The 108981-nt window shown below is 65.2% G+C and overlaps 7 protein-coding genes across 12 annotated transcripts; 1 reads left to right on the top strand and 6 right to left on the bottom strand.

Annotated features, from left to right (window-relative positions):
- Positions 1-304: 304 nt before the first annotated feature.
- On the bottom strand, positions 305-6646 carry LOC126643060 (shootin-1-like). The gene is made up of 16 exons (XM_050321192.1): positions 6585-6646; positions 5822-5898; positions 5335-5392; positions 4950-5044; positions 4630-4816; positions 3930-4027; positions 3632-3713; positions 3308-3402; positions 2917-3060; positions 2345-2498; positions 2138-2246; positions 1707-1756; positions 1244-1398; positions 1066-1119; positions 745-979; positions 305-584 (listed from the first exon to the last, which is right to left on the bottom strand). The coding sequence occupies exons 1-16, from the start codon at positions 6616-6618 to the stop codon at positions 355-357; spliced, it is 1857 nt and encodes a 618-aa protein (XP_050177149.1). The 5' UTR covers positions 6619-6646; the 3' UTR covers positions 305-354.
- A 532-nt stretch (positions 6647-7178) lies between these two features.
- On the bottom strand, positions 7179-23126 carry ATP6V1B1 (ATPase H+ transporting V1 subunit B1). The gene is made up of 14 exons (XM_050321127.1): positions 23027-23126; positions 16482-16537; positions 14798-14896; positions 13661-13754; positions 11994-12071; positions 11384-11523; positions 10740-10841; positions 10541-10638; positions 9678-9801; positions 8826-8976; positions 8241-8323; positions 8013-8117; positions 7430-7559; positions 7179-7345 (listed from the first exon to the last, which is right to left on the bottom strand). The coding sequence occupies exons 1-14, from the start codon at positions 23124-23126 to the stop codon at positions 7179-7181; spliced, it is 1527 nt and encodes a 508-aa protein (XP_050177084.1).
- A 4025-nt stretch (positions 23127-27151) lies between these two features.
- VAX2 (ventral anterior homeobox 2) lies at positions 27152-47544 on the bottom strand. 3 transcript variants are annotated; one of them, XM_050321303.1, is made up of 4 exons: positions 47147-47544; positions 46476-46739; positions 41457-41644; positions 27152-27642 (listed from the first exon to the last, which is right to left on the bottom strand). In XM_050321303.1, the coding sequence occupies exons 2-4, from the start codon at positions 46735-46737 to the stop codon at positions 27154-27156; spliced, it is 939 nt and encodes a 312-aa protein (XP_050177260.1). In that variant the 5' UTR covers positions 46738-46739; positions 47147-47544; the 3' UTR covers positions 27152-27153. The 3 variants fall into 3 exon arrangements, with proteins under 3 accessions (XP_050177260.1, XP_050177261.1, XP_050177259.1); XM_050321304.1 differs by having other exon boundaries at positions 41518-41644; XM_050321302.1 differs by lacking the exon at positions 47147-47544 and having other exon boundaries at positions 46476-46767.
- Positions 47545-55972: 8428 nt separating this feature from the next.
- SIGLEC1 (sialic acid binding Ig like lectin 1) lies at positions 55973-70869 on the bottom strand. Its single transcript, XM_050321150.1, is given in 22 exon segments — positions 55973-56099; positions 56432-56504; positions 56855-56954; positions 57488-57784; positions 58319-58573; positions 58710-59009; positions 59293-59452; positions 59454-59533; positions 59859-60164; positions 61215-61469; positions 62140-62442; positions 62790-63044; positions 63680-63973; positions 64476-64724; positions 65337-65633; positions 66128-66382; positions 67237-67536; positions 68153-68407; positions 69233-69496; positions 69841-70137; positions 70219-70578; positions 70786-70869. Coding segments are annotated over 22 exon segments (5022 nt in total). The 5' UTR covers positions 70835-70869; the 3' UTR covers positions 55973-56081.
- Positions 70870-81521: 10652 nt separating this feature from the next.
- HSPA12B (heat shock protein family A (Hsp70) member 12B) lies at positions 81522-93925 on the top strand. 2 transcript variants are annotated; one of them, XR_007629644.1, is made up of 14 exons: positions 81522-81621; positions 84208-84265; positions 85502-85602; positions 86819-86943; positions 87654-87840; positions 88082-88186; positions 88357-88473; positions 88853-89024; positions 90119-90205; positions 90641-90745; positions 91498-91756; positions 92101-92204; positions 92577-93282; positions 93443-93925. XR_007629644.1 is itself a non-coding variant. In XM_050321049.1 (13 exons), exons 2-13 carry the CDS (start codon positions 84223-84225, stop codon positions 93212-93214), a joined length of 2043 nt encoding a protein of 680 aa, XP_050177006.1. In that variant the 5' UTR covers positions 81522-81621; positions 84208-84222; the 3' UTR covers positions 93215-93925. The 2 variants fall into 2 exon arrangements, 1 of the variants encoding a protein (XP_050177006.1); XM_050321049.1 differs by having other exon boundaries at positions 92577-93925.
- Positions 93926-94261: 336 nt separating this feature from the next.
- Positions 94262-103173, bottom strand: ADISSP (adipose secreted signaling protein). Of its 3 annotated transcripts, none has more exons than XM_050321084.1 (6): positions 103088-103173; positions 100824-100923; positions 98479-98615; positions 96617-96755; positions 95431-95547; positions 94262-94884 (listed from the first exon to the last, which is right to left on the bottom strand). In XM_050321084.1, exons 2-6 carry the CDS (start codon positions 100840-100842, stop codon positions 94784-94786), a joined length of 513 nt encoding a protein of 170 aa, XP_050177041.1. In that variant the 5' UTR covers positions 100843-100923; positions 103088-103173; the 3' UTR covers positions 94262-94783. The 3 variants fall into 3 exon arrangements, with proteins under 3 accessions (XP_050177041.1, XP_050177042.1, XP_050177040.1); XM_050321085.1 differs by having other exon boundaries at positions 103078-103096; XM_050321083.1 differs by lacking the exon at positions 103088-103173 and adding an exon at positions 101188-101253.
- Positions 103146-106684, bottom strand: SPEF1 (sperm flagellar 1). The gene is made up of 6 exons (XM_050321503.1): positions 106576-106684; positions 106360-106471; positions 105605-105761; positions 104936-104984; positions 104705-104762; positions 103146-103349 (listed from the first exon to the last, which is right to left on the bottom strand). The coding sequence occupies exons 1-6, from the start codon at positions 106682-106684 to the stop codon at positions 103280-103282; spliced, it is 555 nt and encodes a 184-aa protein (XP_050177460.1). The 3' UTR covers positions 103146-103279.
- Positions 106685-108981: the final 2297 nt, after the last annotated feature.

The raw sequence follows: 108981 nt of genomic DNA, 5'->3' as shown, positions 1-108981 counted from the left end.
CCCTGGGAGGGTGGTGAGGGCCTGGCACAGGTTACCCAGACAGAGCTTGGAGCAACCTGGGATAGGGGATGGTGTCCCTGCCCATGGCAGGGTGGGATTTAAGGTCCCTCCCAACACAAAGTGGTCTGGAATTCCATGAAAACCCATCTCCTGGAGACCCCAAGGCTAAAAACCAAACATGGGTTGAAGAGCATCATCCCCTCCCATCCCAGTTCCTGCTCTGGTCCCACCAAACCTCTTCCCAGGGCCCCTTTGCAGCAGCCCCAGCCCCATTCCCAGCCCCGTCCCGCTGCCACCCCCTCGGCCAGCACGCAGTGACAACGTGACACGTGGGGACACGGGGCCACCTCGCTCTCATTGAAGCCCAGGAGGGTGGGAACTGCTGGAGAACGAGGGTGGGAGCGGCTGGGGAGGCTTTGGCAGCGCCGTGGGAAGCTGCTCCAGCCCGGGGCTCCCACTGCCTCGGGCCGGGCGGCTGAGGGGACGTGTCCTGGGGAGGCCACCACCCACCCGGGGCCTGAACGGGGCCCTGTCCCCGTCCCTGCCCTCCGGGGGGCACCCGGCTGGGGCCGTGTCCGTGTTCCCTGGGAAGAGACAGAGGGAGAGGGGTGAGAGGGCTGGGGAGCCCGGGAGCGGTGACAGGAGGGGACAGGGCTGGGTGTCACCCCTGCGGTGCTCCCTGGGGACATTCCCAGTCCAGGAGGGTCACCCAGCCCCGACCCTGCATCGCACCCTGCTCCGTACCAGGGTCTGGCCTGCTCACAGCCCCGGCCTGGTCCTGTGCTGGGGGGCTGCAGGAGGCCCTGGAGGTGTCCCTGGAGGAGCCCCCAGAGGTGCCCGTGGGTGTTTCCACGGAGGTGCCCACGGCTGCCTCCAGGGCCCGGCGCCGCCGCTGCAGGATGGATTCCAGCTGCCGGTCCCGGCCCTTGGCGCTGCCCCGGCGCCCGCTGCGCCTCCGGCTCGGCCTCCTCATGGCACCCTGGGACACGGCCGAGGGGTCACACCGGGCACGGGGACCCCCCAGGGCAGTGGGACAGGGGTCACCCGTGGGACAGGGCTGCTCACCAGGATCCCCTGCAGCTCCAGCACCACGCTCCTCCGCTTCCCGGCCACCGGGTCCTGGGGGGCAGGGAGGGGGGCTCATCCTGCTGCTCCTGCTCCTCCCTGGGGCTGCCGGTGCTTCTCCAGCCCGCCCCAGTGCCAGGACTGCCCAGGGACGTTGTTGGGACCCATCCCTGCCTACCTGGCCCAGGTGTGCCCTGTCCTTGGCTGGCCGCAGGACCACCCCGGTCCTGATCCTCTCCATCATCTCCTGCACGGCCCGAGCTCTGACATCCTGAGCTCTGCCATCCTGGGCTCTGCCATCCTGGGCTTTCACATCCTCTGCTCCCAGGTTATCTGTGCAGGTGCCACCGTGCTGAGACCCCTCAAGCTCATGACAGCGCTCCCCGCAGCCCCCCATACCCAGGGTCCCTCCCGTGGCCGTGGCCCAGCGTGGTCCCATCCTGCCAGGGCCCATCTGCCCCCTGTGCCTGGCGGGACAGGGGTGCTGACACCCTCCTTTGGGGGGCAGGATCTGCAGGGCACCCCAAACCCCAAATCGGCCTCTCCCACCCACTTCTCCCGCTCTGTCCTCCCTATGCCCGGGGTTCCCTGTCCCCGTGGCACTGTGGGGACCCCGGCACCAGGAGCCCCCCGGCACTTACCGTGCTGCCGCTTTGCCACCCCCTTCCTCTGCCTGATGGCTGCCAGGGGACTGCAAGGGAGAGGGGGGTGAGAGCTGCCCCCTCACCCCAAACCCACCAGCAGTGCCCGCCCTGCCCACTGCCCCCCAGAGAGGGGCAGCCGGACCCCCAGCACAGACAGACACCCCCAGCCCCCCGAAACCCTGCTGGGGACTGACCCCCCGCCATCCTGCACCTCCCACCAGGGACAGCTCAGCACGGCTCGGTGACAGCCTGGGGACAGCCCGGCACGGCTCGGGGACATTGGGTACAGCCGGACATGGCTCGGGGACAGCCGAGGGGCGGGTGGCCGAGGTTTGCCCCCATTCTGGGTGTTCCCTAGGGCAGGCCCACGCCGGCAGCCCCTGGGGTTGCCGCGGGCGGTGCCCGGGATGCCTGGAGGTGTCACCTACTCCACGGGGACAGCGGGGCCCGGCGGTGGCAGCGGGGGGGGCGGCGGGGGCTCGGGGGCCCGGGTCTGCAGCAGAGGGTCCTGGGCCAGCTTCTCCCGCAGGGATCCCGCTGCAATGGGGTGGGATTGGAGCTGGTGACCCTCGGAGCCCGAGCCCACCGGGCCGTGGGCACCTCTGTTCTCCCTCCACGTGGGGCAGAGCACCCACCTTCCTCCTCCAGCCCTGCCAGCCGCCCCTCAGCCTCCTCCAGCCTCCTCCTCAGCTCCAGCTTCTGCTCCTCCGCCTCAGCCAGAGCTTCCCGGGCCCGATCCAGCTCCTCCTGCTCCGGCCGCATCCGCAGCTGCTCCTGCAGCTCCTCCACCTGCGGGATGGGGGATCCCGGGAGCTGGGGACCCCCGGCCAGCCCTGCCGCGGGGGTTGTGCCACAGCCCCACAAATTCACCACTTGGCAGGAACTTTAAGCGGCTTCAAGGACAAATCCCGCTGGGTGATGGAGCCCTCTCAGTGTGTGGGGCGGCCCCACTGTGGGACCCGAAACGTGCTGGTGGAAATCCATGGAAGAATCTTTCCAGAGAGGGCACAGGGAGCGGGGATGGAGGGGTCTGATCCTGGTCCCAGCCAGTTCCCGCACCCAGGGGACACCCCCCAGCCCCGGAGCCTTGTTGGGACCCAGCCTTGCTCCCCACTCCATGTCCCCCCACCCCCGGGGACAGCCTTCACCCCCGGGGGCAGCCTCCAACCCCGGGAACAGCCCCCCACCCCCGGGGACAGCCCCTCACCCGCTGCCGCTGCTCCTGCCTGGTTTCCTCCAGCTCCCGGCTGAGCCGTCCCAGCTCCTGCAGCGCTGCCACCAGCCGGGCGTCGGGCCCGTCCCGCAGCAGGATCGAGCTCTGCCTGTTCGCCTCCTTCTGCTGCACCAGCATCTGCCCGCGGGGCCGGTTCAGCGAGGGACCGACCCCCGGGGCACCGAAATATCCCTGGGGGGGGCTGGGGCAAAACCCACCCGGCCTCATCCCAGGGCTGGTGCTCGGGAGAATCCCACCCAGCCCGGGATGGATCCAGCCGTGGGATGAGCCTTGGGGTGCCAAGGGAAGATGAGACAAGCACCCCCCGCTCTCCCACCCCCCAGGGGTGCCCCCCACCCCCAGCGCCACCCGGGACCGGAGGCACCTCGTGGGCAAAGGCTTCGGCGTGGAGCCGCAGGTCCTGCTCCAGCTCCAGCTGCTCCAGCGCCTCGCAGTAATCCTGGGTGACAATCTGGGACACTGCCGGCGACAGCGGGGGTCGGGGGGGCCGGTGCCAGCACGGGAGGCATGTGCCACCGTGGGCACCTCGGCACTGCCGCCTTCCGTGGGCGGGACACTCACGGCCCGGCCACCCCCGGCAGCTCCCGGCCTTCGGCTGCACCAGTTCGCTGGACGGGACGGCACTGGTGGCACTGGTGGCACTGGGAGCTGCCAGGGGCTGGGGAGGGGCCATGGGGACCCTGCTCACCTCTCTTGAAGGACCTCAGTGCCCGCTGACTCGTGGCCAGGGCCGCCCGCAGGCGCTGCCGCTCCTCCTGCTCCAGCTCCAGCTGTGCCAGGACAAACCCCTCCTCAGCCATGGCTTCGCTGGGGGTCCCTCCGTGCCCAGCCCACCCCCCGGGACATCAGGGGCTGTAGAGGGGGGGGTTTCTTTCCCCAAACCCTGTCCTGAGCCCAGCGAGGAGCCGCGGGGCTGAGGAGTGGATGGGGAAGGAGGAGGGAGGGTCCTGCCCGGCCGGGGGGCCCAGAGGGGTCCCAGGAGGTACCTGGGCCTGCAGGTGCTGGTTCTGCCTCTGCAGCTCCTGGACCTGGACCGTGAGCTCCTCCTGCTGCTCCAGGAGCCGGGATAGCTGTTCCTGCAGATCTGGGAACAAAGTGGGGGTGAGGGGTGGGAAAGGGGAATGCAGCATCCCCCCAGAGCTGGACTCACTCCTCAGGTCACCCCTGTCCCTGCTGTGTCACCAGAGTCCAGCTGGAAGCTGGATTTGGGAGGTGACCCGGAGGGAAGGACATGTGGCAATGGGGGTGGGACCCCCGGGGTCGTGCTCAGCACCCCGAGCACCCCAGGGGTCAGCCCAGGGGTGGAGTCAGAGCATCTCCTGCACGTGGAGGGTTTGGAGGGAACGGGGTGACTCCCAGGGGTCTGACCCCCTGGGTATCTCTACCAGGGGTGCAGCCCCTCGAGGGATGCACCCCCAGCCCCCCCGGCTCCCACAGGCTGCGAACAGCCGGAATTGCTGACGTGGGAAAACAGGATGGGAAAGGGGAAGCGGGAGCAGCTGCGCTTTCCTTTCACCGTTCGCGGCTCATTTCGGTGTCGCTTTCGCCCTGTTTAACCCCAACCAGGGCTCAGGCACAGCCTAAACCGCGGCGCCGGGCTAAGCTGGGCCCAGGGGACACTGCGGGGGGGCCGCCGGGGGTACCCCTGGGGACGGGATGGGATGGGACGGGACTCCCTCGGCTCACCTGGGAGCTGCTGCCCGGAGCGTGGGGCAGGGTTGGGATCCTCCTCGGGAGTCACCCCCTCAGGTGACTTCTCCTCAGGGGGCACCTTCTTGGGGGTCCCCCCTCCAGGTGTCCCCCCCTCGCGTGTCCCCTCCTCTGCCGTCCGGGCCAGGCTGAGCCTCTGCAGCCGCTCGTTCTCCTGGTCCCCCTGAGGTTGGGAGGAGACCCCCCCGTCCCAGGATGGGGGCTCCCAGCGCTCCCCCCGCTCCAGCTGTGCCGGGGGATGCTCTGGCACCCTCGTCCCTGCGAGGGGAGGGTGTTGGGGTGCTCTGCCCCCCTACCTGTGCCGTGAGGGCCTGGACTCGCTGCGGGCACAGCCACTCCAGCTCCACCTCCATCTGCAGCGCCTCCAGCTCTGCCAGCAGTGCCTGCGACGCTGCCGGGGGCACACGGGGGTTCAGGTGCCCACCAGGCCCCCGGGGGGGGGTCCTACCCACAGCCCCCCACGCCCAGGGGCCGGCAGAGCCCAGTCAGGTCACCCAGGAGCAGGGCTGGCACCCAATCCGTGCCAGGGCAGGGATTGTCCCACTGACACCGCCACTGACAGGGCCTGTGAGGGGCTGCAGCTGCCCTGAGACCCCCACAGGGATGTGCCAGGGTGGGACACGGGGGTGGGACGCGGGGGTGGGACATTGGGGTGGGACACAGGGGTTGGACAAGCCTCACCTTGCTCGAGCTGTGCCAGCCGCCCCTCGGCATCGCCCGGCTCCGGGAGTGGGTGCAGCTGGGGGAGAAACGGGCATGAGGAATTGGATTGGCCCAGCATTCCATTGGGCTGGCTTGGCGTTGGCAGGGTATTGCACCGGCACAGCGTTGTTTTGGCATGGCATTGGCACAGCGTTCCATTGGCAGGGCATTACATTGGCAGAGCAGGGCACGGGGTTGGTGAGACGTTCCATTGGCACGGCATTGGCAGGGCATTCCACTGGCATTCCGCTGGCATTCCAGTGGCATTCCACTGGCTCAGCGCTGCCAGGTCCCGGTGAGCCCCGAGCGCTGGGGAGGCTGTGCCTGTGCCACCCCTCACTCAGCCCCGGGAGCTGGGACACCCAGCCGGGATGGGGGGCACACGGGGGGCACCCGCCCTTCACTCCCCGCGAGTTAAGGGGGTGGGAGGGGGAAATCCGATGGGAAACGATTCTGGAAGCGATACCTGTCCCGTAGCTGCCTCTGCATCCTCCTCTTCCTCTTCTTCCTCCTCCTCCTCGCTGCTCCCGGACTCCAGGATGGCTGCAGGGAACCGACCCAGGAGGTGTGGGGGGACAGGGGGGACAGGGGGTGACACGGGGGGCTGGACAGTCCCCGGCAGCCCTGGGTGTCCCCCCGGGCTCTGGGGTGAAGGGTCTGGGCAGGGGGGTGCCGTGAGACCCCCCACGTACCGGGGGAAATGGCCCTGGGGACAGTCACTGGGAGCCCCGGGGGTCCCCGATGTTGGGCCCGGGCACATCCCCTGTCCCCAAGTGCTCCGGGGTCCTCACAGTGGGGGGCTTTTGGGGAGGGGTTGTTTACCCGGCTTCCCCCCGGGCAGCTCCCAGAGGGGCTGAGGCACATCCCGTCCTCCCACCCTTCCCAGAATCCCTAATCTGGTGGGGAATGAGCTCTGGAATCTAAATCCCACCTGCCTTTCCCCCTCCCTCCCCGCTTTGTAATCCCCCCTTCCCCCGGGATCTTACACCCCCCACAAGGGCTGGGGGTCCCCGCGGGACCCTCCGTGCTGCCGAGCGAAGACCCCCAGGACCCTCTGCTGGGGAGAGAGACCCCCCTCTCCAGCCCCTTCTGGGCTGGTTTTACTCACTGCAAACCCTCTCCCAGGCCACGGTGGTGGCCACAGGGGACACACAGACAGACAGACAGACAGACAGAGCCCCCCCAGCCACGCCTGAGCCCCCCCCAAATCCCCCAGGGACAGACCTTACCTGCGAGGTGCCCCCCGACACCTTCCCCGGCCATGGTGGGGGCTGTGGCCCCGGCCCCACAGAGCAGGGGGAGCTGCCCCTGCCTCCGCTCTCGGCTCATCCTCCCGCTGCTGCAGGGAAGTGAAACCACCCCCTGACCCCCCCGGGAGAGGGGACACCGATCCGGGCAGGGGGGAACCAAAACCTGCCCCGCCCCGGCTGCGGGTGCTCGGACTGGGGAGGTGCTGGGGACCCTGCCCGGGGAGCTCTGCAGGACCCCCCTGCCCCCCATGGCATTTACACGCCCCAGGAACCCGAAAATACGGAAATGGGGTGGTTTGAGGAGATGCAGCTCAGTGGGGGATGCGTGGGGCTGCCTGTACCTCTGCCTGCATTGGGCAGCATGGGCTGGGCAGGGGTCTCCAGGGGTGGGAAGGCCAGGGCCGCAGCGGGAAGCACCAGAGCACAGAGGGGGGTGGTGACCACAGCACTTTATTCACCAGGGAAAGGGGGTTCGTCGCAATTTTGGGACACCCTCTGTGCCCTCCCGGCTGCCACTCCCAGGCTGCCCCACCGGGGGGCGCTCGGGTGGCCCGGGGGGATCGGGGGAGGGGGTCACAGGGCCGTGCCCACCGGGCCCGGGTCGGGCGCCTTGGCCTCGCGGGGGTAGAACTCGGCCAGGATGTTCTCCGGGATCCGCTTCAGCAGCTGCTTGGGGAAGATGCGCAGCAGCTGCCACCCGATGTCCAGGGACTCGAAGATGCTCCGGTTCTCGTAGGGCCCTGGGAAGGGAGGGGGTGCAGGAGCCACGGGGTGCTGGGGGGTGTCCCAGCCCCCAGAGCCCCCCGTGTGGGACACCAGCTCACCCTGGGTGATGAACTGCTTCTCGAACTTGTGCAGGAACTCCAGGTACAGCAGATCATCGGCAGACAGAGCCTCCTCCCCCACCACCGCCTTCATGGCCTGCACGTCCTTCCCGATGGCGTAGCAGGCGTACTGGGAGAGCCACGGGACACAGGGAATGGGGGGCCTGGGAGGGGCCTCAGAGCCCACCCAGGGACACCCAGGGACACCTCCCACCAGCCCAGGTTGGCCTTGGGCACATCCAGGGGTCCAGGGGCAGCCACAGCTTCTCTGCCCAACCTGTGCCAGGGCCTCCCCTCACAGGGAAGGATTCCTTCCCAATATCCCGTTTAAATCTCCCCTCTTCCATGCTGAAGCCATTCCCTGTGTGCTGTCCCTCCATGCCTTGTCCCCAGTCCCTCTCCAGCTCTCCTGGAGCCCCTTTAGGCCCTGCCAGGGGCTCTCAGGTCTCCCTGGAGCCTTCTCTTCTCCAGAGGAACCCCCCCAGCTCTCCCAGCCTGGCCTGGTCTCACCTCAGCCTCCCCAGGCAGGGGCAGAGGGCTCTGAAGGGACAAACCACCCCCCTCAGTGTCCCCCAGCCCTCACCAGCTGGTTGGAGACGTCCCCGTGGTCCTTCCTGGTCATTCCCTCTCCGATGGCCGATTTCATCAGCCGGGACAGGGACGGCAGGACGTTGATGGGGGGGTAGATCTGCAGGGCGAGAGGGACCCCCATGTGTCCAACACCCACCCCCTGCCCTGAGCACCTCTATCCTGGGATGTCTCCAGCCCCCCCAGTCCTTCCCTGGAGCCGGGAAGGGGCTCGGGAACGAACCTGCCGGTTGTGGAGCTGCCGGTCCACGTAGATCTGCCCCTCGGTGATGAAACCCGTCAGGTCAGGGATGGGGTGGGTGATGTCTGGGGGGAACCAGGGTGCTGTGAGCCCCCCACAGGGTGTGGCTGCTCAGGGACACAGCCACGCCCCATGCCAGGGCATCACTGGAGCAGCACAGCCCCCACGGGGCTGGGGTGGGGGGCCTCAGTGTCACCCCCCTGCACAGCAGGGGACCCCACGGGGAACTGATGAAGGGTGGCTCGCATGGTTTGTGTCCCCTCTGGGGCACCCAGACAAGTGGGGTTTCCTGTGACACCCCTGGCTGCTCTCCCTGTCCCCAACCCTGCCCTTTGCCTGACACCCTTCCCCCGTGGGGGGGCCCAGAGGGAAGGTTTGGGGGGGATGGTAACCCCAAAGCACCTCAGCGAGCACCCAGGGCTTCACCACCCCACGAGCTCCCCAAAACCGGCTTAAAACAATCCGGTATTTCCCAGCCCTGCCATTTCCCGGAGTGGGGCAGCCCCCGCCCCGCCGTGTCCCCCATCCCCTGTCTCGTGTCCCCGGTGCCCCCCGTGTCCCGCGGACCGTCGTTGGGCATGGTGAGGATGGGGATCTGTGTGATGGAGCCGTTCCTGCCCTCCACGCGCCCCGCCCGCTCGTAGATGGTGGCCAGGTCGGTGTACATGTAGCCAGGGAAGCCGCGCCGGCCGGGAACCTCCTCCCGGGCTGCCGACACCTGGGGGGGGGCTGCGGTGGGGCTGGGGGGGCTCCAGCACCCCAAAAACCCCGAGAACACAGGGGGGCACCGGTGCCACAAGTGCCCTGAGCAGCCCAGGCACCCCCAGCAACCTGGGCACCCTGAGCACCCCAAGAACCCTGGGAACCCCAGATAGCCTGGGCACCCTGAGCACCCCAAGAACCCTGGGAACCCCAGATGTCCTGGACACCCCAAGAACCCCAAGAACCCCAGATATCCTGGGCATCCCACGTGTCCTGGGCACCCTGAGCATCCCAAACACCCCAAGAACCCCAGGTGTCCTGAGCAACCCAGGCACTCCCAGCACCCTGGATACCCTGAGCACCCCTGGCACCCTGAGCACCCCTGGCACCCTGAACATCCCAAAAACCTGGGAACTCCCAGTGTGTACAACACTCAGAGCACTCCAGTCACCCCAAGTTTCCCAGACATCCCAGGCACCCCAAACACCCCAAACTCCCTGGGAACCCCAGGTGTCCTGGGCACCCTGAGCACCCCGAGCACCCCCAGTACTGCAGGCACCCTAAACACCCCGGGGACTCCAGGTAGCCCCAGCACCCCAAGTACTTGGGCACTCCGAGTCCCCTGGGCACCCCAGGCTGCCCAAGCAGGCCAGTCCCCATCCCCTGCCCCCCGGGGAGGACTCGGGGGACGGGGCCAGGCCCCGGGGCCCCTCTGACCTCCCGCAGGGCCTCGGCGTAGGAGCTCATGTCGGTCAGGATCACCAGCACGTGCTTCTCGCACTGATAGGCCAGGAACTCGGCCGTGGTGAGCGCCAGGCGGGGGGTGATGATCCTCTCGATCCTGCCAGGCACGGGGGGCACCCCCGGGGCACAGTCAGCCCCCGCAGAGCAGGTTTGGGGGGCCAGGAGGGCAGGAGGCCCCCCCCCCCACCTTCTGCAGCCCCTGCTGTTGCTCAGGGCAGGGCTGGCCCCTGAGGAGAGGAGGGACCCGCAGTTTTGGGGTCCCAGAACAACCCCCACCCTGATCCACCTGAGCTTGGGAAGGTCCTCGTGGGGGGAGAGGAGGAGGGAGAGGAGAGGAGAGGGAGAAAGCAGAGAGGAGAAAGACAGGAGAAATGAGAGGAAGAAGGAAAAGGAAAAGGAGAGGGAGAGTGAGGAGAAAGAGAGGGAGAAAGGCCAAGGAGAAGAAAAAAGGAACAAGAAAATGGAGGAAAATGGAGAAGAAAAGAAGGGGAAAGAAGGAGGAGAGAGAAGGAAAAGGAGGAGATGGAGGAAGGAGAAGAAGGAAGAGGAGGGAGAAGTAGAAGGAAAAAGGAGAAAGAATAAGGAAGAATAAGGAAGAATAAAAGGAAGAACAGAAGGAAGAATAAAAGGAAGACTAAAAGGAAGAATAAGAAAGAATAAGAAAAAGAAGAAAAAGAAGAAAAAAAAGAAAAAATAAGAAAGGAGGCAGGAGAAGGAGGAGGAGGAGGGAAAAGGGAGAAGTAGAAGGAAAAAGGAGGAGAAAGGAGGAGGGAAATGGAAGAGCAGAAAGAGGAGGAGGAGGAGGAGCGGGTGCTGCAGCCAGGGCTGTGTCTCACGTGGGGTCGTTGGCCAGGTTGAGGAACAGGCACACGTTCTCCATGGAGCCGTTCTCCTCAAAGTCCGACTTGAAGAACCGGGCGGTCTCCATGTTCACCTGCCCGGGGTGGGGGAGCAGTCAGCGACACTGGGGACGCTGGGCCGGGGCGGGGCAGGGCTGTGGCTGTGCCTGGGCTGGCCTGGCCCGGCCCGACTCACCCCCATGGCCGCGAAGACGATGGCGAAGTTGTCCTCGTGGTAATCCACCACATCCTTGGACTTCTTCACCAGCCCCGCCTGGCGGCAGATCTGCGCTGCGATCTGGGGGGGACAGGGGAGGGGGCAGCACGGAGCCCCCCGAGGGGACACAGCCCCCCGGGACCGGGACACGGCCCCACGGCGGCGGGGACAGGGCACGGAGACAGGAGAGGGCACCCCAGGAGGGACCCCCGCACCCCCAGCTGCCCACTCAGCCCAGGGGGGCAGCGGAGTGTCCCCCTCGCTGTGACACCATCGTGCCGTGCCCGTGGTCACTCCCTGCTGTCACCCCCGCTCTGTTTCCGTCCCATCCCATCACCCTCCGGCATTTCCAGACCGTCCTGCTCTGTCCCCCTCGGCGCGGCCGCACCCGTGGGGATCTGGGGTGCTCTGCAGCCCCCTAGCCCCGGATCCGGGTCCGGGTCCCCCCATCAGCCCAGATCCCCTTCCCCCCAGCCCAGCTTTGGCACGCAGGGTTTGCTTTACCCCTGGCTGTGCCAGCGGGGACACCGAGGCACGAGCTGAGGGGCTGCCCTTCCACAGCAGGGAGGCTCCAGCCCTCCCAAACCCCTCCCGCTGCCGCTCCTGCCCCCCTGGGGACGCACCTCGTTGTGGGGGAGCCCCGCGGCAGAGAAGATAGGGATCTTCTGGCCACGGGCGATGCTGTTCATGACGTCGATGGGCGAGATTCCCGTCTGGATCATCTCCTCGGGGTAGATGCGCCCGTGGGGGTTGATGGGCTGGCCTGGGGCAGGACAGGGACGGGAGGCACCCCGGAAAGGAGGAGTCATGGAATGGGGCGGGTTGGGACGGACATTAAAGCCCATCCAGTGCCACCCGGGGACACCTTCCACCAGCCCCGCTCCCGTCCGGCGCGGCCTTGGGCACTTCCAGAGGCGGGGCAGCCTCATTTGCCCGGCTTGGTGCCCAAAATTAAGAAACAAATTCTGGAGATGAGGAGGGAGCAGCTCCTGGGCAGCGCAGGTGCCCACCCCCAGTCCTGGGGTAGGACAGGCCCCACCCTGGCACCCGGACCCCCACCCGGGGCACCCCCGTGGGAAGGGGTGGAGGGAGGGATGGAGGGAGGGATGGGGTGACACCACGGGGCTGCTCTGGCCACCAGAGCACGGAGGTACCCCCACGCCGTGCCAGGCTGTCCCCGAGTGCCTCCCACATGCCCAGGGCAGCGGAGCCCCGCGGGGCCGGAGCCGTCACCGTTGATGTCCAGGAAGTCCTCGGCCATCACCGGGGGGCCGCCGTCGATGGGTTTGGCGGAGCCGTTGAACACCCGACCTGCAAGGACAGACGGGCTGGTCCCTGCCCGGGGCCACCAGCCGGGCCGGGGGGAGGCTGCCGGGGGGCACCTGCCGGCCCGTGGGCGTGGGGCAGGGTTCCATCCTGATGCCGGTCTCCAGCGCTCCCAGAGGGGACACAGGCACCGGTGCTGGGGGGCTGTGGGTGGGGAGCAAAGGAATTTGCACCCAGGGGAGCTGTGGGCACCCCCAGACCCCCTCCCAGGGAACGAGGTGTGCCCATGTCACTGCGTGGGGTGGGCAGTGCCACCCGAGGGCTGGGTGCCACCGCAGCTCTTGTGGCAGGAAGATGCCAGCCCATGGGGACAAGAGCCCCGGGACCCCCTCCCCGTGTCCCCAGCCACCCCCATCACCTCCCCCTTGGGGTCCCCGGCTCCTGGGCGGGGGGTGACACCGAGACCCCCCCCAGCCTGCCCGGGGGGGAATTACGCGGCTCCCCCGCTCCCTCTCAGCCTCATCGACCGTCTCGGAGCAGCGGCATCGATCGCCACGAAGCCGCAGCGCCCACACGCCGCCCCCCCAGCCCGCTGCCGCCCCACGGGACATTCTGCCGGTCCCCACCAGGGCCGGGGACACGTCACGGGTGTCAGAGCGGATCAGGGTGATGGCAGGGCCGGGGCGCGGAGCGCGGAGCATGAAAGGTCAGTGGCCACGGCAGAGCCGCGTCCGCCGGCCCCGAGCCCGCGTGGGGAGAGGGGGAATCAGCCAGGGAGGGGGACCCTGGCCCGGGCTAGGGGGGCGGCGCTGCGGGAGCGCTGGGGGGACGCGCTGCTCGACCCTGCACGGGGACAGGCTGTGGGAAGTTGGGGGTCCCTTGCTGGGTGAGGAGGGGGTCCCTGGCTGGAGGAGAAGGGGCGACCCTGGCTGGGGAAGGAGAGGGGCCCTGGCTGTGGGGGGGCCCTGGTTGCGGGAGCAGGGAGGTCTCTGGCTGGGGGAGGAGGGGGATGTCCCTCCCCGTGCCCGGCCGTCAGCGCTCGCAGCCGAACCGCGCTCGACACGTGCCCTTTGCGCTGCCCTTTGCGGCGGGGCGCGGGCGCTGCCGAGCCCCGGGCACCGGGGCCATCCACGGCGGGATGGAGATCGCGGCAGACACGCGGCCCCCGACCACGGAGCGGCACCGGAGCCCAGGATGCCTCCCATCCGCGACCCCGAGCGACCCCCGTCACCGGCCGTGACCCCTCTGGCGCTGGGGGACACTCAGGAGCCTCTAACGTGGCTTGGGCTTGGCTGGGTGGGCTTGAACACCCCCGGGGGAGGCTGGGGAGGGCAGGGGGGGCTGCCGGCATCCGGCTGTGCAGGGGGTATGTGGGGACAGAGGGGGGCTCACACCCACCCATAATGAATCCCAGACTCGTTTGGGTGGGAAGGGACCTTAAACCCATCCAGTCCCACCCTTGCCGTAGGCAGGGACACCTTGGACACTTCCAAGGGATGGGAGGTCACTTCCAGGGATGGGGAGTCACGTGCTCAGCCCCAGAACTGAACACCCCCCCCCCAAACTGCCCATCCTGGGTTACCTCCCACCCATGCCCCGAGCTGTGTCCGGGCTCAGCCACGGGCAGGGCTTACCCAGCATGTCCTCGGACACGGGGGTGCGCAGGATGTCCCCCGTGAACTCGCAGGAGGTTTGCTTGGCGTCGATCCCAGATGTTCCCTCAAACACCTGCAGAGACCCCGAGGCAGGAGGCGGGTGGGGGGCAATTAGTGGGGATTAATGGGTACGGAGGGGAGGGGGCTTGGGGGGGATGTGATCCGCGCTTACCCGAAAACCCCCCAGGGAGGAGAGATAAAGGAGGGGGGGAGCCCTCGGGGTTAAGAAAACCCCCTTCTGAGGCGCTGTGGGGAGGGGGAACCCCGAGGGGGGGATCCCACTGCTCCCTTATGCAATACCCAGGGCAGGGCAGGGAAGGCAAAGGCTTTTTGTTTGATCAGTGTAATATTTGACATCATTTGTATTAATTAACCTCCGAATCGCTGCTTTAATTGGAGCCGGGTGGCCCCCGGGAGGGGGACAGTGACAGGCCTGAGGGGGGTGATGGCCGCAGCCCCCCGGGTGGCTGCAGGTGCTGCAGGTCACCCCCAACAACGCCGGGTCTGCAAAAACCTCATTTCTTCCGCTTTTATCCCTATTTCCCCCCCTTTCCTCCCCGAGCCTGACTCCCTAATAGGATTAAAAGGGCATCACAGAGACGCAGGTGCCATTCGAGGAGTGATTCTGGGCAGCTGCGCAGCCCCCCCGAGCCCTGGTTTGGGGGGCTCCGGAGTAATTAGGCAAGATGACCCCAAACAGTCCCACTGCCCCGGTCTGGGGGCACCCTGGAACCCACTACCCGTCCCAGTCGTGGCCCCGCTGCGGGCCGGGAGGGTGGGGTTGGTGGAGGGGACCCTGGTTTCCTTGTTGGAAAGGAGGGGGAGGTTAGCGAGGGGGACGTGGGGACAACACGTGTCACACGACAATGACAATCCGGGACACTGTATACCCCAGGAGCCCCCTGCCTATCCCAGGACATCACCTGTCCCCGGACGCTTGTACCGGGACCCTGCCCATCCCAGGACACCACAAGTCCCAGGGCACCGGTCCTGCAGCCTGAGAGCTCTGGGACAAGAATGCGGCAGCCACCGCTGGAGGGGGACAGAGCCCCAGGGGACAGAGCCCTGGGACACATTCCCGAGCCGTGCAGTCCCCCGTGTCCCCGCCGGGCTCACCTGGACGATGGCTTTGGAGCCCATCACCTCCAGCACCTGCCCGCTGCGGGTGGTGCCGTTGGGCAGCGTGAAGTTCACGATCTCGGCGTACTGGGCGAACTGTGGGCACAGGGGCAGGCTGAGCTGGGGCGGGGGGGTCCTCTGTGCCCCCCCAGCCCCGCCGGGGCTGCCCCATTTCCCCTCCTGGGGAGGGGGTTTGTGCTCCCTGAAGCCACCACGCACTGAGGAGGGCACCCGGGACAGCAGTGGGGGGTCGGGGGAAGGTCCTGTCTGTCCCTGCCCTATCCTGGAGCCACTCCGGGCTCTGCGCCGCTCCTGCCTCGGTTTCCACAATGCTGGGCAATTTTCCCCAACACTGGGAAAGTCCGCGGTGCCAGCCAGTTCACACAGTCCCTGCCAGGCACGGACAGGGCCACCACGGTGCCACCACCTCGCACTGGCCACAGGGACGAGTGGGACTCAGCACCCCAGGGGACACCACCCACCCTCCCCAATCCCCCCGGGGAGGATGGAGGAGACTTTTCTGCCGCCCCTTGGCTGAGGGGACACGTCCTGCTCTGGGGACAGCGTCGGAAGGGTCCCTCCCCTGTCCAGCCCCGCCCGCCCAGCACACTCCGGGCTCTCCTCTTCCTCCTCCTCCTCCTCCTCACTCCCAGCCGCCACCGGGGCTGCCTCCAGCCCTGTGAACTTTGGACTTTAATTCTTCTGGAAAGACCTTTGGATAAAGGACGACAAAGCCGAGGAAACCCCCGCCACGGGCTGGCTCTTTAATTGAGCTGATTAATTCCCGTCCTGCCGGGCTCGGCGTGAAAGGGGCCATGGAAACGAGCCAGCGGGCAACAAAGCCCCTCGGAAGGTCCCCCAGGTGCCCGGAGCCCACCCAAGAGAGCCCAGACCCTGCGCCGGGAGCAGGGACAGGCAGGGTGACACCAAAGTGCCACCCCGTGCTGGGACACGGGCTGAGCGGGGGGTCGTGGTGGGTGTGGTGTCAGGGCAGGGTCCCGGAGGGAGCCACAGATTGGGCAGGGGACAGGGGACAGGAGCCACAGATTGGGCAGGGGACAGGGGACAGGGGACGGAACCCGGGGACAGCAGGGGAGAAGGGCTGGATTTGGGGCAGGGGCACAGGAGAACAGGGAGCAGGGGCTGAGCTCGGGCGGGACACGGGGACAGGACACGGGGACAGGAGAGCAGTGTCACCGAGCCGAGAGCACACTCGTTCCCCCCGGCGTACACACCACCCGCACGGGGACACGGGGACACGGGGACACGGGCTCTGCTGCCGACCGCGTCCAGAGGAGGGAGCTCGGACCCCGGAGAGGAGGGGACAGCCCGGGGGACAGCCCAAGGGACAGGGGAGAGGAGACAGGGAACAACTCAGGGGAACAGGGGACAAGGGACAGGAGAGACAGGACAGGAGACCAGTCCAGGGGACAAGCGACAGGGGACCATCCCGGAAAACAGCCCAGGGGACGAGGGATGGGGGAGAAGGGATGCGGGACAGGGGAGAGGGGACGGGACAGCCCGGGGGACACGAGAGAGCTGATGAGGGACGAGCTCCACCCGTTGCCCTCTCCCTGCTGAGTGGCAGCTCAGCCCAGGGGGGACAGCACGGTGGTCCCTGGCCAGCCCCAGGTGACACTGCCAAGGTGTCCCCTTGTCACCCCCCCCGACAGGGTCCTACCTTCACATTGTCCAGCACCACCAGTGGCCCGTTGACACCACACACCGTCCTGTAGGCTGGGGGGAAGGGAAGGACACACCGTCAGCCTGTGCTGGGGAGGCTCCCGGGGCCTTCCACCCTGATCCCAGCACTGGCAGCACCAAACCCTGGGATCCATCCCACTCCAGTGCCACCCGCTCCTGCTTGTCCCATTCTTTATCCCAGGGCCAGCCAAGTGAGCAGTGGCAGCTGAACTGGAGCCCTGGAGCACACATCCTGCAGGAATGTCACTCCGTGGTGGCTCCCTGCCACGGTGCCTGGTGGCAGCTGGCTGTGTCACCTCCTGGAGGTGTTCCCACACACCTGACAGGGATGTCACAACTGGGAATGCCACCACAACCAGCAGTAAAGCCTCCTCTGGTCGCCCAGCTTCCCTGGCTCACCCCTCCAGCAGCACCAGGAGAGGTTCCCTGCCCTGGGACACCCCATCCCAGCAAGGTGCCACCACAGCCTGGTGACCTGCTGGAACTCCAGTGGCTCCTGCAGGTCCCAGCAGGGAGTCTCCATCTCACCAGGCCTTTCCCAGCCACCCCACATCCTCTGTCCCTGCCTGGGCACAGACCCCTCACCCCCCCAAACCCACGGGCCCAGCCCTGACCCTGTGTGATGGGCACAGCCCTGCAGAGAGCCCAGGAATACAATGGTTTGGGTTGGGAGGGACCTTTAAATGCCACCCAGTGCCACCCCTGCCATGGGCAGGGACACCTTTCAGTAGCCCCTGTTGCTCCAAGTCCCATCCAACCTGGCCTTGGACACTTCCAGGTTGGGGCAGCCAGGCCCTCCCCACCCTCACAGGGAAGAGTTTCTTCCCAATATCCCACCTAAATGCCCCTCCTTTAGTTTAAAAGCATCCTGGTGGGATGCAGAGGGCACTGCCCCGGGACCCTGTGGGGCAGGAGGAGCCCTCGGGGCACCAAGGACACACGCAGGGTGGCACTCAGGAGGGTGCTGGGGGTGTGGCCCTCCAGGGACACCCGTGGGGCAGGAGGCACTTGGGACACGAAGGACAAGGGTGACAAAGGGGGTCGAGGCCGTGCAGGAGCCCGGGGAGAGGGGCAGGGCTGGGACAGCGGGGCTGGGCTCAGCCCCGGCGGGTGCAGGTGTGGGGGCACTGAACCGTCTCTAAGCTGCCTTGATCATCCCAGGACGTGTCAGTGCCGAAATCCTGCCCTGGCAGGGCGGGGCTCGCTGACCCCTTTCATCCCTCTGCCCCCTCTCCTCGCCCCGGGCTGGGAGTCCCTCATGATCCTGATGGGATCGGAGAGGCCGGGCCAGCTGGAGGGCTCCCCCCTTCCTCCCGCCGCCTGTGGCATGGGGGGTCCTGCCCCTCAGCATCCTGGATGTCCTTAAGGTGGTGCTGTCATTGTCCCCAGCTGCACCAGCCCCAGGGGCTCCATTTCTAGGGGATGGGTGCCCTTTGCTCCTCGCTGGCCACAGCCCAGTTTGGGGAGCACCAACCCCTGGACACCCCCCAGAGCAGTGTGGGGTCACCCCTGTGGCACAGCTGCACCCCCAGTGTCCCCCTCCCCTCTCCCAGCCCGTGCCAGGGCACAGAACTGGCAGTGCCAGTGACCCCTGACACTTCTGCATGAGGATCACACAACTCCAGACTGGTTTGGGAGGGAAGGGACCTGAACACCCATCCAGTGCCACCCTCTGCCACACCTTCCACTAGCTCAGGTTGCTCCAACCCGGCCTTGGACACTCCCAGAGATCCAGGGGCAGCCACAGCTTCTCTGGGCACCCTGTGCCAGGGCCTCAGCACCCTCACAGCCAAGATTTCCTTCCCAGTATCCCACCCAACCCTGCCCTCTGGCAGTGGGAAGCCATTCCCTGTGTGCTGTCCCTCCAGGTCTTGTCCCCAGTCCCTCTCCAGCTCTCCTGGAGCCCCTTTAGGCCCTGCCAGGGGCTCTCAGGTCTCCCTGGAGCCTTCTCTTCTCCAGGGGAACCCCCCCAGCTCTCCCAGCCTGGCTCCAGAGCAGAGGGGCTCCTTCTCCCACAGAGGGCATTGGAGCCTCTGGCAGCACCTCCTGGTGCTCTGGGCGTGACACTGGATCATCAGCCAAGCTCTCTAGTGGCACAGAGATGGATCATCCATCCATCCATCCATCCATCCATCCATCCATCCATCCATCCATCCATCCGTCCATCCGTCCATCCGTCCCTCCGTCCATCCAGCATGGAAAAAGTGAAGGAGAAGAAGAGGAAGAGGAGGTGGAGCCGGAGGAGGGGGAGGGCCGCTGCAGCGGCGGGGGAGCCCCGGAAAGCTCCAATTCCCATAATTGGACCGGCAGCGGGGCCGGCCCGGCGGGGTGGGTGGGCTGCGGCGGCCGGCCGGGGGCACGGCCGGGGAGCGGGGGCGGGGACGAGGGGCCGAGGGAAAAAGAAAAGTCTTTCAACCTGGCCTTTCCACACCCCCAGCCCCAAATTCACAGCTCCTGTCAGATGCGATCTCCGTTAGCGCTGGCGCTCACGCACTGCTGCCCAGCGCGGCGGCCGGGGGGGCCTCGGCCCCGCTCACAAAGGGGCCCGGCCCGCCCGGCCCCGCCCGCCGCTAATTGCTGCCGCTCGCCCGCCCTGCCCTCGCCAGCCCCCCGGCCCTCCCGGCCCCTCCGCCCCGGCACCCCCGGCCCGCGCCCGCCTTAGGGCTCGGCTCCAAAGTGCGCCGGGGGTGGGCACGGACCGCTGGAGAGCGCGGAATCCTGGAATGGTTCGGGTGGAAAGGCACCTTGATGACCATCCAGTTCCAACCCCGGGGACACCTCCCACCAGCCCAGGTTGCTCCAGCCTGGCCTTGGACACTTCCAGGGATCCAGGGGCAGCCACAGCTTCTCTGGGCAGCCTGTGCCAGGGCCTGCCCACCCTCACAGGGAAGGATTCCTTCCCAATATCCCACCCAACCCTGCCCTCTGGCAGTGGGAAGCCATTTCCCCCTGTCCTGTCCCCAGGAGAGGGTCAGCTTGGCCTCTGGAGCGGGAGTGCAGCGAGGGATGCTCATCCCTATCCCAAATTACAGAGTGGGACCCAGCTGGAGCAAAGAGAGGAAATGGGACAGATAAACAGCCCCCAAACGCCCCAAACCCTCTGTCCCAGGGCAAGGATGGGGATGAAAAGGCGTCTCAGCAGGCCCATAGATTATCCCGTGATTTCATCACAAGGATGTTGGACGGGGCTTGGATCCATCTGGTCAGTGGGAGGGGTCCCTGCCACGGTAGGGGGTGACACCGGTGGCCTTTAAGGTCCTTCCCAACCCAAACCAGCCTGGGATTTTAGAATTCCGCAAATACTGAATTTTTAACCAAAACGCTGATGTCCGAAGTGACCCGGCCGAATTTCCAGAATGGGACACGAATTCACCCCCGATGGCAACTCCGCGCTCAAAATCCCGCTCAGCCCGACCCCACCCCCTCTTCCCGAGCCACCATCCTGCCCCGGGGCCATCCTGGGACTTTTCCGACAGTCCCTAAGTGACCGTTTCCCCCCTCCACAACCTGCCCATTGTGCCATGTGTCACTTTGTGCCGCGCTGTCAAACCCACCGGCCTGTCCCAGCCCGGCAGAGCCCGTGAAAAGCCCGGCGGGGGGTCACACTCTATGCCACTAATTAGGGCCCGGCGGCCGAGGGTTCCCATACACACCTGCACGTCATGTGAGGGGAGGCAAAGAAAGGCAGCCCCAGCCAAGCGTGAACCAAACAAGCAGCCCAAGGAAGGGAAAAAAAAAGGAGAAATAAATTGCTGGGCTTGCTGCCGCGTTTGCCGGCAGACAAAACAGGGCTGGGGGCGTGGGAGGCGGGGAGGGGGCTGCGGACCCCGCGCTGGGCCAGCTGGGCTGAAGAAGCCGGGAGGAGGGGGGTCCGAGGGAAAGAGAAGTGGTGGAGAGCCGGGGGATCTCCCCACGCTGTGGGGAACGGGGTCCCGTGACAGTGGGATGGACCAGGGGGGGCTGGGGATGCTGCCACAGGGGCGGGAGGATGGATGGAAGGATGGATGGATGGATGGATGGATGGATGGATGGATGGATGGATGGATGGATGGATGGATGGATGGATGGATGGATGGATGGATCCATCAGCTGCAGCCCCCAGGACCCCGCCAGCCCCTTCCCCACAGTCCCATGGCATTGCCACCCCCCATGGTCACCAGCCCTGCTCTGCTTGCCAGGGGTCCGGCAGCTCCAGAGGGTGGGGGGCTCCAAGGTCACCCCCGCCCCTCCCTTCTGCAGCACCAGGAAGGGGGCAGGGGGCTGGCAGAGCTGGGAAGAGGGTGGGGGGAGCAGCGAGCCCAGCTCTGCACCACCAGCTGCCTCCTGCTGCCAGGGGCCCGACGGCTGCTGGGTTTATATACTTAAAAATCCAATTTTGGGATCTGGAAATAGGCAGGGGGCACTCCCATCTCCCCGGGCTCTGCCACAGCTCCCAGGACCCCCCCAGAAGGCTCTGGGGGAGCAACCTCAGGTCCAAAACTGTCCCTCCATCTGTCCATCCCTCCATTTATTCATTCCCTCATCCACCCCCTTTGCAGCCCAGCTCCCAGGCTGTCCTTGCTGTCTTTAGAGCAGCCGGTGGGACAGGCCGTGGGACGGGCGGGGGACACCCCCCGCACAGGTACCCGCACGTGCGGGCAGGACCCCGAGCCCACGTGCGGCGGCGGGATCGCTCCCGGCGCTGTTTTTCCCGGCGCTGGGTCGAGCCAAAGGCCGGGAGGTGAGAAGTGGCTCTTCGTGCTAATGGATTCGCGGCGCTGGGGAGCGCCTGCTGATTACTCTGCTGCCTCTCGGGAGAGCTGGCCCCGGATGGGCACTGCGGGCACTGCCTACTCCTGCCTGCCCTCCCTGCCAACCCTGGCTGCCCGCGGCACTGCTGGATCCACCCCACCTCGGGCCCAGTGCCACTCTGGGACCCCACTCTGGAACCCTGCACTGGGGGGGGGGGGCACCTCGTGGGGCTGAGGGGCACACGGGATGTGAAGCTGGCACTGCGGCACTGAGACCCTCCTGCAGAGGGGCGGTGCCCACCTCGGCTCGGACCCACAGCACCCCCCCATCCCACCCAAACCCGCCCCACTGTGCCCAGGTGGCACCCCGAGGAGCTCAGGTGCCCTCAGCCGCACCCTGCTCCTTCCCCCCCTATTCGGGGGTGTCCTTACAACTCTGTCACCATCAGGTTCCCTCCCAGCTCCCCCCTTGCTGGGGTCCCTCCTCCCGGTGCCACCCCTGCCGTCACCTCGCAGCACATTTAGGGGTGCCAGGATCCCCCTCTCCCGGCCCTCCAACTGCAGAGAGCCCACCCTGAACTCCTCACACGCCTCCCCCCCGGGCAGGCCTGAGTGCCAGCCTGGATTTGGGGCCAGGTTTGGCTGTGCAGAGCCAGCCTGGCAAAGCTGGCACTGCCCGTCCCTCTCCCGAGGGGGAAACGCGGCAGGAGGTAACAAACTTGGAAATGAGCATTTTTTGCCTTGCAAAGGGACAGCCGGGTGACCCGGGCCAAGGGCTGGCTCTCAGCCAGGTGACCGGGACACGAGTCACCCACGGGCGGCCGCTCCCGGCTCCGTGTTGACACCAAACACGGCGGGGCCGGGCAGGGCCGACCGGGCTGGGAGGGAGCGGCCGCGACCGTGCCAGCCCGGAGCCACCCGGCTCGGGACCAGCGAGGTGACATCCAGGGAGGTGACTTCCAGGTTCCCTCCAGCCATCCCGAGCCGGTAGCGAAGGCACAAAGGTCACAGCAAACGTCCTTGGCGCCGTGGGTGGTCGGGGACGGGGTGTGGGGGGGGCTCACCCACCCCCTCGATGTGGGGCTGGCACCACGCCAGGCTCCCCGAGGTCGGGGTGGGACGGGGTTGCAGCCCAGGGTGAGGGGCTGAGGGTGCCAGCGCTGAGCCCCCAGCCCCCCAGGAGCCGGGGGGGGCACAGGGGCACAGACGGAGCACCCACGGGTGTCACACAAAGTCCCGGTGGTGTCACACCGACGTCCCCTCGATGGACACGTCCCCACCCCCCACACGTGTGGCTCACCCCAGAGTCACCTTGGCGGGTCTTACACCTTGTCGGGGAGGGGGAGAGGGACACCCAGGGCACCCCGGCACCCCTGCGGGGTCACCACAGCCCCCCCCACAGCCCTCGGGGGGCCGGCACACCGTCCCCAGCCCCTGCGGGTGCGGACCCCAGGAGAGGGGACACCCCCACAGCCCCTGTGCCCCCCGAGAGACACACACAGCCCCTGTGCCACCCATTCAGTTCTGCCTGCCCCGGTGTCACCCACCCGTCACTTCCTGCCCCGCTGTCACCCACCCGTGCCTGCCTGTTCCAGCGCCACCCCTGTCCCCCTGGCTGTCCCGGTGCCATGGCCATCCCTTCCTGACCCAGTGCCACCCACCACCTCTGCCCGGTGTCCCCCACTCGTCCCTGCCACGCCGATGTACCCACGGCCCCACCCTGCTCGGGGGCACGGGGGTGCCGTGCCCGCCCCCGGCGCTCTCCGCCCTGTCCCCCGCGCCCCCCACTCACTCAGCCGGGGGTTGCTGCTGTAGTCCCGGGTCACGGCCAGCCCGTGCTCCCGGGCTGCCGCCAGCGCTGCGCCCGCTACCCCTGCCTTGGTGGCAGCCATGGCACGGTCACGGTCACGGTCACGGTCACGGCAGGGCCGGGCAGGACGCGCCAGCGCCCCGGGCTTTGTAACCCCCGGCCCGGCCCCCGCCGGTCCCGCCCGCACGGGCGGCCCCGCCCGCGGCCCCGGCGGCACCTGAGACACCGGCGGCACAGGTGACACCGGCGACACAGGTGACACCGGCGACACAGGTGACACCGGCGACACAGGTGGCACCGGCGACACAAGGAGCACCGGTGGCACCGACAGCACCGAGCTGACCGTAAACAGCGGGAGGGAGCTGCCGGAGAGGCCCCAGCCCCTCACCTGGGGGACTAGGGATCGGGAATGGGATAGGGATAAGGGATAGAGACAGGGTTAAGGAGTAGGGGGACAGGACAGGGAAAAGGGGTGGGAGATAAGAAAAGAGATAGGGATAGGGATAGGGATAGGGATAGGGATAGGGATAGGGATAGGGATAGGGATAGGGTAGGGATAAGGAATAAGGGTAGGGATAAGGGCTAGGGAATGGTATGGGAATAGGTATATGGCCAGTGATGAGGGTAGGGACAGGGATGGGGATAGGGGTTGGGATAGAGATAAAGGATAAGGGAAAATGGATAGGTACAAGGGGTAGGGGTAAGGAATAAGGATAGTGACAAAGGACAGGGATAGGGATAAAGGATAGGGATAAAGGATAGGGAACGCTATGGGGATAGGGATATGGGTGATAAGGATGGGGAGGGGAACGGAGATGGGAGTAGGGGTCGGGTGGGGACAAGGCTGGGACAGGAGAGGGGACAGGGCTGGGGACAGGTGGAGCTCGAGGCAGTGCCAGGGGCAGGGGAGGAGGTAATTTGGGGGGGGGTGCGGGACCACAGTGGGTGCACCCCCCCCCAGAGGCAGGGGAGGGCTGGACGCAGGGCCGGGTGGGCTAAGGGTGAGGGGCTGGGGCTTTTGGGGGCACCGCTGGGGAGGGGTGGTGCAGGTATCCCCGTGGGGGGAATTCATTCTGGGGGCGTTAGTGGAGATGTCTCCGTACGGGGGAGATTCAATCTCGGGGGGCTCTGAGGAGAGCAGGACACGGTGGGCTTCGAAATGCCACCTTGGGATGGCACCCACGGGGCTGGGGACACCCACGGGGCTGGGGACACCCACGAGGCTGGGGGCACCCACGGGGCTGGATCCCAAAGGCGATGGAGGAGGAGGAGGCAGGAGGCAGGACATAACTTTTATTAACCATTAGAAACCATAAGAAACCACATTATTCCTTAAAGTTTTACATCCAGTACTTGCTGGGGTTTTAACCCTCTTTTCCCTCCAATCCCCCCAGATTGGAGGAGCCTCTGGAGTGGGATGGACTGGGGGGAACGGGTGTCCCCACGGCCCCCCATGACCCCCGGGACAGCTTCGCTTTGGAGAAGGAGCTTTGGAGAAGCAGCGGCTTTGGATCCGGTTTGGGACCTTTGTGAAAGCAGCATTTGGGTTTCAATCGGCGGAAAGAGCAGCCCGCGGCCTCCCCGCTGCGCTTCCCGCGGATCCCTCGGAATGTGGAGCACCGGGAGGAGGATGCAGGAGAGCCACAAGGACACTCGGAGCCGGGAAAACACATCAGGGACCCTCCCAAAACCAGACTGGGCTTTGCTTTCTCTGAAAAGGCCCCCAAAACCTCCTCCAGCCAAGAAGGCTGAGGGGGGTTCGCTTCTCCAGCAAACCCCGGGTTCCTCCCGGCGAGCCCAGAGCGCGAGGAATCGGGCTTGGAAAGCTTGGAAAAACCCTGCGGTTCGGCTGGGAACAGGGCAAACCAAAGCAAAGCGAGTCCCGGAGGGGGTTTGAGGGCAGGATTCCATGGCCGGGGGGCACGGTTGCCCCGCCGCCCGCTCCCCCCGCACGCCGGGACCGGGAGGGGTGGGAGCGGCGGGATAAATATAAATTAAGTGACAAGGGGGAGGGCGAAGAGTCCTGGTAAGTCCCCAAAACTCACACACGGCGTTGGGGTGTCGGAGCACCCCGGGATTCCAGGGAGAAGTACGGAGGTGTTGGCAGCGAGCCGCGGGCTGAGCCGGGGGGCTCGGGGGGCCTCGGGACCCCCAACCAAACCCTGTCCCTGCTCCTGCCTCAGTTTCCCACCTGCGCCGGGGGTGCCGACCCCCCCCCCCCTCCCCGAGCTCCCCTTTAGAGCTCCAAAGGAAGGGAACAATAAATGCTATTCCATAGAAAGACTCCATTCTGAGGAAAAAATAAAAATCACCGAAACCTTCTCATAAAATCATTTATTTTAAATATTTCCCTGCAAAACCCTGGGAACGCGCGGGCTGGGAGCTGTGTCCCCGCGAGGGACCGGTCCCGACGGAGCAGCAGCCCGGGGGGACGCTCAGTGTTAATTACCATTGTTAATTGTTAAAGGACGGCGGGAGGGGGCTGGAGCCCCCGGGTTTGGGGGGCGTGTGGGGGGTGTGGGCCCCCATGGCAGCTCCTGGGCTTGAGGAGGGGGCTCAGGGCTTCCCCATGATCCTGTCACAGCGATGTCCCTGCAGGAGGGTGGTGACAGCAGAGCTTCCCGCCAAGGTGGTGACACCGCAGGGTACCTGGAGAGGGAGGTGCCTCCTGCCAAGGTGATGCCACCGCAAGGTACCTGGCCAAGGTGATGCCACGGCAGAGCATCCTGCCCAGGCCCTGCTCACACCACGGCCCTGCCCCATCAGGTGTCAGGGGGCCCACGCCACCCCTGTCCCCAAGGGCCACCTCATGCAATGCCCCTCTGCTTCTCTGCCCCAGCGGAGCCGCATCGTGCCCGAGGCCGGATCCTGCCCCGCGGGAATCCATCGTCACCTCCGGGATCAGGTGCCCGGCTGGGAAGGGGCTGCCCGGGGGGCTCAGCACCTCTCCGGGATGGACCCTGGGGCTGCCGGGTGTGGGATCGAGGTGTGTGTGGGGGGTGCTGCGAGGCCAGTGCTCAGGGTGGGGCTCCCTGCAGTGCCCGCGCTGAGCGCTCAGCACCCCACGGTGGGTCTGGGGGTGCTTCAAGCTCCCGACGGTGGCAAAGAGCCCCCCTGGCCCGACCCGATCCAGAGGGACAGATCCCAATGTCACAACTGTCCACTCTGCCACGTCCCCCTCGGGGGGATCTCCTTGGGGGTGCCGGTCCCCAGCTCCACCCAGCCCCCTCGGGGAGGTCGTCCCTGGGGTGTTTGCCAGGGTGGGACGGCCCCAAACGGGGGTGCAGGACAGTGATTTGGCTCTGCACAAGCAGAGGAGGAGCCTGGGGATGTCCCACGAGTCGGGGCAGCCGCTTGCTCCGATCACAGGGACCCCTGGGGGAACCTGGGGACATCACCCACCCCACCGGACCCTCGGGACCTCCCTCAGCTGTGCCCTCGGAGGACAAGCATCCCATGGGAGCAGCGCCTGGAGCCCACGGCCACCGGGATGCTGCGAGGAGACCTCAGACAGGACACTCAGCCCTTTGCAGGTGGGGAAACTGAGGCACGACCCTTGTGCAGGGACACCCCGGCCGGGCGGGGACAGAGCCCGGTGCCACCCTGCACTCTCCCTTTTGGGGTGCCCTCCTGCCCCCCGGGGCACCACAGAGCGCGGGGGGACAGTCCAGGGGGATCAGAGCTCCGCGGTCCCACCCGTAAGAGGCACCGAAGGACCACGGGGCAGCAGCGACCCCCCGACCCCCCCCCGGGCTGCCCCTGTCCCAGCACAGACCGCGGGCGGTACCTGGAGCGGGGCTGTGGTGGCAGATCCGGCGGCGTCAGTGAGGGACGGGGCAGCACCGGGGACTCGAGACCCCCAGGGACGGCCCGTGTGTGACCGGGGCAGCGCCGGGGCTGCGGGGGGACATCCGCGACTCCAGCGGTGCGTCTGGGGCGGGGGCCAGGCGTGCACGGGCCCCCCCGCGCCTGCACATTCCCACGGGGGACAAACCACCTCCCGCATCCCACGAGCCGAACGAAGCCCCGGCGCGGGGCGCGGGGGCGAGGGGCAGGAGGGGAGCGCAGGGTACGGCCAGGGGGGGACACCTTTTGACACTCATTGTGATTTAAGAGCTCGGCTTCTTGCTGGCTATAGAACTGTCTTTCCTCTCCAGCCGCGTGTAAGGCTCAAACGCTGAAGCGCCCAGTCCGTACGCGCCCGGCAGGTCGTGCAGGCTGCCCAGGAGCGGCCCCCCGAAGCACAGCGGCCCCCCCGGCAGCCGCGGCGAGGAGGACGAGGAGGACGAGGAGGCGAGGGACGGGACCTGCAGGCTGAAGGCTCCCGGTGCCGGGGGGCTGCTCCCGCCGCCCAACCCGGGGGACGCGGGGCCCGGCGTGGCCAGGCCGGAGCCGTTGCCCGCGGGGCTGGAGATGGGGTTGGAGGCGGGGGACAGGAGGCTGGGGGGGGCCGGCACCGACAGGAGCCGGCCCTGCTCCAGCAGCCGGAGGATGTTGCAGGTGGCGAAGGACTCGGAGGTGGCGGAGGAGCGTTTCTCAGAGTCCCTGCTCTGGTCCTTCTTCTGCTTCGTGCGCCGGTTCTGGAACCAGACCTTGACCTGGGGAGGGGGAGCGGGGGACGGGATGGGGAGGGAGGGGGGACAGAAAGGCACGGACGGAAAGAGAGCGCGGGGAGGCCGGGGAGAGAGAGGCGAGAACCAGGAGAGAGCGAGAGATACGAGAAAGAGAGAGAGACGTATTAAAACAAACGCCCAAGCGAGATCCATCCTCCGCCGGGGGAGCTGCGCAGAGCCGCCCCCGCCTGCCGCTCCCAGGGAAAGCGGAATTCCTGCAGTGCCGGCAGGGAGCGCGCCAGGAGTCTGGGATGGCACCCTGGGGATGGGAGCCCAGGAGCTGAACACCTGGGAATGGAAGCCTGGGCATGGGGCCCCGGGGATGGGAGGCCAGGGACGGGACTCGGGACAGCAGCCCAGGGTTGGGAACCCGAGAATGGGACCCCAGGGACAGGAGCCTGAGGATGGGACCCCGCGGATGGGACCCCAGAGATGGGACCCTGGGGACAGGAGCCCGGAGCGCAGAGCCCGGGGCTGAGCCCCCCGCGCCGTGCCCGGCTCTGCCCTGTGCTGGTTCTCCCGGGAATGCTGAGCTACGGGACGTGCTGGATTCTCCTCGGAGATGCTCATCAGACCCGAATTTGTGCCCCCCACCTGCAAACCCTTCCCTCGCCGGGGCAGGGGGAGGGTCCCCGGCCGTGCTGCGTGAGGGGACAGGGTGGCTCCTGGTGGCCCTGGATCTCTGGGCACGGACCCAGCTGGGGACACCCCCAACCCAACCTGCCTCTGGCCACGGCCAGCAACGAGCCCAGGCTGAGGCCCCGCGGGAACCCCTGCCCCAAAACTGCCGCTGCCTCCCCCAGGTGGGACCCGGCCCCAGCCCGCGGCCCCCGCCCCCTGAGCTGGGAGGGCAGCCCCCCTTCCCTCCCTCCCTGGCAGAGCAGAGGGGTAGGAGAGGCAGAGAGAGAGACAGAGAGAGGCGTGAGGGACGGACAGACGGACGGAGACGGAGGTGAGGGAAGGAGACGGATGGGAAGACACTCGGATTAGAGCGCGGTGGGCGGGGGCGGCACGAGCGGGGCCGAGCCCGAGGCTGGCGGGACCCCGGGGTAAGACACGGCCAGGCTGCGTCCCCCCTGCTCCGGGGCCAGCAGGTCTCGGACCCCTCGGAGTCATCGGAAGCTCGTTGGGGCAGGACAGTCCCTCGGTGGCACGGCCCTCACGCGTCCCCAGCACAATAGAGCCACAGTGCAGAGCTAATGGAGCGTGGGGGTGGAGGAGGTCCCGGCGCCCCGGCCCCTTCCCAGGGACACAACAGAGGAGCTGCCGCCGGCCCGGGCGGCTGGAGGCTGGGGAGGAGCTCCTGGGCGATGGGGGACACCAGGACCGCGGGGCCAGCACCTCCAGGGACCGCTGGTGCTGCCAGCCCACGCCCTACCCCCCTTGTCCCACGTGGAAGCTGTCACGGGCATCCCCTGCCCACACACACCCGCTCTGCCTCGGCCCACACAGGGAATGTCCCTCCCCCCCTGCCACCAGGGCGGCTGGCACAGCCCGGCCGGGTCCCCGGGGCTGATGTCCCCACCCTTCCACTCCCATGTCACTCCGTGCTGGCGGTTGGGGTGGTTTTGGGCACAGTCCCGTGTCCCTGGGCACGGCCTGATGCAGAATCACCATCCCACCACCTCCTCCAGCGGGACCTCCTGGAGCTGCCAAATCCTGGGGAGTGCAGACCCCAAACACGCAGGTGGTGGGGACAAACAGTGCCCACAGAGCCCCTCAAACCAGCTCATCAGGGACACCTTAACCAAGGTCCAGCACGAACCCAAACAGGAACACACAGCCCTGGCACTCTCTGCTCCAAACATCCCCCAGGCAGCAGCTCTGGAAGAGCAAGAGCTCAAAAAAAACCCATCAGAGGGATTATGTCCTTGAGGATGGGCAGGAAGAGCCCATGGATCAGGCTTGGCATCTCCTGGGTGCAGCTGCCCCATCTCTGTGCCGGGGAGATCTGAGATGATGGGATGTGCTGGATCCCACCCTCTGGGCTGAGGGCACTTCCAGCCCTGAGCCCCAAACCAGGGGATGCTCCAGAGCCCCGCCTGCCATGAGTCCTGCCCAGGGACACCTTCCACCATCCCAGGCTGATCAAAGCCCTGTCCAACCTGACTTTGGACACTTCGAAGGATCCAGGGGCAGCCACAGCTTTTCTGGGCAACCTGTGCCAGGGCCTGCCCACCCTCACAGCCAGCAATTCCTTCCCAATACCCAGCCTGGCACCAGGGGATCAGTTCCCTCCCTCACAGCTGTCGGAAGAAGCCACCTGAGCAGAGCCACAGCCCCGACACATCAGAGCAGGAGCCACCTGAGCATCCAGAAGGAAGGACCAAATCCCACAGGAAGAAGCAAGTGCAGATGATCCCACTGTGCAGTATCTCAGCTGGTGCAGGAAAAGGGAACAGCCACAGGGTTTCAGGGAATGCAAGGAGTTGGGGACATCAGGTGGGCTCAGCAGGTATCGGCTGGAAACCCACCAAGGCAGGAGCATGGAGTGACAGTGGAAGGGGAATGGCTTCCCACTGCCAGAGGGCAGGGTTGGGTGGGATTTGGGGAAGGAATTCCTGGCTAGGAGGGTCGGGAGGCCCTGGCCCAGGTTGCCCAGGGAAGCTGTGGCTGCCCCTGGATCTCTGGAAGTGTCCAAGGCCAGGTTGGAGCAACCTGGGCTGGTGGAAGGTGTCCCTGCCCATGGCAGGGGGTGGCACTGGGTGGGATTTAAAGTCCCTTCCAACACAAACCATTCCATGACTCTGTGATGATTCTGACATAGGAGTTCCAGTGTGGAAGGGTGGAAGGAAGAGGATCCATTGGGTTCCTCCTTCCCGGTGCTGCTGCTGGGAGCCTGTCCCGGCACCAAGCCCCTTCCCAGCTGGAATATCCCGTGCTCCCAGTCCCGTCACCAGCTCTGGCTGATGCCATCGGGGGTCATGCACCTTCACTCGCAGGCACAGACAGAAACACGTCCTGGGGCCCTCCCTGCCCTCCCTCTGCATCCCACCCTCTCCCAGGAGGTTCTCCCATCCCGCCCTCCCCTCTGTGGCTCTTCCCTGTGCCCGCCACCCTGCACTGAGCGCTGTCCCCTCGAGGCTGGCCCGGTGACAGGAGCCCTTCCCCACCCGCCCGGTGATGTGTCAGAGGAGCGGGGCCACGTTTGCCTCGGCGGCTGAAGTTCATCTACAACTTGTCCCTAATTAGTGGCTCCCTGTCCTTTTCACCCTCCATTATGCTCAGCCCCGAGTCCCTCTCGGAGGATGTGGATGAGCTCAGCCAGACGCAGCCCTCGACAGATCCATGAGTAATTCCCCTCCAGCCTCAGCCTCCCTCCTCGCCTCCCCCCCCAGCTCCAGCTCCTCCTCCTCCCTCACTCTGCTTTCCTTCACAGCCCCCCTCGGCCACCACGGCTTTGCCAAATTGCTCCTGATGAGCTTTTCCTTCCCTAAAAAAAGCAGCTTCCTCGCTTTTCTCGCACTGGCACCACAGCACTGACGCCCTTCCCTTCCCAATTCAGCCTGGAGGAGCCAGGCAGGACCACGCTGGGACATTCCCGGTGGGCACCGCTCCAGCATCCACGGAGGAGGTGTCACATCCCCCTGGCATATCTTGTTTCCTGCCAGACTGTGGCTGGAAGGAGAGAGGGAGAGCAAGGACATCCCTTCCCTAGGAAGACTAATTCCCAGCTGTGCCATGCTGGGGACAGCCGGGACATCTGGCTGGGAGGGCACAGGGAGAGGGCTTGCTCCAACCTGGCCTTGGACACTTCCAGGGATCCAGGGGCAGCCACAGCTTCCCTGGGCATCCTGGGCCAGGGCCTGCCCACCCTCCCAGCCAGCAATTCCTTCCCAATTTTCCACCCAAATCTCCATTTCTCTGAAGCCATTCCCTGTGTCCTGTCCCACCATGCCTTGTCCCCAGTCCCTCTCCAGCTCTCCTGGAGCCCCTTTAGGTTCTCAGCTCCCCTTGGAGCCTTCCCTTCTCCAGGCTGACCATTCCCAGCTCTCCCAGCCTGGCTCCAGAAGGTGCAGGCAACGACCAAGAATGTCAGACCTCACGGCACTTTTTTTGGGAAAAAGCCCTTTGGAAGGTCCAAACCTGCAGCCTGATTGTTCTGGGAGAGCCTTCCCAGTGCGTGGTGGGAATCCAGCCGGGAGCCCTCCCTGTGTCCCCACGGAGCCCCTCACCCTTGTGCCACCATCCCTGATGTCACCAGTGCACAGGGGGGCTTCACCCCCAAAAGCTGTGTGATCCCATCCCATTCCCAGTTATGGCAATAGTGTAAATAATAAAATAATAGAAAATTATATATATATATATACTATTTTGGTTTACATATTATTTTTATATTCTAATAAATATGTCACAGTCTATGTATTATATTTTATATTTAATATAGAATGCCTAATATATGTATTATATAAAATATGTAATGTATTCCATATACTATATTTTTATACAATATATTTTATATTTTACATTTATTTATCATGATGTTGATGTTTTTCTTTCTCCCTAAAGCTCCTCCTGGTCCGTTCTCCCCATTCCCTCTGAGGAGGAGGGCAGGGAAAGCCCTGATCACCACTGGAAAAGCAAATCCTGCAATTCCCTGCACTCCCAACAGTTTTCCTGCAGTGAGAGACTCCACGGGGTCCTGGTTGGCTTGGAAAATGGGATGTGGAGCCCTCGGAGAGCCCAGTGGGGGTCCCTGTGTCCCTCCTGAGCTGTGTCACCTCCTGTGTCCAACTCAGGTAGCCAGGGGCTATTTAATTTAATTTTTCTTATTTTTATTTAATTTTATTTAATTTTATTTTTTTATGTAAATTTATTTTTCTGTTGTATTCTATTGAATTGTACTGAATTACATTTTAATCTGTTGTACTCTGATCTATTCTATTTTTTTTTTATTTACTATATTTTATTTTATTTTGCTCTATTCTATTCACTGTATTTTATTTTTTGTTTTCATTTGCTATATTTCATTTTATTTTGTTCTATTCTACTGCATTTTATTTTGTTCTATCCTACTCCACTTTATTTTGGTTTGTTCTATTTTATTTTACTTTCCTTTGGTTAACCCTCCTCTATTCCTTTTCCTTTGGGAAATTTTCTTTTACTTCCTTTTATTTCCCATTGTTTTATTTTATTTTATTTTATTTTATTTTATTTTATTTTATTTTATTTTATTTTATTTTATTTTATTTTATTTTATTTTATTTTATTTTATTTTATTTTATTTTACCCCCTGTTACACACCGAGGCCCTGAGATCCTCCCGGATTTCTCCTCCCGCTGCTCTTCCCTCTGCCTGGATTCCCTTCCCTGGACCCACCACCCTCCATCCCGTCCTCCCCAGAGCGGGAGGAAGGCGGGGGAGCGTCACCTCAGCTGCTCCCTCGCACCTGGAATGTCATCCCAAATGTCACCGAGCTGGGAATGTCGGAACTCATCACACCGGGGATGCGGCACCGGCCGAGCACGCGGACACGGAGATGGAGGAGCTCCCAGAGCAGGGCCTTGGGATGGGGTCAGGGCTCCCACATCCCCCTGAGCCCCCAATTCCCTAGAGCCAGGCAGGGGGCAGGAGGCAGCTCATGGAGATGGGAACAAACGTGGGAATGTGGCACCATCCGGAGCCCACGGCACGCCCGGAGCCCTTGGCATCGGCTCTGGACACGCAACACCCGTGCCAGGGCATGCTGGGAGCTGCCAGCCCTGCTCCCAGCAGCCCATCCTGTGCCAAGAGCATGGTTTTCCATGTCTGTCGGCATCGGGATGGAGCACATGAGGGGTTGGATCCTGGAATCCTGCACTGTGATCTTGGGGAGTGCTGGAGCCTGGGCCCCACCTACCCCGCCTGCCCTGTGGGATCAGGGATGCTGCTCCTCCCTTGCCCCTCCTCAAACACCTCCGAGCTCCAAGGTGAGTGGTTTCCAGGCACTTAATCCCAATGGAGACCCTTCCCTGGCAGGCTGAGCCCCCCGCTTGCTCCAGGGATGGAAAGGCAAAGGGAGCTCCTCATCCCACGGCAATCGGTGATCCCGGGATCTGGGGAGGGTCTGGCTCCAGTAACCACCTCACACTTCCCTGTCCATCATCCATCCACCATCCATCCATCATCCACCCAGCTCCAGCCAGGGGGATCAGACAGTGCCCTTCCCTCTTCCCCACTCATGTTTTCCATCCTCCCGTGGGCTCGGGGCTGGGACGTGGCTCCGGAGCCAGCACGGTTTGCCGGGGGGATCCCGACGCCCCCATTGCTGCCCACCCCATCCCAGGCAGTGGGAACACCCCCAGCACGTGCTCCAGCACGGCAGCGTTCCTCAAAACAAGGGCCATGCTGGGGGTTTTTGGCCGTGTTTATTTTTGGGTGGCCCTGCCCCGGCGCTGACCCCGCTGCCGTCACGCGCCCCACGCTCACGTGTGGCCCCCGCAGCCGCCATCCCACGCTATTCCTGGCTCCAGAACGGGGCCATTTCCTTGCGGGATTAGCTCCCCACCGCCATCAGCTGACACCCACCGCGGCGCAGGGCACCCTGGGGCCCGGCCCGACACACCGCCATGGTGGCTGGCACCTTCCTCCTCCTCATCCTCCTCATCCTCCCTCCACTCCCAGTGGGGCTCGGCACATTGTGTAAGCCGGGATCACTGCCTGAACCCACGGCTTCGGAACGGCTCCGTGAGCCCTCTGCCTCTCCCCGGGGATGGATCCACCCCATCTGCTCCCCCTCCGGCCCCTCTGGGCCCTGACCCCACCTTGGGACACCCCACTGCACCCCCACCCCAAACTCTGCCACCGTCCCCGAAAGGCACATTTGGGAACGTGGTTGCAGCCACACCGAGCTCCACCTGCACCGTGGGGACAGACAGGGTGGAATTTTGTCCCCAGTCCACCAGGAGCTGGCTGTGCCCTTGGCCAGGATCTCATCCCAGCCCCTTCCCCTCCACTGATCCGAAATTCCATCCAAAAATGTCCTGCTTCTACTTCAGAATCTGGGATATTTTCCACTTTATGACCAAGGAACCTCTGGGGTCCTCCGGCACCCTTTGGAAACAGAAAATCTGGATGAAGGAGCAGGGAGGGAGGTCAAGTTTGGGGCTGGGCTCTGCAGGCAGGTCTGGTGGGGGGACACATCCTCCCCCACACAGCCTGGGGGTCCCAGGGCAAGGTGACCCTGAGGGGCCACCCTCGGACACACCTGAAATTGGGCAGAGGCAACCGCTGCTCTTGGAGGCACCGGCAAAGCCTGGAGGGTGAATTCCCCCATTTCCTGGGGCTTCAGGAAGTGCTGGGATGGGTGGGAGACACCACCCTGGCAGAGACACCCCCACCCAGGCAGGGGGTGTGGGTGGGTGTTCGGGCCTTTGGGGTTCCTGCCCCAGCATCGGGACCAGCTCCAAAACCATCACCAGAGCCAATTTCCACCATTTTTGGGAAAATATTGAAATCCTATGCATTTGGAGGATGCTGAGGAAGCCCTGGAGATCTCCTGAGTCATTGAGAACAGAGTTTTTCCATCACAAATTCTGAAATTGGGGGACATTTTTGACTGAAAACACTCAACGCTAAAAATCCCAGCTACTTCTTTCCCGTTTATTTCCATCAGTCACTTCCCTCGGTGCCAGCTGAGCCTGGGGAGCTGCAGAGCCACCCAGGCATTTCGGGGTACCTCACACCCAACTCCTCCTGGGGCAGCTGTCCCGTGGCAGAGCCCAATGTCCCGGAGGTCCCTTTGTCCCCTGTCTCTCCTCTTTGGGAGTGTTCCCCAATCCCCACCGCGAGGCCGGTGCTCCCAGCCCAAACCCGCTCCCCTAGCTCCCTTTTGGCACCCAAACGCCCCGAAGGTGCATCCCTGAGGACTGGGGGGGCTGTGCCAGCCCCGTCCTGCCCCTGTGGGGTCCCACTGAGCAGGGCCCCATGGCCCCAGGGTGACCCCCCCATGTCCCTGCGGTGAGGAGGGGCCGGGATTAGCTGGGCCACGTGGGCTGTTCTCTCCACAGACGAGCTCTGACGCAGGTTGGCAGGTGGGAAGGGCACCCAGCCGCTCCCAGGGTGGCCCTGGGCATCGCTGGTGGGTAATGGGACACGGGACCCCCTCCCCTCCCGGTGCCGGCAGCGCCTGGACCCGACCCGGCAGTCACGCAGCGTGGGGTCACTCAGGCTGCTGTCCCCACGGCCACCCGTGTCCAAGGTTTTGGCAGCAGGACACTGTCCCCAGAGCCTGTCCCCATGTCCCTTGGAGTATCCCAGAGTCCTTGAGGAGGTGGGTCAGAGAATGGTTCCAGGGAAACAGGGCGGGCTTCTGCTCCATGGGCCAGTCCAGTCCCTCCGGAAAAACACCCACCAGGAGAGATGGGAGAGAGGGACGGAGGGATGGATGGAGGGATGGATGGAGGGATGGATGGGGGGATGGCCGGAGGCCTCCTCAGAAATCAAAGACTGAATCACAGAATCCCAAACTGGTTTGGGTTGGAAGGAACCTTAAAGCTCTTGTTCCATGGGCAGGGACACCTTCCACCAGCCCAGGGTGCTCCCACCTGGCCTTGGACACTTCCAGGAATCCAGGGGCAGCCACAGCTTCTCTGCCCAACCTGGGCCAGGGCCTCACCACCCTCCCAGCCAGCAATTCCTTCCACAAATCCCATCTAACCCTGCTCTCTGGCAGTTTAAAAATCACCTGTTGGCCCAGAGATGTGGCGGGGGTGGCCGAGCACAGGGAGGGGACACTCCAGTGGTGTGGGCTCTTTCAGCCTCCACCGTGTCCCAGGGCAGGCAGAGATGGGGCTCGGGGGGTGCTCAGGCTCCAGGTGACTCCCACATCCTCCTCCTGCCCTCAGCTTCCCTGCTCCTCCCCTCGGGAGAGGAATCCTGTGCCAGCATCACCCCCTGCTCCCTTGTTCTCTCGCTGCAGGGACTGAGAGTTGTTAACCTGAGGTGAGATTAATTTTTAACAGCATCATCTTAATTGCCAGGCTATAAATAGACCCTCCCACCCCTCCCCTGCCTCAGCTGCTCCTCACACACGTTTTGCTCTGTGTTGGGGGTCACAGGATGCTCCGGGGGTTGCTGGGGCAGTGATGGAGCTGCAGGAGCCCAAACCTCCACCGGGATGGCCCAGGAGATTGTCCCCAGGAAGGTCTGGATGGAGCCCATCCCAGCCAGGGGAACTCCGGGGGAGTCCCACGGACGTACAGCCAGGCAGGCAGGAATCATGGAATCACTGAATCATTCACGTTGGAAAAGCCCTCTGAGGTCACCGGGTCCAGCATTCCCCCAGCGCTGCCAAGGCCACCACTGACCCGTGTCCCCAAGTGCCACATCCACAGGGCTGTTAAATCCCTCCAGGAACGGGGTCCCCACCACTGCCCTGGGCAGCTGTGCCAGGGCTGGACAGCCCTTTGCAGCAAGGAGTTTTCCCAATATCCAACCTGAACTTTTCCTGGAAGTGCCCCACTGACCCCTGCACACTCTGTGCCCCATCCCAGAGTTTCCCAGGAGTTCCCAGCAGTGCTCCCAGGCACCATCTCCTCGAGCGGGGCCAGCCCTGTCCAACCCCAAGCTGCAGTCCCTGGGAAGGGAGGAGCTGTCTCCTGGCACCGGGACAAGGCTCAGAGCCCGTCCTTGTGCGGTGTCTGAGGTGTCCCAGTCCTGTCCCCGCTCTAAGGAGGGCAGGGAGAGCTGGAAAATACACCGGGTCACTTGAACCTGAGCCTGGCTTTGAACTCCTGACCCAGAGAGCAAATCCCCTCAGCCAGTCCATCCCATCCCTCCTGATGAGGGATTTGTGGGAATTATCCCCCTCCGCCATCCCCCCGGGGTCCTTCTGCCTGCCCCGCCTGGCGCTTTCGATCCCTTAATGACACTAAGAAGGGGCACTTTTCCCCCGATGGTCGGGTCGAGTCTCCCGGAGAAAGCCGGATGCGGGACACACGGACACTGCTGCGCTCTGAATTTGGGATGGGCTGGGGCCACCCCGCCCCGCTCATCCCAGGGACCCGAGGGCTCGCCGGGAACGCAGCCGCCGGCACCTCCACATCTCCAGGAAAATATTCTCCAGTGAAAATATTCTCCGGGTTAATTAAACCCATGTAACGCTGATCGTGTCCATGGATTAATTAGGAAAAGCACAGAGGCCGTTGGGAGAACAGGTACAGGGATCACTGGGGGAGGAGCTGAATTCCCTGGGCAGGCAGAAGCATCCTGGCCTGAGCATGAGTGGCTCTGAAATTCCCTCCCTTTCCCTGGATGATCCTCGCCTCCCCTCTGGGTGATTCCTGTCTCCCTTGGGTGACTTCCCCTCTCCCTTGGCTGATCCCCCCTCTCCTCTGAGCAATTCCCCCTCTCCCGGGATGATCCTGCCTCACTTTAGGGTGATTCCTGTCTCCCCTGGGTGATCCCACTCTCCCCCGGGTGATCCTCTCTCCTCTGGCTGATCCTCCCCTCTCCCCCGGGTGATCCCCCTCTCCTCTGGCTGATCCTCCCCTCTCCCCTGGGTGATCCCCCTCTCCTCTGGCTGATCCTCCCCTCTCCTCTGGGTGATCCCCCTCTCCCCTGGGTGATCCCACTCTCTCCGTGGCTGATTCCCCCCCCCCGGGTGTGGATCCAGTTCCAAAAAAGCCGGAATCGCCTCCTTCCTGTCCCATCCCGGCTCCCCTGCACGGGCAGTGAGATCCTCCTGCCTCGAACCCTGTGGAACAGCAGGATCAGGGGCCAGGGAAGTGAAGTGAGAGCCCAAAAAGGCCTTTCCCTGGCAGGGTGTCTCGGGATGCTGCCGGGAATGCTCGGCTGCCGCTCTCCAGCTGCGCTGACATCGCGTCTCTTCCCATCTCATCACAGGGTTTGCAGCGCTCCCTCCTCGCAGGGATGAATCATTCCGTGCCCCTCAAACATTCCCAGGCACAAAACCCCCATCCCTGGTGGCCCCTTCCTTCGTCCCTCCCGTGCTGGGACACAGGGGGCTCCCATCTCATCCAGGGGTCCCGGCACAGAGAGAAACCAGGAGCGGGTTCCTGACCTTGGAATCAAAATATAACCCAGCGAGGGGCTGGAAAGGATCCATCCTGCTGTCCCAACCTCCAGTGCCAACCAAAAACCAGCCATGAGGTGCTGCTGGTTGGGACCCTCCACCAAAACACCTGATCAATTAATTAAGCCATTAAATCATGAGCGACCCTAAATCCTAGGATTTGCTCTGGCATAACACTGGGAGGGAAATCACCAGAAGTACCCAAAACACTCGGCTTGCTGCAAAAGATGGATTTATCCCTGTCTGGTGGGTGAGCTGGGTGGGACAGGAGGGGCTGGTGGTGACTATCCCTCTCCAGGCCACATCCAGAAGGGACCAGCGCCCTCCAGACTCGAGGGGTCTCGGAAAACTTTGTCACCGAGCTCTTGGAATGCCTGGGGAAACCTGCCGGCCAGGAACAGCCAGGGACTAGGCGGGGAGGACACCTGAGTGTACAGAGAGCCTGAACCCATCCCCGGGGGGGCTGCACCCCACTGAGGGAGAGGAGGAGGGAGCCGGGCAGGGAGCCTGGAACGAGGATCCCTGGGGATGGCAGTGGCTGGGGAGGGACTGGCAGCCGGGGGAGCCGGGAAGGTACAACTGGGAACTTGCTGCAGGGCAGGAAATGGTGTGAAAAGCACAGAAAGGGATTAAAAAAGACAGAGCTGAAGGAGAAAAGAGGGTGCGGGAAGGAGGGAGGGGAGGAGGCAGCGCCGGCCGGCGGAGGGGGGGATGTTTCTCACCGGGGGATGAAGGCAGCAATGAGGCACCTAACAGCGGGAAAGGAGGAAAATCCAGTCCCTGTGGAGAGGCTGCACCCTCCCAGCCCCGGGCTGTGGCAGCCAATACCCTGCCCGTGTCCCTCATCCCCCCATGGCATGGGGACAAAGCTCTTCCCCCCGTGGCCCAGCCAAACCCACCCGTGTCCATCCCAGCTCCATGGAGCTGGCACGGGGACCCCTGGAAGAGGGGCCCCGGGAAGAGCGACCCTGGGAAGAGGGGCCCCAGGAAGAGGGACCCCATGCCAGCTGCCCATGACGGGAGACAAAGCCCTTTCCCTGGCATGGCACGGCCAAGCCCACCTGTGTCACTCCCAGCTCCGTGGAGGTGACACTGGGACGCCAGGAAGAGGGATCCTGGGAAGAGAGAGCTCGGGAAGAGGGATCCCACACTGGCTGCCCATGCTGGGGACACAAAGCTTTCCCCATCATGGCACGAACAAGCCCACTCTTGCTACTCCTGGCTCTGTGGAGGTGACACTGGGACCCTGGGAAGAGGCACCCCCCTGCAGCTCCCAGATCACTGGGATGCTTTGCTCCTATTCCACAGCCCCTCTTGACTTTGTGGAAGTGACACTGGGATCCCTGGAGAGGAACCCCAAGAAGAGAGACCCCAAGAAGATGCTGCCCATGCCAGGGAGACAAAGCTCTTCCTGCAGCGTGGCACGGCCAAGCCCACCTGTGACCCTCCCTGCTCCATGGAGGTGACACTGGGAGCCTGGGAAGAGAGATCCTGGGAAGAGGGACCCCAGAAAGAGCGACTCCAGGAAGAGGGACCCCTCACCAGCTGCCTGTGTTGGGGAGACAAAGCCCTTCCTTCCCTTGGCATGGCACGGCCAAGCCCACTCGTGCCACTCCCAGCTCCGTGGAGGTGACACTGGCATCCCAGGAAGAGGGATCCCAGGAAGCAGGGACACTGCTCCCAACCATGGCACAGCCACCAAAAAATCCTCCCGCTCCAAATCCTCTTCCTTACCAAAACACCGCGCACCCAGTGCCAGAACACCACACAGCGACACAGTCCCCCCAGAATCAGCCCCCTCGGCACACAGCGGGAGCTTGGAGCCATGGGCTCGGCTACCAACACCCAGGACGGGTTTGTTCCACAAAAGGGTTGGAAAAATTGGAATTATTGCCCGTGTGAATTGATGGAACTGTGTCACCGACTCCCGCTGCGCCGGACTGGGCAGGGAAGGGGCGGACCTGGCTGTTCTGCACTACAGTATTGTTGTTGTTGTTGTTATTAATATGATTTAATTTGATTTATTTATTATTATTATTATTATTTCATTATTTTGTCATAAGTCTCTAAGCCAAAGCCACCTCAGCCTCACTGGATGCACCACCCTCGGCGCGCCGCACAGCCCCTCCCGCTCCGCTCGACCGCATCTCCCCACACCACAACGAGGGAAAACCGGGAAAATCCCTCCCCATCCCCGAAGATCTGCACAGGGAGGTGATGGAGAAGACGTGCCAGGCCACTGTTCCACAGGGAAAAGCCCCAGTGGATCCCCATCCCGCTGGGATTGGGGAGCGGCAGGTGTAGGGTCTGTGCGGGACCCACCAGCTTGGACACAGCCCGACCCCAACGGCACCCACGACGTCCCACCCCACTGTGGGGGCTGCCTGAGGACCTCAGCTCCCCACTGACACCCTCCTGCTCTTTCCTCTTCCCCGCTTTCATAGGATCATGGAATGGTTTGGGTTGGAAGGGCCCTTAAAGCCCGTCCAGCTCCACCCAGAAACACTTTCCACCAGCCCAGGCAGATCCAAGCCCTGTCCAACCTGGCCTTGACCCTCTGCTGGACCCTCCGGGGTGTTGCTGCCTGGCGGGGGGTCCCTGCAGACCCCCCCAGAGCTGCCCCTCGTGTCCCCACCCCTAAACCAGCCAATCCTTGGGCTTGGGAGAACGGGATGGAGGAGAACCGTTCCCCTGGAGCAGCGCAGCGTCCCCCCCATCCCTCCCCCAAACTCTGGCCCCGCCACGGGGTCGTGGACCGTGGCCTGGGGGAGCCCCCCAGCCTTACCTGGGTCTCGGAGAGGTTGAGCTGCCGCGCTAACTCCGTCCTCTCCCTGCCCACCACGTACTGGCAGCGCTGGAATTCCAGCTCCAGGCGGTAGAGCTGCTCCGCCGTGAAGGACGTCCGTGTGCGCTTGGGCCGGTCCAGGTCCAGCCCCTTGGGCAGCACGATCTCCCGGATCGTCCCTTTGGCATCTGTGGTGGGAGCAGGAAAAGCCATCAGGAAAAGCCTCTCCAGGGACTGGTGGAACTGGTCCAAAAAGGCCCAGTTGTTGGGAGAGGAAAAGTTAATTAAATTGAATTAAAGACCGGCTGCATCGTCAGGGCTGGTGCCGCCCCGAGTGTCGGGGCTGGACGCAGAATATCCATGAAAATCCCACAAGCTGGAGCTGAACAGGCACCATCCCATAGTTTGGTTCTCCCCTCTGGCACCAAACGCTGCAAGTTTATAAATATCCAGGGAACGACAACAAATCTCCATAAATTATGGGGCTTTTAGACATAAATAGAAATCCTAAAGTTTTTTAGGGAAACAGAACATTTCATTCCGGAAATAACAGCTGGGAAAGCCAGGAGCAAAAAACAGATTTATACCAAGGAAGAATTCGAATTAAAGGTTTGTTTAATTAAAAAATATATGTTATTTTTTGTTTTTGTCCTTCCTTGGGAATATTGGAAAAAATTACCTCTGTTACAATTCCCTTCTCTCCAGAATTATTCTCACGGAAGGAATGTTCCCTTGGAAAGCAGCAGCTCCCATTTTGGGGCAGTTTGCTATCAAAGGACCATTTCGGAAGTGCTGTGGCCCCGAGCTGTTCCAGCAGCGAATTTTACAAGGCTGGGAAAGGTTGAGACTGTCCAGGGAAACAAAAGCCGGAGGGTTTAACTCCCCCATCAGCTCCATCCACGTGGGATGTGGCTCGTGGCTGCCCTGAAGGAGCTGCCGTAGCTTTACCCTCCACTGGCAAAGGACCAGCTCTCCCAAAAAACCCACAGAGCCCTGAGCGCCAGGAGCCTGTCCCGGCTCCGAGGGCTGTGCCGTGGCACTCGTGGTGCTCCCAGCTCTGGCACCAGGAATTAACAGGAGCCTTGGAAATCACCCACTGGGTCCTGCCAGACCCCAAACCCCCCGTGCTGACCCTCCTCGAGCTCCAGTAACACCAGTGGCAAACTGGTTTGGGTGAGCCCTGACCACAGAGCTCCCTGTGTCTGCCCTGTGCCTTTTCCAGAGGGTTAAGAACCAGTCATGGAAGTCTCTCCAGGGAACAGCCCCATGCCAGGCCCTGATTTTGGGGTGCTGGTTCCCAAGGCCGGAGGCTCCACAGCAGCCCTGGCTGGAGGTCAATGACCTTCCCTCCCTCCGGTTGACTCAGACGGGAAGGGATTAGAAAAGTGCTGGGGTAGGGAGCGGGAAAACAGCCAGGAGAAGCCTGGGAAGGGGTGACGGAGAGGGGATGGGCACAGCAGAGCTCGGGTGGGGACAGGAGAGCTGGGATAGGGATGGCAGAGCAGGGATGAGGATGAAAGAGCTGGGGTGGGGATAGCAGAGCTGGGATGGGAATGGTGGAGCTGGAATGGGGATGGTGGAGCTGGAATGGGGATGGTGTAACCGGCATAGCACTGGCAGAGCCTGGGATGAGGGCAAATGAACTGGTGTGGGGGTGGCGGATCTGGCATGGGGATGGTGGGAGTGGGGAGCAGGCACAGATTTGGGAGATGTGGGAGAGGGACCCCGCTCCCGAAGCCATTTTCCCACCACATCCAGAGGTGCCATCCCGGCAGGGCCACGCTGGCTCCGGGCGGGACCGCAGCACCAAAAGACTCACTGGGGCCTGGGGACAACCAGGGTGGGAGGGAGAGAATCTGGTGGGACCAGATCCACACCCCACACCCCACGGGTGGGCATGGGGAAGCGGGAAAGGAAAGGGGTTGTCGGCGAATCGGCGGCTTTTCCAGTGGGATCGGGCCACCAGCCCGGGAACCATTTTGTGAGGGGAGAGCGGTGGCAGAGACGATGCCCAGCCCACGTCCGCACGCCCGTGCCCATGCCCGTGCCCACGCCGGGGCCACGGCACAACAACAGCCGGGGCTGGTGGCTCGGAGCGCAGCTGCAGCTCTGCCCCCCGCCCTCGCCGCGCCGGCATCGCTCGGGCATTATTTATTGTTATCCCCCCGGCAGCTGGGCCGGGGCGGGGGGAGCAGCACCGTGGGGAGGAAGGGAAGGAAGGGGCACGGCCCACGGTGCCAGCTCGGCACAGGAGAGGCAAACCCTTCGCCCCCAAAACCCTCGCAGCCCCAAAACCTGTTGGGCATCACAGACCTTCCCCGCTGCGGGTTTTGGGGGTCCATGGCCGTCCCCCCATGCCAGGAAGGGTACAGCACCACCCTGCCTGTGGGACCCCCTCTGGAGAGCCTTCCCCATCAGCTGCTGGATCCCGGACCCTCAACACCCGCCAGGTCCTGCCTGGCTGCCCGGGGGGCTCCTGCAGCCCTCGGCCTCACCAGCGGGGCCCTGGTGGCACGCCCTGATCTTGGGGACCGGGATACACCTGACAGAAGCGGATCTGGGACAAGGTCTGGGACTGAAATCCCCCAAAATAGCACAGGACACCCGTGGGCACAGGGCACACCTCTCCCTGGCACAGGGACATGCCACATGCACTCATATCCACAGGGACACCTCTCTCTGGCACAGGGACACCCCACACACATCCATGTCCACAGGGACACCTCTACCTGGCACAGGGACATTTCATGAACACCCATGTGGGCACAGGGTCACCTCTCCCTGGCAGAGGGACATCCCACACACCTCACTGTGCATGAGGGTTTCTGTATCAGCGCAGCTTCCAGGACATTTTGGGGCTCCCACTCACCCTGCCAGCCCTCAACACGTCTTTCCAGTCCCTCTCCGTGACATGGGGTGGCCATGGTGGCACCTCGAGACACACTGAGAGGCACAGAAACCCGTAGCCCTTCTTAGTGCACCCCACATACCATCGGGGGCCCGCCCTGTGGTCTGCGACCCCCGGGCCCAGCGCCGGGGCAGCCCCGGGAGGTGACCGGGAGGCAGGGGGGGAACACTCCGAAGTGCCCCCCACCCCGCCCAGCCGCCCCCGGGGCTGCAGCGGCCGCGCTGGCAGCGGGAGCGGCCCCGGTGCTGCCCGGCTCCCTCCACCGCCGAGCCCTTATCCCGGCTATCCCCGGGAAAAACGACCCGCGGGTGGCCGGGACCCACCGGCCCGACGAGACGGGGATGCCGGCAGGCGAAACGGCCCCGTCCCCGGTACCGAGCTGTGCCAGGGAGCGGACCGAGACCCCGAGAGGGAGGCTGCCCAGGACTCCTGTCCTCACCGAAGGCACCGCGGGCGAACGCCGAGGCTGGAGCGGCGTGGGCGGCAGCTCCGCGGCTGCCGACCCGCATAGGGGTCGGGGCTGGTGAGGGGCGATGTGGCCCCGTCCCCGGGGTTGGTGGCGAGGGTGGAATTAAAAATACTGAAAAGTGCGTTTAAAAAATATAAGAATAAATATTTTAACCTCCCACTTTGCATAAACCCGACCTGGAGCTCTGCCCGGGCCTGGCCGATGCTCGGCCCTGACCCTGCCCGGCTGAGGGACCCCGGCCAGGGGCGGGCGGGGACCGGTGGGTCCGTGGCCCTGCACACCGGCTGTCCCCACTACGTCCCCCCCCGCTTCATTTCGGCTCCGTTCCCGGTTATTTGCGGCGATTCTCCCCGCCACCATTTTGTCCGCACCGTGGCAGCTGCAGTAAGATGGTGAGACCGAGCGCTCCCGGGTGAGGGTCTCTGGGGTCGGGGGCAGCGGGGACCCTGCCCCGGGCCTGGGTACCGACCCCCGCCCCGCTCCCAGCCCCGGGACCTTTGGGGCGGCCTCAGTAGGACTGAAACTGGCGGAGGAGAGGTCTGACCCCGGCCTGACCCCGGTGGGAAAGGCGGCGGCCCGGCTCGGCGACCCCCAGGATGCGGGGATACCCCGGGCGGGACCCTCGGGCTCGGCCCCCGAACGCTGCCCGCTGCCCCGCCGAGTTGCCCGGGGAGGGCTCGGAGGGCTCGGACTGCGACAGTCGAGCTGTCAGCGAAAGGTGCCCATCGCGACAGCCGCGAAGAGGCTCCGGGGAGCGGCGGGGCCGTTTGCCGGGATGCCCGGCCCGGGATGGCGATCGAACGGGGACTCGGCTCCGGTCCGCGCCGCCCCCGGGGCGGTGAGGACGGAGGTCACGGTCGCGGCTCCGGTCCACGCCGCCCTGCCCGAGCGCTGGGCTGGGGACCGGGAGGCCTCAGCCCTGATCGCCAAGCGGCCGCCGAGCTGCTCCGGGCTCCGGGAGCCGCGGAGGGAGCGGGGGGAAAGATGACCATCCCCGGAGCCGCGGGAGCCCCGAGCCGAGGAGCGCTCGGTCCCCGCCCGCCTGTCGCAGCCGCACCGAGGCGCCCCAAACTTCTCGGGGTTCGCCACAAGCCAGACTGGCCCCGGCGAGCCCCGGGCCGGCGGGGACTGAGCGCGGGCGACAGGGCGGGATCCGGGATGTGGGATGCGGGACGCGGCGGCTCCGGGTCCCGCCGTGCCCCAGTCCCGGCCGAGTCGGGGATATTATAAAGGGGAAAAAAAAAAATACTCCCCCCCTCACCCGCCGCCGCTACGTGACGCTTTTCTCCTGCGACATCGCTTCAAACGCGATGTGTCCCCCCTCTCCCGCCGCCCGCGCGTCCCCGCGGGGCTCGGCCGGCCCGGGGGTCTGTGACCCCTCGCCTGTTTCCCCGGACCCCGCCGGGCACGCACGGCTCCGCTCGGAGCCCGCTCCCGGCGGAGCAGGGCTGGGGCAGCGGGCCCGGTCCGTGCTGCACGGAGCGAAGCCGGGGGAAGCGGCGGGGCCGGGAGATCGGAGCACGCAGCCGGGCAGCGCCCGGGATGCGCTGGAAGCGGTGCCGGGGATTCCCCATCCTCGAAGCGGGAACTCCCGGAGGGGGAAGCGGGGAACGGTAGCCGGGAGCGGGGACCCTGCCCGTACCTCGCACCAGGATGCGGCGGCAGTAATCCGCCTCGCCGGTCCCCGACGGGCTCTCGGTGTCCGGGGCGCACTCCTTGGAGGAGCCGGGGCTGACCGCCGACGTTCCAGGGATGTCCTTGAAGCCGCCGCCGCCTCCGCCGCCGCCGCGCAGGGCGCTCTCCAGCTCCGCCCGGGTCGGCGCCTTCTCCCGGGCCCGCCCGGTGGCTGCGGGCTCGGCCAGCAGCACGGGGCTCCCGCCGGGCTCGGCCCCTCCATCGCTCATCCCTGCGGGAGCCGCGGCGGGATCAAACATCAGGAGGGAGAGAGAGAGACGGGGAGAGGGAGACAGGAGGCAAGACTAGGCGGGGGGGATGGGAGGGAGCCCCCTCCCCAGACCCCTTCCCCTCCCGCCCCTCCACGGCCCCCCCGGGGCTCGGAGCCCCAGCTCACCCCCATGGCCGGGACCGCCGGGGGCCGTCGCCTCCCTCTCGCCCGCTCCCACCCGGGGACGGCATTTAAAGCGCGCCCCCTCCCCGCTCCACCGGCCGGGGGTGGTACCGCGGTGGGGAGGGTGGCGGGGACCCATCGGGGCGTCCCGAGAGGGTGCGAGGGGGGGGAAAAAGGAGTTTAGAACTTTGACAGGAGGCTGAGCCCCCCCCGCGCCCCCTCCCCAGCTCCACCTCCCGCGGCACCTCGCTCCAGGCAAACTTCAGGCGCTCCGGCCGCAGCCGCTGCCCTTCCATGGGGCGCCGGTCCCGGTGCGGGTCCCGGTCCCGGTCCCGGCGGGAAGCGGCGGGAGCGGGCGACGGAGCCGCCAGTGCCCGTGCTCGCCGCGCTGCGCTGGGATTCGCGTGCGGGAAATCAATACCGGGAGATGGGGGGATGATTTTAGGGGAGTGGGGAGCGGGAGGGGAAGGGGAGGCCGAGGGGAGGGAGCTGCGGAGGAAGCGGCCGGGGGTGGGACCGGGGAAGAAGCCGGGTCCTTATTCCTCCGGCCCGGCCCTCCCCCGCCGCCGCGCTCGGCTGCGCATCCCCGGCCGCCGCCGGAGCCGGGAGCGGGCGGCAGAGCCCCCGCCGCGCCGGGGAGCGGCCGGGGGGAGAAAAGGACCGCTTTTAAATTAACAGCCCGGTACAGACGCAATTTCCTGCTCTCCCGTTCCGTGACACCGATTGGTAAACAAAGAACCCCGGGAGCGGCGGCTGCCCGGCCTCGGCGGCGGCGGCAGCTCCCGCGGCGGGGGTGCCACCTTCCCGGGGGGCTCCGCCACGGGGATCCCCGCCAGGCCAGGGAAGGGCCAGCCGAGGTGTAAACGAATAAAAAATATCCCCCTCCGCTCTGCCCCTCCCCGGGCCGGGCGGGGGCTCGGAGGGCTCCCTTCCCTCTTCCCCACGGTGCCCCGCAGCCCGGTAGTCCGAGGGTGCCCAATTACGCCACTGCCTCCCCGGGATGGGGCTGCGGGGGAGCCCTGGAATCCCCGTTAAGCGGCACAGCCGCTCCCGACAGCGGTGGCGACACCGACACCGGGACCGAGGGAGGCGGCTCCCGGTGCCCAGCTGGGGCTGACGGACCCCGGCGGGGAAGTGTGTGGGGGTTCCCGAGCACTCTCCCGCCTCGGGGGACTCCGTTCCGCCGCTCTCTGCAACGGGGCAAAACCCGGCGGAAAAGCGGCGGCGATGTGTCCCCGGAACAGGCGGGGGCGGCCCCCTTCCTACCCGTTACCCCCCGGATCCCCTGAAATAGAAACCCTTGCAGTGCTGGTGGATTAAAAATCAGTAAATTAACTGTTAACCCAAGCGCCCCAGAGAATTTGCATCCCCCGACACCCGCCCGCTCCCCGTCGCTCCCGCAGCCCGGCACCGGGCACCGCCCGGGGTGGGGGGCCCGCCGGGGTCTGGGTCCGGCCCAGTGCACCGGGAAAGAGCCCGACCGAGACGGGCAGTGCCCAGTTCGGGAGTCTGCCAGCACCCGGGAATTCAAGGCCTTGGGCTGGCGTGGGACCCGAGTGTCCGTGGCTGTGGCGGCCTGTGCCCGTCCCTGGAATAAGCGAAGCAGCGCGGAGCGGGGGAGAACAGATTAGGGGCAAAAATAAAATAAAAGGGAAAAATAAAGTCATAGGAATAAAGGAAGTAAAAGGAAAGGAATAATATAAAAAGGGGGGGAAAGGAAAGGAAAAAAAGCAAACGAAAAAGGCCGAACGGGGAGCGCACGGGGAGCCAGGCCGTGGAGGACGGGTCCCGCCGAGGGCCGGTGGCCCTGGCCCGCACCCCCGGTTCTGCGGGGCCCGGAGGGGCGAGAGAGGGGCGGTGGGACGGGGCCGCTGGTTCGGGGTAGGTACTGGAAGCCGTAGCTGGTTTCCCGCTCCGGGTTCCCCGTTCCCTTCTCCCGGTTCCCTCTGTCGGAGCTGTGGCAAGGCCGGGCCGGGGCCGCGCAGCCGGGCTCCGCTCTGCCGCGCCACCGGGCCCGGCCGTGGACGTGACACCGGCAAAGGATTTTTAACGAAAATCAGGAAAAATAATCCCAACCCACCCCACCCTGCGGCCCCAAGCCCCCCGGACCGTGCAGAGGCGATGCCCGGTGGTCACGCGTGGGGAGACCTGCGGGCCGGTCCCGCCGGGAAAGGGGGAACAGCCGCCGACCGGGAGCTGCTGGAACGAAATATCCTCCCTCTGCCGAGCCCCGGCCCCGAGCGGCGGCTGAGGCCGCGGTACGACCGGGAGAGAAGCGGCCCTGCCGCCCGCTCGGCCCCCGGTTCCAGCTCGGCCCCCGCCGCCTCCACACGGATCCCATTCCCTTCCTGCTATTTTTTCCCGTTATCCCTGCGATTAGCGTTAACAACAACGGGAAGGGATTTGCTTCGGGGGAAGTGGAAGCAGGGAAAGGGAAATGCCTGGTGAGAACCGTCTCTGCCGCTGCCGGGAAGGGGAGGCGAGGGGATCCGCGCTGCTCTGCAGGCTGAGAGCGAAGCCGGGTCCTCAGAAAAAACAAACAAATAAATAATAATAATAATAGTAATTTTAAAAATGTCCACTTTATTGTATCATTATTGTTGTTGTTGGGTTTGTTTTGGTGGCGTTGTTACCGTTGTTGTTGTTGTAATTAGTATTAATATTAGAGGTATTAATGTCACTAGTAGTGTTACTATTATTTGTAGCATTACTATTGGTATTAGTACGATTGGTATTAGTGCTATTGCTATTAGTGCTATTTGTACTATTTATTGGTACTATTATTATTATCGGTATCCCAATTTTTTCTCGCTCCCGGGGCCGTGCGGAGCAGACCCAGCCTAGGGAAGCCCGGCCCGGGGTGGGAGCGGCCGCGCTCTCCCGGAGCATCCCCGTTCCCAGCGCTCCGGCCCCGCTGCCGGCCCTGCCGAGCCGGGGCCGTCCCGAGCCGCCGCCCCGCTCCAACCCCCGCCTTCCCGCCGCTCCGGGATGGAGAGAAAAAACACATATTTCCTTTATTTTCCTCTTTTGCAGCCTGATCCGCCGCCCAGAGCGCCCCGGGCCCGCATCCCCGGTGCTCCCGTTCCCCCTGAGATGGAGGTAAGGCCAGGCCGGTGAGTGCCCGCCCGGCTCGGCTCGGCTCGGCTCGGTGGGCTCGACTCGGCCCCGGGCCCGGCTGCGGGAGGTGCGGTGTCCGCCGGGAGCGGAGCCGGAGCTTCCCCCGACCCCGAACCGGCCGCCCCCGGTGAGTCCCGGCCCGCTGGGCTGACACCAAGGGTTGCTTGGGGGGCACCGGGGGGGACCCTCCCCTCCTTCTCCTCCTGCTCTTTCCCTTCCCCGCGAAGGAACGGCTGCCCCGGGAGACCCCCAGCCCGGCCCGGTGCTCCCGGGTGGGGGACCCGCCGAGGGTCTCGGGGCCGGAGCAGCGAGGTCGCGGCCGGGCCCGGGCCGGGAGAGCGCAGCGGAGCCCGGTAACGGTGCGGGGCCTTGGGGGGAACGGGGGGACTCTGTGGGGACAGGAGCGGACTGTGTGGGGACACGGGGGGACTGTGTGGGAACAGGGGCGGACTGTGTGGGGACACGGGGGACTGTGCGGGGACACGGGGGGACTGTGTGGGAGCAGGGGCGGACTGTGTGGGGACACGGGGGGACTGTGCGGGGACACGGGCGGACTGTTTGGGGACAAGGGGGGACTGCGTGGGGACACAGGGGGACTGTGCGGGGACACGGGGGGACTGTGTGGGAACAGGGGCGGACTGTGTGGGGACACGGGGGGACTGTGCGGGGACACGGGGGGACTGTGCGGGGATACTGGGGGGGCTACAAAGAGACACGGGGGAGCCGTACGAAAACACGGGGGGACAGTGAGGGGACATGGGGAACTGTGCGAAAAAAAGGGGGGATTGTACGGGGATACAGGGGGACTGTGCAGGGACACGGGGGGTTGTGGACGGACACGGGGCGAGTGTGAGGATACACGGGGGGCTGGGTACGGACACGGGTAAACCTGCAGGGACACGGGGGAACCGTGCAGAAACACGGGGGATTGTGCAGAGACACGGGGGGACTGCGTATGTACAACGAGAGACAGCGCGGGGACACGGGAGAGCCGAGTGAAAATACGGCAGGACTGTGAGGGGACACAGGGGGTGTGTGGATACACGGGGGGCTGGGTATGGACACAGGGGGACTGTCCGAGGAGACGAAGGAGCCGAGGGAAAACACGGAGGGACTGTGCGGGGACAGGGGGAATGGTGGGGATACACGGGAGGGCTGTGCACGGACACGGGGAGCTGTGAGTGGACACGGGGAAACGTGTCGGGGCACAGGGGAGCCGTACAAAAACACGGGGGGACTCTGCGAGGGGGACACGGGACGGTCTTCCGAAGACACGGGGAACTGTGGACAGACACGGTTAAACGTGCATGGACACGAGGGAGTCGTGCAAAACCACGGGGCTCGGACATGGGGGGACGTGCAGTGACACGGGGGGACTGGGCACTGGGACGGGAGAGCCGTGCGAAAACACGAGGGGATCGTGTAAGGACACGGGGAAATGTGCAAAAATACACGGGGGGACACAGAGGAAATGTCCACGAGCGTGGTGGAACCGTGCCCGGCCCCGGTGTGAGTGTGCACGGACACACGGACACGGAGCAGCCGCCCGTGGGCACGGTGGGACCGGTCACGGCTCCCTTCCTTCCCGTGGGTGGTTGCTTTGGGTGGGTAGGTTGTTTTTAGAGCGATCAGCGTGGCCGAGCCGGGCACAAGCACGAGTGGGTGTGCATGGACACCGTGTTATCGTGCCTGGGTGCGGGTGGGTGTACGTGGGCTAGGTGCAGGGTCCCCGCGGGGCAGTGGGTACCCCCTCGGCAGCGCTGCTGTCCTTTCGCCACGGCCCCGCGTGGCTGTCTGCCCCGGGACCGTCCTCGGGGACACCCCCGTGGATGCCCAGCCCAGACGGGCCCCCCACGGGCCCCCGGTAGCGCCGTTTTCATTGGCAGAGCGGGCGGTCACGGGGAGCCCGGGGGGATCCAGGATCGGGTGGGTGGGGGACACCCCTCCACGGGTGTGGGACACCCCAGCCCGTGCCGTGGCCGCTCCCACTCCCCCGGGGCTCTCCCCAGGGTAGGAGCGCTCCTCCCGTTCCGACCCGCCCGGCCCCGCCGCGCCCGCTCTGGTAAAACGAAATCAAACGAAATTAAGCGAAATCAAACGAAATCAGGGGCCCCCGCGACCGCAACCCCCCCGGCACGGCCGCCCCGACACCCCACCCATGGCCGAACCCGCCCGCACCGGGGGGACCCGGACAGTGCCTCCACCCCGGGGGTCCCCACCCCAAACGGGTCCGCAGCGGCGGGGCCACCTCGGCGCGTGGGGCGCGGGTCCGGGCACCCCGGATCGCTTCTCATTCCTGGGATCTCCTCTTTTACTATCCCCACTCCCGGGACTCCACCCCTGGGATCCCCTTCCTGGGATCTCCTCCTCTGGCATTTGGGATCCCAGTCCTGCAATCCTGCTTCTGGGATCTACTCTGTCACCCCTGCTCCTGGGATCCTGATTCCAGGATCCTGCTCCCGGGATCTTCTCTGCTCATCAGATCCTACTCCTGGGATCTTGCTCCTGGAATTTCCTCCTTCACCACCTCTCCTGGAATCTCCTCCTTTAGCATCCCTACGTCTGGAATCCTACTCCTGGGCTCCTTTCCCCCAGCCCCCCGATTTCTGGGATCCCCTGCTCCTCCTCATCTCTGTGATCTCGGCTCCTGGGGTGTTCCCTTCAGGGATCCCAGCTCCAGGAATCCTGTAGCACACTCCAGGCACCCCCCAGATCCTGGTCTGGGGGGCTGCAGCCCCCCCTGCTCCCCGCTGCTGGGTCACTGGTGCCGCCCCTTTGGGGCTGGGGGTCCCCGACAGGGGACACGAGGAGGACAAGGCGGGCCCCGAGGGACCCCCTTGAACCTCCTGTGCTCTCAGGAGGAGCAGTGGGACCCCCGCAGCGTTCAGGCAGTGCTGGGGCTGGGGGTGCTCCAGCACCCCCATGGGACAGACCCCCGTGGGTTTTGGGGGGATGGGCAGAGGAGAGGGGAGAGGGGTCCTGGGGGCCAGGCAGGACCCAGCCCACCCTCACAGCCACAGGAGGGCAGAGCCCGGACTTCCTCCTGCTTCCCACGGCACAGGGGGTCTGGCGTGGGCGAGGGGAGGTCTGTGGGGCTCGGGGAGCCACCAACTCCCCCCTCCCCCGATAGTGGGTGGGACACCCCCACTGGCGCGCAGCCACGGGGGGCAGCCGCATGTGGGGCAGCGGCTGCGACAGGGGACAGGGCAGGAGGTGACCCGGCCTGTGGCCATCCCCGCGGCCTCGGGCACCAGCAGGAGTGTCAGGGGGGTCCCTGCACGGAGTCCCACCGCAGTCACCGAGCTGTGCCGTCACCAGCTCACGGCCGCCCCCGGATCACCCGTGACGGCGGGAGGAGAAGCGGGATGGATTTAGCGGGTGTTACGTGGGGCACTAAATCTCCACAGGGGGTTACAGAGAGCGGACACTGCTGGGGACACCCTGGGGCGGGCTGGGAAGGACACTGGCTCGGGGTGGGGGTTTTGGTTGCCAATGGTTTAGGGGTGAATGCGGGGCAGTGCAGGAACCCCTCAAGGGAGGCACAACGGTGTTGCCTCGTCTTGTCTCGGCAGAGCCCCCTCATTCCTCCCCAGTGAGTTCGGAGCAGGTCCCACCACCGAGCTGAAGGGACGGGGGAGGTCACACCTGCATGGGGACATCGCTCACTCACGGGAGGTCACAGGGTCACACCTGCCCGGGGACACCCCACTCACAGGGGGTCCCACCCTCACGGGGACACCACGCCACCTCTGCCACGGAGCGGCTGGGCTCGTTCCCCGAGCGAGGGAGCCCTTCGAGCCCGTCAGGCCGGTGGTGGCAGCCCTGGCAGGAGCCGCCAGCCCCGCCGTGCCCCGCGTGGAGCGAGGGCAGCGATCCCGGCCCCACGCGTGCCCCGCGCTCCGCGCCGGTGCCAGCGCCGGGCGCGCTGCCGGCCCCGGGATTACGGGAACAGCGAATCACGGCGCGCACTCCCTCAATCCACGGGGAAATGCCGAGCACGTTTCTGCCCGGTCCTCTGCCCGGTGGCAAATCCGTGGCCTCCAGTTCACCTCCTGACCTGCCCTTATTCCCTCGCTCTGCCTTTAGACCATGTGACGGGAGGATTTGGCTTAATGTGTGTTGCTCCAGAAGGGAAGGAGGAGAAGGAGCTCAGAGGGCCCGGAGGTAATCGCTGGCTCCGCGCCCGCGCCCGGCGCAGGGGCGTTCCTGCAGCCCCGGGGTGGATTAAGGCATCCGGGCACCCCGATCCCTGCCCCTCGCTGCTCCCCACCTCTCCCAGCCCCTCCGGGGGCGTCGGCAGAGGTTTAGGATCGCAGGAACAACCCCTCGGCTCTGCCCCATCCCACCCTCTCTCCATCCTTCTCCTGCTCCAGGGTGGATGCAGGCCCTGTGACTGGCGGGCCCATCCCCACACCACCTTCCCTGCGCTCCCCGGGCCCAGGCTGCACCAGTTGCTCTGCTGGGAAGAGCTGGAATGGGGGCCGGCCCGGCCCCGCTCGGCTCACGGGGGCCCACGCGTGTGTGCCAGCCCGCAACATCTGCCCTGAGCCCGCGGCGCGGCGGGCAGGGGGCAGCTGGAGCTCTGGGCTGGAACTCGGAGGGGCGGGAGGGGGCGGTTGGTTGTGCGGGGGCCCCGCGCCGAGCCTGGGGCTCCGGGGGGCGCAGGTGGCGCAGGAGGACGCGGGGTCGTGGCACGGGGGGTGAAGGCTCTGCCACCGAGGTACCTCGGAAAGGTGATTTCCAGCCGCAGGGAGGGAGCTGCCAGGTCGGGCCGGCTCCAGTCGGGCTCAGCGGGAGCAGCAGGTGACGAGGTTTGACCTCCGTGCCCCTCACGCTCGGGGGGATCTCGGCGAGGAGGGACGAGGGGAGGGCTGATGTCACCCTGCCACCTCCGTGCCGCCACCCTGCCTGTCACCCTGCCCACGACCTTGCCACCACCCTGCCACCACCCTGCCACCATCCTGCTACCATCCTGCTGCCACCTTGCCACCCTGCATGTCACTCTGTCACCACCCTGCCACCGCCCTGCCTGCGGGTGAGGGACAGGGATGGGGACAGGAATGGGAATGCAAATGGGGATGTGGATTTGGATAGATAGATGGGGTGAGGAACGCGATGGGGCTGGAGTCGGGAATGGAGATGGGGATGGGGACAGCGACAGTAACGGGGGCAAGGATGGTGACACGGATGGGGACAACCCCCTGGAACAGCAGCATCCTGCTTTGGTACAGAAACAGGAGCGCCAGAGCAGGTGGATAAGAGGGGATTAAGCATCCACGTGAGCATCAAGCCCCTCAGCCGCTCCCCCCTCAGCCCTGAGCCCCCCCAGCCGTGCTCGGGAAGCTCCAGTTCCACGCTCGGAACCCCGTCCGGCCGCAGACCCGCGTCCGAGGCCGGGTCCGGTGGTGAGGTGGCCGCAGAGTGACCTCTAATGGCCGCGGGTCGGGAGGCGACACGGCCCAGACCCTTCCCCGGGGGGCTACGATCCGGCAAGAGGAGCCCCCACCCCGGCTCCCCTGGGGCAGTGCAGGGCTGACAGGACCGGCTCCTCCTGGCCCCCACCCCTGCCGGGGCACCGAGGGGACACGTGTGGCCTGGGGACACCTCTGCCCTCCTCTCCGAAGGCCCCCAGGAGGGATGGCAGGGAAAGGGGTGCCGTGAGCCCGGGCTGTCTCCGAGCAGCACGGCCCCCGTGTCCCTCCTGCCCTGGATGGGCAGCACCCCGGCTGGTGGCTTTGCTGTGGGGACAGACAGTGACCGTGGAAAGGATGTCCCCAGGTTTGTACCAGCACTGGGAGATTTGGTTTTATTGTTTTTCCAGGATTTCACAGCTCTGAGCAGTCACAGCTTGCACAGCCTGGCACGTGACGTGGTGAGCCCAAACCGTGCCCGGCGTGAGAACAACATCCACCAGGGAGGGATGAGGGACACTGTGGGGATGGCAGGGGCTGGAATGGGGTTGGGTGTTCCCAGGGATGGGGGCTGCCTGGATCCAGCCAGGCCAGGACCGTGAACTTCCAGCACCAGCTGCCACAGATGGTCCTGAGTCCAAGAGCCACCAGGTTAACATGCTCCATCCACCTGGGAAAGGTTGAGACTGGCTGGGACCCCCCGTCCATGGCAGGGCTGGGGGAGCACCCAGAGCACCCCCAGAGGGGTCAGCACTGTCTGTGCTGGAGCCCCTGTGGGATGAGCCTGGGAGGGGTATTTTGAGGTCCTCACAAGGCTCTGCCCTCCCACCCCTTCCCTGGCTCCGGCAGCGACAGCCAAGGCTGTGGTGGCACCTGGAGCAGCCTGGCTGGGTCAGATCCCAGACCCACATCCCCTTCCGTGCACTGGGGACCCCCCAGGGGCCCCCCAGGAGCTCAGGGTGGGGGGCCCTCAGAGCTGGCCCCTCCAAGGTCCCTCCTTACCTGTGCTTGCTCCTGTTTGCTCCTCAGCTCCAAGGTGTCCTCGGCACCCGACCAGCCCCGAAACCTCCTGATCCTGGAAGGGAGGACAGGGAGCTGCCAGCCCTGCTGCCCCCGAGGGTGCCTGTCCCCTCACCCCGGGATACCTGTCCCCTCACCCCGGGGTACCTGCCCTGACACTGGGGTCTCTGTGCTGATCCCAGGGTCCCTGTGCCACCCTGAGATCCCTGTTCTCCCACCCCAGGGTCCCTGTCCCCTGATCCCAGCGTCCCTCTGCCACTCTGGGGTTCCTGTCCTCCCACCCTGGGGTACCTGCTCTGACACTGGGGGCCCTGTCCTGATGCCAGGGTTCCTGTGTCCCCCTTGGTTCCCTGTCCCCCCACCCTTGGTTCCCTGTCCCTCCCTCTGCCCCAGCCAGGGTGTTACCTGGGCCACATCTTCACAGCCAGGAGGCCCAGGGCGGCCACACAGACGAGGGTCAGGAGCAGCCCGGCCAGGACGGTGAAGGTCAGCAGGTGGGTGAGGGCTGTGGGCACATCCCCACAGCAGGGGGTCAGTGCACACGGGACCCCCTCAGACTTGGGGTACCCCCGAGGGGTGAAGGGGACCCTGGGGTGGTGTCTGGGACAGCCAAATGCAGGTGGAGGTTTGGTGCCACTGCCAGGTCGCCAGGGGTGGGGACAGCCAGTCTTTGGGGTGAGGACATGTTGGGGGGGTGACAGGCTCCATGCTGGCACCCCACTGGGACCCCACTGGGACCTCGCTGCTCCTGGCTGTCCCTGCACACCTCACTGTCCCCTGCCCTGATGGTCGGGCAGGCTGGCACAATGCTGGGTGCCCCCCCAGGAGGGGCAGTGTCCCCTGGGCACAGGGCGTGTCCCCAGCACAGTCACAAGCAGCATCCCCACGTGCCGCTGTTGGCTGACCCGGAGCCGACTCCTCCTCCCTCCTGTTGGACCATCCTCAGCACCCAGCTCTGTCTGCTGCTTCCACGAGCGCTGTTTTCGGCCCTTACACAGAGCCCAGTCCCCCCCAGCCCCAGGGGTCCCTCCTACTCACTGTTCACGTCGAAGTGGGCGCTGGCCGTGGCGTTGCCCAGGGCGTTGGTGGCCACGCAGAGGTAGAGCCCGGCGGCCCCCGGGCCCAGCGGCCCCAGCTCCACCCGCAGGGCGTTGTGGGAGGGGGCCACACGGACCCCCGGGATGGCGGGGGGGGCCGGGCTGGAGGCCAGGAGCCGGCCCTGGTGGAGCAGGGCCAGGGAGGAGGGCGGGTGGCTGTCGGCCCTGCACAGCACGATGCCCGCCCGCCCGCTGCGGTTCTCCAGGAAGGTGCTGACAGACACGTCCCGGGGAGGATCTGGGGGGGCAGAGGTGGAGTGTCAGTGGGTCATGGTGTGGGAACCCCCACGCAGGCCTGGACAGTCACCAAAGGCTGCTAAACACATCCCTCCTCCAGCCTGCATCATCCAGGCAGATTCACACCCTGTCCAGCCCCTTGCTCCCCCTCTCGGCTGGAGAATTCCCTTGACTCGGAGCTCTTCGGCTCCAAATTTGTCTTTCGAGGGATCAGTCCTAGGAAAAACCCCATGTCCTGTTCCCTGGGTCACCAAGGGCTGCCTAACTCATCCCTCCTCCAGCCTGGATCATCCCCATCCCACTCATCCCAGGGCTGGTGGCTTTCCATGTTCTCCAGCCCCTCACTCCCCCCTAACTGGAGAATCCCCCAATCTCGGCTCCAAATCTGACTTCAGATGGGCCAATCCTAGAAAAAACCTTCCCCTTCCCCGGGTTCAAAGGGAGAGGAGCAGGGCAGGAAGAGGAGGAGGAAGAGGAGGACGGTCCCTCGCCCACGTTCAGGGGACACGCGTGACACCGGGCTGGGGACACTCACAGAGGACGCTGAGGCCGAGGAGGGTCGAGCTGGCCGTGCCCCAGGCCCCGCTGGCCCGGCAGCCGTAGGAGCCGGAGTCGGCGCTGGAGACGCGGGGCAGGACGAGGGAGGGGGACGGTCCCTCCCGCAGCCACAGCCCGTCCCTGTGCCACGTGTAGTTGGCACCTTCGCCCCACCAAGGGGGCACCGAGCAGGTCATGGTGGCTCTGCCGCCCTCGGGCACTTCTGGTGACGGCTCCACCGTGACCGTGACCCCTGCGGGGCAGGAGGGAGGCTGGGGAGTCAAGGAATGCCCAGGACACCATCCCCGAATCCCCCCTGAGGGTTCCGAGAGCCCCGTTCGCACCGGGGCACGCCCGGGACCCACCCCCGGGGCTCGAGGCCCCCTCACCTGCCCCGGGGAGCCGCAGGGCCGCGGCTGCGGAGCCGTGGCTGTTGTTGGCAGAGCACACGTAGAGCCCCGTGTCCCGCAGCGCCAGCGCCCCCAGCGCCACCCGCAGCGAGTTGGGGGTGGCCTGCACATCGAAGCGGGGGTCGGAGGGGCCGCGGGTGGAGGCCAGGGGGGGCTGCCCGGGCCCCCGGCTCACGGCGATGTCCGAGGGGGGGAAGCTGTCGACGGAGCAGAGCAGGACGGCCTGTCGCCCCCCCCGCGGGTCCACCAGGGAGGTGAAGGTGGGCTCCTGGGGGGCATCTGCAGCGACAAGGACAGCGCGTGTGTCCCCCTCACGCCGCCGGTGGCACGGGACCAGCCAGCGGGGGCCGGGGGGTGACAAGTGACGGGGGAGGGGGCGCGATGCCCGGCAGCACCGAGGCTCCCCCGCTCCCCGAGGGAGGGGCTGGGCTGTCGCGGCGTGTCGCGGGATGTCACCAGGTGGCGACATAGACCGGCCAGCGACACCCCTGCGGGGGTCCCGTGCGCTGGCAGGACCCACAGTGTCCCACCCCACCCCCCGAAAGCGGCCCCCGTCACTCACAGAGCACCCTGAGGGCGGCGGGGGGGGCCCGGTGCCCCCTGCCCGCCTGGCAGGAGTAGAGCCCCGCGTCGGAGCGGCGGCCGCGGAGCCCGAGGGAGGCACCGAGTCCCTCCGCCACCCACTGCCCGTTCCTGAACCACGTGTACAGGGTCCCGGGAGGCGGCGTGGGGGTCCTGGCACGTCAGTGTCACCTCCGTCCCCTCGGGCACCTCGGTGGAGGGTCGCACGACCACCCTGACGGCTGCGGGGGGAGGAGTGGGCAGTGACCATCAGCACGTTTTCACTCCAAAGCTCCCACCCCCAGTCCAGAGGGGCGGGGGCACAGGGTGGGCCCTCAGGGTGGGTGCCCTGAGTGGGTGCCCACCCAAGCGGACAGCAGGACCCCCCTGCCCTTCCACCAGCCCTGCACCACTCTTGACCTCCCCGATATTGGGTCCCCACGATGGCTGCACCCCTGGACGCCCACCCAACCATCTGGGGGGTTCCCATCCCCTTTCCCTCTCCCCTTGACGCCCACCTAACCCACCGGAGGGGTCCCAGTCCCTTTCTCTCCCCTCGAGACTCACCCTGCACCCGCAGGGTCAGGGACACGTGGGCACTGCCGAGGGGGCTCCGTGCCTGGCACTCGTACTCGCCCTCGTCCTCCTCAGACGCTTCCCGGAGCTCCAGCCTCAGCGTGTTGGGAGAGGGGGACACTTGGCCGCTCTGCCGGGGGGCGTCCCCTCCCCGGGGGGGGCTGGAAGCCACCGGCTGCCCCCCCCTGAGCAGGGTGAGCTGCGCCAGGGGATTGCTGTCCACGGAGCAGAGCAGGATGATGGCTGTGCCCTCGCTGCTCTCCACGAAGGATTTCACCTGCAGGTTCCTGGGGGGGTCTGTGGGGTGGAAACAGAGGGAAGAAGAGATGGACCATAGGATAATCATGGAATTGTTTGGGTTGGAAAATCCCCCAACACTGCCAAGGCCACCCCTGACCTGTCCCCAGGTGCCACATCCACAGGGCTGTTAAATTCCCCCGGGGATGGGGACTCCCCCTGCCCTGAGCAGCTGTGCCGGGGCTGGACAGGAGGAATTCCAGGAGCGATTTCCCCATATCCAACCTGACCCTCCCCTGGCACAGCTGGAGGCTGTTCCCTCTCCTGTCCCTGTTCCCTGGGAGCAGAGCCCGACCCTCCCCAAGGTCCCCCCTCCTGTCAGGGAGTTGCAGAGCCAGAAGGTCCCCCCTGAGCCTCCTTTTCTCCAGGCTGAGCCCCCCCAGCTCCCTCAGCTGCTCCTGCTGCTCCAGACCCTTCCTCTTGGAGCATGCCCAGCCTGGGATGCTCTGATCAGGTCGGTGGCTCCACTCAACATTCCCCATCCCAAACCAGGAGGAGGGAGGGAAGCCCTTGGGGTCTCAGGCTCTGAAGGCCATTCCAGGAGCTCTCCCTGGCCCTCCTCATGCAGATTTATAAGTTAACACCATCTTCTTCTCATAAAAAGGGGAAACAAAATTTTCCTAAATTCTCACTCATAACCACATTTTTCCCTGTCCTTTTTTAAAAACAAAACCTGGTTTTCATTTTCCAAATCAGGGCTAAAAAAAACCCAAAACAACAACAAATCCTGTTCTGGTTCCTGAAAACCCAAGATTTTCCTGCTGCAGTTTAGTAGGAAGCACAAGGAGACTTGGAGAAGCTTCACTGAGATCCTCTGCGGGTGATGTGGGCGTCTCTGGCCGGGTCTGATGAGCAGGACTGGGGTGTAAAGCTCGGCTTAGTTATTCCCCTGGGACAAAGACTGATTTTCTTGGAAGACTAATCTCAAACTCAAAACTGAGCCAGGGCCTTGCTGTGCCCCATCTCTCCAGCCAAGGGGCAGGTGACACCCCGAGCTCCCAGCCCTGGACGTGCCCCCCCCCACACGGAGCCCCCCAGCCCCGCACTCACAGAGGACGCTGAGCGGGGCGGGGGCGGCGCTGCGGTTGCGGGCGGGGGTCCGGATGGAGCAGTGGTAGGAGCCGGTGTCGGAGGCAGAGAGCCGGGGCAGGGCGAGGGCTGGGGAGGGGCCGCTGCGCAGCCACACCCCGTTCCTGTACCAGGAGTAGCTCAGCACCTCCTCGGCCCCGCCCGCCACCGCGCAGGTGAGGGTGGCATTGCCGCCTTCCCGCACCTCCGGGGCCGGCAGGATCCGCACCCTGACGGCTGCAAGGGAAGGGAGGTGGCGCTGAGCCCCCCTTTGCGGACAGGAAAGCTCAGGCAGCGACAGGACAGTAAAAGGTGGGAACAGCCCCTGCAGCGAGCGCTGCTGGCACCGTTCTCAAGGTGCTCCTGCAGATCTTGCATGGATGCTCCATCCCTGGAAGCGCCCAAGGGCAGGTCGGACGGGGTTTGGAGCAACCGGGGCTGGGGCTGGGAGGTGTCCCTGGCCATGGCAGGGGGTGGAATAGATGGGCTTTAAGGTGCCCCCCAACCCAAAGCTGTCTGATTCCATGACTCCTGGGTGATGCCGGCTGTGTGACCACAGCCAGGATGATGTCATGGATGGACAGGGCAGAGCCATACTTGGCATCATCCCCAGGAGGAGTTGTGTCTCCTCTGTCAGGTGTAGGGCACACATGCAGCTCTCTGGGAACACCTCCAGCACAGCACTCTGTCCCCATAAAGGTGGATTTTCCCTGTTTTCTTCTGTTACCATCCTGTCCTCCCTGTTCCAGCTCCTCTCCACCCTCCCTTCCCTATGAGCATCCTCCAGCAGCGCCTGCCTTCACCTCTTCACCAACCCCCCGATTCCATCGCTCCCCCCGCTGCCTGCAGCTCTCCATCCCCTCCCCGTGCCATCCCCAGCCCATCCCCATTGCCAGCCCTGACTCACTGCCCGCTGTGAAGTTGCCGGTGGCGTTGGCGTTGCCGTGGGCGTTGGTGGCCACGCAGAGGTACCGCCCCTCGTCCTGCAGCAGCACGGGGTGGAACTGCACCCGCAGGGCGTTGGTGGCCCGGGTGACACTGAGCCGTGGCCCGGGGTCCGGCTGTGGCAGCGCCGTGGAGGCCACCAGAGCCCCGTCCTTGAAGAGGGCCAGCTGTGCCTGGGGGACACTGTCCACGGAGCACTGCAGGACCCCAGCCTGCCCCGGCGGGGGCTCCAGGAAGGTGCTCAGCACCAGTGCCCGTGGAGGGTCTGCCCGGGCCGGGGGGACACGGAGGGTGAGCAGACCCTGGGGCTGCACCCAGAGAGCCCCAGGCCCCAGCTTGGGGCCAGCATCCATCCCAGTGCCATCCCACTCTGGCACTATCCCATCCCAGCACCATCCCACTCTGGAACCATCCCATTGGCACTATCCCATCAACACCATCCCACTGGGACCATCCCATCCCAGCACCATCCCACTGGCACCAAACCATCCCACTCGGACCATCCCATCCCAGCACCATCTCATCAGCACCACTCTACCCCCGGCACCACCCCACTGTCCCCATTCCCCCTCTCCCCGTTCCCCTCCCGGCTCCCCGGCGTGTCCCACTCACAGGACACGCGCAGGGTGACAGCGGGGGACGCGCTGGTCCCCGCGGGGCCGCGGGCCCGGCAGTGGTAGGAGCCGGTGGCAGCGCTGGTGACACGGGGCAGCTCCAGGACACTGCCCGGGCTCTCCTGCAGCCGCTCGCTGTCCTTGTACCAGGAGTAGACAGTGTCACCCGGGGGCTCTCCGGGCACCTGGCACGTCAGGGACACGTTGTCTCCTTCCAGCACCTCCGAGGACGGTGACACCAGGACTCGGGCAGCTGGGGCAGGGACACACACGGGGCCAGCTCAGAGGGACCGGGGCAGAGCTGGCACTGCCGCTGTCCCCTCATCACCTCCAGCTGTCCCCTCATCACTCCACAACCCCCTGTGGTGTGGGATGCTCCTGCTCTGTCCCGGCAGCTGGCACAGCCCTGGGGTGGCACTGGGGCTCCCTGTCCCCCTTTCAGTGTCCCCCAGTCACTGTGGCTGAGGTGCTGGAATAAGGGAAGGGGCTGACCCGGACCTCCGGAGCAGCAGCTGGAGCCTGGGTGGGATCTGATGGCTCTGGTTAGGATCTGGTGGCTCTGGTTAGGATCTAATAGCTGTGAGTGGGATCTAGTGGCCCTGAGTGGGATCTAGTGGCTCTGGGTGGAATCTGATGGCAGTGAATGGGATTTGGTGGCACTGGATGGGATCTGATGGCACTGGGTGGTATCTGGTGGCAGTGAGTGGGATCTGGTGGCCCTGGGTGGGATCTAGTGCTGCTGGGTGGGACTTGGTGGCCCTGGGTGGTATCTGATGGCACTGGGTGGGATCTGGTGCTGCTGGGTGAGGCTTGGTGGCCCTGGGTGTGAGCACAGACAATTCCCATGTGGCCGTTCCCGTGGGAAGCGCCCCCGCTCCCGGAGCTCACCCTGGACGCGCAGGTACAGCCGCGTCTCGGCAGTGCCGAGCCCGTTGGTGGCCGAGCACCGGTAGCTCCCGTCGTCCGCCGGTGTCACCTCGCGGATCTCCACGCGCAGGGAGTTGGGGGCGGCCTTGACACGCACCCGGGGGCTGCTCCCGCCCTCGCCGGTGGCCACCAGCTCCGGGCCCCGCAGCAGCGCCAGCCGGGCGGGGGGGTTGCTGCTCACCGAGCACTCCAGCACGGCCAGGCGGCCCCGCTCCACCTCCAGGAACGCCCGCAGGAGCGGCTCCCGAGGGGGGTCTGCGGGGGGGAACGGCCTGAGCCACGATCCCCCCGGGACGGAGAGCCCCGCCGGCAGCCACTGCCCCGGGGAGGGAAGGGGAGGGAAGGGATAAAAAGGGGAAAAAAAGGGGGAAAAAAAGGGGAAAAAAAGGGGGAAAAAAAGGGGAAAAAAAGGTAAAAAAGGGGAAAAAGGTGGGAAAAAAGGGAAAAAAAGGGGAAAAGGAAAAGGGAGAAAGGAAAGGCAAAAGAAGAAAAGAAAGAAAAGGGAAAGGGGAAAGGGAAACCTTAAAAGGTAAAGGGGAAGGGGAAAGGGAAATAAGGGAAAGGGAAATAAGGGAAAGGGATCCCACACCACACCACAGTGAGGACACTCCTGCTCTATGGGACGCACAGTCACTGCACACAGCCGTGTGGCAGCCACGGCTTCCCTGGGCACCCTAATCTGCAGGTCGTGCAATGCCCAGGTGACCCATACCCACCAGCAGCGGGCTGGGGGTGCCGGGGGGGGTCCCGTACGTACACAGCACATCCAGGAGAACATCGGGGGAGCTCCTGGTGCCGCTCCCGGTGCTGGCCCTGCACTGGTACAGCCCTGAATCCGCGCTGGCCACGTGGCCCAGCACCAGCGTGGGGCCCTCGGCCACCCACTGCCCGTTGTGGTACCAGGTGACGTTGGGCACGGCCGGGGAGTCGCTGCTCAGGTGGCAGGTGAGGTTGGCACTGTCACCTTCCAGCACGCGGGGCGATGGGGACACGGTGACGGTGGCAGCTGGGGGGGGAAACGGCATCCGGCATCAGTGTTGGGGTGAACAACGCCCTCAGAGCCAGCCAGCCCAGGGTGATGTCACCATGTGGGGTTAGGTCACCAAGGGACATTGTGGCTACTCCAGAAGGCAAATTCCAGCTGATCCTGCAGTGCTGTGACAGGGACAGCTCTGAGCCCGGCAGTGGGGTGCCACCAGCCCAAGGATGAGGTACTTGCAGGGGGGGGCCTGTGGGAACTCCCTCAGCCACGTTTTGCTCAGTGTCCCTGTCACACTCAGGCAGGGAATCCCCAGCAGGAGCTGGAACCATTGCTGTGGCCACGGGGAGCCTCCAAACCCACCAGGAGAGGTTGGTGGGCCCCACTTTAAACCTACTCATGCTCCACCCCTGCCCCAAAGGTCCCACTGATGACAGTTTTCCAGAGGCAGAAGCTGTTGGACACCTGAATTCCACGGGCACGTGCCTTATTTCTGCTGCTCCCATCCTTCCGCCACCCTCCCCTGGTCTCATCCCCTTCCTTGGCATTCCCTTGGCAGGCTCCCCTCTCCCAGGGTGTTCCCAGATGCCGTGGGCTCCATCACCCTCCCTCCTGTCCCGGTCCCTCGTCCCCACTCACTGTCAGCCCTGAACTCCAGGGCGGCGCTGGCATTTCCCTGCGCGTTCCCAGCCTGGCACACGTAGGTGCCCTCGTCCTCCAGCACCACGTCCTGGATCTCCACCCTCAGGCTGTTGTAGGAGGGGGTCACTCTGACCCTGGGGGCGGGGGGGCAGCCCCCCGTGCAGGCGAGCAGCGTGTCCCCCCTGCGCAGGGTCAGGTTGGCCTCGGGGTCGCTCTCCACGGAGCACTGGATGATCCCCAGGCGCCCACCCCGCGTCTGCAGGAAGGAGCTCAGCACCGGCGGCCTCGGGCGGTCTGCGGGGGGGGGGGGAAACACCACTGGGGAGAATATTCTGGGTGCTCGGGGGTCAGGAGAACCCGCAGAACCCAAGGGCTTGCTGCTTTCCAGTGCCACGTGAGCAGCTCTTGGGCATCCAGGTTGGACGGGGCTTGGGATAGCAGAGGGAAGGTGTCCCTGCCCACGGCACGGGGTGGAACTGGGTGGGATTTAAGATCCCTTCCCACCCAAACCATTCATGGTTCTCTGATTATTTACTGTTCTTAAAACATTAATTGATATTAAAACTCTTTGAGTCTCGGGAATTTGGGATGTCCCCAAACTTCTCCTCCCCCCGATTCACGGATTTACCCACCAGAGGGAATTTTCCACCCCCTCCACACTCCTGCCCTAGAGCTCCTTGGCTGCGTTCGGCGGTGAGGGGGGAACCCCAGGGGTGGGAGCAGCGGAGGACCCCCCAGCCCAGCCCCAGGCCCCGCTGGCAGCGCCGGGAGCCCCCGGCAGCACTCACAGAGCACCCGGAGCGGGACGGCCCCCGACGCGTCGCTGCTGTTGGTGCCCCGGACCCGGCACTGGAAGGCGCCGGCGTCGTCCCCGCGGACGGAGGGGAAGCGCAGGGTCGGGGCCGGGCCCTCCCGCAGCCTCTTCCCGTTCCTGTACCACGTGTAGAGGGGCTCCCCCGCCGTGTCCCCCGGCCCCACGCAGGTCAGGGTGACCGCGGTCCCCTCCGGCACCTCCGCCGAGGGCTGGATCAGGAGCTCTGCGGCTGGAGGAGGGGAGGGAGAGGGATGGGAGAGAGGGAGGGAGGGAAATCCCTGATACAGACCTTCATCTTTCCCACGGCTCCATCCGGCTAAAACCCACCCCCCTCAGCTTCCCTGAGCCCCCTCTTGCTCCGGAGCCCGTGGGATCTGTGGATCTTCACTGAGTGGCATTCCCTGGGGACACTGGACATCTCCACCCCAGCTCTCTACCAGGCAAACGGGGCCTTTCCCAACCCTTCCCAACTCTCTCCAAGTGCCAGGTTCATCCAGGACATCCCGGTTCATCCCGAGCTGCTCCTGGGACAGACCTGGTGCCCTCAGCCCTCTGACAGGTGACAGGTTGGGCTGGTGGCATCTTGGCTACTTCTAATGGAGCCCAACTCCCCTCTGGGACACCCAAACCCAGGTTTGGTTTCTCTGGGATTGGACCTTGAGGACTATTTTGGGCATCCTGAGGGATGTTCCTCTTGGACATGGTTTTGGGGGGCTTTTCTCTCCCTCTGCTGCCTCTGTCACACCAAAACATCCAGACTGAGGGTTCAGGGGACAGAGCAGGGATTCCTGTGGGCTCAGACACCCCCCAGCACCTGCGGGGGCAGGGTGGGAGGGGAGGAGGGACAGAGCAGAAAAGTTTGGACAAAGTTGCTCCTGATTTTGTGGTACTTTGGAAAATAAACCCCGGGAGCATCTCCAGCTCCACGAGCTGCTCCAACCCTCCGAGGAGGGGCAGGACTGCGGGGAGGGCACTGCCACCACACGGACCCCAAGGCACCCCCCGTGCCACGGGGGTCCCGCAGCCCCGAGGAACAGCCCCGGCGTTCATCACCACCCAGAATTTGGCAGGGCCGGCACTCACCGCGGGTGACCAGGACCTTGGTGGCGCTGGCGCTGCCGTGGGCGTTGCTGGCGGTGCAGCGGTACTTCCCGCTGTCCCGGGGCCCCGCATCCCTGATTTCCAGGCGCAGGGCGTTGCGGGAGGCGGCGACACCGAACCTCTGGGGCGGGGCCACCTGAACCTCGCTGGTGGCCAGTACGGTGCCGTCGCGGTCGATGGCCAGGGTGGCCGGAGGGTGACTGTCCACGGCACAGCGGACAACGGCCAGCCGGCCCCCCTGGGTCTCCTGGAAGAGCGTCAGGGTGGGGGTCCGGGGGGGATCTGCGGGACGGGAGAGGGTGCTGAGCTCGGGGTGTCCCCGTGGGGTGGCCACACGTGGAATCACAGACTGCTTTGGGTTGGGAGAGACCTTAAACCCCAGCCAGTGCCTCCCCCTGCCGTGGGCAGGGACACCTTCCCCCAGCCCAGGCTGCTCCAAACCCCGTCCACCCTGGCCTTGGACACCTCCAGGGGTGGGACACGTCCCCTCACCACCCCTAGCTGCTCCCCCCGTGCGTCACCGGGTTATTTTTACCCCAGACCTGGCAAAGCCAAGCCCGGGGCTGTTTTATTTTCCCCCTGACTTGCAAAACCTCCTGAGCTGTTCTTATCCCTCCCCCCCCTCCTCCGTCAGTACCTCCCCAGAGCTTACGGCTGGAGCAGATTAGCGAGAGATGCTGCTCAGGGAGGGCAGGTCCTGCCCCACGAGTGGCTCTTAACGGCCCCTTCCCGCGTGGGTCGTGGCCAGGAATTGCTGGATTTACAGCAAACTCAGACGGGAGAGCTGAACCCCCCTCCCAGCTGCACCCGGGGCACTCGGGAAGAGGCTTTGCCGTGACTTTGGGGGGTTGCTGAGCCCCTGGGACGGGCGGCACTGGCAGGGGCAGGGGGCACTCACACGTCACGCTGAGGCTGAGGGGCTGGGCCGTGTCACTGCCCTGCCTGTTTGTCACCTTGCAGGAGTAGTAGCCGGCGTCGCTGGCGGCCACTGCGGGCAAGAGGAGGGTGTGGGCCGTGCCCTCCTTGAGCCACGCGCCGTTCCTGTACCACGTGTAGTTCAGCTCCTGCCCCTCCCGGCCGGGCACGTCGCAGGACAGGGTGGTGGCCGTCCCCTCCAGCACCTCGGCCGCGGGGCTCGCCGAGATCTCTGCGGCTGAGGGAGGTGGGAGCGCGGTCAGCACGGTCTTGGAGGCAGGAGAACAGCACTCCCACCCCCAATCCCCACATCCCAGAGCCCCCCTAGGGGATGACAGCAGAAGTGGGAGGTGCTTGGGTTTGTCCCCTGTCACCAGCACCTTCCCAGCTGGGCAGGGGGGGCACCTCCTGGCTTTAGTGCAAAGCCCCGGGGACAAAACTCCTGGTGGGGGCAGTGGGGTCCTTCAGCCCTCCGGGTGTGCACGGGGGGCTTGGGGGAGCAGACTGACCCCCCTGCTCCCATTCAGGGGGAGATGGTCCCAGTGGGACTCCAACAGGGACAGGTAGGGCTGGGGCTTGTCTTTGCTGTAGGATTTGGTGGAGGACCCTCTTCCCCTCCCTAGGAGGGTGGGTAGGCCCTGGCACAGGTTGCCCAGAGAAGCTGTGGCTGCCCCTGGATGTGTCCAAGGCCAGGGTGGACGGGGTTTGGAGCAGCCTGAGCTGGAGGAAGGTGTCCCTGCCCATTGCAGGGGGTGGCATTGGGTGATCTTTAAGATCTCTTTTTACCCGAACCAGACCACCCTGGCTCTGGATCCCCACAAGCTCTGACAACCCCCTTCCCAGTGCTGGGCTGGAAATCCCTCCAGGGAGGTGTCTTTGGGACCAAAAGGTGAAAGGTGCAGGGGTGGCCCGATGGAGCCATCCCACTCCTGCCCCAGGGACTCCCCAGCTCCTGCACCCCCAGCAGCACCGGCCACCCCTCTGCCAGCCCGTGCCTGCCCCAGCCCGGCCTGGCAGGGCACACTCAGCCCCTCTCCCCCCTCAGCCATGCCCTGGCACTCACAGAACACGTGGAGGGTCGTGGCGGGCGCTGTGCTGGCCCCGAGGGCGTTCTGGGCCTCGCAGTGGTACCGCCCGTGGTCCTCCCGCCGCACCCCCCGCAGGGTCAGCACCCTCTCGGTGCCCACCGCGGCCCCGTCCTTGTACCAACGGTACCCCGACACGGGGGGGTGGCTGCTGCCCACCTCGCAGGTCAGGGACACCGTGTCACCCACGTGGATGTTCCCCGAGGAGGGACTGACCTCCACCTGGACGTCCTTGGGGGCGTCTGCAGGGGGGACACGGCGGGTGGAGGTGAGGGTGGGCAGGACCACAACCCTTCTTGGGGTCTGGTGCAGGGAAAAGGGGAGCTGGAAAGGAGGGAGAGCTGCCACACAGCAAAGTGGGGAGGGCACAGCTGGGGGTGCCAGGAGGTGCCCCTGAGCTGGGACGTCTGTGGGATGACACGGCCATGGAGGGACGTGGGGAACAGGAGAGAGGGAAAGAGCAGGAGGAATCTGCTCTGGCTGCTGCAGGGAGCGCAGTGAAGGGGGTGGGTGGTGGGAAGGGGGCCTGGGTGCCGTGGTCGTGGCACAGATGCCCCCTGTCCCCACACCGAGCTGCCCCACGTACGTCTCACCCGCAGCACGACCTCCGTGCTCGCCTTCCTGGAGCCGTGGGAGACCTCGCAGAGCAACTTCTTGGAGTGGTCCCTCCAGGAGAGGGGTGTGCTGAGGGTCAGGTGGTGTCCCACCCCGCTGGTGTCCATCTGGAGCCGCCCGGACACGGTGGCCACGCGGGGGTCGTGGCCCTCCCAGCGCAGGACGGCGTCGTCCCAGGGGCAGGCGTAGGGCGTGGAGCACTCCAGGCTGCAGCTCTGCCCCTCCCTCACATCCTGGGGGGCGGCGACGCTCGGGGGCTGCAGCTCCTCTGGGGTGGAGAGCAGAGGGTGGGATGTGCCCGCGGGGCGGGCGGGAAGGGAACGGGGAGGGGTCTGGGAGCTGCACCCACCCGACACGCTCAGCACCACGTCCCGCTCCGCCGACCACCGATCACCGCCCACGATCTCGAAGCGGAACCTGTAGGGCCCCCCGTCCTCCGGGGTCACCCCCCGCAGCAGCAGGGTGCAGTTCCGGGCTCCGGGGTCCCCCAGGAGCTGGGCACGGCCCCTGAACCGGGCATCCACCTCCTGGGGGGCGGCCGAGTGGAACACCGGGGTCTTGCTGCTGTCGTAGTCCTTGTACCAGATGGCCACGATGCCCTCGGCGGTGCTCATGCCCTCGGGGTAGCTCAGGGTGCACGGGACCACCACGCAGGACCCCCCGATGCCATGCACGGACTGGGGGTAGGAAACCCCCCACGAGCTGAGGGCTGTGCCAGGGAAATGGGGGTCAGGGCACCAGCCGGGCTGGGGGGTCCCCTCCCCTCCTGGGACCCACCGGGGCCACATCACCTCTGCTGAGGGGGTGACAGGCAGAGGCTCCCAAAATCCCGCCCATCCCCCGGGCACCGTGCACGGCTCCCGACCCCACCCCGGGGGGGCACGTCCCGCCTGCAGCCCCCGCGGGGGTCCCGTACCCGGGGGGACAAGGCTGGCCAGCAGCACGAGCCAGCGGGGCAGGCACATGGTGGGGGGGACGTGGCCGGTCCCTGAGGTGGGCGTCGGGCACAGGGGACCCTGGGGACGAGAAGAGGTGGCCAAGGACCTGGGAACACGTGTGGGATGGCTCCATGAGGGATAAATCCTGCGGGATAAAACCTGCAGACAGCAGAGCCCGCGGCGGGGGTGGGGGGCGGGTTGAGGGGTCCCCAGCACCCCCGACCCCACTGAGTCCCCCCGAGCCCTCCGAGCCCCCTGAGCACTCAGAGGGTTTCAAGGAGCTGCTCTGGGTTTTGCAGTGAGGGGAGAGGAGGTTTAGGGAAGTTATTCCTGCGTTTCCCTGGGAGAGGAGGAAGGATAATGCTGACTCAGCGAATGTGGGCTGGGGGGGTCGGGGGGTGCTTTGGAGGAGGGAGGAAATGAAGCGAAATTACGGGGATAAAAGCAAAGGAACAGGAATCGAAACAAAGTGACTCAAAGAGAAGCAAAGAAATGCAAAGTGAAAGAGTGGAACAAAGGAAAACAAAATAAGAGGGAAGGGAAGGTTTGGGAAGGGAAGGTTTGAGAAGAAAAAAAGAAGGAAAAGAAAAGTTTAAAAAGTTTTTAAAAGTTTTAAAAAGTTGATAAAGTTTTAAGAAGTTTTTAGAAGTTTTAAAAAGTTCACTGGGTTCAATGGCTTTTTGCAGCTCCACACCGAGCAAATTGCTGCCATTCCTTTTAAATTCAAAAATCACTATTCTGTGATAAACCTGAATATTTTTGCCCTGATTTTTTTTTTTTTGCATTGTCATGGAAATGAATGAACTGATCGATGTGAGTTCCCGTCTTTATCCAGGCCCTCCTGGATGTGTCCGGGAGGACCGAGGCAGTTCCCTGCCCCCCTTTCCCCCTCCTTTGCCAACACCTTGTTCTCCCACATCTGCTTTGAATTTCCCCTCTGCTCAGCGGCTTCGGGAGGGATCTCCCGCTCCGGAGCGCTCGGGAGAGCTTTGCCTGGGCTGTTCCTGGCCAAGCTGAGGGGCGAGAGCGGTGGGAAGGCCCCCGGGGTGCCGGGGGCAGCGCGGGCTCAGCCCCGGAGCGGGATGGAGCGGCGGGAGGAAGGAAGGGCCGGGATCCAGCCCCGGCTGTGCCCGCGCCAAGTTTCGTTTCTTCTCCCGCCTTTCTCCCGGTTTCGGTTTCTGGAGGACCCTCGGGGCAGGGAGAGGACCCCACATCCCCCCAGGGCACCCGAGCCGGGCTGGGGGCAGGACAGAGCCCCACGGTGGGTCCTGCTGCTCCTCAGCCGTGGAATTCCAGCTGTTGTAAAGGTTTAGGGACAAACTCGTTTTGGGTTGGGCTGGAAGGGGCTGGGCAGGGCTCAAGGCAACCGGGGCTTGGGGAAGGTGGTCCTGGGGTCCTTAAACGGGATTTAAGGGATGGGTTGGGTGGGAAGGGACCTTAAATCCCACCCAGTCTCACTCCCTGCCACGGGCAGGGACACCTTCCACCAACCCAGGTTGCTCCGACCTGGCCTTGGACACTTCCAGGGATCCAGGGGCAGCCACAGCTTCTCTGCCCAACCTGTGCCAGCTCCTCCCCACCCTCCCAGCCAGCAATTCCTTCCCAAAATCCCTCCTAACCCGGCCCTCTGGCAGCCTAAAAATCACCTGTTGGCCCAGAAATGAGCAGGAGGAGGGGACACTCGTGGTGTGGGACCCTCCAGCCTCCCCCACATCCCAGCACAGAGAGAACTGGGCACCACAGGGTGGTGGGATCCCATCCCCCCGGGATAAGGGCAGGATTTAACACCCTCCCCCAATGCTGGATCTGACCCCTGGGGGTGTCTGAGCAACTCCCCTGAGCCTGGAAGGAGACAGAGGGGGCTGAGCTCCCAGAGATGTTCCAGCTCTGCCCCTTCCACCTCCCGTGAGGGTCTGTGAGCAGCCGGTGCCCCCCCTGTCCCCCTGCCATCCCAATGCCACCCCCCACAGCATCACCCGGGGGCCTCATCCCACCCCACGGGGCGACCCCCACTCCCTGTGCCCGCATTCCCACCCTGGCCCTTCCCTGGGAGCAGAGCTGTTACCTGGGGGTGCCTGTGCCTCCGGCAGTGCCAGCTCCCAGGGGGTGGCACTGGGATGGTGCTGTCCCTGCTCCTGTCCCTGCCCTCAGGGATGGCTCTTTGTCTGCTGGGGGGGGGGATGAGTAGCCCCAAACCACATCACTTCCCTGTTCAGGGCCGTGTCCCTCACCCTGCTTTTGGGAAGTGGTGACACGGGCAGCTCCCTCCTGCCTTTCCCTGCTCGTGGGGGCTCTTGGGGTGGCTCCCCGGGAGGTTCTGCAGCACCCCAGGGGTGAAGTCTCTGGGTTCGGGGTCCTGCTGGGCCCCTGCTCTGCTTTGCCTGGGGCAGAGCTCAGTTTGTTCCCAGCAGCTGCTGTGGGGCTGTTTGGGATTTGTGCTGGGTCGGGGCTGATAATCCAGGGGTGGTTTTGGCGTCACTGAGCAGCGTCTGCTCCCAGCCAAGGTCTGTGTGTTCCTGCCTGGCCACGGAGAGGCTGCCCCGGGAACTGGGGGACACAACCGAGCCCAGCCCACCCCAGGGACACCCTGAGCTCTGGTTTTATACCCAGCAGAGAGCTGGGAGAGGAGGAGGAAAGGGGGACGTTGGGAGTGATGTTTGTCTTCCCAGGTCACTGTTACAGGTGGGGGATCCCGGCTGTCCTGGGAATGCCAAACACCTTCCCAAAGTGCTCCTGGGCTGGAGCCCCTCTGCTCTGGAGAGAGCTGGGGGGGTTCCCCTGGAGAAGAGAAGGCTCCAGGGAGACCTGAGAGCCCCTGGCAGGGCCTAAAGGGGCTCCAGGAGAGCTGGAGAGGGACTGGGGACAAGGCCTGGAGGGACAGCACACAGGGAATGGCTTCCCAGTGCCAGAGGGCAGGGATAGATGGGATATTGGGAAGGAATTGCTGGCTGGGAGGGTGGGGAGGCCCTGGCCCAGGTTGAGCAGAGAAGCTGTGGCTGCCCCTGGATCCCTGGAAGTGTCCAAGGCCAGGCTGGAGCAACCTGAGCTGGTGGAAGGTGTCCCTAAAGTGGGGAGAGGACTCTGCCAGCCCTCCAGAAGGAATTCCCAGCTGGGCACCAAGGCTGTGCCAGAGGCTGCATCCAGCAGGATGCAGGATCCCGATCCAGCCTCTCGCACAGCAAAGAGAGCAGGGTGGTGGCACTGGGAGCGCTGGGTGCAGCTGGCACGTGGGGACAGCTCGGGGTCAACGCTCGGCCTTGTGCCCCGGGAACGTGGGAAAGTGCCCTCGGGGACCTCGGCTCCCCCAGGCCGTGCCAGGCTGGTGCTGAGTCAGCAGGGCAGCTCCCACAGCCCCCTGCCCCAACAGCTGTGCCCCACCTCCCCCCCAAAACTGCTCCCAGACCCACCAGTGGGGGCTGTGCCCTATCCCCAGGCTGTGTGCCCTGTCCCCAGGCTGTGTGCCCTGTCCCCACACCGTGCCCTGTCCCCAGGCTGTGTGTGGGCAGTGACAGTGCCCAGGGCACAGCCCCATCCAGTTCCTCTTTCCATGCCCTGGGCACATCCCCAGGGTGGGGAGCAGCTGCAAAGGGGAACGTGCCAGGGAAGCCAAAACGGATGAAAAAATCAGGGAAATTGGGGAAAGTGAGCAAAGGGACAACCAAATCCAGGGGATGTTCCTGGGGAGGGAGGAGTGGCCATTCCACAGCCTGGGGATCAGCCTCCTCCTGGGAATGTGCATCCTCCTGGGAATGTGCATCCTCCTGGGAAGGAGCATCCTTCTGGGAATGAGCATCCACCTGGGAATGAGAATCCTTCTGGGAATGAGCATCCACCTGGGAATGAGAATCCTCCTGGGAATGAGCATCCTCCTGGGAATGAGCATCCTCCTGGGAATGAGAATCCTCCTGGGAAGGAGCCCCCTGAGTGGGACCAGCACTCTCCCAGGGTCAGAGCTCCCTCCTTGCTCCAGGGGTTTCCCCCCGTGTCTCTGAGCACCCCCCGTGTCCAGCCCTCATTCCCAGCGTGGGTGGAGCCCAGTCCAAGGGGAGCTGCGGGAGGAGCTCAGTCCGTGCCCAGCAGGAATGTGGGCTGGGCACGGGAGAGATAACCGGGAATTCGAGGTGGGGGCTGTCGGGAAAAGGGGAAAACAGTGATGGGAAGAGTGGGAATAAATCAGCCGTCCTGTCGTGGCTGGGGGCTGTGCCAGGGACCCTCCCCCGGCCCAAATCCAGACCCTCAGCGAGAAAGCGGAGCAACATTCCTTTAGCAAAACCCTCCTGTGAAAGTGGAGGGAGCAGGAGGAAGAGGAGGCAGCGCTGTGGGATGGGGCTGATCCCCCCGCGGCCCCCACAGCCCCCCCCGCCCCTTCCTGGAGTGAGAGGCCGAAGGAAAAGGGCAAATAAAGCAAACAGCGGCTCCGCGGGGACAGGGGGGTGACACCGCGAGCGGGGCCCGGCGTCACCGGCCCAGCGCCGCCACCTGAGTCAACACACGCTGGTTTTCTTTGGCAGGGACCCTGGGAAGGGCTGTCCCGGCCGGGGAGTGGGCGGGGAGTCCAAACCGGGAGCGCTCCTGGGATTCCGGGCTGCTGGGATGCTCCGGGGGCAGCGGGACAACCCCCGCGACTCCCCTCGGAGTCAGGGAGGTGTTGGGGACCCCCTGCACGCCCCCCACCTCTGGGGTCCCCCGCGGCAGAGAGCACAGACCGCGCTCCCGCGGCGCATCTGGATCCCTGCGGCTGGAATGTGCGGGGGTGCCAGAGCGGGTGGCAGGTATTTAATCCTGCCCCAGCTCGGGCTCCCACAGCGCCGTGTCCCCCGCGCTGTCCCCTCCCCTGCCGGGGGTCACCCAGCCCTGGGAACGCTGCCCGGCCCGAGGCAGCGCCGGCAAATGTTTGCTTTGTCCGGGGGAGGTGAGGGCCCCGCTGTGCCTGGGTCGGCCCCTCTGGCTCCCCCCGGCTCCTCACAGCTCCCCCCGGCTCTCTCCAGTCCTTCCAGCTCCTCCTGCTCCCCCCATCTGCCCCCGGCTCCCCTGCAGCCGATGGGCAGAGCACCCAACCCTGCTCAGCCCCCCCAAATCCGGTGTTGCAGGAGCCCCCAGCTCCCACCCAGCGCCCTGGGGGTGTTGGGGCTCCTCCAAACCCAGGGGTGCCCGAGCCCCCAGCTCTGGCCCAGTGCCCAGTGGGTGTCTGGGACCCTTCAGATCTGGGGGTGCACGAGCCCCCAGCTCCTCCTGAGCACCCTGGGGATGTTTGGGCCGCCCAAATCTGGGGTGGCACGAGCTCCCAGCTCCTGCCCAGTACTGTTTGGGTGTTTGGTCCCCCTTAATCCAAGAGTGTATGAGTCCCCAGCCCCTCCTGGGGGTGTTTGAGACCCTTCAAATCTGGGGTACACGAGGCCCCAGCTCCTCCTGAGCGCCCTGGGGGTGTTTGGACTCCCTTAAGTCCAGGGGTGCACAAGCCCCCAGCTCTGTCCCAGCACCTTGGGGTGTTCTGTTCCACCGGTGCCCGCAGTCGTGCCCGCAGCAGCCTCAGGCTGAGCCGGTGCTCGACTCCAAGGGAACATTTCAGGTTGGATTCGACACGTCCCGGGGAGTTTGCTGCACTCCCGTGTGTGGCAGCAGGGTGAGCTTTCAAGTGAAAAATCAGTTCCTAATGCACAAACCTGACTTTTACATCTGGGCTGAGTGGATCCGAGTCACTGATCCCGGACGCCTCATTAGCTCGGGAACGAGCCGGGCTCGAGCGGTCCCGGAGGAGGGACGGGCTCTGAATTATTGCTGCGACACGACGAGCGAGACGGGCCGAGGTAATGAGAGATGACACGGCCCTGCTCCTGCCGCGCTGCTGCCGAGCCCGCAGCCCGGCCCGGCCCCGGGGAGGGGAGGGACATCCCGGGCACTGCTGGGACTGCTAGGGAGGGACACCCAGGGAGGGACATCCCGGGCACTGCTGGGACCTGTGGCATCGCTCCCAACCCAGTGGGTCCATTCAAGACTGGACACTAAACCCAGCTCAGCCTAAATCTGCTTTTCCCACGCAGGTTCCACATGGTCCCCTGTCCCTGAGGGGACCCCAGTCCCAGAGCCATGGCAACCCCATCCTGGCTCAGGATGATGCTTTTTCATCCCACACCTGGAGCTCCATCCTGGCTTGGGATGATGTTCCACCCTCCCAGAACTGGCAACAGGACAGCCTGTCCCTGGCTTGGGATGATGCTCCATCCTGCCACACCTGGAGCCACGACAACCCTGTCCTTCCTCCGGATGATGCTCCATCCTCCTGGACCTGAGGTCATGACATTCCCATCCTTCCTGGGGGTGATAGTCCATAATCCCAGACCCAGAGCCACACCATTCCCATCCTTCCTAGGGATGATGCTCCATCCTTGCCGATGTGGCAGAGGCAGGGCTGGCTCAGCAGCACCATCCCACAGACAGCCAGGCTGCTCCACGGGCTTCCCAAGGATGTGCAGCAGCATTCCAGGAGTTTCTGAACAGCCCCCAGGTCCCGTGCTGGGTGACAAAGGCACTTGAGAACGTTGTGCTCTGGGATCTGTGGCCTCACTATGTCCCCACAGGCAGCACCAGGCTCCTCCAAGCCCGGGGGGGGCTGGATGGGACCTGGCTCTGGCACGTGGGGGTCCCACCCATTCCAGCATCCCCCAGGCCATGGAATGTTCGAGCACCAGGAGGTGAGAGTGCTTGGACACAGAGCTACCCTTGTTCTGTGCTGGCCACGATCCTGAGGGGCCAAACCCTCAGTACCCAGCTCCTCCAGCGGCAGGGAGACGTTCCCAGGCTCTGGAGCTGCCTGGCACCACCGGTACCAACAGAATTCCTCCTCTCTCCCATCTGTGCTGATGCCAGGATGGGCTGAAGGCATTTTCCTGGTGGAAAATCATCTCACAGACCCAAGGACTCATCTCCCCCCGAGACTGTGGCTGTGTCCACTCTTCCCATCCCCTCACTGCCCACATGGACCCCCGGGAGTTGCTTGGGATCTGTGGGATGGGCCCCTCAGTGCCGGCACATCCCGGTGCGGTGACACTGGAGGCCAAGGGATGGAGCAGAGTGGGGTGAGAAACGGCTTTTCCCACCCACGGGAGGCTTGGGGAGGAACAACAACAGCAGCTGGGGATGGAAACATCCCAATCTGGGGTTCCTGGCAGGGAAAAAACCATTCCTGCCAAAACTGCTGGCAGGGACAGAGCGGCGTGAAACTCCCGGCGCTTGCGGGGGAGTTGAGTTCAGGGGAAGCAGCTCCACGGGGAATTCTTAAGGCATCCTGCCCCCACCACGGTGTTCCCTGAAGGGTGTCCTCACCTCAACACCAGCCAGCCCCGGGGGGACACCCCAGGGCTGTCACTGCGTGGGACACGGGGATACTTTTCCTCCTCAAATCCCCCTCCGGCGCTCGGAGCTGAACCGTCGGGGTCACGCTCGGCTGTGGGCGGGGGGGTCCAGGATTCTGCCACCTCCTCCCACCCCCTCCCAGCCCTCCCAGACGCCCCCGGGCCCGGGATGCGGAGCCTGGAGTGCAGGACGTGTTTACGAGCGCTCGGGGACGGCCGCTGTCAACTCGATGTCCCCGACACGGCTCTCGCTTCCAGCAGCGCCGCGATCGCGGGTGGGGGGCGGCGGCTCCGTCCCGTCCCGCCCGGCTCGGCGCTCCCGTTCCGTGTTCCCGGCCCGTGTTCCCGGCTCGCGTTCCCGCCGGCAGCCGCTTTGCGACATCATTTTGCATTTTGCTCACCGTTTTTGCACTTTTCACGGTTTTCAGGACCTGAAACATCAGTTCGGGGAGTTGGAGGGGGAGGGAGCCCCCCCTTCCCTCCCCGGGATGTGGGAGGGTGGGAAGAGCCACTTTTTGTTCCAAATCCTCAGTTTTCCTCCCCAGCATGCTGAGGGTGCCCAGTCCCGGTCTCCAGGAGATCCTGCGGAATTCCCAGCACCCCAAACGTCCCAGGCAGGGAGAGACACCTTCCCTCCCTTCCCATCCCGATCATGCAATGGGATTTTCTGGATTTAAGCCCCCACATCCTTGGGGGGTGGCAAAAACTGCCGTGAAAAAGCAGCTCCAGGCTGCAGCCCCCCAATTCCGATCTGTCCTGGCTCCTCCATCCCCACATCCCTGCGGCCACTGGCTCCTGGCATCCAGGAAAGAAAGGGGGGCTTAGGCGGGGGTCCCAACACAGAGCCCAGGGATGGCCTTGGTGACTTGGGGTCACCTGGCTGGGGACAGTCAGTGGAGGCAGATGGGAGTGGAGACCAGGGCACAGATGGGCACAGGGGGGTCATGTTTGTGTGTTCATGTGTGTGTGTTCATGTGTGTGTGCTCATGTGTGTATTCACGTGTGTGTCTGTTCATGTGTGTGTGTTTGTGTGTGTGTTCATGTGTGTTCATGTGTTCATGTGTGTGTGTGTGAGTGTGTGTGTGCAGGAGCACTCGGGTCACACTTAGCTGGGGTCACAGCCGGGGGGGGTCACAGCCCCCCATCCTCCCCCTGAGCCCCAATCCCCAATCCCACACTTTTGGGAGGGGGTCAGAGGGGATGTCACCCCTTTGGGAACCCCCTGAGCCTCCCTCAGCCGCCCCACGGGCAGGGTCGGGGGGCTTTGGGGAGCAGCTTTGTGGGTTTCGGGTCATGAGAGCCCCCTCCGGCATGAAGGGAAACTGAGGCACGTGCCCGGTGCCCGCGGGTGGCCCTGGAGCCCGGGGCTTTCCGTGGGACCCGCGGTGCTTCCGTGGGAAGCTGGAGCGGGGGCTTCCAGCCCAAAAAGCCCCCCGGGGGGGCAACACTCGGGGGGGGTGGGGCACTGGTCGGGGCAGGACCTCGGGCGGGACCCAGACAGTGCCTGGGAGCTGCAGCTCCGCCTGGAGCAGCAGGATGGGGGGAGTGGGCAACCCTGGGAATATGGGGAATTTGGGTGGTCCCTGCTGGCGCCGTGTCCCCCCCTGTGCTGGCTCCGTGTCCCCCCCCCGTGCTGGCACCATGTCCCCGTGGCTGCCCCTCCCCTCGGCCGCGCCCCCCCGGCCGGGCTGTGCGGTGGGAAGGAAGCGATCCAGCCCTTCCCAGGCTGGGTGTGATCCATCCTCGCTCCCGGTGTGCCAGCGCGGGCCGGGGGGACGCGGGGGGGGCAGGAGCCCCTCCCCGGGGGGTCCCCTTGGCATTGAGGGCACCAAGGACCTTGGTCTGCTCAGGGCCTCGCCCTTCACCCACGTTTGCACCAATCCTTCCACCCCAATCCTCCAGCCCCGTGCTGGGACACCTGGGTGGGAGATGGTGGTGATGGTGCTGGAGATGATGATGATGAAGATTTCCCCCTCACGCTGCAGGTCCTGGCTCGGGAAGGCCCAGTTTGCCCCCAGGAGCAGCTTCCTGCCTTTGGAGGAGCAAACTGGGCAAACTGGGCAGGAGGGGCCGGGCTGCCCAGCGCCTGTCCCGGCTCCCTGGATGGGGACACCGATGCCACCGCGGTGGGGACACACCGGCCTGGCCTGTCCCTGCTGTCCCCGCTGGCTCTGGAGCTCGCTCCCAGCCCGTTCCCGTCCTCTCCCGGGTTTCCTGTCCGGGCGGCATTTCCATGGGCCGGGCCTCAATTCCCGGAAAGCGCTACCTCATCCTTGTCGGGAGCCAGGGACGCAAACACGGGCGGAGCCCCCGCCCTGACCCCCCACACCCACCTCCCCCCCTCCAGAACCTTCCCCGGCCCCGGGTGGCGATGCCAGGCAGGGCTGGGGGGACTGAGACTCCCCTGACCACCTCCACCCCCAGCACAGCCCCAGTACAGTGACCTCAATAATCCAAACGATCCCAACTCTCTCAGTGATCCCAACAATCCCAGTGATCTCAATGATCCCGGTGATTCCAACAGTCTCACTGATCCCAATTATTCCAGTGTTCCAAATGGTCTCGCTGATCCCAGTGATCCCAGTTATGTCAGTGATCCTATTGATTTAAACAATCCCGCTTACCCCAATCATCCCAGCAATCCCAGCTATCTCAGTGATCCCGATTATCTCAACTATCCCAGTTATCTCAGTGTTCCCAACCACCTCAGCTCTCTCAGTGATACCAACAGTCCCAAGTATCCCAATTATCAGGACGATCCCAATGATCCCTGCGATCTGCCCGTGCATTTGAGGCCTTCCCAGCCAGTTTCTTCCCATCACAGAGACCTTTGGGAGAGGCAGGACGGAGCCCTCCTCCTCCCCATCCAACCCCCGGGACCCCCCAGCTCTGCTCCCGCCCCCGGGACCCCCAAACACAGCCCGAGCCTGGGGAGGGGCACGGCCCGGGGGGAGTCCCGGGGCAGGGAGAAGGGGGGGCTGTGGACCCTCGGGGCTGTGCCGGTGTCCCCCGGGGTAGAGAGGGACAAAACCTGGAGAGAAACTCGCCAATTCAGGCAAATGAAGGGACGCTGACGGAGAGGGGTGGGGGGTGCCGCGGTGTCCCCCCGCTGTCCCCCCACCCCGGCTGGTTTGGGACCCCCCTGCACCCCGGGGGTCCGTCCCCTTCGGTGGTCGCGGTGCCCCGAGCGGGGAGCGGAGGTTCCGCGCTCGGCGGTGCTGGCCCTGCCTCCTCCTCCTCCTCCCGCTCCCACATCTGCAGCTGGAATTGCAATTTGAGGCGCTGGCTGGGCCGGGACTGGGAGTGGGAGGAAGCCGGAGCGCGGGGGGCTGCGCGGGGCCCGGGCGGGGACGGAGCCGCGGGCAGGACGGGGACAGAGCCACCACCCCGCGGGCACAGCCGGCCCGAGACGGCCCTGGCTGCACCGAGGGGTCCCCAAGCCGTGTCCCCCCTCCCTTAGCGGTAAGCGGGGGGATTGGAGGGCGCCGGGGGGGCAGCGGGGCACTGCCCGAGGAGGGGGGACGAGGGGAGCAGGGGATCAGCCTCGTCCCTTGGTCGAGGTGAGGGTGACACCTCCCCTGGGGACTCTGCCCAGTTTGGGGACACTGGGGAGGGAGCACAGAGGTACTGGGGGGTGCCAGGACTCCAGGGCCTGCCCCCGGTGGGGATGGGGGCTGTGGGCGCGGGTGGGAGTGGGGAATGGACGCTCCCCGGGGGGTCTGTCACCTGTACCCCGTCCCCTCTCCTGGGGGACACTGCTGTGACCCCCGGGGACACCGCAGGGACAGCACCATGACATGCCAGTTCCATACAGGGACAGTGCAGCCCGTGCCAGGGACACCCCACGGCTCCCGTGCCCCAGCCATGCAGGGGGGGACGGGGAGGGACCCCCCAAACTCCACGGAACACCAACAGCTCCGCCTGGAGGGTTTGGGGCCCCCCCAGCCCCACAGCCGGGCTCACTCCTGGCACCCGAGGGATGTGGGGACTGACACCTCCCCCGGCTCCCACACATCTGGGTCTGAGCCCCACAGCTGCCCCGAGGTCCCCAATGGGGGACACCCCGAGCTGTGGGGACACCCCGAGCTGTGGGGACACCTCAAGCTGTGGGGACACCATGCCCACAATCCCGTGCCATGATCAGCCGTGCCAAGGCTCCAGTGCCACAGCCCCGGTGTCATTCCTGGCCCCACCACCCTGCTCCCTTCCCAAACTTGTTTCCTCTCCCTGTTTCCTGCAGAGGTGGAAGTGGTGGAAAGTCCTAAAAATTGCTGCTCCTGCACAAACTGCCAGAGAGGGATCAGGATCTTCCAGGGATCCTGGCCCTGGGGGCTCTGCAGGGACCCCTAGGGCTGGGGGCTCGGGCCTGTGTCCCCTGAAGGTGACAACAGCATGGTCACTGCCCGGGGCCTGCTTGGGGACAGCGCTAGGGACACCAGGGCTGGTGTGTGCATGGGGAGGGGGGTCCACCTGTGCCCACCCACTGGGACTGAGGGGGTGCTGGGTTCTCTGGGCACCCCAAAACCTCCCCAGCCCCCAGGGGGCCCAACCCAGGTCTGCAGCAGGAGGGGCACAGCCAGGTGAAACCCCTCGGGGGGCTGAGCCTCCCCCCCTCGCCAGGACCCCAGGCAGGGGCTGGGCACCTTGGGGACAAAGGTGGGCTCAGTGCCCCCCGGCCAGCCCTGGTTTGCCGGGGTGCAGGATTTGGGCCACTGGAGCCTGAGGGGCTACACAGGTTTGGGACCAAGCCCCCAGACCCCCCATGGCCACAGAGGCAGGGGACAGGACCAAGGAGCCCCTGAGGGCTTGAGTGTCCCTCCAGCTCGGGCTGATGGCCCCGTCCACCCATGGGATGGGGGAGCTCAACCCCCGGGGGTGGGGACACGGGGACATCCCTGCACAGCCCCCATGGGGGGAACACTCCCAGGGTCACCCCCAACCCATCCCTGAGGGGGTCCAAGCCCCAGGTAGCGTTTCTGCCGGAGGAGACCCCAATCCCTGCGCTGGGGGCTGATCCCTCGAATGTGTCCTTGTGGGACAACATCCTGGGAAGCCCCGTTTTGGTGGAGAAGCCCCTGTGACAGTGTCAGCCCACCAGGACCCCCCTCTGTGCCCTGCCAGGACCACCAGCACCGTGTTCCCAATTGTGGTTTGACCATCAGCCCCCTCTCTGCTCCCACACCGGGGTGGCCAGAGCTGACCCCCCCCACTCCAGGGGAAAGCTCCCCACCTGCCCCTTTTATCCTGAGGTTTTTTCGGGGTTGGAGGCTGCCCAGAGCAGGCGGGGGCGGCAGCGAGGGGGTGGGTTTGGCTCAGGGAGAGGCCTCTCCCGATGAGCTCAGCCCTGTCCCGGCTCCGCGGGATGGAGCGGGATCAGAGTGGGATGGGAGAGAGATCAGAGGGGGATAAGAGCGAGATGAGAGCTGCTGGAGCGGGGCAGGGACCCGGAGGTGCTGGGGTTGCCCTGGCCTCGGGCAGAGGGCCAGGAGCCGGGTGATTATCCCGGGCAGCAGTTTTGGAGCTGGTCGGTGCTGGGTCCCAGCCCCTAGGATGATCCGGGATCCCTTTGGCCATTCCTGCTCCTTGGCCAGCGCTTCCAGCAGGAAAGCAAGTTTAAATGTTTTCCAAATAACCCCAGAAATAACCTCTTGGAGCCTAAAAATGTGCTGGAGCAGCATTTTACACACATCTGTATCCCTCACATCTGTATCCCAAACATCTGCCTGACCTGCCCAGCAAGAGGAACCCGGTTCCTTCTCTCACGGTGGCCGTGGCAGTCGGTGACATCCCGACCGGTGCCAGCTGTCCCCCCAGACTGGCACAGCCCGTCCCACTGCCCCCTGTCCTCCCACAGCCCTCTGGGACCTGGGTTTTGGGGTCCCCCCTGCTCCTGTGGGGCCCTGGGAAGGGTTAGCCCCGTCCCTGGTGGATTTTTGAGGGGTGATCCAGTCTGTGCTCACCCAGCCCCGCTCTGAGGGTTCGCTGTGGACCCTCCCGGTGCCGAGGGCACACACGGCCCCTTGTCCCACTGCCCCGACTCTCTTGCAGGCGGGAAGCGCGGCCATGGCGATGCTCCTGGAGCCCGGGATGCAGAGCCTGCGGATGGGTAAGGATGACCCCCGGGAGGGGGCCCGGTGGGGCTGGCACGGCGTGGGGGGTCCCCTGCCTCCCCAGACGAGCTCGGGGTCCCTCCCGCACTCGGGTGTCCCCCCGATCCGCTCCCCCTCCCGCAGCCCCCTCGCCGCTCCCGCGCCGGGGTAACCAGAACCAGCTGCGGGAGGAAACCTGATCCCAGCATCCCAACCCCGGGAGCCGCCGGAGCGCGGAGGCCGCGGCAGGAATTACCCCCCTGCGGGGTCCCCCCGGATCACGGCCCTTCCGCCCAGGAACGATCCTTCGTGTTCACGGCTCCTGGACCCCCGGGGGGGTCACCGCTCCCCCCCAGCCCCTTCCCAGCGGGGCTCTGCCGCACGAGGAGACACCGGAGAGACATCCCGGTTTGTCTGGGATCAAATATTCATGGGACAGACGCGGGGTACAGGGAAAGGCACTCACGGAGCAGGTGTAAGGGACAGCAGACATGTCACGGGGGGGAGCGGAGCCCCCCCGGCCCAGCTCCCGGGGGGGACGTGGCAATCCCTGTCCCCCACTCCGTGATGTGCCGGTGCCTCGGCTCTTCTCTGGACACTGGATTCCAGAAAGTTGGGATCAGCCCGACCCCAACCCCACGGTTGCTGCTGTTGGGGGGTCCTGGAGCCCCCCCTCTGCAGAGCCTGTGGCTCCCGAGCTGCCAGAGGGGTTTAGGGAGCTGCCCTGGGGTGTCCTGGTGCAAACTGGTAGGGATCCCGGCAGGATCCTGGCTGGAGGGGCAATCCCAAAGTGTGGGTGTTGGCAGTGCCCATGGGGTGGGTGGTCCCTCCATCTATCCCATGTCCCATTCCCACCGCACCCCATCCAGAGCCGGCCAATCCCTTGGGAAAAGTGGTCCTGCTCCACCAGCCCCTTTCCAGCCACCCCTCCAGCTGGAGCCTGTCCATCCATGGGCCCTGCTGTGGGCAGTGATTAATCCCGGCTGTTAATTGGATCCCTGTGCCAGCGGAGCGTGGGTGGGACAGCCCCGTGTCCCCGCTGTGTGGGGGCCCTGGGGCTCCCCCTGTCCTGGCACTGGGGTGAGGGGGGGTCCCCAGGACTGGAATTCTGCTGCTGGTGGGTCACCTGAGGGGACAGGGAGGGCGGGGGACTCCCAGAAATGTGTCTCCATCGTGGTCCTCACCTCGGGAAAGGGTCTCCAGGAGGGTCTGGGGCCCCTTCCCACCCCAAAGTCACCTGTCTGTGTCCCCAGGAGCCAACGGCGAGCGCTGCCCGACGCCGACCCCCCCCGGCACGCCGGGGACACCCCACGACAGCTGCAGCATCGCCCCCCTGACGCCCTCCCAGTCCCCCGTGAGTTACTGGGGACCACCAGCGCTCCTGGGGGGGCAGGGGGGCCAGTGTGGGGCCCAGGAAGGCAGTAGAGGGGTCCCCAGTAAGGCAGTTGTGGGGTCCCCAGGGGCTACCAGGGTCTGTGTCCCTGTCCTTGCCCCCTCGATCCTCCCCTGGTCTCTGCTCCCCCCCAGTCTGGCCGCCCTCACCCCCCAGTGCCACAGAACGGGTCAGTCCTTCTCCAGGACCTTTATCCGTGGGATTTCCGGGATGGAGGGCTTTTCCAGCCCGGGATAAGTGTAACTGCGGGGCCGCAGCCCCCAGGCTGCCCCAGCCCGCGCTGGGAGGGCGCGTTCCACCCCGGCTCCTCCCCGGCACTCGCCGTCCCTGCACATTCCTGCGGCAGCCGCCTCGGCCCTGCCGATCCCGCTTTTCCAGGGCCGGCTCGTGTCCGCACTTAGCAAATCCGGGACATTAAATGTTAACGAGGGCTTTTAGCCTCCCATGTCTGCTGCGCGCGGAGGTGACACGGATACGGCGCTTGTCACATCCGCACGGATCCAGCGCGACACGCGGGGGGGAAGGGACGGCACACGGAGCAGAGACAGGGAATCCAGCCGTGGGGACCCCACAAAACACCCGGGCCAGCAAGGGTTTGGGCTGGGTGACCCTTGGGGACAGCTGGGTTGAGGTTCCATGGACTGAGATGGGGCGCAGGGAAGGGGTTTGGGTTGAATGATTTGTGGGAACCCCTGGGATGAGGTTCCTGGGATTGAGACGTGGAACAGGGAAGGGTGTGGGCTGAGTGACCCATGGGGACAGCTGGGAAAAGGTCTCTTGGAGTGAGATGGGGCACAGGGAAGGTTTTGGGGCTCAGATTTCAGGGCTCAGGTGAGGAGGGCTCAGCACCACGATAAGAACAGGCAGGCAGGTCCCCTGGCTGTGGGCATCCACCCCTCTCAGGGACTGCCCAAATCCCTGTGTCCCTTTGGGAACCACCTCAACCACCCTGTGGAACCCGGGAGATGTTTGTCCCAGTGCTGTGGAGCTGTGTGGGAGGGGGAATTGCCGGGTGTGGAGGAAACCAGGGAAGCACCGAACTGCGCAGCCCTCGCAGTGCCTGCAGGCTTGATCCTGCAAAAATGAGCCCCTTCCCGGCGTTTTCCCCCCTTTTGTGGGAGCAGGCAGCCCCAGGTGGGTGCTGCAGCCCAGCCCTGATGCTGTCCCTGCCTCGCAGAGGAGCGAGGCCCGTTCCCAGCAGGGCCCCTCCTTCGCCGTGGTCGTGGCCATCGACTTCGGCACCACGTCCAGCGGTTACGCCTTCAGCTTCACCAGCGACCCCGAGGCCATCCACATGATGAGGTGAGGGGCTGCTCCCAGCACTGGGACAGGGCTCCTTTGACCCAAAAATGGGGGGAAGTTGGATTGCTGGGGCGGGAAATACAGGGCAGGTTGGCGATGCTGCCTGGCAGCGATGAGTGGAAGCTGCTGTGGAATGAGGATGCTCTGAGGGCTGGAGCCCCTCTGCTCTGCAGCCAGGCTGGGAGAGCTGGGAATGTCCAGCCTGGAGAAGAGAAGGCTCCAGGGAGACTTGAGAGCCCTTTACAGGGCCTAAAGGGGCTCCAGAAGAGCTGGAGAGGGACTGGGGACAAGGCATGAAGGGACAGGACACAGGGAATGGCTTCCCACTGGAAAGAGGATGGGTGGGGATATTGGGAAGAAATTCTTGCCTGTGAGGGTGGTGAGGCCCTCACAGAATTTCCCAGAGAAGCTGTGGCTGTCCCATCCCTGAGAGTGTCCAAGGATTGGGGCTTGGAGCAACCTGGGCTGGTGGAAGGTGTCCCTGCCCATGGCAGGGCGTGGCACTGGGTGGGCTTTAAGGTCCCTCCCAGCCCAAATCAGTGTGGAATTCTATGAAATTCCTCCAGGGAGCAGGAGGACGGAGCAATACCCACCCCTTCCCTCCCTTCTTTTTCCCTCTGAGGTGCTCAAAGTTGTGCCCATACAAATAAATTAAACCTGCCAGGACCTCCCTGACCCGGAGGTTCACCTGCTCCGGCTCCTCTTTGCAGGAAATGGGAAGGGGGGGACCCGGGGGTGGCCAACCAGAAGACCCCCACCAGCCTCCTGCTGACTCCGGAGGGGACCTTCCACAGCTTCGGCTACACCGCCCGCGACTACTACCACGACCTGGACCCTGAGGAGGCCCGCGAGTGGCTCTACTTCGAGAAGTTCAAGATGAAGATTCACAGCACCAGCGTGAGTCCCTGCTCCAGCCTCACACCCCCAGTGTGGTGTGTCCCCAGCCAGGCTGGGGGTTGTAACGCCAGGAAAACCCACCCTGCAGCCCCTTTGAGGGGTTGTGGTTCCCTAGCTGGGCGGCCCCGGGGAAGGTGGATGTGGCTGCTCAGAGGGGATCCAGCTGCTCTGGTGGGCACAGGGGGATGGGCACCCGGCCATCTCCCGGCACCTTGTACGATCCACGTGCTCTTCCTGGCAGGATCTGTCCATGAAGACCGAGCTGGAGGCCGTCAACGGGAAGAAGATGCCGGCACTGGAGGTGTTCGCCCACGCCCTGCGCTTCTTCAAGCAGCACGCGGTGCAGGTGGGCACCTGGGCCGGGCTGGACGGGGCTTGGGGCGACCTGGGACAGGGGGAGGTGTCCCTGCCCGTGGCAGGGTCGGTGGGCTTTGAGGTCGCTCCCAGCCCCACCCATTCCGTGGTTCCCTGCGAGCCCCCCCTCCAGCTGGGGTCACCCGCTGCGTGTCCCGGCAGGAGCTGCAGGAGCAGTGCCCGTCGCTGCCCCAGAGCGGGGCCGTCCGCTGGGTGCTCACCGTGCCCGCCATCTGGAAGCAGCCGGCCAAGCAGTTCATGAGGGAGGCGGCCTACAAGGTGGGGGAGAGGAAGGGGACCCTGCCCGTGGCAGGGGTGGAGGAGCACAGGGTTTAAGGTCCCTTTCAACCCGAGCCAAACCAGGAGTTGTTGGCTGGTTGAGTGGCTGGATAATTCCTTGAGTGGTTGGTTGAGTGGTTCGGTGGGTGGGTGGGTGTTTGAGGGGCTGGCTGAACAGCTGGGTCAGTGGTCGAGTGTTTGCAGGGCTGGTTGGGTTGTTGTTTGGGTGGTGCAGGGGTTGAGTGGGTGGTTGGTTGAGTGGTTGGGTCATTGGTAGGGTGGTTGTTCGATGTTGGGTGGGTGGTTTGGTGCTCAGGTCATGGGTTGGGTGGTTGTTTGGTGGTTGGGACACCCCTGCCCTGACCCCCCATGTCCCCAGGCCGGGCTGGTGTCCCCAGAGAGCCCAGAGCAGCTCCTGATCGCGCTGGAGCCCGAGGCCGCCTCCATCTACTGCCGCAAACTGCGGCTGCACCAGCTCATCGAGCTGAGCGCCCGCCCCCCCCCCAACGGCCTGGAGCCCACCCACCACATCGACTCCAGCTTCAGGCAGGGTGAGCACAGGGACCCCGGGGGGCTGGGGCAGCAGGGGGAGCGGGCAGGGACACAGGGAGTGGGCACAGATCCAGCTGCACATTCCAGGTCTGGAGGGTCCATCTGCTGCCACGACTGATCACCAGAGATCCCCCATCCCCAGAGACCCCCCTATCCCCAGAGACCCTCTGTCCTCTCTGGGATCCAGAACTGGCACCTCAGGCCCTTGCTGGGGTCTGACCCCCCTCTCAATCCTTCTTTTCCACTTTGCCATCTCGTTTTCCCTATCATTTTCCCTTTTCTGGTACTTTATCAAATTCCAGCAAAATCCCAGCCTGGGGATTCCCTCCCACAGCATCACCCAGGGATGGGGTGACTGAGGCTGTGGGGGGCAGGACCCCCTGCCCAGGGGGCCTCTCCCCTCCCTGACAGCCCTGGGAAGCCCCAAATTCCCTTTTCCCCCTCCCCAAATCCCCATGGCCAGGGCACATGAAGGCTGCTTTCCTGGGAAGCCCCTAAGCTGTGTGTCCCCCCTGCCACCCTGGGCCACCTCCAGGGAATGTCTCCCCCTCCCAGGTGGGAGCCTGGGGGTCTCCTCACTCCAACCACAGAACTGGGACTTTACTGGGACAGCACCAGTTTGCCCAGTTGGGACGGGATGTGCTGTGGCCACAGCCTGGTCCCAGGTGGAAATTTGGGGTCCCCTCAGATTTATGGGGGGCCTGAGCTGCTCCCAGGGTAAGGAACTGGTGTGCCCTGGCCATCCCGGCATGCCAAAAATATCCCGGGACAACCCCACCTCCTCCGATGGGTCCCGGCCCTTCCGGGCGGCTTTGATGTCCCTGGGACTGGGGAGGGGGGCACAGGAAACCCCACCCTGGCTGGGGAGGCACGGGGGGTGGGATCCCGGCAGGGCACCGGGCAGGCTGGACCAGCCCCCCGCGTGGGGCCGGGCGGGGTGGGGGTCCCGGCAGGGGGAGCGGCCACCAGCGCTGCCGGTACAGCCCCTCACGGCGCTCGGCAGGGATCCCGGGGGGGATCCCACGGCAGGGGGTTGTTCCCGGGGGACGGGGGTGCTCCCGGCCCCGCTGCAGACCCCTGGCTCTGCCCGCAGCCCGGGAGCAGCTCCGGCGGTCCCGGCACAGCCGCACCTTCCTGGTGGAGTCGGGCGTGGGGGAGCTGTGGTCGGAGATGCAGGCAGGTACGAGGGGGACACAGGCGGGGACCCCCACGATGCTGCCCCGCCCCCGGGGTCACCCTGGGAGAGGGGATGGAGGGCTGGAGGTCCCCTCTGTGTCAGAGCCCCCACCAAGCACCCGAGGGTGCCTCTGCCACGGGGGTGACACGGCTCCGGTCTGGCCATTGACCCCCCAGATGATGCCGGGGAGGGCGGGACCCCTCTGCCACCATCCCATCCCATCCCTTCATCCCTCTGCCCTCCCAGCCCCTCCAAACTCCTCCAGCTGTTTTTGGGGGCGGGAAAAACACCCCAAACCCACATATTTTGGTTTGAGCTGCGTTTTCCCGGGGAAGGGGCATCCCTGTGTCCCTGTGGCCGCTCCCAGCCCAAGGGCTGGGTGCTCCGGGGGGTCATCCCGGACCAGGACCCCCACCCGGCCACTGTCCCCACCCACAGGTGACAGGTACATCGTGGCGGACTGCGGCGGGGGGACGGTGGATTTGACCGTGCACCAGATCGAGAAGCCGCAGGGGACGCTGAAGGAGCTGTACAAAGCCTCGGGTGGGCTGCGGACCCCAAGCCCACCCCAAAATCCCTCCCGGCACGCCCCGCCCGTCGCCGGGGGTCGTGTCTGGGGATGTGGCACCACCCGGTGGCGACGGCGAGAACTGCGGGGGGGGACAGGGGACAGAGGGGACACGAGTGGGGACAGGGAGGGGATTGGTGGGACAGGGTGGGATGGGAGGGGACAGAGGGAAGGGGGTGGATTTGGGGGGACAGAGTGGGACGGGGGTGGATTGGCGGGGACACGAGGTGGGACAGGGGAGCTGGATTGGGAGGGGATGAAGTGGGACAGGAGAGAGGGATTGGGGGGTTCAGGTAATAGAGGGGAGCTGGATCGGGAGGTTCAGGTAGGACAAGGCACTGGGTTATGGGGAGACAGAGGGACAGGGGCCTGGGGTGGAAGGGGTTAAGGTGGGAGCGGAGTTCAGGTGGGACCAGGGTCCTGGGTTATGGGGTGATGGGGGGCTGGGCTGGGGGGGCTCAGGGTGCTGGGGTGATGGGATCGAGTCCTGGGCAGGGGCTCCCCCCATGTCCCTCCACCCTGATCCCCTGCGGCAGAGCCCCGGTGGGACTGCAGGTTGGGGGACTGCATGGAAAGTGCCCCGGGGTTGGCCAGGTGATGCTGGGGGGCTCTGGGGACATGGGGATGGGCCCCATGGGGATGGGGGGGACCTGGGGACACGGTGATGGGGTACATGGGTGCCACAGCGCCGCTGCCTGACCCAACACCCGTCACCCTTTGTCCTCAGGGGGTCCCTACGGGGCCGTGGGGGTGGACCTGGCGTTCGAGAAGCTGCTGTGCCAGATCTTCGGTGAGGATTTCATCAGCACGTTCAAGGCGCGGCGCCCCGCGGCCTGGGTGGACCTGATGATCGCCTTCGAGGCGCGGAAACGCGCGGCAGCCCCGTCCCGCTCCAGCCCCCTCAACATCTCCCTGCCCTTCTCCTTCATCGACTTCTACCGCAAACACCGCGGCCACAACGTGGAGACCGCGCTCAGGAAGAGCAAGTGAGGGGGGAGGGAGGGGCGGGGGGACTCAGGGACAGGGAGGGGCATGAAGTGGGGAGGGGGAGAGGGAAAGAGCAGGGAGTGGGCTGGGGAGGACAAGGTGGGACAGGGGTGGTGGGCTAGGGGGCAAGGTGGGACAGGGACTCAGGTGGGATGGGGGTGGTGAGCTGGGAGGTCTCAGGTGGGACAGGGCTTCAGGTGGGATGGAGTGCTGGGCTGGGGGACTTCAGGTGGGACAAGGGTGGTGGACTTGGGGGTGACAGAGGGACAGGGGTGCTGGTCAGGTGAGGACCAGGTGGGGCCCCCTGTTAGAGGCCCCCCCCAGACCCCCTGTCCCTCCCCAGTGTGAACTTCGTGAAGTGGTCATCCCAGGGGATGCTCCGGATGTCCCCAGAGGCCATGAACGAGCTCTTCCAGCCCACCATCACCCACATCATCCAGCACATTGGTGCGTCTGCGCTGGGACCCCCAGCCCGAGGAGCCTCCCTGATCCTGATCTTAGGACCCCCTCTGTCCCTGGGACCCCTCCCTATCCTTGGAAACCCCTTGTCCCTGTGAGCGTTCCATCCCTGGAACTTCTCCCATCCCTGGGAACCCCCCTTGTCCCTGTGATCCCCTTCCATCCCTAGGACCCCCCATCTCTGGGAGCACCCCATCCCTGGGGCTTTCCCTGTCCCCATGAGCCCTCCATCCCTAGAACCTCTCCCCTCCCTGGAACCTCTCCCATCCCTGGCAGCCCCCAGTCCCTGGGACCCCATCACCCCTCAGCTTCCCCAGGGCAGCCCCAAAGGGGCTCAGCTCCCGACCCCTCTCCCCCCAGACTCGCTCCTGCAGAAGCCGGAGGTGCAGGGCGTCAAGTTCCTGTTCCTGGTGGGGGGCTTCGCCGAGTCCCCGGTGCTGCAGCAGGCGGTGCAGGCGGCCTTCGGCACCTCGTGCCGCGTGGTGGTGCCGCAGGACGTGGGGCTCACCATCCTCAAGGGGGCCGTGCTCTTCGGCCTCGACCCCTCGGTGGTGCGGGTGCGCCGCTCGCCCCTCACCTACGGCGTGGGCGTCCTCAACAAGTTCGTGGAGGGGAAGCACCCGCGGGAGAAGCTGCTGGTCAAGGAGGGCAGGAACTGGTGCACCGACGTCTTCGAGAAGTTCGTGTCCGTGGACCAGTCGGTGGCGCTGGGGGAGGTGGTTCAGCGCAGCTACTGCCCCGCGCGGCCCGGCCAGCGCCGCACCCTCATCAACATCTACTGCAGCGCCCGCGACGACGTGCTCTACATCACCGACCCCGGCGTGCGCCACTGCGGCACCATCAGCCTCCAGCTGGACGGGGACGGCGGGGACGCCGCGCGGGGCCGCAGGGAGATCCGCGCCAGCATGCAGTTCGGGGACACTGAGATCAAGGTCACCGCCGTGGACACCCGCACGGCGCGCACGGTGCGCGCCACCATCGACTTCCTGTCCAACTGAGAGCCCTGGGACTGCCACCATCGACTTCCTGTCCAACTGAGAGCCCTGGGACTGCCACCATCCACTGCCTGTCCAACTGAGAGCCCTGGGACTGCCACCATCGACTGCCTGTCCAACTGAGAGCCCTGGCACTGCCACCATCGACTTCCTGTCCAACTGAGAGCCCTGGCACTGCCACCATCGACTTCCTGTCCAACTGAGAGCCCTGGCACTGCCACCATCGACTGCCTGTCCAACTGAGACAGCCTGGGACTGCCACCATCGACTGCCTGTCCAACTGAGAGCCCTGGCACTGCCACCATCCACTGCCTGTCCAGCTGATCATCCACCATCACTGCCTGTCCAACTGAGACAGCCTGGGACTGCCACCATCAACCAGGACCTGCCACCATCAACCAGGACCTGCCACCATTGACTGCCTGCTATCATTGACCAGGACCTGCCACCATTGACTGCCTGCCCAACTGAGAGCCCTGGCACTGCCACCATTGACCAGGACCTGTCACCATCAACTTCTTCTCCAGCTGACTCCCTGTCATTGTGGTGACCCCCAGGACCTGCCACCATCAGCTTCCTCCCCAGATGAGACTCCCCGTCGCTGTGGGGACCCCGAGGATCTGCCACCCACTTGGTCACTCCAGCTGAGACCCCCCCTCAGCAGGACCTGACCTGCTACCGCTGATTTCCCTCACAGCTGAGACCCTGTGTTTATATATGTGTATATGTTACATGTCCCCAGCACTCCCAGCCAGCACAGAGACAGTGACGTGAGGGGGACACGACCCCCACCCTCCCCCAGCCCCCCTTTAACTGGAATTTGCCCCCCTCCCCACCCTGGACTGTTTGGGATCATCCCTGGACACCCCTCCCCACACCCCAGGGAGCACAAATCTCTGTCCCTGACCCCCCCAGCCTCGGGGTGTCCCCCCACCCTGACTCCCAGGGGATTAATGGAGGGGAACTGGGCTCCAGCCCCTTCCCAGTGGGATTTTATTATTTCCCAAGGTGGGATTTTGTACTTTACCCCCCCTCATGCATCCCGAGGTATGTAAGATAACTCTATATTTATATATATATATATATATATATAGGCACATAAAGCCTCCTGTTGCTTTAGAAACTTCTCCTGGTCCTTGTACCACGAGGAAAAAAAAAAGAGAAAAAGAGGGGAAAAAAGAGGGAAAAAAATAACAACAAGAGGCAGGAAAAGAGAGGAAAAGGGGGAAATAAAGCCCAACGGGAGGAGAACGAGGAGGAGAACGAGGCGCTGGCAGCAACACGAGGACACGGACGGGGCCACGGAGCCACGGGGGCCACGGCTCCCCCACTCCTGCCCCAGCTCAGCTCCACATTCCACAGGCAAAATCCCTCCCCGGGGGAAAAAAAATCCCGCCCCGGGAGGCAAAACTCCCCCTCCCCCCCAAGATCCTGGGGCGCTCCGGGCCGCGGGGAGGGGGAAGCGGCAGCAGCAGCAGCAGCAGCTGGAGGCAGCAATCGGGGTCCCCGCCCGCCCTGGGGACCCCCCCGCGCTGTGGGGACCCCCCGACCCCGCGCTGGGGCCGGGGGGGCTCAGTCGAAGCCGTGCCAGTCGCTCTGCTCCGAGTCGTACTCCAGCTCGGCGCCCACGCAGCGCACCCCGTCCAGCAGCATCGGCGTCCCGTGGTGCCGGTCTGGGGACAAGCGACGGCCTTGGGGACAGCCCCGGGGACACCGCGGGGGCCGCTCCCCGTCGTTCAAGGGGGGAAAACGCCCCTTTTTGGGGCGGGGCCGGGGAGCTTTGGGGCTCGCCCTCCATCGCAGGGGACGCCCGTGGGCGGTGCCGGCCGCGAGGAGGGGACGCTGTGTCACCTGTGCCCTGTCCCTGTGTCACCGCCCTGGGCACCGCCAGGCGTGGGGGGGCACGGGGGGTGGGGGATGGCCGGGATGTGGGGTGGGGGGACACGGGGAGCTGGCGGGAGGGACCCTAGCCCTGCCAGGGTCCCAACCCTGGGGATGTCGGGATCACCCTGCACCCCTTCCCAGGGTGTCCTCAGCCCTCAGGGCGGGGACTTTTGGGGTGAAAATCACCCGGTTTAGGCACTTTCTCAAGGGGTGGGACACTTGAACTGGGAGAACTGGGGCAGAGGGGCCGTGCTGGGGCAGAGCAGAGCGCCCAGCTCCGCGTTCCCGCTGCTGCTGGGAGGGGCCCCGGGACCCCCCGAGGCGCTGCCCCTTACCCATGACCCGGGCCTGGACCGTGACCTTGACGTGGCCGTGGCTGGGGCTGGCCAAGAGCAGCTCCTCCCTCAGCACCCCCTCCTTGTGGGCCGTGTACTCACAGTGCACGCTGAGCCCTGCTGACACACAGGGGGCTGAGCCCTGCCTGCACCTTCCCTGCCCTGCCTGCACCTTCCCTGCCCTGCCTGAGCCCTGCCTGCACCTTCCCTGCCCTGCCTGAGCCCTGCCTGCACCTTCCCATGTCCATCCCATCCTTCCCATGTCCATCCCACCCTTCTCATGCCCATCTCACCCTTCCCAAACCCTTCCCATGCCCCTCCCATGCCCATCCCACCCTCACTGCCCACCCTCAGCAGAAGCCCCCCAGAGCTGGGGGAGAAGAGTAAGGGAGGACCCTGCCCATCCCAGAGCCAGGCTGGGGGCCCCCAGCCCACCCTGAGACCCCAGGACCACCAGGATGGGATCTGGCCCATGGCCAGGCACTCCTGGCACTGCTCCAGCCCGGGATCCGGGAAGCAGAGCCCGCAGTGGAGCCCTGGTGTCCCCAGGGCCTCGGGGACAGACACCACAGTGAGTGCCCACACCCCCTGGAGCTGCTGGGGGTCCCCAGGGGCTCCTGGCCCCGCTCCCAGCAGTGCCAGCCCAGGCTTACAGCTCCAGACAGAGCTGGAGAGCTTTCCTGGGATGGAGCCAGCAGCGTGTGGGAAGAGCCACAGCCCAGCCCTGGCCCTGCTGCCAGGAGGGGACACCCAGGGGACAGGGATGTGGGAAAGAGGGGACACCCAGGGACAGGGATGTGTGACCCTGGCTGTGTCAGAGCTGGATGGGACCGGAGAGGTGGCCCAAGGGACCCGCTGTGTCCTCGGAGGACACCCCGTGGCCCCAGAGAGCTGTCCCCTCAGCCCAGGGTGACACTGAGCTGGCCCAGTGCCACCACACACAGTCCCACTCCCATCTGCCGTGGATGTGCCAGTGCCAAACTGTGCCCAAACCAGAGCCTGGCACCCCCTGCAGCAAACCCTGTCCCTGTCCCAAACCCCATCCCTGTCCCTGCCCCCCTGGAATAAACCCTGTCCCAAACCCCATCCCTGTCCCTTGTCCCCCCAACCCATGGGCTCCGACCCAAACCCACTTCTGTGGGGACAGGAGGGGACAAGGGGCACAAACAAGGGGGGGCCACTTTACCTTCTGGCAGGGAGGTGACACTGAGGACCCGCAGGTTGGGGTTGGGGACAGGCAGGGCACACACGTCCCCCTCCCCGCTCTGCTCCAGGGGCAGCAGGAAGGTGATCTCGTACTTGTGCAGGATCTTCAGGAATCCCACCTGGAAGGGGGGACATCCCCCTGATTAATCCAGGGGGCATTCGTGTCCCAAATAATTGGGAAAACATAACAAACACGATTATTTTTGACAAAAAAAAAAAAAAGCAGCAAAAATACCCAGTTTTGGGCAAAACTCTGGGAACAACAACCCGAGGGTGTCACGGGAGCAGGGGGCAGTTTTCCAGCACGAGCCATTCCTGGTCTGGAAAAGCCAGGAGCGTGTCTTGCCATGGAATTTCTCCCCTGCCATGATGAAAAGCAGAGCCCTCCGGAGCAGCAGGCCTTGGAAAAAGCCATTTTGGGAAGGGAGCAGCGAGCTGGGTGGGACACAAACCACTCCTGAGGGACAACCGGAGCAGAGCCAGGATCCAGCACTGCCAGAGGGTGAATCCCCCCAGCCCCCTGTCCTGGGCTCATCCCCAGCACCTGGGGAAGGGAAGGTCCAGGGAGAGCTTGAGCCCCTTGCAGGGCCTAAAGGGGCTCCAGGAGAGCTGGAGAGGGACTGGGGACAAGGCATGGAGGGACAGGACACAGGGAATGGCTTCCCACTGGAAAAGGGGAGATTTGGGTGGAATATTGGGGAGAAATTCTTCCCTGTGAGTGTGGGGAGGCCCTGGCAATGGATTTCCCAGAGAAGCTGTGGCTGCCCCTGAATCCCTGGAAGTGTCCAAGGGTGGGTTGGACGGGGCTTACAGCAACCTGGGCTGGTGGGAGGTGTCCCTGGTGGGAGGTGTTCCACGTTTTCTCCCCACACCATTCCATGATTTATCCACTTCAAACCCTGGAAAACCCTTTGGCACCAGCCTTAAGGAGCCTTTTCTCCAGAGGGCCTGGAACACCCTACACCTGCTGGCCCTGTCCTGGACCCCCATATCCCCATCAGGGACCCCTGTGGCCCTACCAGGAACCTCCATAACCCCACCAGGGACCCCCTGTCCCTGAGCTGGTGTGGGGGCTCTGCCATCCCCCCCACGTCCCTCTGTCCCCAGCTGTGTGTGGGGCTGTGTCCCCGTGTCCCTGAGGTGGCTGTGTCCCTGTGCCCCTGAGGTGGCTGTGGGGCTGTGTCCCCGTGCCCCTGAGGTGGCTGTGTCCCGTGCCCAGGCGCACGTGCCGTGCCGGGGTGCCGGTCACGCGTCGCGCGGGGAGGAGGAGCAGCCGCCCCCGGGGAGCCGCTTTCGGGGGCAGCTCTGGGAGCCTCCCCTGCACTCAGGCTCTGACTCAGCGCTGCTGGAACACGAGGTGCCACCGTGGGGGGCTGGCTGTCCCCCTGCTGTCCCCCCCGCTGTCCCCGCCCCGGGATCGCAGTGGGACCATCTGGGACGACCCTCGGGAAGGGGGTGAGACCCAGCTCAGCCCCCAGTGTCACGTGTCCACAGTGCCACGTGTCCCCAGAGCCACCCCACCAACCCAGCACCCAAACCTGCTCCAGAGATGGACTGGGGGAAATGGGAGAATCCAGAGCCAACACCCACTGGTGCCCTCAGGAGCGGCACAGCCACCCCTGGGGGAGCACACGGGATTTGGGGGGCTCCCAGGGCCCCCCAGGGTGTGACAGGGAGCTCGTGGGGTGTGAACACCCCCAGGGGTGGGAACTGTAAGGACACGGAGCGATGGAAACATGCCCAGAGCCCCCCAGGATGGCCCCAGTCCCTCTGGGGGGGCTGGGAGAGCCCAGGGTGAGCCCAGGGTGACCCAGCCCCCCCTGTCCCCATCCCTGTGCCCACCTTGACCAGGAAGCTGCCGTCCTTCTCCTGGGTCACCATCACGGCCGAGTCGTGGAGCTGCTCCTGGAAGTGCACGTGGGCCCCCTCGGGGGGGGGGCTGGGGGCGAAGCGCACGGAGCCCCCCTTGCCCTTGCTGCCTGCAAGGGGGTCACAGAGCCCCTGGTCACAGCCCCCTCCGTGTCCCCACGGGCTGGGACCCCCCACCAGGGGCTGGGGGGGTCATGGACCGAGGCTGGAGTGTCCAGGGGCTGGGGACACGGGGACACAGCGACACAGGGAGCAGGGCCCTGCCACCACTCGATGCCCAGAGGGTCCCCAAGGGTCCCTAAGTGTCCCCGAGGGTCCCTGGGCTCAGCAGCATCTGTTCCATTCTGTGACCTCCTTGGGATGAGTGGTGATGGGGGGGGGACACGGGGGACCAGTGGCCACAGTGAGCTCCTCTCTGAGCAGTGACCTGCCACCAGATGATGCCCAGAGGGTCCCCAAGGGTCCCCAAGCGTCTCCTGGGCTCGGCAGCATCTGTTCCTCTCCCCAGCTGGGCCCTCCTCGGGTGGCACAAGGCCAGGGGGCAGGACAGCCTTGCACCCAGCCCAGGGCCAGGATTTTGGGGAGCAGCCCCCAAGCCCCCCGGCCCTGGGAGGTGACACAGGACCCCCAGGCACAACCCCCGGGCGATTTTGCACGTGCTCGGCTCCATCAGGCTCTGTGGGTGCCTCTCCACGGAAAAGCAGTCTCTCTTCCTCCTCCTCCTCCTCCTCCTCCTCCCCCCCCCGAGCCCCCGGCCCCGCTGCCTCCATCTGGCAGAGCCGGCAGCAGATTGTCGCCTCCTTGCCTGAAGAAAAGGCTCTTTGTGCTGGAAGCGCCGGGAATCCCGGGATTTAATGACCCGGCATTGTTCAGCCGGAACAGCGCGGCCGAAATCCCTTCCACACGCAGGGACAGCGAGGGACACGGCGAACAAGGGACGTGGCCACACACGGGGACACGCGGGGGACGCCCTGTGACAGGGCACGGCCACCCCCTGCCCCGCTGACCCCTCCCGGGCGCCACGATCCCAAGGATCTCGGCGGATCCCACATCCCGATCCCAGGGCGGGGACGGGATCGCTCCCGGCCCGGGGCTGCCGGCGGGAATCCCGGTGCCAAGCCCTGGCTCGCGGCAGGGATAATCCCAAAGGAGGCTTTGTCACACGGGAGGACAGGTGACACCTGGGGACAGCACCCGGGGGGCCACAGGGCACGGCCAGGGAGCCCCGAGGCAGAGGGAGGCTGCGGGAGGATGGAGGCGGCACCGCGGGCAGCTGGCCCGGCATCCCGCTGGCCCATCCTTGTGACACGGAGCGGCTGCCCCGGGCCACGTCCCTGTCCCGGCTCGGGAGGGGACAGCGCGGACCTGGCAGGTGGGGACAGCCCTGGAGGAGCCTGGGGGGTGACAGTGGCACTGGGGGGGGTCACAGGTCGGGGGTGACAGGCAGGAAATCACCTGGATCTGGCATTTCCCCAACGTGCCCACGGCAGGGGAGTCCCCAGGACCTGTCGGACCCTCGGAGTCACCGTGCCCCCAAAATGAGGACACCCAGGTGTCCCCAGGGGCTCAGCCCCCCCGCAAAGGGCCCCCCAGCCCCTCTCCTGTTGCTCCTGCAGCTCCTGTTGCTCTCCAGCCTCGTCCTGCCGGGAAGCCGGAGGAGGCTCCGCAGGGAGCGAAGCCATCGGGATGGAGCCGCCCCAGCCCTGTTCCCCCGGGATTCTGGGAGCACAAAGGAGCCAAATCCCACCCAGGAATGGCACAAAGAGCCCCCTCGGGCTTTGTCTCCCCGAGGGCCTTCGGGGGGCCCCTCCAGACCCCCCAGTCTGGCACTGCCAGAGCCTGTCAGGAGGCACTGGGATCCAGGAGTAACCTGGGAATGGGGGGTGCCAGGGCTGTGCCTGTCCCTGGAGGGGGCAGCAGGGACCTCCTGGACAGCAGGAATGTCCCCCTGGTCCCCTGTGAGCATTGACCTGCTCATCCGCTCCGTGGGCTGTTCCAGGGAACCCTGAATCCCTGGATACAGGCAGAGGGCCCCCCCAGCATGGACAGGGCCAGGGGACCCCAAAATCTCCACGCAGTCCCTGAATCCCTGGATAGAGACAGAGGGACCCCCCAGCAGGGCAGAGGGGACCCCAAAAGCTCCAGGCAGCTCTCGAACTCCTGGATATGGAAAAGGGACGCTCCAGCAGGATTACGGGCAGAGGGAAACCCCGGGAAGGCCACGGACAGGGGGGAGCCTGGGGAAGGGACACCAAAGCAGGAGCCTGGCCCTGGATCCCGGCAGGGATCCCGGGAGGGGACACAGGACCCGGACTCACCCCTGCCGGCCGTCGCCATGTGTGTCCCCTTTTGTCCCCTCTGCTGTCCGTGTGTCCAACTTCAATTGCTGGAGCCGGGGGGCATCGTCTGGGAACGGAGCTGGAGCAGGGAGCGGGCAGGGAATGAGCAGGGAGTGGGCAGGGAACTCTCCCCGTGGCTCTGGGAAAGCGGGGATTCCCCCCCTCCCCTCTCACCCCCCGTGTCCCTCCCTGTCCCCCCGTTGCTCCCCATCCCCTCTCACCTCCCGGTGTCCTCTCTCACCACCCCCGTCCCCCATCCCCCGTTGCCCCCGAGCCCCTCTCACGCCGCGGTGTCCCCTCTGACCGCCGTGCCCCCTCGGCCCCGTTCCCCATCCCGTCTCACCCCGTTCCGTCCCCTCCGCGGCCGCTCCGCTCCCGGTCCCCGCTTCCCGCTGCTCGGCCCCGCCCCTCTCTCCCATTGGCCAGCACTCCCACAGCGCCGCTCCCATTGGTCGATGATCCCACTGGTCCCGCCTCCGGTCCCCGCCCCCAACGGCCGTCCCCGAGCGGGGCGGGGGCGGGGCTGTGGCCGGGGGCGGGGCCGGGGCGGTGGCAGCCAATGGGAGGCGGGTGCGCTCGGCGAGGGCGCTCCCTGCGGGTGGAGGGGAAACTGCGGGGGGAGGGACCCCGGTGCGCGGGGCCGTTGCCATGGAAACCGGGAGATGGACCGGGCTGGGGGCTCCGGCACATATCGCGACAGCGCCGCGACACCGTGGGGAGGGACCGACCGCTGCTGGGCGCGGGGGCACGCGGGGGGGCAGGGCTGGTGATGCCATCCCATCCCACCCCATCCCATCCCATCCCATCCCACCCCATCCCATCCCATCCCATCCCATCCCATCCCATCCCACCCCATCCCACCCCATCCCATCCCCACTCCATCCCACCCCATCCCACCCCACCCCTGGATACAGCTGTGCCTGGGAACAACCAGCCCCATCCCTCCTATCCTGAGGGATCTCCCAGGGTCTGGTTTACTCCATCCTGACCTCCATGTCCCTCCCTGCTGGCTCAGGGGACATGTGACAGACGGGGGGACAGGAGGGACAGGGGGTTCATGTCACTCCCGGGGGGCTGAGCTGACCCCCCAGCCCAGCAGCTCCAGCTGCCAGAACACTTAAAACATTGGGATCCACATTCCCAGGGATCCACGGACATCCTGGGGGAGCGGGACCAGGGGTCACACTGAGGGACAGGGGACACCCTGAGGGGACAGCAGGGTCCCAGTGAGGGATGTCACCTGTCCCCTGTACCTCACTGTGAGCCCTGGCCCTGCTCCCCCAGGATATCCGTGGATCCCTGGGAATGTAGATGCCGGATGCAGTGAGGGACAGGGGACACGTGAGAGACAGGGGGTTCATGTCCCCCCCAGGGGGCTCAGCTGACCCCCCAGCCCGGCAGCTCCAGCTGCCAGAATGCTTAAAAAAAACAGGATCCACATTCCCAGGATCCAGAGAGCCCAGCTGTGTCCTCACCTCTGGCACGGGGACACCACACACGGGAGGGGACACGCAGGGCCTGGCTCGTCCCCTGCCAGGACACCCCACATCCACATTGGCCAAAACCATTGGATTTTCCCTAAAAGCTGCCCCTGGCACAGGGATGGTCCCCAGTGCCACTCCCAAACATGACCCCACAGGCAGGGATGTCACCTGGGGGGGACAGGAGGTGGAATGGGGGACACCAGGGGGTCCTTCAGTGCCAGGCTGAGCTGTGGGGTCCCTGTCACCCCCCACATTGTCACTGTTCCCCCAGCCCCGTGTGTTTGGGTCCCTGTCCCCCCCAGCCCCGTGTGCTGGGTCGGATTTGCTCTGGGATTACGACAACAAACGGATTTGGGAAGGGATTAAATCCCAGAGTCCGCTGGGCTGAGCAGCCAACGGAGTCCCCAGGGGGTCCCCATGCTGCTGGCCCTTCCCTGATGTCCCTATGATGATGTCCCTATGCTGATGTCCCCACACCAGTGTCCCCACACCAGAGTCCCCACGCTGTCCCTGAGCTGCCATCCCCACACAGATGTTCCCCCTCCCACACTGATGTCCCCACAATGATGTCCCCACCCTGCTGTCCTCACGCTGATGTCCCCACAGTGTCCCTATGCTGATGAACCCACACTGGCATCCCCACGCTGATGTCCCCCCTCCCATTCTGATGTCCCCACATTGTCCCCACACTGCCATCCCCCCACGCTGTCCCCACAGTGTCCCCCCACTCCTGCTGGGGACAAACCCACCCCACAGCACCTCTAGCTCATCCCAGCGACCATGCAGGACTTTAATTCCCAGTGTGGGAGGTGAATGGAGCGGGAGCCCGGGGGGGGCACTGGGGGGCACTAGGAGGCCGTTCCGTGGTGGAGGGTGTCCCGAGGGTCCCTCAGCGCTGCTGGCCCCGTCCCTGGCCCCGTCCCTGGCCCCGTCCCTGCTGCAGCCGCCGGCTCAGGTCGTCGATCCGCAGGTTCTTGAGGAGCAGGAGCTGCTCCAGCCGCTCCACCTTCGCCTGCAGGATCTGGGGGAACCCCCCGCGGGGTCTGGGGGGGTGGGAGGCACCTCCACCCGCCCCAGACCCATCCCGAGGGGTCTGTCTGGGACAGGGAATGTGGGGACAGGGAATGTGGGGACAGGGAGGTTTCACCTTTACTGGGGGGACACTGAGGCAGGGGAGGAGCAGCGACAGATTTGGGGTCCCAATCGCAGCCCCCACAACCCACATCGAAATAACCCCCCCCCAAAACAGGAGTCCCAGTCCCCCCCAGGTCCCAGGGACAACTTCACTCCAGATATCCCACAAAATTCCTGGTCCCCTCATCATTTTACATCTCGGATGTTTTCCAGCAGAAAAAAAAACCGATCTTAGGCAAAAAAAAACCGATTTTAAGGGTGAAGCCGCCCCCAAAACCCACCCAGAGGGGAAAGGGGGATTGCTGGAGCGTCGGGATGGCCCCGAGGCCGCGGGGAGGGGCCGTGGGAGCGCCAGGAACAGGGAATGAGGGCACGGCCGGGTGGAAAGGAGGGAAAGGGAAAAGCTGGTCCCAGAGGGGAGGCATCTGCAGGGAGAGGCTTTCCGAGGGATTTCACGGGATAAACGCGGGGAAAACGCCGTCTGGCGCGGCGGGAGGGGGGACAGCGCCGTGTCCCGCCGTGCCCCCCCGGCGGGATCGGCACTGCCCGGCTCACCTGGATGGTCTCCTGCGCCAGCCGCAGCGCCTGCTCCCGCTCCACCAGCTGCAGGCGCGTGGCAGCGTCCCCCGGCACCCCCACGGGGGGCTTCGGCACCCCCCTGGGGCGGGACAGCCCCGTGGGGACGAGCACTGACCCCTCCTGCGGCCCCGGAGCTGCACAGGCTGGGGAGGATCCTCCCACATCCTGCTCCCCCCTCCCCACGGCTCAGCGCTCCCCTGCCCACCTCGGGGACCCCCAGGGACACACGGGGACCCCCAGACCCCCACGGGGAGCCCCAGGGACACAGGGGGACCCCCAGAGCCACACGAAGCACCTCCAGACTACTGCAGGGACCACCAAGGCTACATGGGGACACCCAGACCCTCACAGGGGCCCCACCCCCAGAGCCACATGGGCCCCCAGAACCACACGGGAACCCCTCGACCCCCACAGCGACCCCCAAATCTGCACGGGGACCCGCAAAGCCACATGGAAACTCTCAGAGACCCACATGGGTCCCCCAGAGCCCTACAGGGACCCTCTGGCTCCCATGGGGCCACTCAGAGCCCCACAGAGACCCCCCAGACCCCAAAAGGATGCCCTAGACCCTCAGAGGGACCCCCACACCCCCTCAGGGACCCCCTGACCCACAGAGTGACCCCCAGGGCCCCAGAAGGGGCACGTCCCCTGGCCAGCCCTTACCTGGCAGTGCCCTCCTGGGAGTAGCCCCCTCCCACGTCACTCCTGCCCTTGGGATGGCCTGGAAAACCCAGCAAGGGCTTTGTCACCCTCCCAAACACCTCTGACCCCTCCCCTGCCCCTCAGGGCTCCCAGGGGTATTTTTGGGGTGTCCCAGGGCTGGCTGAGTCCCTTCCTGGCGACCACAAAAGTCACGGTGAGGGGAATTTGGGACCTCCTTCCCCGCAGCCCTACCTGTGTCCAGGTATCCACTCTCCTCTGGCACTGCCTGAGCTCCTGGGGGCTGCAGGGAGATGGGAAAACTGGGAGAGGCAGGAAAACACCTGGCACACCTGGCCAGGAACTGAGGGGGCCCTGGGGACACCCACACCCTGTCATGGGCAGGGACACTTCCCACCAGCCCAGGTGGCTCCAGCCTGGCCTTGGACACGCCTAGGGATCCAGGGGCAGCCACAGCTTCTCTGGGTACCCTATGTCAGGGCCTCCCCACCCTCACAGCCAGCAATTCCTTCCCAATATCCCATCTGTCCCTGCCCTCTGGCAGTGGGAAGCCATTCCCTGTGTCCTGTCCCTCCATGCCTTGTCCCCAGTCCCTCTCCAGCTCTCCTGGAGCGCCTTTAGGCCCTGCCAGGGGCTCTCAGGTCTCCCTGGAGCCTTCTCTTCTCCAGGGGAACCCCCCCAGCTCTCCTAGCCTGGCTCCAGAGCAGAGGGGCTGCAGAATCCTGGAATGGGTTGGGTTGGAAGGTGCTGTAAATCCCACTGATTCCAACCCCCTGTCACGGGCAGGGACACCTTCCACTCTCCCAGGTTGCTCCAAGCCCCGCCCAGCCTGGCCTGGGACACTGGCGGGGATGGCAGGAGGTGGCCCGGGACCCCCTGGTGTCCCCCCCGGGCACTGCCCACCTGGCCGGCCCCGCCCGTGCCGTGGCTCCGTCCCTGCCTCTCCTCGATCCTGTCCCGCAGCAGCAGCAGCACCTGCTCCGCCGTTCCCGGCTGGCTCTGCACCAGCTGCCGGATCAGCTCGTCCGGGACCCGCAAATTCAGCTTACTCAGCACCTTCCTGAAACGGGGGGGGGCAAAGAAACACCGAGGGGGGAGCAGAGGGGGCAGAGGGGCAGGGACTCAGTTGCCTAAAATCGGAGAAATGTTCTCTGGACAGTTTTTGATACGTTTTATATGATGGAGATTATATAGAATCTAGATTATTTTATATGTTATAAATATAAAAATACGAGACATATGAATTATATATTATAATATATTAATACCATGTCGTATAATATTATATAACCTAGTATACTGCGGATTAATATAATATATAAGATATTCATATAGTATATTATGGAAGTTAATATATAACGTAATATATTAATACGAATACATTAATACATTAATATACAATATACGATATACCTTATAATATGGTATATATTAGATTGTATATATTATATACATTAGATTGTATAGATTATCTATATTATTTATAACGTAGATTTTAAGGCATCAGCTCCCTACCGCAGCCCCCCAGGGTGGGACACTGAGGGGGCACAGCGCTCCCGGGGGGGGAGCATCGGGACAGGTCGGGACCCTCAGAGGGCACAGGGGGTGGGTGGAAGCGGGAGGGCAGCGTGGGGCTGCAGGGGGTCCCCCGGCCGTACCTGTTGAGGTGCCCCCAGTTGGCGAGTTTCTGCGCGGTGGAGCTGGCGGGGACGAAGCTGTGCAACTCCACCAGGGAGGGGAAGAAGAACTTCACCACCTCGGCCGCGAGCACTGCGGGGGCACAGCGGGCAGGGCTGGGGGGCGGCACCCGGGACTCCCCGCCCAGCCCGGAACGGGAGCACCCCCGGTCCCTCCCGGCGGCCCCCCCGGCCCACCCCCGTCGCTGAAGTCGCGGGCGATGTTCCTGCGGGGCCGGGACAGCGGCACCGTGTCCAGCCAGCGGTACAGGGCCCGCAGCGCCGGGGCCGGGGCCGCGTCCGCCATGAGCGGCGTCCTGCTGCCATGGCAACGGGGGCGGGGCTAAACATGAGCGTCCTGCTGCCATGGCAACGGGGGCGGGGCCAACAGAGCGTCCTGCTGCCATGGCAACGGGGGCGGGGCTAAACATGAGCGTCCTGCTGCCATGGCAACGGGGGCGGGGCCAACAGAGCGTCCTGCTGCCATGGCAACGGGGGCGGGGCTAAACCTGAGCGTCCTGCTGCCATGGCAACGGGGGCGGAGCTAACAGAGCGTCCTGCTGCCATGGCAACGGGGGCGGGGCCAACAGAGCGTCCTGCTGCCATGGCAACGGGGCCGGGGCCAACAGAGCGCCCTGCTGCCGTGGCAACGGGGCGGGGCCAACAGAGCGTCCTGCTGCCATGGCAACAGGGGCAGGGCCAACAGAGCGCCCTGCTGCCATGGCAACAGGGGCGGGGCCAACAGAGCGTCCTGCTGCCATGGCAACGGGGGCGGGGCCAACAGAGCGTCCTGCTGCCATGGCAACGGGGCCGGGGCCAACAGAGCGCCCTGCTGCCATGGCAACGGGGGCGGGGCTAAACCTGAGCGTCCTGCTGCCATGGCAACGGGGGCGGGACTAAACGGAGCGTCCTGCTGCCATGGCAACGGGGGCGGGGCCAACAGAGCGTCCTGCTGCCATGGCAACGGGGCGGGGCTAAACCTGAGCGTCCTGCTGCCATGGCAACGGGGGCGGGGCTAAACCTGAGCGTCCTGCTGCCATGGCAACGGGGGCGGGGCTAAACATGAGCGTCCTGCTGCCATGGCAACGGGAGCGGGGCCAACAGAGCGTCCTGCTGCCATGGCAACGGGAGCGGGGCCAACAGAGCGTCCTGCTGCCATGGCAACGGGGGCGGGGCTAAACCTGAGCGTCCTGCTGCCATGGCAACGGGGGCGGGGCTAAACATGAGTGTGCTGCTGCCATGGCAACGGGGGCGGGGGCCAAACAGAAGCATCCTGCTGCCATGGCAACAGGGGGAGGGCTATACAGTGTCCTGCTGCCATGGCAACAGGGACAGGACCAGATCACAGCACCCTGCTGCCATAGCAACAGGGGCGGAGCCAAACAAGAGCATCCTGCTGCCATGGCAACGGGGCCAGGGCCACTCCATGAGCGTCCTGCTGCCATGGCAAAGAAGGCGGGGCCTGTCCAAAGCATCACCCCTGTCATGGCAACGCGACAGGGACTTCATGGGAGCATCCCGCTGTCATAGTGACAGAGGTGGGGCCTGCCTGGAGCATCTCGGTTACCATGACAACAGGGGGCGTGTCCTAATGGGGAGGGCGTTCCCGCTGCCATGGCAACAGGGGGGAGCAAGGCTGGCGTGCCCCCCCTGCCATGGCAATGGGTGGCCATAGGGGGACGATGTGGAGGCCCTGGGAGGGGGGTCCTGAGCTACGGGGGGGGGCTGGGGGTTCTGGGTAATAGGAGGTCTGAGCACTGCGGGGTCCTGAGCAAAGGGGGAACCAGGAGCACAGTGAGGGGGTCCTGAGCCATGGGGAGGCCCTGGGGGGGAACGTTAAAAGGGGGCTCTGTGGGTGCTGAAACCACAGAAAGGGGGTCTTTGGGCAAGGGGAGACTCGGGGTGAGGTTTCGGGGCAGGTCAAGGAGAGTCACATCAGTGTGGGGCCCTGACACCCCCCAGCAAGGAGGACCCTGAGCAAGGGGGGTCCCTCTGGGAGGGTGCAGGGAGAGCATCCCAAGAGGGTCCCAGGGTGTACTTCAACAAGGTGGAGGGCTGGAGATCCCACAGGGATGGGATACGGACACCAGGGATGGGATATGGACATGATGGATGGAATTTGAACACCCTCCATGGGATATGGACACCAGGGAGGGAATATGGACACTGGGGGTGTCCCCTCCATGTTCCCCCAGCTCTGCACCCCTCCATGCCTTCTCTGGCCATGCCCTTTCCCTTATCCCCCCAGCCATGTCACCCCTCTGCCCCCCGCCCATGTCCCCCCACTGCTGCACCCACCCACATTCCCTGGCTGTGTCCCCCCCCAAGTCATGTCCTCCCTGGCCCTGTGACCCCCAGCCTCGCACCCCTCCATGTCCCTTCCCCCTCCATGTCCCCTGCCATGTCTCTTCCATCCCCCCACGGCCATACCCTCTCTGTGTCCCCCCTAGCCTTGTCACCCCCCCAGCCTTGTCCCCCCCTCAGCCATGTCCACCTGGCCGGGTCCCCCTCCATGCCCCCCAGCCCTGCGCCCCCGTGCCTCCTAAATTTATCCCTCAACCCTTGGCCCCTCCGCTGAGCCATGACCACGCCCCTGCAAACCAC

The sequence above is a fragment of the Myiozetetes cayanensis genome, unplaced genomic scaffold (assembly GCF_022539395.1).
Source record: "Myiozetetes cayanensis isolate MyiCay16 unplaced genomic scaffold, myiCay2020 scf26, whole genome shotgun sequence".
Lineage (NCBI taxonomy): Eukaryota > Metazoa > Chordata > Aves > Passeriformes > Tyrannidae > Myiozetetes > Myiozetetes cayanensis.
Note: the sequence above shows the minus strand (reverse complement) of the source record. Positions and strands in the feature narration are given on the sequence as shown.

What these genes read in the sequence shown, in the direction of transcription:
- LOC126643060 (XM_050321192.1), bottom strand. Translation starts at nt 6,618, where the DNA reads ATGGCCGGGGAAGGTGTCGGGGGGCACCTCGCAG. An exon ending in CAGAGGCAGCTACGGGACAG is followed by an intron (nt 5,393 to 5,821) that starts GTATCGCTTCCA and finishes TTTCTCCCCCAG; the next exon opens with CTGCACCCACTCCCGGAGCC. An exon ending in GGCAGGGCTGGAGGAGGAAG is followed by an intron (nt 2,247 to 2,344) that starts GTGGGTGCTCTG and finishes ACCCCATTGCAG; the next exon opens with CGGGATCCCTGCGGGAGAAG.
- VAX2 (XM_050321302.1), bottom strand. Translation starts at nt 46,767, where the DNA reads ATGTTTGATCCCGCCGCGGCTCCCGCAGGGATGAGCGATGGAGGGGCC. An exon ending in CCGCCGCATCCTGGTGCGAG is followed by an intron (nt 41,645 to 46,475) that starts GTACGGGCAGGG and finishes CTCCCACCACAG; the next exon opens with ATGCCAAAGGGACGATCCGG. An exon ending in TCAACCTCTCCGAGACCCAG is followed by an intron (nt 27,643 to 41,456) that starts GTAAGGCTGGGG and finishes CCCCCTCCCCAG; the next exon opens with GTCAAGGTCTGGTTCCAGAA.
- ATP6V1B1 (XM_050321127.1), bottom strand. Translation starts at nt 23,126, where the DNA reads ATGGCTGCCACCAAGGCAGGGGTAGCGGGCGCAGCGCTGGCGGCAGCC. An exon ending in GGACTTCCTGGACATCAACG is followed by an intron (nt 11,524 to 11,993) that starts GTGACGGCTCCG and finishes GTCCTGCCCCAG; the next exon opens with GCCAGCCCATCAACCCCCAC. An exon ending in GGGACGTCTCCAACCAGCTG is followed by an intron (nt 7,560 to 8,012) that starts GTGAGGGCTGGG and finishes TGGCTCTCCCAG; the next exon opens with TACGCCTGCTACGCCATCGG.
- ADISSP (XM_050321084.1), bottom strand. An exon ending in TGTCACCTCCCTGCCAGAAG is followed by an intron (nt 95,548 to 96,616) that starts GTAAAGTGGCCC and finishes GTGTGTCAGCAG; the next exon opens with GGCTCAGCGTGCACTGTGAG. An exon ending in GGTCCAGGCCCGGGTCATGG is followed by an intron (nt 94,885 to 95,430) that starts GTAAGGGGCAGC and finishes GCTTGTCCCCAG; the next exon opens with ACCGGCACCACGGGACGCCG.
- HSPA12B (XM_050321049.1), top strand. Translation starts at nt 84,223, where the DNA reads ATGGCGATGCTCCTGGAGCCCGGGATGCAGAGCCTGCGGATGG. An exon ending in GAGGCCATCCACATGATGAG is followed by an intron (nt 86,944 to 87,653) that starts GTGAGGGGCTGC and finishes TCCTCTTTGCAG; the next exon opens with GAAATGGGAAGGGGGGGACC. An exon ending in TCAAGCAGCACGCGGTGCAG is followed by an intron (nt 88,187 to 88,356) that starts GTGGGCACCTGG and finishes GTGTCCCGGCAG; the next exon opens with GAGCTGCAGGAGCAGTGCCC.
- SPEF1 (XM_050321503.1), bottom strand. Translation starts at nt 106,684, where the DNA reads ATGGCGGACGCGGCCCCGGCCCCGGCGCTGCGGGCCCTGTACCGCTGG. An exon ending in CCGCGACTTCAGCGACGGGG is followed by an intron (nt 106,472 to 106,575) that starts GTGGGCCGGGGG and finishes GTGCCCCCGCAG; the next exon opens with TGCTCGCGGCCGAGGTGGTG. An exon ending in TCCCAGGAGGGCACTGCCAG is followed by an intron (nt 103,350 to 104,704) that starts GTAAGGGCTGGC and finishes GGGTTCCCCCAG; the next exon opens with ATCCTGCAGGCGAAGGTGGA.